Source organism: Rhinichthys klamathensis, unplaced genomic scaffold (genome assembly GCF_029890125.1).
Source record: "Rhinichthys klamathensis goyatoka isolate OS25496 unplaced genomic scaffold, OSU_Roscu_1.1 h1tg000262l_1, whole genome shotgun sequence".
Classification (NCBI taxonomy): domain Eukaryota; kingdom Metazoa; phylum Chordata; class Actinopteri; order Cypriniformes; family Leuciscidae; genus Rhinichthys; species Rhinichthys klamathensis.
In genome coordinates this window covers 2,404,369-2,548,547 of record NW_026606783.1, presented here as the reverse complement: position 1 = coordinate 2,548,547, position 144,179 = coordinate 2,404,369, and the positions used below count along the sequence as shown (strand labels likewise).

At 38.4% G+C, this 144,179-nt stretch overlaps 1 protein-coding gene and 1 pseudogene across 1 annotated transcript; one reads left to right on the top strand and one right to left on the bottom strand.

The window, feature by feature from the left end:
- The first annotated feature begins 26,066 nt into the window (after positions 1 to 26,066).
- On the top strand, positions 26,067 to 98,815 carry efna3b (ephrin-A3b). The gene is made up of 5 exons (XM_056267753.1): positions 26,067 to 26,767; positions 91,042 to 91,328; positions 91,900 to 91,965; positions 95,169 to 95,246; positions 98,515 to 98,815. Exons 1-5 carry the CDS (start codon positions 26,661 to 26,663, stop codon positions 98,634 to 98,636), a joined length of 660 nt encoding a protein of 219 aa, XP_056123728.1. The 5' UTR covers positions 26,067 to 26,660; the 3' UTR covers positions 98,637 to 98,815.
- A 5,428-nt stretch (positions 98,816 to 104,243) lies between these two features.
- LOC130101846 (protocadherin-1-like) lies at positions 104,244 to 106,545 on the bottom strand (annotated as a pseudogene).
- Positions 106,546 to 144,179: the final 37,634 nt, after the last annotated feature.

Here is a 144,179-nt window from a genome sequence, read left to right as displayed (position 1 = left end):
CCCGAAAAGTCTCCGGGTCCGGGCCAGCCTCGTCCATGGACCGGAGGAGTTTGGCCTGGTAGACCTGCAACACGGCCATCGTGTGCAGGGCCGATGCAGCCTGGCCGGAGGCGGCGTACGCGCATCCAGCGAGGGCTGAGGTGTTACGGCAGGGTTTGTTGGGATGAGCGGCTCTAGCTCGCCAGCTAGCTGCAGAGCTCGGGCAAAGATGAGCTGCCACGGCCTCTTCGAGGGGCGGCAAAGACTCATAACCCTTTTCCGCTGCGCCATCCACGGAGGAGAGCGTCGCGGAAACTGCGGATCCCACACGTGCTGAGTATAGAGCGCGCCAGGCCTTGGTTAGCTCCTCGTGGACCTCGGGGAAAAATGGCGCCGGTTTGTGACGCGGGGCCTGCTGGCGCCCCTCCAGAAACCATCCATCCAGCCGACTACGAGGCGGCTCCTCGGGCGAGGCCAACTCGAGGTCGAGGTCCGCGACGGCCTTCGTCAGGATCCGAAGCATCTCGGCGTCGGAGTTCGTCCAGGTCGCTAATCCACTGGCCACCGATTGAGAAGCAGTGACGGGGTCGAGAGAGCCCGGCCACTCGTCCTCAGAAGCGGCGATGGATAAGCTGTCGTCGCGCTCGAGAGATCCGCCGAAGGAGACGAGGCCCGCCACGTGGGGGGGGGGGGGGGGCGCTGGTCTCCTGCGAACAGGACCGGTGATGGCGTTTGAGTCGGAGAAAGTGAAGCACGCGGGGACGCGGCCGGCGTGCGTTCACAAATCTCCATACCCTCCGGTTGCCGTTGGCTGCGACGCTTCTTCTTCCTTGGAACGGAAAGCGTGGATGAAGCGGCCTCGCCGTCCCGGGAGAGAGCTAGCCGATTGCGCAGCGCGGAGATAGGCATGCTGTCACAGGCCTCACATCCGCCGGCAGAGAGAGCATTCTCTGCGTGGTCGATCCCCAGGCAGGAAATGCAGCTCGTGTGCTGGTCTGCCTCGTGCAGACGGCCTCCGCACGTGGCCCAGGATGGACGAGGCATACTGAAATAGAATGTTAGCAATAAGCACAAAGGATATAAATGTCGCCGGATAGCCACAGGTGAGACGGCGTCAGGAGAAATCGACGTGCAGGCGAAGTCTGCTGAAGAGAAGCACGCTCAGGCTGAAAGGCTTGCTACAGTAAAAAGCTCAGGGACATGTGTACTGTCGCTGAAGGAGTAAAATCTGCTATAATGGCGAATTCGGGGGTCTATATAGGCGGGGCACGCCCCCTCGACGGGCTCTGACGTTGGGCTAGCTTATTGGTCGTGCGTCAGATTCGCCCGCGCCATTGGATGTGCAGTTGCTGCAGCACAGCCTATGAGCGGGTCAGACGCTCAGGGGGCTGGCTGTGCAGCTGCAAATGCGTTTTACATATAGGCTTCAGTAAATCGAGGAAAGGGAGTTTCCCCACTGCGTATAGCTACGCAATACGAAGTGACCGTTCGAAAGGGAACTCGTAATATACCTAACTCTGGTTGTGTTTGGCTGAAAGAAGAAAGTCATGTACACCAAGGATAGCTTGAGGGTGAGTAAATTATGGGATAGTTTAATTTCTTTGGTGAGCTAACCCTTTAATTCAAACGGAAACAAGATTATTTTTCTTGCCCTTTTTTTTTACATTTTTTTTAAACAAGACATATCTTATACCATTTTACTTGTCTAGTAAATGCATCTTGATAATATCATAATTTAATCAGCATTTAATAACATTTTTAACTTTGAGCAAAGAACTATCTACTTGGTTAAAGTCAATACCGTTCTACCTTTTTATATTTGAATGCCAATATATATATATATATATATATATATATATATATTAATTAGGTATATATATATATATAATTTATATTAAAAGGTATTGTGATAAATTAAATCCAAGATAAATTAATCCATTTATAATATATATATATATATATATATATATATATATATATATATATATATATATATATATATATATATATATATATTATAAATGGATTAATTTATCTTGAAATGGCACAATACCTTTTACATTAATTACCGAAATTCATTCCTTCATTAACCATTTCAGTCCTGACTCTTGGTGATTCTAAGGGGCATTTCTCACCATATGCGAGAGACTGTCCATGAATTTTCTTGGCAATGATTTTTCTGGAGTAGGTTGCCAGGTCTTTCTCCTAACCCTCCCATTACTGACACTTAGTATAAAATCTCTTTATTAAACTAGAAAAGGGATGTATTTCATGACCCTCACATCAAAAATACATGAAAAAAGAAACGGCAAAAAGTGAAAACAGAGCCAGTTTTCCACGTGTTTATTTTGTGCTTACAGAAGTTTTTTTTTATTTTGTTTTTTAGCTTTTTTCTCTTGTTCTGGTATGGAGGACTTGAGTTATTAAAACGCCAACCTTTCCAACAAGAAGCAATAAATCAACCTAAAGATCCTGGGAGGGAGAGAGAAGGGGCAGAATGAAGAGAAGCAGATCTGAGAGCGCAAGGCCTTGGAGAATGGATGGATTGGTGAAAGAGAGTACCGAGTTGAGAGAAGCAACACTGTTAAAGAATGTCCATAGATGATGCCCTCCAAGCCTGAAATCAGTTTAGTCCAACTCTAGATCCATTGAAGTTTTTTATTTGTTATTCGTAATATTTTACAGAAAGCATTACTGTAGGCTATTACTTAATCTCCTGTGTCTCTGATACTGTAAAGCAGTGCACACACACACACACACACACTCACTCACTCACTCAGAGTCAGCCAGGCCTGACAGGTAGAGCAAAGCTGGGTGAAACGGTTAAATAGTTTAGTCTCTGCTTAAGTAGCTGTCTCTCTTGATATCTCTCATTGTATTCTTCTCCCTTCCTCTTCCTCCATCTTTATTCAGTGCCAGATACAAAGAAAAAATACATTCATCAGGATATACACTCACCTAAAGGATTATTAGGAACACCATACTAATACTGTTTGACCCCCTTTCGCCTTCAGAACTGCCTTAATTCTACGTGGCATTGATTCAACAAGGTGCTGAAAGCATTCTTTAGAAATGTTGGCCCATATTGATAGGATAGCATCTTGCAGTTGATGGAGATTTGTGGGATGCACATCCAGGGCACGAAGCTCCCGTTCCACCACATCCCAAAGATGCTCTATTGGGTTGAGATCTGGTGACTGTGGGGGCCATTTTAGTATAGTGAAATCATTGTCATGTTCAAGAAACCAATTTGAAATGATTCGAGCTTTGTGACATGGTGCATTATCCTGCTGGAAGTAGCCATCAGAGGATGGGTACATGGTGGCCATAAAGGGATGGACATGGTCAGAAACAATGCTCAGGTAGGCCGTGGCATTTAAACGATGCCCAATTGGCACTAAGGGGCCTAAAGTGTGCCAAGAAAACATCCACCACACCATTACACCACCACCACCAGCCTGCACAGTGGTAACAAGCCATGATGGATCCATGTTCTCATTCTGTTTATGCCAAATTCTGACTCTACTATCTGAATGTCTCAACAGAAATCGAGACTCATCAGACCAGGCAACATTTTTTCAGTCTTCAACTGTCCAATTTTGGTGAGCTCTTGCAAATTGTAGCCTCTTTTTCCTATTTGTAGTGGAGATGAGTGGTACCCGGTGGGGTCTTCTGCTGTTGCCCATCCGCCTCAAGGTTGTGCGTGTTGTGGCTTCACAAAATGCTTTGCTGCATACCTCGGTTGTAACGAGTGTTTTTTTTTCAGTCAAAGTTGCTCTTCTATCAGCTTGAATCAGTCGGCCCATTCTCCTCTGACCTCTAGCATCAACAAGGCATTTTCGCCCACAGGACTGCCGCATACTGGATGTTTTTCCCTTTTCACACCATTCTTTGTAAACCCTAGAAATGGTTGTGCGTGAAAATCCCAGTAACTGAGCAGATTGTGAAATACTCAGACCGGCCCGTCTGGCACCAACAACCATGCCATGCTCAAAATTGCTTAAATCACCTTTCTTTCCCATTCTGACATTCAGTTTGGAGTTCAGGAGATTGTCTTGACCAGGACCACACCCCTAAATGCATTGAAGCAACTGCCATGTGATTGGTTGATTAGATAATTGCATTAATGAGAAATTGAACAGGTGTTCCTAATAATCCTTTAGGTGTGTATACACATCCACAGCATGCTTAGTTTCAAATGTGCTTGTGTACAGTATATGCTTTAATCCGTGTGTGTGTGTGTGTGTGTGTGTGTGTGTGTGTGTGTGTGTGTGTTACTGTAGTATGTGAAGAAAACCAAAGAGAATAAAAACAAATCCATCAACTTTCTTACTTGTTTAACATGAATATCTCTCTTCGTTTTCTCTTGCTAAGACACAGATGGAATCTTCTGACTTTTGTTCTGAGCTGCTATTTTGAAAACATAGTTACACTACGCTAACAAAAACTAGCTAACTACATTTATGTCAGTGTAACCGGTCCTACCTGACCCGCGCCGAGCGGGATTTGAAGCGGGAGAGGCGAGTGCACTAACAAGGACGCAGCCTCATCATGTCTTGTATATATAACAAGGTCATATGAGACAGCCATCTTTTAACCGCATACATACTGGGAACTATATTCTCAGAAGGCGAAGCACTGCTACTTGGGCGTAGTGATTAGCGAACTCTCTGCTCCTCCGCCCAAGTAGCAGTGCTTCGCCTTCTGAGAATACAGTTCCCAGTATGTATACGGTTAAAAGATGCCTGTGTCTCATATGACCTTGTTATTTGTACACACTGTGACTATACAAATCACAACATATAAATAGGAAAATGTTGGCGTTATTTTGTCACTTATTGGGAGCAGTATGCTAGCTGGAGCCATTTACTTCCAGTCTTTGTGCTAAGCTAGGCTAGTGGTGGGTGCGTCAGACACAAGGGGGTAATCCAGCACCCGGAAAGCGTACCTTCCATGGGGGCAGCCATTGGCTAGCAGACCATCACCTGCTGTTAGCATTCCATTGAATCCCATTAATTTTGGAGTCACTTTGACAGCGAATAACTGTACTGAGGCGTTTAAAGACTCGTCCATTATTTATTTCTAAAGAAACACGACAATGTATAAAATAAGGGTGCTCCGATTGATCGGTCGCCGATCATAATCGGCCGATAATTGCTTTGGGATGTGTGATCGGCGGTCTCTATAAAGGCCGATCCAGAAAAGCCGATCAGATGACGCAAAACTCGCGAGACAATTTTTTTACGCCCTGGTAAAAATGGCTTCACCGGTCTGGCAATTCTACAACAGGGCTCTCAAGTGTCAAGCATTGAGCGTGACAGTCACTCATTTCGGTCTTTTGTCACGCTCTCCCGCCACACATTGTATTTTTCTCACGCTGAAAAACTATTTGTAATATATTTAATATGCCGCAGCGGCCAAAACTCTGGCCTCGCCGCTCTCACTGTGGAACCGGCATGAATCAAGCGCGTTTCCTCTGGTGTTGTTCGTCGCGCTACACAATAGCCAATCAGAAAATAGCACTATTGTATCTGGGTAAGATTTAACGCAACAACCAATGACAAAAATGTATCCAACCCCCCCTTGTCTTTTATTAATTTTATTTTATATTCTACAGGAAAGTTGTATGTCAAGCCCTGAGCTGCTCCCAATAACCAAGCTGCTATGTTAATACATGTTGCTTGCAAATAAATACACAGGTGTCAATTCATTATGCATTGTCTTCTCTTAAATGTAATACTTAATGTACATTGTTGTTAAATATAGTTTAATAAGTAATGCTACATGATAAAAAGAAGTCTTCAAATAGACCCTGTAATCTGTGATCGGTATCGGTATCGGGTGATACAGCTTCCAGTAATCGGCGAAAAAATCCTGATCGGAGCACCCCTAGTATAAAAGGCTCCATTACCTTGTATCTTACATTATGGCCCCGTAGAAGCCGTTTTTGTAAAAATAGGCTAACGATTGCGTCATAACCACCCGACTAGGGTTGCCAACTTTCTGAAATGGAAATAAGGAACGGGGGGGGGGGGGGGGGGGGGGGGGGGGGGGGGGGGGGTGGTGGGATGGGGGGATAAACATGCCCCCTGAAATTCATACATTTTATATCATATGATAATGCAACTTATTAGGCCTATATATTTATAGAATAGCAAAGTAGGCTTAATCAATATACAAGACTTAACCACACAGATATATAAAGGCTATCATGATCATTTTGCAAAAAATGAACCATGTATTTGTTTAGATTATAATACGTTTTATTTTTAACTTAAACAAATACAACATATAACATTCGAAACTCATCGGCTTAGACTGCATTTGAAGAAAAATAAACACAACAGTTTTCTGTAGCCTTGTGCGAACTTATTCAATAGAATTAGAGTTCTAGAATGTTCTTTCCGGTGCAAAAAAAAGTGTTAATTTTTTTTAGTAGTTTTTCTTATCATAGCCTACAAATGTCTTCGGAAACACATTTTACTCAATTTACTGAAGCCTGTAAAATGCATTTGCAGCTGCACAGCTTGCACATTGAGCGTCTGGCTCGCTCAGGCTGCGCTGCGGCAACTGCACATCCAATGGCGCGGGCGCCTCTGACGTGCGACCAATGAGCCAACTCTACGTCATTACACGTCAGAGCACGTCAAGGTGGCGCCAAGTCCCCGAATTTGCCATTATAGCAGCGGGTCTTCGTTCATTCATCATAGTCTGTCTGACATATATATTAGAAGCTATGCGTCTGTCATGGATTTGCACTGAATTGATTCTCAAAAATACGGAACAAAGTGCGTTCCGTATCAGTTCAATACGGAACAAGCCTTTTATGTGTCAAATACGGAACGATTCCGTATTATACGGAACGGTTGGCAACCCTACACCCGACTCTGTCGCACAGTAGAGATATTACCGTATAGACGAGGACTCTGGCAGATTGATACACACTCCGAACCACTGATTCGGAACAAAAGATTCGTAAAGGTTTTGAGGCTTCATGAAGCAGTGTTATGAAATTGCCATCACTACAAACACCTATAAGCTGGTTTGGCAACTGCCAAAAAACCTCAGAAAGGTCATTTTTGATGTACCAATTGGCTGTGTCCGGAATCGCATACTCTCTTGAGTAGGTATTTATTTTGAAAAATTACTTCACGACCACTAAAAAAAAGTATGTTCTAGAATGTAATATGGATGTACTACATTCGCCATGTTGTCATTATCATGTGACCTACCAGCAGTTATGTTGCTTCACTGCCATTCACAAATCCTCTCACAGGATAGTAAAGTGTCCATCGTATGTACACTTCAGAATCTCGCCAGAAGTAGTAGGTCATTCGGGTACTTTTAGCCTACTCTTCTATGAGTACTGTGAATTCGGACATACAACTTTTGTCACATAGTGTTTTTCGCCTACTAGGGCCTATATAGTAGGGAAGTATGCAGTTTTTTTTTTTCTTTTCATAAAGCAGCTTTCATTGGCCAAGGACCGCCCAGAAGCCATCTGACTGATATGTAACGCAACCAATCACAGTTTGTTTTGTTCCGCCATGTTTAAGGGCGTGAAAGTGTAACACCGATGTCCTTACCATAACAGACCTGTGTGTATCTAATAAATTATTCATTCAAGAACATTGTGCAAGTTTACTGCAACAATGAAGCCACGAACTTCACATACTTTTAAAAACCCAGCGTTTAGTTGATCCTGGCAAGCGCTCATTGTCACAGTTGTAAACACAACTGCTTTCTAAGGTTTGGCGTCACAACGATTTGTTTCCAGGTGGACCAGGCCCCGATCACACCAAATGCATTTTTTGCAGTGAGAGGCGCCTTTTTTAATTGTTTTCCTATGGCAGTGAGCGTTCTGCACGCTTTTTATGCGCCCCAGGCGCCTCGTGTTTTACGGCCTGCTGCGCCTGCGTTTTTGCAGTTGAAAAAAAAGCAACTCCGAGCGGAAAAAGCGCCCGACGTCATCGCGTTTTTCCCCACTGTCCAATCGAATGAATAGATGAATGATTTGACGTTTACTTGACTGACAGGACAGCTGTTTTCGGTGGTGATGAAAAAACGCGTTTGGTGTGATCGGGGCCTAAAGAACGCGACGCGCGTCTCTCGCACATCCAATAGAATTCAACTAATCAGATGACGACTTTAAAAATCCTGAAGTGTTTGTGTAGCCTACCATATGCATCAGAAGTTCAGCCAACGGTCCGTGGTCGTGACGGCTGAGACTGATCAGTTTCCACCTCTACATAGCTGTGTGAGACAGGTCCGATAACCGATTCATTTGAATAAATCGAACTTTCAAGCACTACATTTGGGTTACGTCCGAAAGCTAGGCAGTTGCCTAATGATCTACAACAAAATGGAGTGAGCTTTGGTGATAAATAAGCAAATATTTAAATACAATAGTAGGCTAATTTCTCGCTGAAATGACATCAAAAGTAGAAAACGTTGGTCAGAAATGTACATTTACAAACAAACTGACCAGCAACCGCGGCTTTCATACATCTATGCTGCCTTCAAAAAAAGAGCAATGAAAACTATCTAATGTGACAGGTAGTGAAGCTAACATTGGATTCAGTCGTGTTGATGCGTTCTGGAATGCACCCGAAAGCAGCAATTTTACGCTTTCGGGCGCAGCCATAGTGGGCCGACAATCCGCTCACTACAATGAATCGTAGGCTACTTTTCAAAGAGAAAGGGCCACGTGAGTGCATTTGATTTTCCTCAGCTCAGACATTAAAGGTTCTCTAAGCGATCCTGGGTGACGTCACTTCTTGTTGACGTTCGAACTATTGTCAAACTGAACGGAGGCTAGCTAGACCCTCCCTCCTCCTCATCCGCACACTAACCCCCCAAACCACACCCCCAAACCCTTCTTGTCGGTCATTGGCTGGAACAGTTTGTTATGTTTCGGGGAGCGGGTCGCTGCAGTTTGTTTTTGTTGCTGTTTGTGGAGCCTGGGCTGTCTACAGAGATCGCGTTTCTTTACAGTGTGTTCAGGGGACAGGCAGCCAGCGGATAGTGAGGAGATGTTTGCTGTATGTGACAAAAAAATGTTTTGGCCTAAAAAACGCGTGACATCGCTTAGAGCACCTTTAAAACCAACAATGTGCCGCTTGGTTGGGCTATACACCTCAAAAAATAGCTTGTTACGGAAAACACTGTCACCCTACTGAAAACGTAGTTAAAGGGATAGTTCGGCCAAAAATGATATTTAAACCATGCATTACTCACCCTCAAGCCGTTCGAGATGCATATGTCAATCTTGTTTCAGACGAACACATTTTCAGTTATTTTAGAAAATGTCTTAGACCCTTCAGTGGATATAATGTGAAGCAATGGGGTCCACCTCCTTCAAGTCCCAAAATGTGCATATATCCTTCACAAAAGTAATCCATCCGGCTCCAGGGGGATAAACGAAGGCCTTATGAGGGTAATCCGTGCGGTTTTGTCGTAAAAATATACATATTTAAAACTTTATAAATTAAAATATCTGACTTCCGGCAACGATCGACGCGCGTCCACGGGTGATGGAAGTCGGCGTACGAGGTAGGATGTAGCGCGTCGTGACGTAGAACGAACGCGCCCGCGCAGCCAGCGAGCAGAGCAAAACATCACCCGTGGACGCGCGTCGATCGTTGCCGGAAGTCAGATATTTTAATTTATAAAGTTTTAAATATGTATATTTTTACGACAAAACCGCACGGATTACCCTCAGAAGGCCTTCGTTTATCCCCCTGGAGCCGGATGGATTACTTTTGTGAAGGATATATGCACATTTTGGGACTTGAAGGAGGTGGACCCCATTGCTTCACATTATATCCACTGAAGGGTCTAAGACATTTTCTAAAATAACTGAAAATGTGTTCGTCTGAAACAAGATTGACATATGCATCTCGAACGGCTTGAGGGTGAGTAATGCATGGTTTAAATATCATTTTTGGCCGAACTATCCCTTTAAGTTAGCAGTGAGTGTGTTTGTGACACTTTACGTTTTTTTTTTTTTTTTTTGGGTTGGCTAAATGAGAAATTGGTTAGATCTCAAATACAGCTTATGAGATTTAAAGCTCTGTGACTCACAGTAGAGATGATATATGAGTTGAGATGCTCCTACAGCTCTGATAAACATGATTTAACCTCATGACGTGCGTATCGGGACTGTAAACGCTCGCACAATTCACTGACAGCGAGCACTACCGCGTTTGCAAATATCACCACATGTTCTCACCTGTGAATCACTAAACCTCCTGGTGGTTTGAGAAAAGAGTAAAGAAAAGAAACATTTTGACTAAACCAGGATGGCACAACAGGCACATCAACACTAAAACCAGCCGTGTGACTTAATCATTTCTTGGTAAAATGCCTGGAGAGAAAAATAAATTGTCTAGACATAACATTAGCGCAGTGTCGTAAGAGAGATGAGACATTATTTATTTGAGCAAATGTAGCCTAATGTCTCAGAGGAGAGACATTTTTGTCTATTTCAGGAAGAATACTATTAAACCAGCTAATGACCCAGCAGAACAGAAATCCAAAACCATGGCAACAACTGCCACTTCTCTAATTACATATTAAGAAAATCGAATACTGTAATTAAAGAAAATTAAATATGGAGATTAAACAGATCTAGAATGGCAACTGAGTTAATAGCAAATAATTTGTTACGTGTGTGGTTTAGCTATCTGTTTTTTGTGAACCAGCGAATAAATACCAATTTATTGTCCGATTTTATTTATTTTTATTTTTTGCATCATCTCGTCAAGCCATATAGATATAACATGAACATATTTATTTTTATTTTTTCGATAGGCCTAATTGATGCATTATTTGGGTCAATGACATGATGCCCCTTTTTTGGGGTCCAGACTCCATATCTATTAATTGAGTATTTTAGAAATGCAGTTCATTTATACAGTTATACTTGACTACACAATACATGTTTTACATTTCTAAATTAAACTTCAATTTGATATTTTTGGGGGCATAAAATATGTGATGCAACTGATTTTTAAAAATATTTTAGATAATTAAAAGAATAAACTTCTTGAAAACAGAACCTCATTAATTACAGTAGTTTGATATTCTGATCATATTTCCTGGAGAGTTTAGTTTTATTAAAATATTTTAAACATTTGAAAAAAGTGTGTCTGTTAAATGAAAGTCATGAAGAAACATGCAGGAAAAAAAAACAAGAAATCACAGTCATGACTGTGTGTCATATCAATAAATCTCGTTAAATTAGTACAAATTTTGACCTCTTTATGAAATGGCATGGCTTTAAAATGTCATGTGAGACACACCAACCAAAAAAAAAAAAAAAAACACAAAAAAAAAAAAAAACACAAAGATACTTATGGATTAATAATTTAGGTTGATATTTTTATTATTATTATTTTAAATACTTTCCCTTTTGTAAGTTTTCTTTATAATGGATGCTATTTTGCCATTGACCCATTTAGTGTGAATTTATTATTTTTTCTTTACAGCAAAAAGTTATACTGCACTTATAAAACTGCGTTACACTCTTATGTCGTTAGTCCTGATTTTTCCACAGCCTGTTCAAAAAGTCAGATTTGATTTGTAATTTCTGTCACCCAGCTGGTGCTGATCAGCCTGTGAATGCTGGTGGTTATGAAACTATAATATCTCTCATGTGTTCCATATTTCTGACATCAGACATAAATGAGATCCATATTTTCAGATCTAGCTCACTGACTAGCATTAACGTCCCCCTTTGGCTGTACTTTGATTGTTTATATCCATTTGTCTCACATGGGGAGATACATCAACAAACCCATAGAAATTGCACATGTATTGCTTTTTTGACATTGCATTCATTTATTTGTTAAATTGATATGTCATCATAGGGTTAAATCCCTCTGCCATTCAAATTTATAGTTTAAAGTGGAAATTAAACTTGGAAGTAAATAAGTATATTTCCTATAGATAGATAGATAGATAGATAGATAGATAGATAGATAGATAGATAGATAGATAGATAGATAGATAGATAGATAGATAGATAGATAGATAGATAGATAGATAGATAGATAGATAGATAGATATAACAATGTTAAATGGAGCGAATGAGAGCAGAAAGAGAGACATGGTACATTGACAGACTAAAGAGAACGAGGGAAACAATAAAAATTGTGCTGACGCTGAATGTCATGTCTATAATAAAAGGGAGAGGGGAGGGGTCAGAGAGAGGAGAGGTTAAAATAAGCATGATGATGGGGGGGAAGGGGCCTGTGCGACTGAGGTACCACCATCATGATCTCTATGAGCCACAAGCAGGAAGTACAAACTAAGACACCAATATGTTAACATGGAAAAAAGAAAGAGAATAAAGGGAGCAGAGGGAAAGACAGAGGAGAGAAAGGTTGGAATGAGGGAGGAGAGGGGAGATGATGGATGCGCTGCTCTCATTTTGTGCCCCCTAACGAAGACTCTAATTAGTGTTTGTGTAATTCTGCACTGTCTTCACTGCCTGCTCATCTTAATTAACTACATTCATCTTCACCTCCCTCCTCTCTCTCATTCCATCCCTCGCTCTCTCCCATTGCTCTCTTAAAAACAACGCCGACTGACTTCGTCCCACCTGGAGTAGATCTGCTTTTACTGTAGAACACTCTCTCTCTCTGTGTCAATAAAATTTAATTGGTATTATTTTATGGGACTGCAATATTGCCAAAGCATTTAAGTATTTGCTTATACAGGTGTATGAGGAATAATAGTAAATTGTGGAAAATGATACATGAAGAGTATTAATATAATACATCACTGCAAGATCATGTGACCATTTCCTTGATTTACAATCCTTTGCATCTAGTTTAAATTGATTTAGGAAAAAGCGGTTTAATACATTTTTTTATTTGGCATTTGAAAAGCTGTTTTGTCTGTTTCAGTTCTACCTGTCGTTTAGAGTCCATTGATCATTTATTCCCTTGTTTTTCCTGGATTTTTGTGCCTGCTTTTATCATTATTAAGCTGTGATTGCTGAGTTGCTCAGATTTGTCTCTGGCAAGAGTCATAACAGTAATGAGACACGCTGCCAATTTGTGCACTCTTTTTAGGGTCTGGAAAATGTTTAATTTGCTTTGTATGTTGATCTGTATAATGTTGATCTGTAGGTATTTGAGGGTCCAGATCCAAAAATCATAGTAATATACTAAAATCAAAATACAACTGTGTCAAACTCAAAGTCAGTGTATCTAATCAGAAACATCATTAAGTGCAAGTAAAAAAGCTTTTGTTTGTCTCCTTCCTTCCCATCCTCCATAGAATGGACAAACAAACAGAAAGAAGAAAGTTTTTTAACATAAATGCATGACGCATTTTATTTCATACAAAGCTGAAATTGCTTTTTATTAAGTGGGCATGCAGTCTCAATGTGATAATGAGAAGGTTGGTAGGTCTTGTGTGATCTAAGCTTGTCACTTCCTGAAATCAGGGCTTTTCCCCCTCTCTTTCTCTCTTGCTTAATTGATTCACTTATTCCAGTTGACATGACACATTGTATGACGTCAGTCTAAAAACAACAGTGTCAGTATTCATCTTAAACGCATCACTGAATCTTACCGGCTGTTTGGTGGTTAACTCTGATTTCCATTATACAGTAAAATTACACTACATCTATTGCAGCAGCGTTGTTGTACATTCTTTTATTTCCCCAGTAATATTGTACATTTACATAGCCATTATATATAAAAATCTGCATTTTTGTATTGCATTATAGTAAAAAAATTCTAAACATTCTTAAAAGATATGTTGAGAGATTTACTTGAGTAGCAAAAAAGACTTGATTTATGGTGAAGTATATTTTATTATCTTTATTTACAATTTTCAGCAGTCATTGCTCCATTCTTCAGTGTCACATGATCCTTCAGATCTCCTTGTAATATGATGATTTGCTGTTCAGTGAACATTATTGTCAAGGTTCTGCAAAATATTTTTAAGGATAAACCATGAGACACGTTTTCAGGATTCTTTGATAAAATAAAAAGTAGAAACAAAACAGTATGGCAAGTAGAAGAGAATGTAATTAGACACTTTCTTTAGAAATTGATTCTAGTCTCAGCCTTAAATGCCACAACCAGGAACATTTCAAAGACCATCTGAAGCATGTCACATGCAAAAATAGCAAGAACTTGAATATTCTTAAACAGTAAACAACAATAAACAGTTCTTATCTGATTGGCTGGCTTCTGCGCAATTTCCAAGGAGTCAGGATGCACAAATGTTTATCAGTTAGTTGAGAGAAAGAACTGTAATTTGGACCATATACTGTCAAGTGATTACGCAAGTTAGAGAGTGAGAGAGCAGTTCCACAAATGTCCAAATATTATTATAAAACATTCTGATTGGCATTACAGGAAGTAATCACATCACTGTTTTAAAAGGGGAAAAAATGAATCATAATCCATTTCTTGATCATTAGTCAGTATGTTTATGTTTGAATAATAGTCTCGGCTAAGAAACGCACATTAATTTGAACTATTTTGCACCCTAACTTGGAGCATATGAGTAACTCTTGTGATGAGTGACGTTTTAAGCTTTACAGCTGTGCATATGATGCGGCTCTCACCACCGCTCATGCCACGGCCCAGTGAGACCAGCACACTCAACACAACAGCTGGGAGATGATGCTATAAACTGCCATACAAATCTCAAGCTGCACTGCAGTGTGCAATTATCATCAGGGTCATTATCACACATCCACTGCATTCTTTTAATTGAAAAAACTATAAACGTCTCTAGCTGATAAACACTGAAAGGAAGCACTCAACGGCCATTCAGAGGGAAGAAGAGCGAGCAGGAGAGTCGAAGCGGTCCGGTGAATATGAGCAGAGTCACCACCTCATATTGGCCAATCAATCAACCTGTCTGACAGTTATTACATAAAGCAGCCAATCAGATTGCTCAGCCTCTGCCTCCAGGCTGAATGAACAGGAAATGATGTGATCACTTGTGGAAGTAGGACATGGTATACTGACACAGCTGGTGAGAAATGCAGACCTGGAACACATTTAAGAAAATTGTTTATTTGTAAGAAAGAATTAAGCGAATGATAGTCATGCATCGTTTTAAAACCTTTACCTCCAGAGTTTTGTTTTGGTTTTTTTGGGTAGTTTTGGGGCCATCTATATCATTTAGCAGATATGCACATCGAAATTATTACTTTTTACAGGTCAAAATCAATGGTTACTCTTCTTACACTGTCCAATCAAATGCTAGCTGGCATGAGAATGTCCCACCCCCGAAAATGTAATCGATAGCAAGCAGCAAATGGTTCATGGCTGACAAAACTAAGTCTTTTGGCTTTTTTTAAGGGATGAGCCCTTCAACATGCAAATCCAAACTTCCTGTTTCAATAGGAAATAAGTCAACACAAGAAAAACGTTTGAAACTATTTCAAAACAATATACATAAATATATACTCTTCCTTATCTGAAGTAAAATAACTACTTTTTTGTATGAAATTAATACTTCAGTGAGGATGCATTAAATTGATCAAAAGTGACCTTACAAATGATTTCTATTTCAAATAAATGTGGTATTATGAATTTTCTATTCCTCAAAGAATAATGGCAAAAACTGTATCATGGTTTTAACAAAAATAATAAGCAGGGCAACTGATTCAACATTGATAATAATCAGAATTATTTCTTGAGCATCAAATCATCATATTATAATGATTTCTGAAGGATCTGTGACACTGAAGACTGTGTAATGATGCTTAAAATTCAGATTTGCCATAGGAATAAATTACTTTTTAAAATATATTAAAATAGAAAACTGTATTTCCTGTATTTTTGATCAAATATAAAAGAGACGTACCGACCGCAGACATTTGATGTATATTATAAAAAAAAATTGCAACTGATCTAAAACAAACTGATTAATATGAGATGGTTTGAGATTTAGAAGTGAACAGAAAATAAAGATTTCAAGGGATCTTCAAGGAAATAGTATAACAAAATGTATTTGTTGTTGGGTGTTTAAATGCTACTCATATCCATCAGATGCATTATTTAATAATTGCAGTAATAATTACTCATCAAGATTACTTTTATAGCAGCTAACCGTCATGAAATATGGTTAGTAGACAGTATTCTCTTGTAGCCTACATGCTTTTACACACTGTCTCTAGCACACACACAAGCTTGCGTGACAACCTCACTGGTGCCTAAAGCTATCCGGTCTCTTAAGGGCACGTGAAATACTCTGCTGCTCACTCTCCCTTCTCTTAAAACACACACACACACACACACACACACACACACACACACACACACACACACACACACACACACACACACACACACACACACACACACACACACACACACACACACACACACACACACTCATATATGCAGACATGGTAGATTCGCATGTGTCGTTATGGTGTGAACCGCTGACCCAGGCTTTTAGAGAGTAAGGAAAGGATGCTATTGCAGTGAAGGGCATGACTCCTCACAGTATATCAGCTCTAGCCCTGACTGTAGTACTTTTAGCACCCTAACTTAACACACACACACAAACACATTTGAGATTGGAGAGGCATTAGAAAAGATCAGGTTCATTAACCTAAATATAGTTGTTGAGGGTGAAATACAATTTTTTTTAGTCAGATCTCAATGAAGCCGGGTGTCCAAGGCTGACTGCTCACTAATTAATATAAATTATTGTCTCTCGTGGACAAAGATAATTCTGGGAAAGAGCTGTTAATCTTATTTTATATGTCTTTATAATATTTTATGTATGATGTAGATTTACTTGTGTAATAAAAACATACAATTAAATATAATTCAAATGTTTTATTTGCAGTTTTATGTTTTAATGACACTTTTATTTATTCACTTTAAATAAAAATATTAACAAATAAAAGGAATTTGAAATGATGATGATGATAAATATGCTACACATTTTTTTTTTCACAATCTTTTAAATGGGGATTTCTATATTTAAAGGGATTAACAGTTTTGGATTTTAACCAAGCATTACAAATCAGCTACAAAGCAGATATCACTTCCATTCTGCACAAAATGCAATGCTACCAATCATAGAATATATATATATATATATATATATATATATATATATATTAGGGCTGTCAAATGATTAATCACGATTAATCACATCCAAAATAAAAGGTTTTTTTTTACATAATATATGTGGGTGCACTGTGTATAATTATTTTATATATATAAATACACACACATGCTTGTATATATTTAAGAAATATTTTCATGTATATACTGTATATAGATTTATATATAATTTATATTATATATAAATATAAATATTTTATATATAAATAATATTTTTTTCTTAAATATACATGCATGTGTGTGTATTTATATATATACAAAATAATTATTCACAGTGCACCCACATATATTATGTAAAAAAACTTTTATTTTGGATGTTATTAATGGTGATTAATCATTTGACAGCCCTAATATATATATATATATATATATGAATGTATAACTTTTATGCAGGAGTGTGAAGACTGTAAATGTTGAGACAACATGGAAAACCACCATGACATTGCAGAGGTCGGGATGCTCTTACAAAATTGATGACTTGGTAAGGAGAAAGCTTGTTACCAAGGCCAATGGGAACCTTAAAGAAGATGAAAGAAGCTGTAAAAATGTATGGCAGGGACTGGACGCTCGCTATATTACAAGTCTGAGTTTTAGGGAAGGAATCCATGGCAGAAATATTTCTTTCAACAAATAACATCCAAGTTCATATGAATTTTGCAAAGAGACACAACACCCAAAAATCCATGGCAGAAAATCCAAAAGAAATATTTGCAAAACCAACACATTCCCATTCCAAACAAATATTATCCCGACTGTCAAGCATGCTGGGGGTTCTTCTCGTCGGCAGAGACATCTGTGCACAAGAGAGCTCTGTGCCGTCTGACTGAGCTTTAAAGAACAATGAGATCAACTGTCCAGGTTTCTTACATTACAGAGACGCACACAGTAAAAGAAAAGAAAGTGAAAATGTGAAGTTGTTATTTCAAGGATCTATTTCTGCTTGACCTGACCATTGCAAAATGTAAATTTTGTACAATTAGATCATAAGAGACTGAGTGCACATGCACTGTAAAAAAAAAAAAAAAAAAATTTGCCTTATTTTTTTTTTAAGTACAATCAACTTTCAACTTAAATGACATTAAACTGACTTAAAATGAGTTGGATATTGTATAACATAAAATAAGTTAAAAATTGCTTCACTTATTTTGATGAGTTAAAGTTGATGAGTTAAAGCAATGTAAACACATATGTTGTCATAACTTATTGATCATATGATTTTTTTTGTTGCAGTGTGGTCAAAACTTGATCAAATTAAAAACAATCAAATCAAAGCAAGAACTTTATTACATCTAATTCCAAAGCATTTATGAATTTTAATATTGTATTTGTTTCCATTTTAAATTGATATTACTATCTTGACGGACTATCAAAAAGATTGTACAGCTTCTTCATATCCTGTATACAATTATAACTTAAAAAAAGAAAGAAGTCCTTTTAGATGAAATTTGATTAGTTTTTTTTTTTTCTAAACAAATTGTTTCCATAAAACAAGTGCAATTGTGTTGCCTGGTTGACTCTCTCCCCTCTCTCTCTCCTTCATAAACACACACAAACACAAACATAAGTGCTCAGAGGGGAGAGGATATTCCTATGGGGCAGTGCAGCTCTCTGGGCCTGATTTATGTCAGCGCTGCTCAGGGAAGTGCTCTGTAAGAAACCCTCATCATCTGATCACTGATCAGCACTGCATCAGCAGGAGGCCGAGGCCAGATCAGCTGCTCTCCCCTGGAAACATGCACAGTTTTATGAACACTGCTCGCAAAAATACACTTTCTTAACTGCTGGTGGTGCTGAGAACATTTATTTGATGTTTTTCGTTATGTTATTTGTCAAATGTATAGCCTTTTGATTTACAATAATTTTTTATTAAAGTACATATTTAAGAACAAATACAATGTAAAAAATTATATGATCAATAAGTTATGACAACATTTTTACAGCGCTTTAACTCATCAAAATAAGTTAAGCAATTTTCAACTTTTTTACAAGTTATAAGATTCAACTAATTTTTAAGTTGAAATGACTTAAATTTTTAAGTCATTTCAACTTGTTGATTGCACTTAAAAGTTTAAGGCAGGAACTTTTTTACAGTGTTATCTGCGTTTTTAACTTTATTTTTAATTTAATGTCAATTAATGAATGTTAAAAAAAAAAAAAAAAAAAAAATCAGTTGAGGTCATTCATAAACTCTTGCACCTGAGGCAAAGTATGGCGATTTATGAAGACTGTAAGTTGGCAATAGGTTAGTTGCAGTTAAGTTTTGTTACCTGAGATGTTTTGTGAATTATGGTGTCTAATTGGACGTCACAATTAGTCTAGTGTTTCTTATTACTATGGTAATATGTAAATCCGCAGATACACGGTGCCTCTAAAACTAAGGGAAAATCGCTGGGATTTTCACAATCGGAGAAGAAACAATATGCGCAAAATAAACATAGACAGTAAAATAAAATACAAACCGGAGACGTTTCCTTCGATGAGGCAAGGGAGGCAGTGCCTCCACAAAAAAAAAAAAAAAAAAAAAATAAAAAAAAAAAAAAATAATCCATGTTAGAAAAATAAAAACAATGCAAATATTACAAAATGTGACATTTATAAATCACTCGTTTATCTAAAGTAACACTGTCCAGCGATACCAGCAGGTAAAGTTACATTAGGCTAAGTGACAAGTAGGCTACCTCTGAACCCATTTAGTTTAAACAGACCCCCTGAAGCGTGCTGTGGGTTTGATGGGATGAAAATTGAGAATGAACGGAAAGTCACGAGAGAGGAGGCAATGCCAGTTATGATTGGATATAATTGGATATGATTGGTTCATGCGATAAATCCCTCCTCTTGTTTTCGTGCGCATTCGCGAATCGGCCTGATTCCTGAATGAACAAAATTATAGTGTTTAATGGGAAGATTATTAGAAAGTAAGTAAACAACGAGACCGTTTAGATATCACCGCTTTATGTCACGTCAAAATCAAACTTGAAATGGAGGAAAACTTGAAATGGACTGTAGGGATTATTTAGTGAGCATTAAGCTTGGTGAAATATAGGCTAGGTCTTCGTCTGTGATCAGTGTTTACCAAGCTTAATAACTGATGAAAATAAGTTGACTATTAAAAAGAACAGCTGAACATCAGTTCACAAATAAAATATATTGTTTAAATTGTTCAATTGTGCCTATGTATTATTTTGGAATAAATGTAAAAATGCTTAAAAAATAACTTAATGAGATTTATACTTGGTTTTAATGAATAGAACATTAATAACATATAATGTAAAAATACAAAATATGTGTATGTGGTTAATGTCACTTCAAAGGCTAATGTTGCTCATCTCGCTACATATGCGTCTTTTTGTAAATGTAAAGTAAAATATGAATTGCACTTAAAAAAGTTATTCCATCATTAGACTAATGTAAAATAAACATGTTTAGAGTTGGCTTTGCTCACTTTTCGTCAGTAGGCTGTAATTGAACTGACTGACAAAAATTAGTTCAATCAACTCTAACAATGTCATGAGATAGGCCTATAGATATACATGTGCAAATACATGCCTTAAAAAATGTAGTAAAATCAAAAAGGCCTTTTTCAATGTTAGTCATATCATTTGGAAATAAGATTCTAAAAGCGTGGTAAAAGTCAATATGAGCCTCTGGCTTTCAAGTCAAGGGAATTAACACACAATTTGAAGGTATGAGATTAGGCAGTGTGAACAACCATTCAGATGATCATGAGAGGCAGACCTAACATTCTTTCTTGGGATTTCTGAGAGGAAGCCAAAGATTATAAATGAATAATGTTTTAAATGACGCATCTCTGATATTTTAGCCTTTGGCTCTCTGTTGGTAACATGCCAAATTTGAGCAGAAACTTGAAAAACACAAGCACATCTGCATGGTAATCTGAACAAAACCTGCCAAACATTTCAAATTTGATGGGGGAGAGAGGAAAAGATCAGTGAAAAGAGAGAGAGATCAAAGCAGGAAGAGTGTGAAAGAGAGAAGGAGAGAGAGAGTGAGAGAGTGAAACTGGAGGGGGAGGACTGTTGGGAGAGAAGAAAGATGATGAAACACTTTTTGCAGACTAATATTTTCAACAAAACCATACCATTCATCCACATATATCAGTCATCAGAATCTAAACAAATGTTTCTCTCTTTCGTTCTCGGAAAGCCTGCCCTCACTGCCTTCATTCCACAGCTGCCGGCAGGGCTCTCTCATTCATCCATCTTTTCCAAAGTGCTCTCCTTCCCTTCTTCTCGGCCTCTCCCTTCCTCCATCTCGCACTCTCCCTCAGCGCACACTAAACAAATAACGATTGTATTTATCTCTATCATTCTCTCCATTTTCCTTTCCTCTCTCTTGTTTTCTTGCTCCCTTGTTCAATATTTCATGTGGATGAGAGCGTATCTATTCTAAGCTTGCTCTCCGCCGCCTCCCCTTCCTCTCCAGTCGTTTAAAAAAAATCCTTTTCTCTCCACATCATTCTTTCTGTCTACCTCCTTTCCCTCCATTTCTATAAATCTCTCTCTCTCCCGTTTCATCCCTGATGTTCTGCGTCCCATTTTTTGCTCTCCCCCTCTCTCTCTCTCTTTCCGTGACTGGACAATGTCCACTTCATTTATACAAAGAGGTTCTTAGCCAGCGTGCCTTCTCTCTTTTTTTTTTTTGCCATCATTTGGAGTAACATGAATGCATTTCAGTTTTTGCACCTCTTTCAATGTTATTTCCTTCTTCTCTTTGCTGGTGTTACTAATATCTCTCCACCTTCTTCTTGATCTTCTTCCCATCTCTCTCTCACTCACTCTCTCTCATGTGCGCTCTATCTATGTCAGTGTTGTTTTAGGCACAGCAGTGGAAGGTAAACAGTGAGATTGAAAATTCATGTCAGACAGATGAGTGAGAGGAAGGGAGAATGTAAGAGCGAGGGAGGGAAAGAGAATGACAGAAAGAGAGAGAGAGATAGAATATGTGTTAAGGGCCACTTTTGCTTCTTAATTTTGAAACAGAGAAGTTCTCAGATAGAATCGGTCCGTCAAACCCACAAATTGTGAAAGTGCACTTAAAGGAATATTGTGGGCTAAATATTACCTTGAGATATAGAGAACCTGTGTGGAATGCTTTCGATTACCAAAGGACATCTTGACTTGTTCCTTTAGTTGGTTGGAAAAAAAGATATTCAAATTCCTTGAAACATGGTTAAAAATGGATAAAGAAAAAATAAAATGGAAAACTCATTATAGCAATGGACTTACAATGGAAGCAAGCAGCCAAGTGTTCCAGAGAGGTTAAGAGCAGAAATGTGAAGCTTGACATTTTTTAAAGCACTTACAGGAATACTTCAGTGAAGACGGTTTGTTATTTAAGCTTAAAATGATATAATAATAATAACACAAATAATATAAATTATATATCCATTCATCCACCCATCCGTTATACTGGAGTCTATCTATAGCATCTCAGGCCACAGGCAGGGGAAACACCCTGGACATATGGCCAGTCCATCACAGGTCTCTCTCTCACACACACACACACACACACACACACACACACACACACACACACACACACACACACACACACACACACACACACACACACACACACACACACACACACACACAATTATATAAAAAAAAAAGTTAAATGTACACAAGACATTTAATAGCACCCACATAAAATGCAGCTCAATGATAATCACGGTGTTTTTTTGTGTGTGTTTTTTTTTAGCTGGACTACTTTTCTAGGTGGATGAATGCCTGATTATGCAACATAAACAGTGCTTTGTTTCATTACGCCCCTTCCAAATCGTGTATAGTATCCTGTCATAGATACCAAGTAACCAGGTTTACTTTTTAGCTGATCATGACATGAGTTGAATGATTGAGTATATTAGACTAAATTAATGTTAATATGCTAATTTAGTCCCTGCCTCCACTCAGTCACACCAGCTCGGTCTACCGGATCCACTCGGTCAACTGTAGCAAACACTGCACAATGGCAATTGGAAATATTGGTTTAATTCAGCCATATATGCTTGAACTAGAAACTGATTCAAAAGAAGAGGAAGAGCGAATTGTACAGGGTCATCTACAAATCAATGTATCAGAATGGTAATGCTCTCTAGTCTCTACAACGTCAGACACATAACGGTAATAGATGATTAGCCTTTGACTTGACTACATTATCAAACAGCTAATAATGTGTTGTTAATGTTACACAAACCATGTTCCCATTCGCCATCTCAGAGACAGACAGCTGCCTTCTAAAAATAAGCATCTTTAAACACTTTGGTTACATGTTTGTGATGGTAGGAAATGGACGGTTTCAAACCATTTTTTGAGACTACACTGCAGTTTTGAGAAGAAAATACTCAGCAATAGTGTTGACTGATGAATTTGCACATGCATGGTTTGTCTTTAAGTCTTAAAACTGAGATTTTTTTCAAATGTATTCACAGTGCTGCACACTTGCTTTTATCATAGGGCCCGAGCACCGATTGTGTGAGGGCCCTATTGGAATTGCTCTGTTTATGCTAATTGTATTTACTGCAAATGAGCCCCCCCGCCCCCCGCCCCCTTAATATTCTCTGTTGCACAGACCACAGTTGTTGTTCATGTGGAATATTTTTAAATGGCCATTTCACATGTGCTAGATTCCCATGGTGTGATATTTTAAATGAGATTTGGGAATGTGGGCAAATGCAGGCAAATAAAATCTACATTGTTGTACAACAGACTACACAGCTTATTCGATTCTGGCCCAATGTCTCCAGCGTGACGGGGACGCCGCGTCACCTCCCAGTCACAGGCAGAGAACTTCCCGTGTCATAAGGTCAGCCGTATAGCCCGATGTGTTTGTGTTTTAGTTGGATAGTTTATTTCTGAAAGCAAATCAAAGTTAGGCAAGAGCTGAATGTTCTATTAGATTGAAGGCTATGAGTGTGTGGAGATTGGATTTGAGAGCGAGAACCGGCCATGTGACAGATAGAGCCGAGCAGGAACTCCCCGAGCTAAATGTCATAAGGGCCACGGTGTCACGGGGCCTGAAAATGATACACTACCATTTTTCATCATCTGCTCCTGAGACAGAGAGACACAATTGAATTGGGAGGCAGTATTGCAAATGAAAGATGTTTTATGAAAACTGACAATGGCCTGTCATGGTTATATAAAATGGTTTGAATTGTCGTAAATAAAGAAATGCAAAAAAAGAGGATGGAATAGAAAGGATATGTAAATCTCTCACTCTAGGGGGAGTGCACAACTGACTTGCTTGAATATTACAATTTAGGAGCTATTTATGATTGCAAATTTCAAACTCAATTTGCAACATACTTAAAATACATGGAATCTTAGTGTGTGTGTGTGTGTGTGTGTGTGTGAAGGGGATGTTGAAGAGGGAATATTTTCCTCTAGACTTACCGTACCAATTTACATTTTTTAGCTTGAGTCCAAAAACTTGTGTGCTGACAGGGCGAAGGAACGACTGTTGAAAAGAGGAGTGCAATATTTCGTCAATGCCATAGAAACTGTGGCGGAGAGAAGGATGGCAGGCCGATGAGAGTGAGGCACACAAAGAGGTGACAGAGGTAGATCACGAGAGAGTGAACGAACAAAAGAAGGACAGAAATAGACTTCGAAAGAGTCAATGTAGCTTGACACAATGGGTGTAGGGCGAAGACAGGAGGATCTGGCGAATGTGTGTGTGTGTGTGTGTGTGTGTGTATGTGGGTGGGTGGGGGGGTGGGGGGCTATGCTTTACAAATGGGCAGGGAGGAAAGACAGGTGAGAAATAGTAAAAAACAAAAAGAGGGAAAAGACAGAGGGATTCCCCAATGACACCTAATCTCTTCCTCTCTTTCTCACTGTCCTCTCTCCCTCTATTCCCTTCTTTTCTCCCAATAAATCATTTTGACTTCTGCTTAACCAACTCATTCCCAGCAGACGGAAGGCAAACTGCAACTATCCCTGCCCTGAAACCCTCTCCTTCCTCTCGCTCCCTTGCTTTTTCTCATTCTCAAAAAAAAAAAAAAAAAAAAAAAAAAATCAAAAACTATCATGACTATCACCAAGGCAACGTGTCTTACTGTAAGGCATCATGACATCGATGTTCGTGTAGGCTAATAAATATTACATAGCACTTTCCCTCTAAATTTTTTCAGATAGATAGATAGATAGATAGATAGATAGATAGATAGATAGATAGATAGATAGATAGATAGATAGATAGATAGATAGATAGATAGATAGATAGATTATTTGTATGGGTGTACAGGTGTGTGTATAATAAGGCTCACATGGCACATGATCAAGCGAGACTGATGATTACTATCATATGAACATTAACATCAGCTCAACATCCTGTGTGTGGATGAGTAGATCCCATGAGTGAAGGACAGAGATGAGCCAATCCATCAATCCATTCACCCTCCTAAGAGGATTTCCCATAATTATTCCATATTATAAAATACTTACACTGTCTAGAGAGAGAGAGAGAGAGAGAGAGAGAGAGAGAGAGAGAGAGAGAGAGAGAGAGAGAGCAGGTGTGTATAGAAGGATGGAGGTTTGCGGATAATAGGATATAAAGCAGTAAAAGCACTGCACTCTGACAGACAGTAAGAGGATTGTGGTGGTAATTAAAACTGCTCTAGGAACGGTACCCGTCGTAATTGTTTAGTTAGCTTATATAAAATAAAGTTTTTCTCCTCCGTCGCGAAAGAAGCTGTCTGAAAGCATCTCTGAAACTGAAAGACGAGAGCTCAGAGCCAACGGACGCGCGCTTTTGTCCTGGGCAGGAGGCGGAGCTGGTCACGGAACGAGCACAGCCTACCAAACAGCGCGCGCGCTGGTGTGTGTGTGTGTGTGTGTGTGTGTGTGAGAGAGAGAGAGAGAGAGAGAGAGAGAGAGAGAGAGAGAGAGAGAGAGAGAGAGAGAGAGAGAGAGAGAGAGAGAGAGAGAGAGAGAGAGAGAGAGAGAGAGAGAGAGAGAGAGAGAGAGAGAGAGAGAGAGAGAGGATATGGCCAAAGAGAGCGAATAAAACTCGCTCGAGCACTTGTTCGTCACACAATTGTAAGTGTGAAACATCCCGCAGCCGCGCGCAGGATTCTCCACGCGCATCCAACCAGATACGATCTCACGAGCAGCATCAACAAAGAATATAGTTTTACAATCACGGAGCCTCGTTATCTCACGAGTTTCTCCAACGCCACAGGGTGGACATATATCTATTTCCCGCATTTAAACACACACCACCCGGCTGCCTGCATCTCCCAGCTCCGTCCGCGGAGACCCATCAGCGCGCGAACAGTGGTGGTCTCCTGTCGGACCATTGGATTGGGGTTGACGCCATGGGGACAGAGGGAGGGGGTCTTCGCCATGGATTCTGACTTTTTAAACACTTAATATAACATAGATTGCGAAAACCCGTATCTAAGTAGTTGAGCGAGCTGCGCTTTAGGTCGCATCTCTTCCTGTCCTTCTTTACCGAACGGGATGGTTCCAGCGCAGAGTCGCGTGGGGTGAGAAGATCTTGCAAAGACTGGGAAGAAAAGCGAATGATCGAGGGATTATGGCACTCTTCGCGCTCTGTCTTTTTATTCTGACGCTCACCTGCACGAACTTTGACCTCGTGACTGCAGCCAGGCACGCGGTACACTGGAACAGTTCAAACATATCGTAAGTAGCTTTTATCGTCCTTTTTCCACTAATAAGTCCAAATTGATTAGACAATAGATTTGAACAGATTTTTTAATATGTGGGGTTTTTTTTTCAGCCAGGAGAGTAGCTAATGTAAACCAAATGTCGTAATGATCTATTTTGAAACCAGTTTAGAGGTTTACTTATTTGTTGGGATTCCCTTATGGGGCAGGTGCATCAGTAGATCGGGACAAGAGCTTTTGGGGATCTGTTTGTGTGTAATGTGAGTGTTTGTGCATCTCTTTGTATGACCATAATCAATGCAGGTGTATGTTTTGATGCATTTTTGTTTTTTTAAGAAGGAGTGATTGATTTTATTAACCTCTTGATCTTGAAAACAACTAAATGTAGGTTAGGCAGATGTTTGTTGAATAGTAGTGCTTTGTAGTTCCTCAAATTGGTTCAAATTGTTACTCATCTGAGGGTTTTGTTTCATTTGCTTTTAACTAAAGTAATTGACACAAAGCAGCTTTACAGTTTTATGCCTCAAGCTTCGATGGGAGTGTCGAAGTCGGCCAGAAAACATGGAAACGATCATTTGAAACTCTAGATGTACTGACATGACAAGGAGTGACTTCTGCCCCAAATATGACTCTAGTACAGTTACATATCTGATGTACATTATAGAAATATCTTAGGTTTACACCCTTGTCCTCATAGAACCTCTTTCTCTCTCTCCTCCTTGTGTGTTTCTTTCGATCACTTCTCCGTTCACTCACACTCCTGTATGTTTCTCTCAGGGAGTCTCCGTCCCCCCCCCCCCCATCTCCTCCCTCTTTCACACATGGAGCCCAGTGTATAGTCCCCAGTTTCTTTTCATTCCATCTGCTGTAATTAGCGCCACTTTTTCAAAATGACCTCAATATGCCTGCATTGTGACACCATTCAATCTCAGCATCTCTCACTGTCACACACACACACACACACACTCTCAGTCTCTCTTTCTCTCACACTTCATTATTTGACTTTATATTAGAATGACTGGGGTGTTTAGGTCACGGTCTGACTGAACGGTAAATTAGAGCAACGGTGCAGTTATAGATGGGTGTGTTGGTGTATTAGTTTGTCATCTGGCACTACCAGTTTTAAAACCTATGAAACAATGCAGGAATTGGCCTAGTTTACAGGTACTGTTCACACTAATAAGTAGCTTGGGGCAGAATACAAATTTGGCCTAAATCAAAATCAAATTAAACACATGGACGGACCTGCAGCAGCCCACCTGCCTGAGAGCCTCTTATTTACAGGTACTCCTATCTAAATCTCAATCACTCACTCACCCTTCACACATTTTACAGTGATTATATGAAAATCTGGAGCCTGTTTTAAGCCAGGCACACATTGTATGATTTTTATGGTCCTAAAATCGACATTGGACAGCCCTTGGATATTATTTTGCCCCTCTTCGAGTTTCACCCCTATGCAGTTTGGGCCTTTGTATATACAAATATATTATAATTAATATTTTATTCAAAGGACCATATGATTATTATATTGCCACTGTTTTGAATATGGCCATGCCCATGTGACTGACTACGTAATGTCTGTGTTCGTAGGATGACAGATCTCGCACATCCTCCCTGAATTAATTGATTGATGAGCGCTATGAATTGATCCCAGTAGAGCCATGCAAATGCAAACATTTACAGTCTCAGAGGTTTTCAATCAGGGTGCTGGGACCCACTAGGGGGCCTCAGCAAACTTCCAAGAGGGCCGTAGGATTACTTATTCAAATTAATATTATTAATCAATTAAATATACACACTCAAATAATCAGAATAAAAGAGTATACATATTTGGCGTTCTATCCAAGGGGAGGGCTCCGAGCTCGGAATTTGGCCCAAACCCACAGTACTCCCCTACCCATATCCCTTGGCTGCAATAGTAACCAGCCGAGAGTGAGGAGGGATGCAGAAAACTGTCGAGGAACATTGGCGAGTCGGCTATGTATATATATATATATATATATAGGCCTTCTCTTGTGCTGATTGAATTGATCGTTTGAACGTGCTCCTCCCTAACCTTGTTAATAAAACATCCTTGAAAATTTTGTTGGACAATGGAGGTCTTGAGTCAAAAGGGTTGAAAAATGCTGCCCTACGTCAAGAGAAATATTTAACGATCTCCAAAATTTTCCTTCGTGGCCAAACCATACAGTGTGAACGTATTGTATTTGACGTTAATCACACATAATTACTGCGAGGCAAAATATACAGACCTTTTTTAAGAAACGTTTTGAATCTTCTGATTTTGAAGAAAATTCATGGTAAAATGTCCAAGGACAGTCTTACTTATTGGTAACTGGAAGCGATAGTCAAAATATTTAATAAAACAACACGCAATAAGGGCCGTTTTGCACACAACGATATTGCGTGGGCCAGCTTACGCCTTAGGTGTTTAGCTCTACATTATATCTGCCCCACCATGTGCTTTTAGCTTTACAAAGTAAAGTTTTACTGGAGCTTTACTCACTGTGCAGAGAAATGAAAAGTGCCTCTTCCAGCCAGTTTCACCATACAGTGAGAGCTGTCTAACTGCATTAGCATCGGTAGCAGCACGGGGCGGACATGCTACGTGATAAAACCAAATTAAACTGGCTTATTTTCAAGGATTAATTTTAATAAGACTTCTACAGCAAATGCTATTACACACTTCCGGCCCACTGCACAGTAGAAAGTGTGGACATTAACCCCATTTTACTATGAGCTACTGTTTTCCTCATTATTTTTGTGTTCCAGGAAGTGTGTACTTTGTTTTGTTTTTAAAAAAAAAAAGTGTATGGGGAAATTAGCCTGTAAGCTAGCAGCATTATATGTGTAGACTTCCCTCTCTCTCCATTACTGCTCTGCAACACTGATGACACCCTGTTACCTCAGCTTGGCCTAGATATACAGCACAGAGAAAGAGAGAGAGAGAGAGAGACAGATTTAGAGCTGTGATATTTAAGCATTGTATTGCTGAATGTCGAACTATATGCTCGCGCTATATGTCCGCTTATCCTCAGGAGTCAGAGCCTAAATGTAGCACAGCATGCTAATAGCGCTAATAAATGTGGTCAGTGTGCTGCATTTGGGTCTACAGCCAGAGCTGCACAGTCACTCTGTCTCTCCTTGTGGACTACACTGAGCAAGCTAGTATTCTCTGGATAGTGTTTTGACTCGGGGGTGTGATACAGAGCGCGTTGTGTTAGTGTTCTACAACTAAACGTCTTTGTTTTCGAGCAGAGCATGTTTGGTGTAAACAGTAAGCGAGGTGCTGTCGGCTATCAGGTAAAAAACTAAAACAAAGCAACCAGTCCACTGCCTCCTCATTCATCTTCTAAGAGAGTTATAGCTGAGAGTGTACCTTCAGCTCACGTACACACACACACACACACACACACACACACACACACACACACACACACACACACACACACACACACACACACACACACACACACACACACACACACACACACACACACACACACACACTGACAATTACTGAGCGTGGAGTGGGCAGTGATCCTAACGGCCCTACACTCTCGCTCCAGTGATGCGTGTCCAGGAAAAAATACAGAAACCTCTCTGCATAATTAGAAAACAGAGTTGAATAAATGCATATACGAACTGCTGGTTTTCTGTGGCAAACACACATCTGCTGACGAAAGAATTACAGTCACATGAGGGAACACTGTGGTATGTAATGGAGAAAAAGCACTGTAAACACATGTGTAATGTTAGTAGAGCTGAAGTGTGTGTGGACTCCAGGGGCAAACATCTCCGCTCTGTTAGAGCACAATTACAGAACACGAGTAGAAAACACCAGCCTGGACTGAACAAAATGTCTCTAATACTACTGCTGAAAAGCATTAAAATTGCAAATCAGTGTTGGGTGAAACTGTGGGACCTATCAAAGTTTGTTTTTGTGCTAACATCTAACTTAACCATAAGGGTTAAACCAGCTAGAATATAGCTAAGGTAACTTAGCATTTTTCATTTTTGCAGTGCTTTATTGTCAGGAATTATGTAAGATCATTGTGGGAATATTGTACAATGAATTTGATGTAAGGGGGGTGGTTGCAGGTCGATGATTTAAACAGAATTTCATTTTTAATGAAAATGTAATTTTTGGGGCGCAATCTGACAAGAGTCGACTCGCATAATCCCTAAAAAAACAAATTCCGCCTCTAGCATATGCCAAACAAAGTCAATCTTACAGATTTTTTTTTAAAGATACATTTAAAAGTTCTTTAGCTAGTGTTATCATCGCTGTTCTTCGTGCAGGCTACTTTAAGTACGGATACCACAATGGTGTGTGGTCTTTTCAATGTGGAGTTTTATGTAAATTAGACTGATAATAATGAGTTTTAGACAGCGTTTACACAATAATTAATTCACTTACCCGTCGAACAAAAAAATAAGCAACTTGGGCATCACTACTGAATATTTTATCCATCATCAAATCTTTCCACCTTGTTTATGCTGTACAGATGTTTACACTTGTTTTTGTCTTTGTCGCTTTTTCTGTCTTCTGTCTTCAAACCTTTACTGCTTCTTCAGCCATTCAGGTACTGTTTCACCCATTGTCTCCGCTGCTAAAGCTCGATAATAATTGTGTACCATTGTCTAATTTTCATTCTTTGCAACACCAAACTACTCTATAGCGTATCTACTGAAGCGTCAGCCTTCATAAGCATGAGGAGGATTCTCTCAGATGCTTAGTGAAACACAGCGGGTCACGTCATTTCAACATGGTGAACATGGAGACTGACCCACACCTTACATAATTAAAACAGTTTTTGTAGAAAACTAGTATGAGTACACATCTCATGTGGGTGAGTGTACACTATTCAGATGACTAGCTCTTCACAAAAAATGATTTATTTCTAAATGTGTGAAACTTTTTAGAAATAAGCATCTTTAATAGACCTTTAATGTTTTTTTCGTGATGTATTTATTTATATGTAAATCTATATAGAAAGTAATCATGAATGTATTCAGGAATACACTTCAGGCGAATGTGATTTCTGCTTTTGAACATCTATTTACCGCTAGGTAAAAATGCATGGTCTGACTAGCGTGTACATTTTCTCGGTACTAAAATATTTGAAGATCTTGTTTAAAGGTGCATACCGCAGGTTTCTGGGTTTTCGCAGAACTACGCCCCCTCTGGCGACAAGCGAAACTGCAACCAGAGATGTGCATGCTCATGGATCACACGCACACGCACGGTTGCACGAGCTGTTCATAACCAAAAGAGCATCAGCCGCACAAATCTTTTGTTGACAGTCATAATGTCTTCAGAGGTAATAAAGTTATAAATCTGCAAGTCATTTTAAATATATGAAAGGAAAGGCATTTGAGTAAATTACACACTTATGCGTGAGGGGAAAACGGGGGTAGTAGAAAAGTTCGGTTTTTGTTTCCATCTATCTCCATGTATGTTGAACTGTTTTATGTGTTTACTGTATCCACTTATGAGTGTATTATTATGGAAACACGTTCATGAACAATATAAGTTATTACTTTGTAAAAGCTCAAAATAAAAATCATACCATACACAGTTGGTCAACAAAGTACACTCAAATGTCTCACAGTAATAAATAATTAAATGGCACTATGACGTTACTGTAAAAGCAAAACAGGCTAATCCTCCGAATTCACATTCCCGGGAACAATTTACTATTTTTTACGAAAAAGAAAATATAGCCAATGCAACGGCGTTCTTCCTTGTTGGTCAAGGACATGAGCACCTTATCATGTTAGCAAAGTACACAAGGCTACCGGTAGGTCATACACAAAAACATAGGTAACTTTAGCATCTTTTATGGGATATGTTTTATGTTGTACTATTCTTCCGAAGACAATTCCTAGTTTATGAACTTGTTCACTGACAATGGTAGTAAAACCAAATCTGATTGTACATTTATCTAGCTTACGCTAAAGCATTAGCTGCTACACATTTTACGCATCGTCATTTGTTGTCATAGATTTGCCATATCAGACATTAGAGACTGGGCTATATCTTACCGTTTTATCAAGAAAAAAGCCAACTGAGGATCCCGTTTGAGACCAAGAGCAGACCGGAGATCTCTCCATTTGTTGAATGCCTTCCCGAGGTTGACTCTCGTCTTACTCCGACGCCTGTCTGACTCCAATTTGGACCTTTTGGTGGCACTAGACAAAATTTTTCTTTTCTTTACTTTACATGGAGTTTGGAATGGACTACAAGCAGGTCTCTTTAAATCCATCTTCTACCTTTGACTTTACCCCTACCAATGCACGAGTTGTCTTCGCTGATGCTGAGAATGGCGGCACCGGCGAATACACAAACCTGCGAGACATAGCCTGGTGAACGTGAACGCGCATGACGGAGAAGCGAATATTGTTGATCATTTCCTAACAAGGCCACATATTAAAGTCTGGGTAGATTAGATGGTATAAGCAAACAATCAGGTCTTGTAATCTTCGTGTTGGATTCAGGAGAAATGGGCAGGAATTAAGATCTAAGCGACTTTGACAAGGGCCAAATAGTTGTGGCAAGGCGACTGAGTCAGAGTATATCTGAAACGGCAAGATTTGTGGGTTCCATCCGGTCAGCGGTGGTGAGAATTTACCAACAGTGGTCCAATGAGGAACAAACCGGTGACAGGGTGTTGGGTGCCCAAGGCTCATCGATGCACAAGGGCAATGAAGGATATCCTGTATAGTCCGAGCCAAAAGGTGTACTGTCGCACAAGTCACAAAAATTAAATTATAGTAGCTGCAGACCAATCAGAGTGCCTATGATGACCCTTGTCCACCGTCGAAAGCACAATAGGCATGTGAGCGTTGGAACTGGACCTTGGAGCAGTGGAAGAAGGTCGACTGGTCCAACGAGTCCCGTTTTCTTTTACATCACGTGAACGGCAGTGTATAGGCTGCGATATACTCACGGTGAAGTCCTTTTTCGTTCTTCGTTTTGGGGTAAAACACAGTTCGAAATACGTGAGCAGCGATATACTGTTATCAAACATCTGATGACACCCACACTGCTGAGAGTGACAGTTAAATATGTATATGTGCCACACTTTCCTCTCGGTAACAAAATAAACACCCATCAAAACTGAGAAAAAAGCATTTTTTTAATAAAGCACAAGAATAGCATCTGATCATAGCAATGTGGATATGTTTGCACAAGCTCAGCAATTCAGCACTCTTGTAAAGTCACGTCACATTTTTTTTATATAGCACTTTACACAATAGATTGCTTAAAATCAAGTAGCTTTACCGTATTAAACATGAAAAGCAGTGTCATTGTCTCGTTTCATCAGAAGTACAAATTCATTTTCTACTATAAAGCAGCTCCTCCAGTGTGTTAATGTTTTCACTCACGGACATCTGCTCACAACGGACTCGACAGGAAAAATGAACTGGAAAAGATTTCCACGTGAAAGAAGGCGGAGCCTCCACACACACACCTACATATGACTTAATTGCCACGTACCAATGGTAGAACAAAGGTGTTTACCAGCCGAAGCAAACTTTTCCAGAAAATTATTTTGGCAAGCTGTTTCGAACTCCCAAGACGAACTCCAAACAAAGTGCGTTTTGGCCTGATTTTGTTCGAAATGACATCACATCAGTTCGATCTTCGATTTCGCTTGAAGTATATCAGAGCCTTAAGTGTGAGGCAGTAATGGCACCAGGATGCACTGTGGGACGACGACAAGCCGGTGGAGGGAGTGTGATTCTCTGGCCAATGTTCTGCTGGGTAACCCTGGGTCTGGCCATTCATGTGAACGTAAAACACCTAAACAGCTCTTCATGACAAGGTTGTTCCCTGGTGGAAGTGGCCTCTTTCAGCAGGATAATGCACCCTGCCACACTGAACTCATTGTCTAGGAATGGTTTGAGGAACATGATGAAGAGTTCAAGTTGTTTCTTTAGAATGGCCTCTAAAGTCCCCTGGTCTCAATCCAATTGAGCATCTGTGGGATGTGCTGGACCAACAAGTTCGATCCACGGTGGCTCCACCTCGCAACCTACTGGACTTGAAGGATCTGCTGCTAACGTCTTAGTGCCAGATACCACAGGACACCTTCAGGGGTCTTGTAGAGTCCTTGCCTTGACGGGTCGGCACTGTTTGGTCAGCACGCCGTGACCAACAGCATATTATGCAGGTGGTCATGATGTTTTGGTTCATCAGTGTATACAAGTAATATGAACATTTAACTTTTTTGTTTGGCTTCCTTCCTTTAGGGGTTCAAGTGGGTTCAGACGCCTGTAATCCTTTCAGAAATTGCACACTAAGATGCTACTAAGGACACTTAAAACTCATTTCAGATGTGTGATGTTACTCAACTTCCAGTGAAGTGGGGTTTGATCTCTGTCCAGACTCTAAAACTAGAAAAGGGGTATTGTTTACGCTTTGTTTAATACATGCTTTAGTTAAATAAGCGTGAGAATAAGTTTTTCTCTGCTTAATAATAGTAAATTTTAAAGCTGCAATAGTAAACTTTGACCTTATGAATATATGCCACCTATACGTGAAAGTTTACAAACATGTGCCCTCACCCTGCACCTTGATGATTTCAACTTAAGGTTTAAGTAATCACAAAATAATTGTAGTTATATCCTTTGTTTTAAATTTGTTTATATTTATTGTAATATAATACGCTTTTGGCAAGGGGTTGGTAAGATGTTTGAAAGCCTTCTATTATTTTTAGTTTAGTTATAAAAAACAGTAAAAACGGTATCGTTTATATTATTAAAATGTAAATGAACAGTTTTCTATTTGAATATAATTTTAAAATGTAATTTATTCCTGTGATGGCAAAGCTGAATTTTCATCAGCATCAGTCTTCAGTGTCACATGATCCTTCAGAAATCATTCTAAAATGTTGATTTGCTGCTCAAGAAACATTTCTTATTATTATCAGTCAAGTCAGTTATCCTGCTTATTTTTTTGTTGAAACCATGATACAGGTTTTCCGCAGGATTCTTCGACGAATAGAATATTCAAAAGAACAACATTTGTGTGATATAGAAATTGTTTGTAAATAAATTATAAATGCCTTTACTGTCACTTTTGATAAATTTGTTGCATTTTTGCTAAAGTAGAATTTCTTTCAAAAAGAAAAAAATCATACTGACCCCAAACTTTTGAAAGGTAGTGTATGTAAGAAACTCTATAGCAGATTATTGGATGTACAGGTCATTGCATAGCTTGCAGTGTGTGTGTGTGTGTGTGTGTGTGTGTGTGTGTGTCTGTGCAAGAGAGAGCACAGGTGTGTCCAGGTGTTGTGCAGATGGCTCTCACTTTTGGTTCAGGTGAGGTGAGCTGATTTCACGCTGTGCGCAGGTTCAAATCTTGAGGATAAGCAGCCAACTTGTTTATTTCCTGTATTGTCATTAGCAATGCATAAACAAGGGATTTGATTGGCAGGTGGATGAAAAAACTGAACAGCAAAGCTCATAAATCAGATAACAGTCAGAGGTTTGCATATGCAAATTGCTCGGTGCATATTCATGAGTAAACGGAGAGATCCATCTAAGTGACAGAGAAGACCTGGTTCTCGTTCATCAACTTTGCGTTATCATTGAGTGGAAGCTGGTCTGTGCGTGTGTGCGCGCCTGATGTGCTTTATGATGTTTGTATCTATGTGAAGAGCAGCAGTCTTAATTAATAACGCCAGTTCAACTGAGGTTGATGAATGAGGCAGTTGTGCATAACCACATCCACTTATCACACCAATCACTTCTGTTTATTTATTCTTCGTCATGGTGAGGGTTGCAATGAATGCAGGGGATGCCATGTAAGAAGATGTTCCACGCTCTTTCTTTTCTATAACGGCGCCTTTACTTATTCATAATCACACTATTTATTCATTTAATGTTTTTAATACTCGCCTCACCTTCTGTGGCTCAGCCTCCTTTCGTTTCATTCATCTCCTTTAAGTTCTTATGAATACCATTTTATTTCTTTATTACCCATCTCCAAACTGTGTGACACTCTCCAAGAGCATGATGGGAGCAGTGATCCCAGCAGTCTTGGCACACTGTAATAATCCAATATATAATTGTTGTGCTTATGAGCATTTTGGAGTTAGTTCCATCATGTTTATGGATGCACTGATTTTAAAATGATGGCAGATACAGATTAATGATAATTATTGTTATGTTATGGTCAATAACTAATAAATGGTCAGTATTAAAATTCTATACTATTTTGTTTCAAATTAAACTGTAAAAACTCAAATTGACGGTATTAAATGCTACAAGTGAATTTATGCATCATAACATTATATAGTACAGTATGAAAAGATTATATTTATTTTGAGATTTGCTCAAGATTACATTTCAATTATTTTGTACATATATTGTTTTTAAAGACTAACTTTAAGTGAGCATTAAAGTGAGCAAAAACATGCCAAGAATGCACAATTATTTAATTCAGTATTGGCTAATACATAGCCTATATATTATAATGATAGATAAAAAAATATCTCAGCCGATAACCAATTCATATTTTGTGAATCCCTAGTTCAGAGGTCTCAAACTCGCGGCCCGCGGGCCATTTGCGGCCCGCGGGGTGATATTTTGTGGCCCCCTACTTGACATTAAAGTTTAATGTTAGTGCGGCCCGTCGTTGCGTGTGCCGCGTTTAAAAAATAAAATAAAATTATCCCTTATGGGCTACCATAGATAGTCTCGTGACAGCTTACGGTGGGTTTGTTGTCAATAGTTGTCATAGACAACCGCGAAGTACAAACATACTGCGCCTGGAAAAAATGAGCGCGTCGCTTCAATTATGAGCGCGCTTGCCGCGCGCCTACATTTGAAATAACGAACTTGAGCGCGAAAAATATGTGAGCGCGATATGTGAACGCCCCCTTGGCGAGCTACCACCAATCAGGCCACGAGCTACTGGTAGCTCGCGAGCGACGTGTTGGAGACCCCTGCTCTAAAACAATGTGAGAATAATCATTTTGAGCTTGTAATATGTGTCCAACAGGTTGATAAGAAGGTTTGCTTTGATTTGTGCAGTCAGTAATTTGAGACACTATACATGTGTAGAAGAAATTTAATAAGACGGGCAGACATGACTGCAAATATTTGTATTTCAAAAGCAATAATTGTTTTTCTAAGTATAATAAAAGGAAATGTGCCTTCCAAAAAAAACATTCAATATCATTAATGTGTTGTATAAAGAAAATAAAAAGGACATAAGCAAATATAAATATCACAAATATGTGTTATCGACGATAGGAAGTTTGTAAAATGAACTTCAACTGTCAGAAGGACAGCTCATGAAGAACCAATCATGTACAGAAAGGAATGTTCAAATTCAGAGGAACAGTTCAGAAGAAACGTTAATAATAAATATTGAGAAGATTGGATCAGTTGTGCTCCTTTTTTGGAATACTTGAATACTATTTTTTGTGGAATACTTGATGCGGCCCCGCCTGACCCCGACTCTACCTCCAGCGGCCCCCAGTTAAGTTGAGTTTGAGACCCCTGCCCTAGTTCCAGGTAGTATCATACATAAAAGGTAGCTACCTTGACTTAAATGCTAGTTCGTCAAGCAAGATTACACATCTATTTAAAGGTGCTCTATGTAACTTTTCTACTAAAATGAATCCTTTTTGTATTGCCTGTGTGTGAAGGGGTTGTAATCACACATTAAAATGATCCACTTGTCAGGTTTTGCTATTACCTCTGAAGGCCAGTATTCCTATTTCTATGTAAAGTCTCCGGGTCGGATTTACCGCGAAATCCAACGGATGTGACGTGCATGCGCGCTCCCGAGCCTCTCTCCTTATATACAGTCTATTGTAGACGGTCAGGGAGTTACGTCCGGTTAAAGGCGCACGTTTTTCGGCTTATATCTCAGTCAATCTTTGATCAATATTCCCAAGACTCTAATCGTTCGTAGTGCTGGACGGGGCCTTTCGAACGAGCCCACCCCCGAGGTCCAACTCGCTCGGCTCCCCGAGTTATAGCCGTTCGAAATCGGGGGTCCCAGCGAACGGCGATCCGGTAGGGGGCATCCCCGAGGCCCGCCACTCTAGCGTTCGGGCAAGGGTTCCCCTGGGACCTCCTTCCCCGAATTTGAGCTCTCTGGGTCTTTGCGTTCCAGAGATACGAGCGATTTTCTTCTGAGATCGTGACGTCACCGGCGTCCGCAATTTTGCAGCGCGCCCGATGGTTTTCTGCTAATATCTCTGCGAAAACACCACCAAAAACTATGGAACTTATATGGTTCCTTTCAGCTCGACTAGATGGTCCCAACGAGCTCGGTGCTCGCCGAATCCGTCAAGTATTCGCCGAGATATTTGCGTAATAGACGGTATTGTCTATGAGTTCGAGCACAAGCGCTCTTGTAAAATTTGGTTGCAATCTGAAACATCACCACTAGAGGCCGCTAAAAGTTACGTAGAGCACCTTTAAACTAACAAATATTCGAATATTTATGAAACAAGCCTTTTGGTGACCATTTAAGAGCATTAGACTGCCGTGCACAAGCTCAGTGAGGTTCAGGCTTGATGAAGGGGCAGATCAAGAGTACCTTATTTAACCAGGAACAATAATAATTAAAACATTTATTTGAAATTAATATAATTATAATGTTGCCTAGTCTAAATAACAGACAGTTTTACTCACTGCGAGATTTATTAGTGAGGGAATAATTACCTAATAATTGTATTGGAGTCTTACATGTACAGTTAGTCTGTGCTGTGCATTCATTTGAACAGCAATTATGGGAGTGGCTTGATGCAGCGCAGGAGATGCAGACTTGGTAAAAAACGTTGTCTGCTGAGCCATTAGAAAAATGTTCTTGACCCTTAAGAAACTTTTATTAATGCTGTCACATAACAAATCTGCTTCACAGGTCAAATGAAATGAATTGCTAAAAATGTAAAGTCTTTATTAAAACTAATATAAGAAATTGTGAAATAATAGAAATACTTGGGAATCATGTAAAAAAAACCCTGACATAATTCATTCATCTATTATGAATTTTGTTCGATTGGCTTTTTTCTTTAGAAAGGTCCAGAAATGCGTCAAGTTTTTTTGCCAGGTGTGTGATGTTCTTTTTTTAATGTGATGTCATTACGTTGCTGAATTGCTGATCATGGTTTCGAGTATCGATATATCTGCCCTCTCCAATGAACACAAGAACGTGCAGTTATCTCAGGAAACTTAATCCTTAATCAAATCTGCAAATCCGTTTGAAGAATCAAATTATCCAGAGATCAGTTACCACGATTAGAAGATCTGGCATCTGTCAAATAATCTCAGATGTATTAAGCGAGATACGAAGAATAGACCCCAGGATGTTTGTTCAGCTAGCCTAGCTGAAAATTCTAAGATTTTTAATATTGAACAATTTTGCTGATTTGTTAAGGGCTGGTGATTCACAGCATGCTGTTCGGCATTAACAATTTTAAATTTTCTGTAGTCTCATGTCGCCATGACATTTTTAGTTTTCTCAACTTTTTATTTTTGACAGTGCAGCGGTAGGAGGGGGTCTGTTTCATACTTCAGGGAGAATGTTAATGCAGATGGAAATGTGTATTTCGAGCCTCTTCCAGTCTCCAATTATTCACTTCAAAAGCAGGCCAGATTTGACACACCTTTCATTACTACAACTCATGATGATGAAACGAACAACACCGGCTCTCGGCTCACACCACTGTGTTTTATTATAACCAAATTATTTACATAGAAACACCATCTCTTGTGGTCTCGTCATCCCTCTTTTTGTGAAATGGCCATGATTCAGTCCTTATCTGAAAGTTGTTTTTCTAAACTTATGGCCATTTCTAATCTGTAATGCCTCAAAGAGTAGAACAGGGCTCATGTCTCCCCTTTGCTGGCAAATTTCCCTCAGTACATCTTGAGAAAAAACAGATTCATTCTTTGCTTAGTGGTAAAAGTTTGAAATACCTTTTAAGTGGCATAGGCCTACTGTTAACGAACATCCCTATGCTGTCCACAAAAATGACAGTGGTGAGAAACGTCCAATCACGGCACTTTATACAATATATTGTTTTAAACAAGCAGTTTAAAAAAAAAAAAAGTGTCAGTGTCACTATCAGTTAGAATTAAAATTCCAGTTTCTACAATAAAGCAGCTCTCCAGTGTGTTCATGTTTTTACTTGCGCCTGACCTCGACGAACTGAACAACTGAAAATGAACCGGAGAAGATCTCCATGTCAAAGAAGTTCCAAGGTGTTTACCAGCCGGAGCAAACTTTTCCAGAAAGTTTGCTTTGGTAGGATGTTTCAAGCTACCAAAACAAACTCTAAAGTAACAAACTTTATTTTGGGCTGATTTTGTTCGAAATGACGTCACACCAGTTTTTTCTTCGATTTCGCTTGAAGTGTATCAGAGCATCCAGCTGGCAGATGTCCAAACCCCCTTTATTAAAACCAGCTAGTGTTGTCACGGTACCAAAATTTCAGTATTCGGTACCAATACCAGTGAAAATCCACGGTTCTCGGTACCAATTTCGGTACCAAAGCTTAATTTAGATAACATTTACATATATTAAAGTGTATATCACAGTTACAAAGATGGAAACTGTAGTATTAAAAACACTTTACAATAAGATTCTATTTGTTAGATAACATTAGATAAAATGACCTAACAATAAACCATAGTTATATACTGTAGCAATTATTCTCCTTGGGGTTAATTTAAAAATATACAAATACATTTTTTAACATCATTTAATGCACAATGAATGAAGTGAACAAACATGAACAATCAAGTGTTTGTATTAAATAACATTCACAAACATTAATTAATGTTGTAAAAATATATTGTTCACTCAATGTGTTGATGTTGTTAACACATTAAGTAATGTTAATGAATGGTATCTTATTGTAGTGTTACCAAACTATACAGGAGATAAAACATGTTTTATTTGACTTAACTGTAGCCTACTTTTATTTAATCCAAAACTGCCAAAAATGTCACTCTTGCCTGTCTTCAAAACTTGAGAACCCTGTATCTGATTTCTAATGCAAGGGCTAGAAATCAATAAATGATTTGCTGATACTTCCTCGTCATCACGGAGAGCGCAGTTTGCACCGCTTTCTCCTTCTCTCCACAAGCGCTCGCTCTCGCGTGTCTCCGCTATGCAACCATAAACAGTGACGCGCCTGGAAAAACAAGCTCGCACGTCGCTTCTATTATGAGCGCAGTTAATTTTGCAAATTTGCACGCGCAAAAAAACGTGCTATGTGAACGTGTGAACGGCCCTTTATGGCAACGTGACATTAGCCTAATTCAACATATTTCCATATGTGGCTCTTTCCTCCTTTCTTGTCAACAAGTGGATTCAGAGCCAACGCATTAGCAGCGCCGCCGGTCGCCATGTCTCAGTGTTTTTATGAAGAGGACGCAACTCTGCACCTTTCGAAGAGCGCATCAAGAACCGGATTAACCCGGTACTCGGTACCTAGAAAAGCTGGTACCGTAACCGTTAATTTTTTTTTAGTACCGACTTGGTACCGAAGTACCGACTTTTTTGACAACACTAAAACCAGCAAACAATTATTTTAGGCTGGTTTAAGTTTCTTTCTTTTTTTCAGCTGAGAAAGACATTAAGTGTGCTTCAGATCACACACACAGACATAAACGTGCATATACGCACTAATAAATGAGTTTGTATGGTTGTCTGTGTGGTCCCTCTGAATGTATGTGTGTGGTCTCTTTATCTCTCTCTGTGTGTGTGTGTCCTTTTGAAGAAGGAGAAGTGAGCAGTGTAAATGTCTGTGATGTGAACAGGAAGAGCCGTGACTCCCGCTCATTTAAATCCAGCAGGTTGATGGAGGTGAATCGCTCAATGGAAGAGTCATCTCATCTTAATGAATAGAGGAGAAAAAGAGCATTTGGAGTCTTTCATTCTGTCTCTCTCTGATTCTCCTGTTACTCTGCTCTTTCGAGCTCTGGCACACAGAACAACAGCTATCTTGCACATAGACAGGCTTCAAAGCCTTTAAACGCACACACATATAGTGAAATGCTGCCTAGGACTCATGTACACGGTGATATACAGACATATGACAGCAGGATATATCCCCATCTGTGTGTGTTCTGTAAAATTGGGTGGTTTAGAGGCTTTCTGCCCTCTTTTCACATCAGCAAAAGACAACTGGCTCATGTGATCCATTTGAACACACACACACGCAAGTGCACAAGTAGGAGATCGAGTAGTACTAATTTAGACAGACAAGCTAATTCGGAAAGTATCTCATATGCAAATGTAAACGTGAAGAGGTTGAAAAGCAGAGGCTTTCAAACAGGTTATAATCACAGTTACTGCTGCTTCATGTTAGTTTAGTGTGACCGACGCGTGATCAGGGTTTTTAGCAGTGGTTAAATGACACTTTCATTTTATTTCTTGTCAACACAAAAGGGTGGTAGTTCAGAGGTTTAGACCTGCATTAACAGTGCCTTAAGGTGAAGTGTGTGATTGTTTTGTTTTTGGATGTAAATAAAATATATTTCTCGCAGTTTAATATGCAGAGACAACTATAAGTGAGCAATGTGTTGGTTGATTCTCACAAAAAGTGTAAACACTGTGGCTCTGTGGGGCTTTCAAAACTTTGTTTGAGAATCCTGACCAGGCTGGCATAGCAAGACTCTACTGAGTTTAGGGGCGTGGTTATCTGTTTAGCTGACCAATGGCAGATGGAACGAGTGTTTAGGGAAACCAGTTTGAAAACAGTCATTGGTTGAATCTGGAATAACATACTAGTATAATAGTATATTTTTTATATTTATATATTTTTATATTTCTGCCATTTAAAGACATATCAAAGATACTAAGAATAGAATTCAGCTACACTCAAAATAGTTTTGTGAAGTAAAATTAAATGGTTATTTATTTGAATATTATTTAATACGCTTGAATCAAACTACAATAATATAAGTATTTTTTTCAGTGTCAGTTCATGTAGAAATAGCTCCTTACTGCTAAGAATGAGTGCAAACTCCAATTCTTATTTAAGAAAATGAAAGACAAAAAATCACAGCTGCTGCTTCCCATGACACAGTTTTTCCATATTCCCCTTTGCATATAACATCATTTTTAATGGAGAATAGTGAGCACTAGCCTTTATATAAGTGTTTATGTGCATTTGCGTCTTGTGTGTCTCTCTCTCTCTCTCTCTCTCTCTCTGTGTGTGTTTGTGTGTGTAGAATGGGGCTTTTAATGGGTATTTTTGGCCATTAAAGCCATCATTAGCCGGGCCACGAGTGCGCCCTGTTCACCATAATCATGAACATAATTAGAGAATTAGCGAAAGTTGGGGTGTGTGTGTGTGTGTGTGTGTGTGTGTGTGTGTGTGCACATCATGGATTTTAATGGAGAGATTTTAAATGGACAAGCTAAATTATGACCTTGTATAATGGCCTTTTTTATCAGCCAATGTCAGACTGTGCTTCAGGATTGGGTCTCTATGTCACACTGATGAGTGTACGTTTTTGTGTGTGTGCATGTGTTTTTGTGTCTAATTCAAGGTTTTGTCTGTGTATGGCAATTTTTTTTTAAGGCTGTCAATAGTTTGACGTTTTAATCTAATTATTTACATATGTCAGTTAATAAATCAAATTAGTTGGATTTAAGTTCAAATACCAATATTTTGCTGAAAAAAGCCCCAAAATAAAGATGTAAGATTATTAAAGAATATTTTTAAAATGTATCAACATTTAGCTCTAGAAGTAGCTGACTGCAGATTCACAAAAAAACATGGTAATGGTAAAAAAGATGGTAATTAATCACACAAAATTAATAGCTTAAATTGACAGGCCTAGATTTTTTTCTCCAAAATCCATCTCATTGCATTTAAATCAATTTACCTCTTGAAGCATTCTCTGTCTGACTGCCCTTCTTTTCTGTAACACTCAGTAACTCCTCCATGCACATGTAATCCATAAAATACTAAATGTATAACAGATTCTGTGAAATAAACCAGTTTCTGTGTGCGCATGCGTGCATGTGTATGTGTGTGTGTGTGTGTGTGTGTGTGTGTGTGTGTGTGTGTGTGTACATAAGTCTTTACTTCAAAATCCTCTCTTGCCTGTATGTGGTTGCACAGAATATCAATGCCCTACTGCAGGTCCCACTGTCTGAGTGTGTGTGTGGAAGAGTAGTTGTTAGCATTGCAGGCTTATGGTAATAAATGCATTTTCACAGCAGTTAACAGAATTCTGTGTCACATCCCGGGAGAAAGACAAAGAAAGGAAAGGAGATGTCTAGAAAAGAAGAATTGAATAGAACACAGGTAGGTATTTATAAAGAGGAAGATGGTGGTTGGGGGGGATGGGGGGGATGGGGGGTGGGTGGGTGGTGAGAGCTCTTTTCTTCCACTCTGGCTTTACTCACACGTGCGCACATACACATGCTAATACAGACTCATTTTTTGCAATGATGGTATAGCAAGAGAATGCACAAACGATTTTTGTGGGTTGTCAGGGGTGTAAAACATACTGATAATTAGATTATAAGTTTAAGTACAGGTATAAAAAAAAAGTTAAATTATTTAGCCCAAAAACATGGTTTTAAATTAGTTTTAATTCTGTGCTGATGTATGAGTTCACGTTTTTGTCAGCAACACACAGAGGTGTAAAGTGTTATTGTAGTACTTCATTGCACTATACATAACTATACAACTTACTATATACTGTAAATATTTTGTGAGGAATTTGTACTTTTACTGTATGTAGCCTAAATGTAAATTTCAAAGGATTTGTTACTACTTACATTTTCATTAAAGTGTGGGTAGTGTGTCAAAAATCTTTCTCAATTAAAAGTCAAATATCTAGTCAATGCTTTTAATTGTACTAGTCAAGTCAAGTCAAGTCACATTTATTTATATAGCGCTTTTCACAATACAGATTGCATCAAAGCAGCTTCACAGTGATAACATGAAAGTAGTACAACACAGTTCAATAATATTGTTGAATATTAAATATCCCCAACTAAGCAAGCCAAAAGCAAGGCGACAGTGGCAAGGAACCAAAACTCCATCAGATTGGATGGAGAAAAAAACCTTGGGAGAACCCAGGCTAGTCAGGGGCCAGTTCTCCTCTGGCTAACAATCATAGGGTTTTAAAGAAGGGTTTTAAAGAAGCTTCTTAAAACCCTTAAAGAAGGGTTTTAAGAAGTACTAGAAATTGAACTTGTTTCTTAAGGCCCATTCACACCAAGAACAATAACATAACTAACGATAATATTAGAGTCCACACCAGCGCATGATATTGTTCTGTTTATTCTAAGCACGCGCTGCAGATTTGTCGTCTGCTGCTTTAAATGCTTGAGCTCTTGAATGGATTCTGATTGGCTGTCATTGTTTTTATCATTCATCAGCTGTGATGAAAAAATAAAGTTCTGACAGTAATTCCAACAATATCGTCTCTCTGTGTCGATAGCTGTGGTGTGGACTGTGCTATTCTTTTATATTTAGAATGATTATTTTATAACTGTTATAGTTATCGTCCTTGGAGCGAACAAACCTTTATGTTGAAGTTGACCAAGAAACAGCCTTTTCCCCTCATTTAAGTAACTTTGATTGCAAAAACTGTTCAAAACAACCTGTTTAATTAAAAGATTATCAATGTTCTGTCTTTGAAAGGCTCTAGGATACACCAGATGTTAAGCTAAAAAAATATTCTGAAACACTGTTCAACTTTAAATTCAGCAGCGACACATAAACAACTTTATTCAAATAATTTTGTTTATGCTTGTGTCCAGTGCACCTTCAGTGACATAACTTCAAAATTATAACATCAAATCAAATTATAATTTCCTATTGTTTACTTTACGTAAAACAACCAATGAAATCCATTGCAATGTAATGTTACAGTGTGTTTAATTTGTTACAGTGGCTTGATAAAACAGGTTTTAATTTTAAGACAACAGATTTGTCATTATGACCAGTTTAGGCTACATGTGTAGGCTACTTCGTACTCTGAATTAGAAAATTCTTCGTAAAAATATATATTTTTTTACCCTTGGAAATGTACTTTAAATACTAACATTACAAGTATTCATTTTCATTAATAATTTTCCATTAACAGCACAAATCTCCCTACTAGTAAATTACACCCGTGTTTCTCCAACACGAATGTATGTGAACTCAGATACGCAACACAATAGCACACTCCGTAACTATACATCTCAGCCCGTTCTGTACAGTCGAAAATAAAATTAGCATATAAACAGTATAGCTATAGACACATACGTACAGACACTTCTGTGAAGGTAAACTCATTTAAAAGTTGTATATACAGTTTCCTCAGTATTGCAGTTGCCACAGGTCTGAGGAGATATTTCTAACAGCTGTCATGAGTTAAATATAATTGAGAGAGGGAGAGGAGAGAAAAGGGTTCATTAGAGGAGGGGGAGTGGAGAAAGAGAGAGGATAGGGAGATAAAGGAGAGATGGGTCGAAAGAGAAATGGATAGAGGGATGGCATGTTGTTGCTATGAGATTGGGTCTTATCTGAGGCTCAAAATGACAGCAAGCTGACAACACTGCAGCACTATGACACGGACAGACTTTTCACACACTCACACTGAGCAACAAGCGCTTACAATACGGTTTACACACATCATTATGCATGTGCACACACTGTATGTACTTACACTGCACAAGTGTGTTTTCCTACACTCACACAGGAACATTCATGTTCACAGTACTGCTCATATACATAATTATGCAGATACACACATGTGCATGGCCTGGCTCGCACACACGGCTTCTGGAGCCTGGGGTCATTATTTTTGATGTGATGTACAGCAGCTGGAACATACAGGGGTCTTGTATTCTTCCACTGGGACTGCAGCAGACCAGCGAAAAGCTGGTTTGTGTGTGTGTGTGTGCGCACAATTTAAGATATGCACGGTGCGCCAGCTCTGAATGCATTACTTGATCATAATATTTCAGTGTTTTCATCTATTTAATCTACATAACATCCTTCTCTGCTACATTTTCAGCTTTAGCTGTATGAGTGTATTTGTGGTGTGTAGCATATCGTTATTATTGTATGTTGTGTGTTCAGAATGTCTGACCTCTTTGAATTTGAATGAAACTGGAATAGTTGAAACGAGAGTGGACAAGGCAGGAAAAAAAGAGGTAAGGGAAGGGAAAGGAGGGGAGGGGGGTTGTGGGGTTAGGGGGTTGGTTAGTCTGGAGTCAGGACGGGGCGAGATGAGAGCGAAAGAGGCCTGACTGCCAATCAATTGTAATTATAATGTGGGTCAATTGTAATTAGATTGAACTCTCATGTGACACTGCCACAGTGATATACAGTCAGCATTGCGGACCATATGCTGTTTGTGTGCGCCTGTCGCGCACAGTCAGTCATATGAAGTAGGTCGGAGACAAAGTGGATATGAATGACGCAGAGATTTGACTTTGTCCGGTTTTGGGGTCGGCAGATTTAAATACATTACCATGTCAAACACTGCTTTGGACCTTCATAGTGCTGCATTTGAATTTACCATTTCTGTTTGCTTTGTTCCGTTCCCATTCATCTCAATGGCAGTTGCTTGGCTAGTGCATGACCCAGTGAATGTATCCCTGCATCTGAATATGCCTACTTCCCTACTATTTTTACTAGGCAAAAACAGTATGTGAGATTAGTAGTATGTCCGAAATGATAGTATTCATAAAGGGCCGTACACACCGGGAAGGTTTTTTGTGTTCACACCCAAGCGATTTTCGCTGACGATGAGCCGAGTGAACATGCAAATTCATTCCCTGACATTAGATGGCGCTTAATGTAAAACAGAAATAGTCCTATTTTGTAGTCGCTGTCGCGTTTGTCATATAGTTCTTTATATTCCGACACCAACGAGATCAGCTCTACATTCATCTTGCCTTGCATCTTCCTCGTCTTATTTCTTTCCGGCAGTGTAGACGCTACTTGGCGTATTACTGTAACTTCAGAAGCTCCAGACACGTGAGCAAATCGCCAATCTCATTGGTCGGATAGTTTTTGACGCGGCGCGTCAAACCAAAAGGCGTTTTAAAAAAAAATGATGCTTTTACATGTGGCGTTTTTCGCGTCGGTGTGCACACTCACATTGGCGCCCTTTGTTTAGTCACGAGGCGTTAAACGTCTGCGAAAATCGCGCGTGAAATTCGTCCCGGTGTGAACAGGCCTTAAAACTGTGAAAAGTATACTTGGATGACTTACTACTTCCGACAACATTCTAAAGTGCGCATTGAAATGCACACCCTTGCCACTAACAATAATAATACAAACAAATTTTATATAAAAAAATTTTTTTGGGCGGAGAAGTGGTAGGCGGAGTTTCCTTTGCAGCGCCTCGTGCGCATTTAACGGTTCTGGCAGAGCCATAGAGAGAGAGAGTTGCGACAACGGAAGTTCTAAATGCTTGGTTGTCACGTGATTCGCGGAGACCTCAGATAGTTCCAGGAAGTGCTTCAGCGCCAATTCAAATCGATGGAGGTAGAGAGCTGAACTGTGATTTTTGGTAGTTTGTAGTCAATAAATGCGTTGGTTTACAATATGTATATAATACATTGACATTTGGATGTAGTATGTGTATGTAGTTACAGCAATATTGTTTTTAAAAGATAAAAATCTGCTGATATTTAATGTTTATTGTGGTCAACCAGTGTTGCCTGCCTTTGTTAACATATTTTCTGGCTAACTTTACCTTGGTTAAAGACCGTTTTGCAGTTGTTTTGAAGTATTTTTGTGTTCTTAAACTTGTATGTTATTTAATTTATTTAATGTTCACTATGGTTTCACAAGGACAGGAGACTTGCAGGACACAGGTGATTGTCTTAAAAAGCCATTGCAAACAAGTAAAATGTAAAATTGCATTCATCGTAATGTTTACAATGCTTATGCACTTATTACTATATAAATGAATACATAATATATTTCATTTTAAAACAAAACATGATTATACACACATACATTATTTTCTAAGTGTCCAAGTACATTATTTCCTTAAAGGAGAACTCCGGCGCAAAATGAACCTTTGGTCTAATTACACATTGTTACCTAGTCAACCGTTATCTGAGATTTGTTTTCATGATTATCGAATGTAAATAGTTTTATCTCTAAAAACAGTTTAGCCTATAAAGCTAGTATAACGCTAGTATATTGGGCATAGTGTAATGACAAATAAAAATCGCTTGTTAATACCACTAACAAGGCTGAAAATAGACCCACACTAACACGGTAGCATAATGAGGGTCCCTACCTTCAAACCGAAGCATTGAGAACTTTGTAAGTGTACAGACAGTTTAATAAGAAGATATTTTAAACATACAGTCAACTTCGCGTATACAGGCAGAATCCATCTTTGAAATACAGCCTTTACCAGTCGATCTACGAACGCCGATCCAAGTGCGCTGGTGAGATGTGAACGAGCTATAAGTTGTGATAAGGTGAGCGCGAACAGCAGGCTTGGATCGGCGTTCGTAGATCGACTGGTAAAGGCTGTATTTCAAAGATGGCTTCTGCCTGTATACGCGAAGTTGACTGTATGTTTAAAATATCTTCTTATTAAACTGTCTGGACACTGACAAAGTTCTCAATGCTTCGGTTTGAAGGTAGGGACCCTCATTATGCTACCGTGCTAGTGTGGGGCTATTTTGAGCCTTGTTAGTGGTATTAACAAGCGATTTTTATTTGTCATTACACTATGCCCAATATACTAGCGTTATACTAGCTTTATAGGCTAAACTGTTTGTAGAGATAAAACTATTTACATTCGATAATCATGAAAACAAATCTCAGATAACGGTTGACTAGGTAACAATGTGTAATTAGACCAAAGGTTCATTTTGTGCCGGAGTTCTCCTTTAACATAATTTGATAAATTCATGACATACATCACTTTAATCTATAAAACCTATTTAGTTTAAATTCATTTTTAGTACATTTAGATAATACATATTTTATGTTTTGTTATCTTAAACCCCCCAAAATGTCAGGTTGTGTAACTGTCCGCACAAATGAACAGACTAAAATACTAATTTAAATGGTGTTTTAATCATAAAAAAATAAAAATGAAATTCTATGGCATCATTTTAACCTTTCATATAAACAAATGTTATACATTTCAGTAGATTTATAGCTGATAATTGAAAACCTTTTGTCTAACAATTTGTATGTCAGGGGGGCACAACTGCAAACATGGCTCTCTTATTATGGTAATTGCAGTGTGCATGATAATGCATTGTCCAGAGGAGCCATAATGATCCTTGTAGATCTCTATCAAATACTGGTAATTGCTTTAAAGTTATGGGAAGGTTGGTACACTTTCAGGTGAATTTAAACATTTAGAAATGTTCACAACTGAAACTTGTTCAAATACATTGTTCATGACACAAAAATATACATTACATCAGTTTTGAAAAGATTTAAAAAAACATTTCTTTGTTTATTTGTCAATGACCTATATATATATATATATGAAGAGTTCAGATGCAAAAGCCTCTAAACGCCACCTCCGTCAAAAATGAGATAATGACATTGAGTGAAAGCTATCTGAACACAGTACACGTTCAACAAATATATTTGCTTCAAATCCTCGAAATCTCAGCCTCAGCCCATTCAGAAATATCAGTTTGTCGGCAAAAGCCTCTAGACGCCACTTCCCTTTGGCAGCAAAAGCCACTACATCCCGAGAACCAATCAGAAGGCGCGAGCCGCGCGAATCAGTACAGGCTGTTTCAATAGAGCGGTGCGCTGAGGAGACGGATTTTTTGAGACGGCTGAGGAGATTGTTTTGTTTTTGGATTCAGATTTTTTACATTTTTAAGATGGAGTACGATGAAATGGAGGAGCCTGTCCTACTGACATCAAAAGGCAGAAGAGAACGTCGTTTATCTACCTCAAAAACTCTTCCCGTTAATTTACAAGGCAAAAGAAAATCGGTAACTTTACAGTGAAAATAGCTTGGTCGCAAGTGTAGCATGCACTCATAACAGTTCTTGGTGCAGTGCTGTAACTTTGAAGGAATTTGATTTATTATACTTGAGATATACATTATAATATTACTTTACATTATTTAAGTCTTATAAGCTTCTTATACAAAATGCACAGATATTGATGTTTAAGAATGTTGCTCTGTTCTACTTGATTATACAAACTAAAACTATTAAACTATTTTAATCGCCAATTCTTTTTGCCAATGTGGTTGTACTGTGTGAATCGGGGGGGCTTTTGTCTTTATTCAGACAGGGCAGAAAGGTGACTGCAGAGAAATGGGGTGGGATTTGCAAATAATCGCAGATCTCATTCAGCCCCCCTGTAAAGAGGTGTGTCTACTGTTTAGTTTTGAAATGAATGTGCTCTAATCTTTTTCAGTGTTTCTAGTTACATTTTTATTGATTTTTCAGCTATTTACTATGTCTTGTCCCAAAGAGGTGGATTTAGAGGTTTTTGCGAAAAAAGCACAAGTGGATTTAGCTGTTTTTGACACAAAAGAAAATCTAATTTGTTAAAAATCACTGAATTGACTCAAGTGACATTTTTGAAAAAAAGTTATTTTATTCAATGACTAATAACCTTATCAGTACCTTTAAAATGAAACTACTGGACGTGAACATAGGAGCCTGATAAAAAATGCTCATTTAAAGAAAATAAGTCTGACGGATTTAGAGGGTTTTGCATCTGAACTCTTCATATATATATATATATAGAGGTCATTGACAAATAAACAAATAAATGTTTTTTTAAATCTTTTCAAAACTGATGTAATTTGTTTATTTGTCAATGACATATATACACTTTTGCACTGAATTAGCACAATGGGATTTATAAATGTCTAATAAACTGCACGTCAAGCATGTTGTCTGGCCTTTCCTCTATGTTGTCAGACACAGAAAATATGCTCAAGTCAGGAGCAATCTAAATAGAACTAAACATTTTTTGTGCTAATCATACTTAGGTGTATTTGCACTTTTTCCACAAAGACCAACACTGGGAAGTTTAATGTTTATTAAAAATAGGGAGCAAGTAAAGTCTTGCAAAATCCAAGGAGCTGAGATTGATGAGGGTACAGCGTCAGTGCAGGACTCTTCAGGATCCACCGAATCCTCTTTGTGCTTCTTGTGTTGAAAGAGATAAAGGAAACAAAAACGGGATAAATTATATATAGGAGTTAGTATATAATACAGTTATGGTATTTATAATACCCCATTTAGCCTAGTGTGATTTGATCTAGAACACGGCTTGCTGCCGTTTTAAGCATGTTTTTTAATCTTACTTATAAACTTCCATCTCCCTTTCCCATCAATACAAATCAGCTGAGCTAAATCATAATATAGAAAGGTAATAGTCAACAGAAACACAATGAATAAAAAACGCCAACCATACGTTTTTCCTTACTCAAATATGAAATCTAAAATAAGGATTTTTCCCCGTTATTGCACATCTAATATGGACTGAAACCGATATTCTCATTTTATCAATTACAACTACCACACTCCCCAATGTTATATTTAACCTCTGTTTAGAAGTATTTCCCTCTTATTATACAACTAAGGATAAACATGCATTAATAGAACGGGTTTAAACATTAATATGCTGTTCGTGGTTTGTTATGCGGTACTAACTTTATCCAATGACCTTTATTTGACCTGATAACGTCCCCTAAAACTACTAATTTAGAGAGCAATAATTAACTAGCATGCTTTAATACAGTTAAAGTTACAAGTTAATTTGATTCAGATGTACTGATAATATACAATCTTATTCTTTAAACGTTTTACCTTTTAAAAGTGCATCACAAACGGTCTGTTCTGCTGTAACTCTACCGCGCTGCTGCTACTTCCGGGAACTATTGAGAGGCTCCGCGAACCGCCATTGCTGTAAAAAAAACGTTCCATTGGAGTCAATGGAGTTGTCGCAACTCTCACTCTATATGGCTCTGGGTTCTGGTACACACTACGCACCAGTTCGCGCGAGTCTTCAATCGAGCAGCAGGTAACGTTAAAGCTAATATGGAAAATAATTACATTTATCCTACCATCACCATGCTACTCTAAAAGTTGCGGCAGCATGCGAGTTATTCTTAACTATAATAAAAGTAGGCTATAACTCGATTTCAAACGCATTCTGAGTGACAATGTCATTCGTTTTTATCCAAGGAATAAAAGTGCAAGGGGAAATACATCTAGCTATAGTTAAATGAAATCTTAAGTCCATATCCAACTCTAAATTGTAAGGAACTTATATCTTTGATTTCATAGTAATGCTTTACAATAAGGTTCATTTGTTCATTAGCCTACTCATGTATGAACTAACATGAACCATGAACACATTTGTTACTGTATATCTTAATAATACAACTGTTAATTGTTTATTCATGTTGTCACAGTCAGTGCATTAACTAATGATAACAAATACAACTTTTGATTTTAATGTTTTAGTAAATGCTGAAATTAATATTAACTAAGATTAAAAAATGCTGTAGAAGTGCAGTTCATTATTAGCTAATGTTAACTAATTTAACTAATGAAGCCTTATTGTAAAGTGTTACTGATTCATGATAGCTAACACTGTTTTTCATACATAAACATTAAATTTACAACATCAACAAACCTAAAAATTAATTTTCCATAATTATCTTCTTGATTCTCACTGTTTTGTTTGGTAAAGTAAATAATATTTAGTAATATTATCATCATTTCCCTATTTTCATTTGTGTTATGCATTCTAATAATTGTATCAACATATTTTCTTAGAATGCCAAGAAAAAAAAAAAAAGAAAAAAAATCAAGGAAGTCTCTGATGCAGCCAAAGGAAGCATCACTCTCACAAGTTGGCTGAAAAGAGAGAATAAAAATGCAGGTACTGTTAAATTAAATTAAATTAAATTAAATAAATTTAGTGCCCTTTTTGGTCCCTCCGCCCCTGCCCCTGAGGAGGTCTGTGCACGCCACTGAGTTGTGAATGGCAGTGAAGTGATGCATGTGACAGTGACAACATGTCAAATGTAGTACGTCCGAATTTTATTCATATGACCCATATAGAACATATTTTTTTTAACTCTTGCAAAGTTTGTTCTTTTTCAAAAGTATACCTACTCGGACAATGGCTGAGAACTTTTTTTATGGGTATTTTATTCTGTGCCTGATTAGAAATGGCAGAAAATCACTGTATCTGTATTTAGCCTTTAAGTTGATCTAAATTACACTTACACTATTAACAAAATTAAAAATGTCAAATTAAATATTTCCCATTTTAACCTTGGGGTTAAGAAACTCACAGCTTAGACATGTCATGCCTTCCAAAAAATAATCAGCGACTTTGACAACATCTACAATAAAATAATGAATTAGGCTACTTGCAATGTGTGCTGTTAGCATATGTTGCTAGCAATATTTATATGCTATGTTGCTAGCAGCTACTTTTGAAAGGCAGTCAATAGAAAGATGTCCTTGCGCTCAGAATGGCTTAACTGTCGACCAACTAAGAGACTAACTGAGCTGTGCTAACCAGCCAAACACTTATTGTAATGTAGTCATGTGTCACTAGATGTGTCCCTTATGTCATTTTGTTGTATAGTGTGTTCACACTGAAAATTCCCAAAAGAACAAGTGCACTTCAAATACCCAGATGATGCACTCAATTAACACTTCATGCACTCAATTGTCATAGCTTTCATTAAGTAGTGGAAAGGAAGGGATAAAATGCATATACTGGCTGGTACATAGTGTGTAGTATATGCATACTACTGTACATTGTTTGGGCCACAACTACTGACTCTATCACACAATCACACACTTGTACGCTTGATAGCTCACCTGAAAGATTAACAGTATTAATTGCAAAAGTGGCCAGTGGAATATGTTTGTTTCAGTCTGATTGTTTCAGTATTAATTACCCAGTCCATTTCACAGCTGCATATACACATATCATAATAAAAGCCTCTCTCAACCATTACAAGTTTCACTTGGCTGCCTACTATGATGGCTGTATGTGTGTGTGAGAGCGTGTGTGTGTGTGTTTTTTAGACAAGTTAACGGAGTGTAAAGCTGCAAAAGCTGTCACTAACAGAGACTCTGGCATCACTGGGTAACTGAATGGAGCGTATCGGAATCGGCTTATATTTTCTGGTTTTGACACGCCACTTTGACATAATTATACACCAGCCTCCAGTCAAAGACAGCACTAATGTTGGAATGAGAGGTTGGAGGAGGGCCCAAAACCCAGCTTTGTCACTCGTAATTAGTGATAAACTTTTCTCAGAGCCTGACTGGGCATTGGCGTCTTGTTTTGAAGTTGGAATCAATCGACAGCGTAGCGACGCCCCATCAGGGATGTGAGTTTCCCACTGGCAACTTTGTCATTGATAATTAGAAGTGAATTTCTAATTTGTTATTGGGCGTCTGTTGCAGATTCCTTCCTCCTCCTGTTTACACCCATCAGACACGTCTTAGATTATCAATAAAAAGGGGGAAGCCTGTCACAGTCTCTGCTTGATGAAATTTTTGCAGGCAGGGTGAATGGGGTGAACAGAGAAGAACTGGATGAGCTGAGCAAGAACATCGCTTAAACCAACACAGAAAGTGCTGGTCACATAGTGCTGCACAGTTCTTTGATTTATATCTGTCCTAGTCAGCATTACAGCTGTCTCCCATTGGGACAATTAAAACTAGATACAGCAGTGCACACTTTTTTTGAGCCCGTACATACCTTAATGCCAGCCCATTCTCATCCCTAGGCGTCATGAAACTGACGCCTTGGGAATCATTTTGACCATGCTTCAATATTCGACGCTTTAGGCACCCTTTAGCGTCAGTTACATGACGCGATCCTAGGGCGTCATCTTGCTGACGCTTTACCTTTAACGTCAGTTAGATGACGCTATCTAATCCTAACCCTACCCCAGACCTAAACCTACCCGCGTCATCTAACTGACGCTTAGGTAAAGCGTCAGTAAGATGACGCCCTAGGATCGCGTCATGTAACTGACGCTAAAGGGTGCCTAAAGCGTCGAATATTGAAGCATGGTCAAAATTGTCATTTAAGTGACGCCTTGGGGTGAGAATGCGTTGTTAATGCTGCTAACAAATAAAGTAAGGTCCTGTTTCATCGCAGTGTCACACAAGAACCTAGTAACTACAGATGGGAGCTAGTGGCCTTGGACTTGGACCTTGGACCACATGTCTCTAGCTGATGTGAGGCTGGCTTGTTAGCCTGGGAGAAGATCCTTAAGTGGTTTTTGTGCTTTCTGTCATCGGCTAACCACATAACAGAAGAGTCTCACACGGGATTTTTCACCTGTTTGCTATTTATAGCGAGTCCAAGGTCAAAGAATACCAGCTGCAAGCTGTGACTCGTAGCATTTCCCAGTGCATACTGTCTGCCAGGCTGCTGATAGGAACATTGGATCTAACTACTAGACTCCTGAAATCAACCTCATTTCATCCATTTAGACTCAACATTCTACCAGATTGATTGATTTTGCAAACCTGCTTTCATGCAGCTAAATTAAAAGATTAGTTCACTCAAAAATGAATTTTACATTTATGCGTTTGGTATATGTAAATTAGATATTTTGAATAGTGCTGCTCGCTCTTTTGTAGGAAGTTACACTAAAGCTTTCAAGCTTTATACAGGAAGTAAAATATTTATTTATGTTAAATGGTCCTATGTGACCAAAAAATTTATTTACTCGTAATTTTCCAGTAAGCTCTTAGTTTAAGAACCATTGCGAGTCAGTGTGTTGAATCAGCAATCTAATTCTTCAATGAATCATTTGCGATTTGGTGAACCAGATCAATCAATTATTGCTGTGATCCAATAAAAAAAAACAAAAAAAACTTATTTTATGAATGCTTCAATAAGAGCTAGGGCAATTGTCAGGATTTTTTGTGAATAATGATTTAATTTTTACTTACATTTTTTTTTGACAAACATATTATACATTATGGTGGCTAATTTTTATATCTTTTCTGGTCTATTTTGAAGCTTCGTTGCAATTGCATTGAAAAGAGTGACAAGCACGGTATTCAAAATATTCTCTTTTCTGATACTTTTCCACTGAAGAAAAAGGCATACACAGGTTTAGAACAATGAGAGAAAATTACAACCAAATATATATTTAGGGTAAACTAAGTTTTAATGTTTTGCATCATACATCAAATGCATTTTAATATTACTAATTTCTCTTTTCATAAAAAAAAAAAAACAACAACAAAAAAAGTCCCAAATCTTAATTTAAAAAAAAATCTCTAATAGCTGTGTGAAGATTGATTGGTAATGGCTTGTCAACACATATCTCCGCAATAAATCCAGTATCTGAGCCCAGCAAGAGCTAGCCTGAGGCAAACGTAGTGCCACGTCCCTTTGGGTAGAAGACTAGGCTTAAAGCCCTCAGAGCATATTGAAATGCCATGTTCGACAGATCCCTCATTTGTGAAGCAGAAATCACCAACTAACCGTGGAAAGAGAGATTTTCAAATGGGATTTCTCACACTCTAACCTTGTAGTGCTGGAATTTCAAATGAGATTTCGCCACCTGCTAGCATGCTAGTGTAAGGGGGATTCACCTGCTGTGTGGGGGGCAGGGTTTATCAACCATTAACTACTGTTCACACCGGCACAGTTTCCCGCCAAATGGTTATCTCTACTGGCCCACCTGCCTTCCTCGCCGCTTTTCTTAGCCTCAGCTAAAAGATATTTGCAGTACAGCGTAGCATGCCTCACCTGTTAATCACAGAACTGTGATATACAGGGCTTTACCACACTGCCAAACCCTTACATTCTTGTCACCCTACAGTGCTTTACACTAAGTGCAGGCTGTGCTATCTCCTGCAGGATTATCTTGCTCTTCAGATAGTTGTCAGATTAGCTATATGGAGCTATGGATATGCTATCCTCACAATCAGAGGTGTTTAGTTATGTCGGTCACGGTGTTAACTCTTGGTAGTGTGTTGGTTTTGATCTGTGCTCTCAATGTGGATGAGTAAAGGAAAAAGTGCTATTGATCTCCAGCCAGTTTATCTGGGAGGTGCCAAAGGTTTCTTGAGAATTCAAACAAACCCGATTCTCTAATCAGTGTTCCCACACTTTCTGACCAAAGGCTTATCATTACTGGGAAAAGATTTTGTATTGATTTTATTTAGACCCTAAACAGACAGACTTAGGCAATCATTCTAGATTGCAGGCAAGTTTTATTTTAAATATATGTTTTACTTATTTCCATGACTTTTTCAGACCTTGAATTCTCGACGTTGTCTATGGCTGAACCAGTTTGAAGCTCCAACGCTGTCAAAAAAAAAAACTAAAAAAAAAAATAGCACTTGTCCATAGCAGTGTTTCTCACCTGCTTTTGCTTCAGGGCACAGACCTTACATTGACCCAACACAAAATTATTTGTTTGTACAAAAGTAAAGATTCACTAAAATCAAGCACAGGAGTTCTAAATATTACTATGTACTGCATAGACTGTACTGTATGCAAAAATATTATGCACAGGCTGAAAATAAAACCATATAAAAACCTTTTTATATCCCCACAAAGAACTTTTCATCCTCAATTTTTTTTATGTGACCTAAAGATCATTGCCCTGATCTGAAGAGCCTATAGTAGAACTTTAATCTATATTCTTGATGGGAATTTTTTTTTTTTTTGGTAAAGCATAAAGTTTAAGATTGAAAAGGAATGCATGCAAGGAACCCCCTCTGCTCTGATGTCATAGTGTATGTGTATGTATACTGGAGCAAGGACTCTGATATTGTCTTACGCTGACCGAGGCATGTACAGTTTCATATTTTGCCAACACTGCATGTGAGTTTTCAAGTGATCGTTTAGTGTAACATTGAGATGAGTCTGCGTTGTGGTGTCTGAGCTGATCGAAAGACTTCTACAACTCGCATCTCAGCCTGTGAATAAGCAGAAGCAAACACCCACACCAAATACACAATGTAAATAAATCCACATTATTGGGGTGAACAGATAAATATCATCTGTAGCCAAGAAGACAGGAGGGAAGGCAGTGGAAGCCAGAGGAGAGATGAGTGTTGGATCTTTGAGAGTCTAGTTGACAGCATGTAGAGGGCTCGAGTAAATCCTGGGCTCAGAGGAGCCGCAGTGTGAAATAGAACAGCTTACACTCACACTGGGGGACTTCGGGACATCACATTCCTGCTTTCATCCATCCCTTTCTCTCCTTCTCTCTCAGTTTTGCTCTTTCCTCCTTCTCTCCCTTTCTCTCTGGGGCCATGCTGTGTCTCCTCTGATGCCCCATAAGAAGAGCAGTCACGGTCCATTGAGCTGCATGGACATCAATTTGGTTGAGCTGCACTCAAAGTTTCTTTAGGAATAGTGTGACAGGAGTGTGTGTGTGGTGAAAGGTTTAAGGTTGATGCTGGAATCTCAAACAATTTATTCCAGAGATTTTGTTGTATTTTAATGCTAAATTGCTAAAGCAGTGGGTTTGATACTTTCCTATCGGTCTAAAGAACAGACGTGGCCCCTGGGCTTAAAGGACCCTCTGACTACGCATTCATATGGATATGTGTGTGTTTGAAACGCTGTTTTGTAAAGCGCAGACTTTTTTTCATATGTATGTGTCCGTTTGAGTCTGGCATTGCTACTTTAGGCGCGCACGCTAGCCCATTAGCATGTCAATTTGGCGGGGTCCCTCAGCCTGGGTTTGGATTGTAACATTTAGTCTGAAATGAATCACAAATCACTCCCACAGAGAGCTTCACAGAGGGGAAATATAGCCCACTGTGACCGAATCTTTGTTCCAAGGGAGGAATTCGATTTACTGTGAGAATTTTTCGTCTTTTGTACTCCGTTTTGTTCAAATTGTTAATTTTCCTTTCACCCCAGCTTGTTTCGAAGGAATATCAGAGCTTTATTTGACCTAGCATTGTTAACATTAGCTATTTCCTCAGTGATTGCTGTGATTGAATAAAGCCTGAGAGAGAGAGAGTGAGAAAGGTACTTGAGGTTAAGATAAAGGCACTAGATTCCATTAAACTTGGATTCACTTCTTTAGTTTATATTTGGCCGTTTAGTGAGGGATCTGATGAGTATTGATTCAGCAGAGTGGAATCATTGCTGCTGGGGCGGACGGCGTGTTCACACAGCTAATCTTTCCATTTAAATTATACATCTCTTTTAGAACAAGCGAGCGAGAGGGTGACGCTGTGTTTCAATCCCTTCCAATACCAATTTTGACCGCTATTTCTATGCACGATGGAAAAAAGAATGGGGCCAGAAAAATTGTATTAGACAATCAAATATTTAGAAAGATTACCTTGAGGTGTGCCTCGAATGAGACCCGGCCACAGTCAATAGCAATCTTTATCCTCGCTCTTACTGTGCGCCTGAAACCGAGGTGTTTGTGTGCTCACAGAATAGCTGAGACTTTTCAGCATGTACTGTATAAATATAAATATTTAAATCTGACTTTTAGCACCTTGGGCTGTTTTTCACTCTTTGTTCGAATGCGGTCACTCGCTCCGGCGCGACGCATTCTGGGCCTTATTTTTTACCATGCCTAGTGGGTTTAATATTCAATAAATGAGCCATATCCTTGCTTCTAGTTCACACACACACACACACACACACACACACACACACACACACACACACTGCCCCTCTGCAGTGCTGATTGGCAGTCATTGTGCTGGAGGGTGAAATATGACTCTAATGTGTTTATCTGTAAACTGTGCAGTGTGCGTTATAAAGTGCCATTCTCACTCCATACGACACAGCTGATTATGACGGCCCCGCTTAGTTTAGCCCTCAAGATAAGAGAGAAAATGCGTAAGAGGAACGACTCTATCACTCCTCTTTTCGGCCCGACGGCATCAAACCGTGTCCGTTCGATCACTCACATCAGCGCCGCAGGCGGGTAACTATTTTGGAGTGCTCTGACCATTAAAGACTGCGCTCGCCATCATAATAAAACAATGAAACAATTAAAGTGTGTGTACACACACAGGAATTGCTTTTTAAACAGGTTTTTCATGGTTCGCCGCACTGGGAGAGTGACTCTATTCCACATCGTCACCGCTAGTCTTACGAGAATAATCATATTATGTACTAATCGCTCGCGCACGCTCACACTGTATGCTTGACCAATCAAATTAACAAGTCATCAAAGTGAACTTCAGAGTAATTTGCTTTTCTGGTCCACTAAGTGAGACTCCCTATCTGAGCCACACACACACACACATGCACACGGAGGGATGGAGGGATAAACTCCTGGGAGAGCAGGATTGGATCAGGGCCATCAGTTAGTGGAGTCTCACTGGTGAAACACACACTCATAAAGAGCAAATGGTTCAGGTGTACAACTATGCAGAGCGATGATTTCCCTTGTGTGTGTGTGTGTATTATAGGACGAATTCGTGTCGGAGTGTTTAAAGCTGGATTTGTGGGTCGGAGGGGTCCGACTGTGCCCATCTGTTGAGAATTAGAAATCGAAACCTATTTACAGAGCTTATGTACGTAAACTCAACCTATGTGTCTGACGTGAAATCGAAACCTTTTTCACTGACAATCTCTTTTCAGCTCCCTGGACTGAAGCATTACAGAATATGAGACCGAGCCTGTTTACTGAAGCTCTCAGCAGACAAACTCTAACAAGAGAGGAAGGCCGAGAGAGAGAGAGAGAGAGAGAGAGAGAGAGAGAGAGAGAGAGAGAGAGAGAGAGAGAGAGAGAGAGAGAGAGAGAGAGAGAGAGAGAGAGAGAGAGAGGAAGGAAAGAGAATGATGGAAAAAGAGATTGGATGTCATGCTCAAAGTGTGATTATTCTCTCTCTCTCCCTCATTTTCTCTATTTCTCTCCCGCCCTCTCTGTCCATCAGTGCTGTTCATGATTAGAATGAAATTGAATTAATGCAGGCATGAATTTACCCACAATCTCTGGCAATGAGATAGATAGATAGATAGATAGATAGATAGATAGATAGATAGATAGATAGATAGATAGATAGATAGATAGATAGATAGATAGATAGATAGATAGATAGATAGATAGATAGATAGATAGATTGATTGATTGATTGATTGATTGATTGATTGATTGATTGAATGGAGAAATAAGAAAGATTAATAGAAGTGACAGACATACCAGACAGAAGAGAGGGAAATTGAGGTAAAGAAAAATAAGCTCTTAAAATGTTGCAGTTCTGATATATAAATATAGTGAAATGCTGTATTTTTTTTCCTTCACGCCTTTGGCCTCTTATGGTCCATATTATTCCATCCGTCTCGCTTTTGGTTTCTTTTGGTTTATTCTCCTCCATCTAGCTCTACTGTGCTGACTATTCATTTATGGAATTAGCTTTTCATATTTTTTTCAATCTAACCTTTGACCTCAGGCTCTTCCTTCCTCTCTTTTTTTATAGATTCTCTCACACCAATATAAACTTCATATTCTTCTGTATCAAGGTTATTATAGTTTTTTAATCCATTTTTGTATTACTATTATTATTCATTTTAGACGTTTGAATTCTATAAATGCTATTTTGTTTTTGTTGTTGTAATTATATTTAAAGACCCACTCCGATGAAAATAATGTTTTTCTAGGTGTTAACATGTTCTTGTGGCATTTTTCTGATGTTAGAGGACATATCTTGAGAAAAATAAGCTCAAAGTTGTATTTCTGAGTATTTCTACATTCAAATGGCTGTGAATCAGTAGCAGACGCTAAAATGCCGGCTAAAATAGACTGGAGTTGTGACGTAGTAACTCCACTGGGCGTCTCCACACGTGACGTCTTGGAGTGAAATAATGATCGGTGATCGGTGATAACTTTGATTAACTTCGGATAATAATAATTAACGTGTATATAATACTGTTGCCCCACCGGTATTGGGGGTGTAAGCTAGCGGGAGAGACAGAGCTCTCAGCAACGGGCAGGGGGAGGGTCGTCTCCGTGCCAACGGCTCCGCCCACAACGCAGAGGCAAATTGCTAATGAGCTACTGCCGCTCTGCTGAAGCGAAGTCCCAGAAAACGGCACAGGTTTTGTGATTTTGGCTAAAAATGGTATAATCATCATTTAAAGACCACTGGGAATGTTTAAAAATAGCTCAAAATATGATCGGAGTGGGACTTTAAGAAATCAGTTGAGGAACTGTTTTACTAAAACAAGCTTTTTTATTTGATTTATTTACAAAAATATTTATTTTAGTTTTAGGATCGGTGTACAATAACCACTGGGGTATTAGTTTGATCTTTCCCTTTGAGTTAGTTACAAGCCCATAACGTGTGATATTTTCATGCTGAAAGCAGTCTTCCAGCATCATCTTGTGAATTGCATTTGAGCATGTATTACGTTGCTGAAAGATGTACTATCAAAATTAGCATAATGCACAGGAGAAATTTCTCATTTAAATATGTCATCCTTATGAATATTTGATTAGATCCTAGAGCACCTCTTAGTTTCCCTCTTACGAGTGGGAATTAAGGTGACTGTGGCGCACTGGAGCCGGAATGGCCTCGTCTGAATATGACTGGCTATACTGAATATTCAGGCTTCATTGTTTCTTGTTCATTTCTCAGTGATGACCAGGCAGTGACGGCATTCTTTGCTTCGTCATTGCTGAAGATCTCATCCAGCACATTACTGTGGGAGCCCTGAGGAATGGATGAAAACCTGGAGTCATAATCATTGCAATGAACACAGATCATCATTATGGTCCTTCTAATGTTTTGTCTGAGCTTTTGTGCCTGATGGATTGGAGACACGTACTCTGAAATTTTGAAAAAAGACAAGATGGTGTGTGCGTCAGTGTGCTTGCGGTGAGAGAACGTCTGTGTGTTTATGTGTCCGCTGGTTAATTATCCACCATCTCGCCACATTGCTATTCTCTTGATTTGTGATGTCATTGCAAAACACTGTAGCAAAGGGCTCTCAAATTAGCTAGAAATACCGATACAGCAATTATTTTAATTTTATGGCAGATATTAAAATATGTTGTATTTAATTATATTTTATAAAGCTAAATTTAATCAAATAAGGAATGCATGGATGGACACAGTAAGACGTTACTCTTAAATGGACAGTACTCTTCAAGAGATGATTCTCTTAAAACATTATATATTAGACAAATTATTGCTGCCCCTTTAAGTTACCTGAAGATAACTGCATATTAAATCTAAAAATAGGAGGAAATAAGAGTCAACAAATAAATATTTGTATACAGTATCGAACAGTAAATATCTAATTGTAGTGCATGAAGTGGTGTTCACTATTGTAGGGCAGTGCATAATTTGTACCAGATCCTACCGGATCCTGTTCCAAAAAATGACAGATTTTGGATTTTTGCTTGGATTTGTTTTTAAACAATCTGGCATTAACGTGTGCAATATATGGCGACGACAGTGCATGTACATGTGTGAGACAAGAGTGAGCCCGGGTTTATGCAGATGTATTTGGTGGTTATGTTTTGCTATTGGTCCTTGTTGTGGCAAAAATTCTGTTAAACATCATCACTGCGTAAGAGACAACTCGGAATCAAATTTAAAAAAAGAGAAGTATTTATTCTTGCAAGAATAGGCCCAGTCGCCAACACAGCAGTTACCCTGTGGAGTGAGTGAGACACAGACAGGAAGAATTGGGCAATCTTTATACTGCTCTTCAAGGTCCTTTTCCCTGCAGAGCTTCCCAGTAGTTTTCCACAGACACTTTGGTTTATCACTAACTAACCCTTTAAGCCCGCCTAAACTAGATGACCTTCTGACCTCAGAGGTCAGAGGTCCTTGCCCATCTGGTTCTAGAGCTGCTCGCTCCTGCACTTCAGGTGTATAAACATACATACATTTCAGAGAAGTTCCTCCTTCTCACATCAGACTGCAAATGATAAAACCATATGACATTCCTTTGTAATGTCCAATGAAAATCAATGAAAATCAAAAAGTTCCACAACATCCTCAAAAACATATATATTTTTACCAATCATCTTTCTTAAGTTCAAAATCCTTCTTATTGGTTGGTGCTTACCACTTATTGTTTTGTGTGCAGTGAGCAGCGGAAAGTTTGGAGAGAGTGTATATACCTGACAAATTATTCTATTAAAAATAAGTTAATATCGACAAAACGTCAAAAAGACAGTCAAGGATATTTTCATTTTTCATATCCGCGAGTAAAGCTGATGGTGTTTCTAATGAAAAGAGATCCCGAGAAGATAGAACTGCACCCCTGGACAAGACACGAGCAACTCTCTGTGTCGGTCACAGCGCCTTTTAATTGTTGTTTTGGATCCTGCAGTTATTCATTTATAAATGAAGCACTGTAGGCTAGAGTAGTGGACAAGTAAACGATTTGAGAAATGGCAATGTTGTTAAAGTCTTGTTTGTTGTATTATAACAATCTTTAAAGCCAACCCAAAAGTGAATAATGTGTCATCATTTACTCAGCCTCATCTCTTTCCATCCTGCATTACTTTCTTTCTTCTGTGGAACATAAACGTCTGTGTGGACATTTAGAAAAACTGTTTTTGTCCATTCAACGAAAGTCCAAAAACAAGAGATGACTGTCTTTTGTCTTTTTCGTGTTCCTTAGAAGAAATAAAGTCATTTGGAATTGCATGAGAGTGAGTAAATGATGCCTGATTTGTCATTTTTGGGTTAAGGTGTAGTCCACCCAAAAAAAGAAGAAAAAAAGAAAATTGTCACAATTTACTGTTGACAACTAAACAGTTTTGGTTCCAATTGACTTCCATTTATATGGGCAAACAATACAATGGAAGTCAATAAGAACCAAAACTGATTGGCTTCCAACATTCTTCAAAATATCTTCTTTTGTGGTTTGCAGAAAAGAGTCATACAGGTTTGAAATGACATGAGGGTGAGGAAATGACGACAGAATTACATTTTTTGGGGGTGAATTAACTATTTAAGAGAACTACGGGATAACATTAAAGGCCAAACCAAATTGTGCCAATGAGGTGACTCACTCATGGGCCATAAAAGAAGACTGAGAAAGGAAATATGAAGAGAACCTGACCTTGTTGAAGCTCAATGTCTCCTTTCCTTTACCCACTATAAGTGAGAGTCGTCCTCTGCTGCACCAAATCTATTTATGATAGATTGCAGTCTGGAATTATTTACGACAAAGGAAGTCTGGACATTTGGAGAGAATCCGTCCTCCAGACACCCACAACCTCATCACTTTAACACAAAGGGCGGTTTTCCACCTCAGGAGATGAAGTTTGAAATGACCTCCGGACACACATCAACAGCTGCCCCGCTTTTCCTGCCCATGTCCACACTTGCTCTTTCTCTGAAAGGGAACTGTATTGTATGGGGAAGCTATTCTAATTAGAGTTAATTACTGCAGACTCGCTCCTCTCTGTTGTAAAGTGAGCGTTCTGTCACACGGCTGTAATAGAGACGGAAATGGAAACGGGATACTGGGAGACAGACTGTTTGAAGGGGATTTAGTGAGAGTTTGTGTGTGAGTTCCTGTGATGTTGTGCAGGATTGGTAGAATCATTGTCTGTCACTTTGACTGACTGGGTTGTACATTTTACGTCGTGCTTTATTTTTATGCGTCAGTAAAACGTAATGCTTGATATTTTTAATGTGACATACTGTATGATATCATGAGCTGTTATGCTCTTTCCAAGCACGGTGTTTTTTTCTGTTTATTTCCTTTATATGTGAAAAAAGACCTGTGACCCTGTGGTCTTGTGATCTGGTCACCTGATTTAATATGTGATCTGTTTCACTGGACAAATTGGAAAAACAGGCATCTACCTACATTATTTGCAAAACTCCAATAATTGAACACTGATAAAACACTTTTATTCCTTTTCACAATTCCTTTCCTACTGAAAAGGAAGAAATGTTGGGGAAATGTTGCCACAAGCAAGTTGTTCCAGTGAACTGAGTTGGAAAAATCTTTTGTTTCTCTCCTGGTCAATTTTTGCAGCGACCGCACTTCTTCACCTTTAAATACCTATTTTAGCTGTGGGAATGTTTGGGAATCGCAGAGACCAGATTTTTTTATTTGTCAAAATAGCAGAAAGCATGTTTTTCAAATTCGATAAATGACTGAAAATTGGTCACATCGGTTTTGCTGGATTTCCTACAAATCAGGCTTTGCGACAGACGGATATAGAAACCAACCAAGAGAGGGAGGGAGCTTGAGAGAAACAGATTGAGAGAAATCGAGAAAGGGAGGCTGGGAGAGATGAAGGGGTCAGTCCAAGGAGATAAGGAGGGAGTTAAATGAGAAATGCACAGAGAAATAAGGATATTTTACATATGGCCCAGTGACAGCTCAGAGGGAGGGAGAGAAAGAAAGGACAAAATGGAAGAAAAAAAATAACGGCAAAGATAGTGAAATATAGAAGAAAGAGTTGAGCGAGGAAGGACAGATTGTATAAAAAAGGAAAAAGAATTACATGACCCTTACAAAGAGCACTGTAAAGAATGTTATCAGGTAACCTAAAAAATGTGCTTCGTGTGGTAACATCTAAAAGAACTGGTTTTATTGAAGTCAAAAATATGATTTAAAAGGGTTGGATCCACCTGACTACATTAGGCTAGACCAGCTGAGGTCATTCCAAATCAAGTAGCCTACTGTATATAGTGCCGAAAGGTAGCAACTGCACAGTTTCACTTTGCACCGCGTGGTAATATTATGGTACTTTGTACTGACTGTTCTCTATGATCATGCACCATGGTAATTACATTAAAGTAGAAGGGATGCACAAATATTACAATTTTGTCAGATAAGCAGATACATTTTTTAATGCAATAAATGGCAGAAATAAAAATGTCATAATATTATTAAAGAGGCTTACTGTATCTGTAAATGGATGCGTAGGGGTTTTGTTCTCTTTTACTGTCTAGATTTTCATAATGTTTGACAAATAAGATATAAAAATCATACATTTATGTCTGAATAAATAAAAATAGCAAAAACACTCAAATTAGTCATTTAAAATGCTATGAGTGAATACTACAAGTACATTATAATGTACAGTAGAAAAAAATTATATTATTTTTTAGATGTTTGTGTGAATCGCATATAACAGTGCAGTTAAATTATTAGTGTTTTAAAGTGAGGGTTAGGCAGAAAATGTAAAAAATAGAGGAAATGAGCTTTGTACAATTAAATATTCCATATCTAATTTTACAGATTAAAAAAACATAAACGGATAAAATAATAACCATCATGGTATTCCTATATTATGCATTCAATATTGTACCAAAACTTTGTGTTCTTAGTGTAAGAAAAGTGTCATGGGAGGAAAGCTAAGCATGATGTATGAAGGAGTGAAAACAAAATTACATGTCCATTGGCACACAGAAAAACATATTAATAGGCAGTATACATCTGTGTGAGTTTATTTGTGTGTGCTGTAAGTGTCTGTGAACTCAACCATAGGGCCGTATCGCACCTCCAGTGTGAGTGAATGACTTTCTCTTACTCTCTTGCAGTCATTTTATCACATCTCTGTTACTTGTAATAAGGTAAAGCTTCTCATTTTTATTCAGTGTTCTCCATTATCTCTCAGTATTCCTTGCTTTCTCTGTTTTGTCTTTATTTTTCTCCATTGTGCCAAAATCAGCTCTTCGTTAGTTTTCCTGAATAGCTTCTTTATCGCTAGCACATCTATTTCCTTCTCTCATTCTTTCTCTCTGTTACTACAGATACGCTCAGTTGGTTTTGTTTGCACGTTACCATAAGGAATGTGAACTTGTTCGAGTTGTATATGTAGAGGATGGGTTTTTGTGTGCTGTTGAATGGAATGGACTGTAAAGGGACTGTGAAAAGTCTCTCTCTCTCTCTCTCTCTCTCTCTCTCTCTCTCTCTCTCTCTCTCTCTCTCTCTCTCTCTCTCTCTCTCTCTCTCTCTCTCTCTCTCTCTCTCTCTCTCTCTCTCTCTCTCTCTCTCTCTCTCTCTCTCTCTCTCTCTTCCTCACTCTCTCTTGTTCTGTGATATTAAATTTTCATCTCCCCTGTAGCAGAGAAAGAGAAAGGTTGCCCGCTGACAATGGAAAGTGGGGAAAATAAATAGAGAGGGAACTGTTTGTGCGTATACGTACGTTTCAGTATTTTTTTTTTATGAATAAGCTCTTTTTCTCTATTTTAGACCTCATTATCTACACGGGTCATAAATCATATAATGAGTTACAGATGTAATAAACCTCTGTTAATAAATTTCTTCTTATGTATAAAAGAAAATCTTTTGCCTCAACATTATGTATGCCTCCAATAGGGATTAGATTATGGCCTTCATCAACATTGAAGAGGATATTAGTATGATGAAGTGGACTTTTGATATGGTGTGTGAATGTAATGATTTTTTTTTTTTTCAGAGAAAACATTGTACAAGTATTGGACTTGCTAACACAACAAGTTAGATAACAGACAACAGATTGTCCTATTTATAAAAAGAAAATGAATTAAAATGACACTTAACACATCTATTCTCAGAGCATGATCTGAAAATCGAAATGAATGACATTTCTAAAATTGTCATTCGGCTCTCTGTCACCTCTTATTTCCACTAAACATGTTAAACAATAACAACCAAAGCCAGGAGTTGAATTTAAAATATTAATTAAAAAAATAAAATGGGGTAACACTTTATTTTGCAGTGTCTTTGTTACATATGTTACATGTACTTACTAATAATGCTTTGATAGTAATAACAGTAAATTATGCATAACTACATGCAACTAACCCTCAACCAAACCCTAATCCTACCCTAACCCTGTAGTATGTAGTTGCTTAATATTAGTCAGTACTTAAATATATAATTACACTGTAACAATGACACCTTAAAATAAAGTGTAACCTAAAATGGAAAAAAATATATATAATAAACCACTACCAGTATTTATTGATAATAATAATAATAAAATTGTTATTATTATTATTATTACTGTTATTATTATTTTAAATTCAACACCTGGTCTTTGGTTTTTTTTTTTAATGCTTGTAACAGGTTAAAAATTAAACTGAAATAATAAAAGTAGTTTATTATTAATTATTGTATAATGTTAAATGTATTAAACAATTAGTATAAAATAAACTTTAATTTGAATTATCATTATTATTATTATTTTAAATTCAACTCTTGGCTTTGGTTGTTATTTTTTAATCAATAAATTATAACAACGAAAATAATAAAATTATAAACTGCTACCAGCATTTAAAAATAGCATTTTCACTCTGAAGCGATTAAAAGGATTTTCCCCCATGTTTTTAATTACATTCTGAAAAAAAAAAAAAAAAACTTCTCAAGTTAAAATCGTTCTACAGGCATACAGAGAATGATTGACAGATGTCACCAGCATCTGAAGTGGCGTATTGACATGATATGGCAACAGTAATCATAAGATTAAGAGGAAAAAGCAAAAAGAAGTGAGTGAGAGTAAAGGAGGGAGAATGAGTCTTGAGAAAGAGAACGACAGACAGCAGAGAGATGTCTAAACGAGTGCCCAAGATTAAAAAGAGAAACCAAGACAGATGGAGGATAGAGATACAGAGACAGACAGATGCGGAAGTGAGAGCAGAAAGTGACAGAGTAAATGAAAACTATTGAAAGGGGAAAAAGCAAGCAAGATAATGAAAACCCTAATGAAAAAGAGCTTAAACCAGCCTAAGCTAGTTTATTGCTCTTAAGCTTTTTGCTGGTTTTAAATGGGTTTTAGCCTGAGAGACCATTAAATACCAGATATAACCAGCAAATCAGCAGCTGTTTTTTTTTTTCAGCAGCGGAAAGAATGAAAAACAAGGAAAGAGAGGTCAAAGAAACAAAGGAGAGTGGTTCGTCTGTCTTGTTTGACAAAATTAGCTTTTGTTTTGTGGGCAAAAGAAACGTTCAAATATTTATCAGTAAGACATACACAAACAGAACAGACACACACTGTCGATCCCTCCTCATTTTGTTTTGCCACACACTTTCACGTCTTTCACGAGAGGAGATGGCAACATTAGACGTGTGGGAGAGGAGAGAGGCCAGCGAGGTTAATGGAAACACAAACACACTTACAGCGGAGTCCTATGTGCCATTTCGGGACTCTCACTGGCAGAGAGAGATCATGGACTGAACTGGACACGCAGCTCACACGTTTCTCCCTGCTCAAAGCCGCTCATGGACAGAGACCCCACCGTGTAAACAGTGTTAGTGCGAGTGTAAATGTAGTTTAATGACAGCCCTGCATCTGTGTGTGTGGGTAAGTGGGTGGGCTCGGGTTCGGAGAAAGCACTTTTAGAGAGTACTTGAGACCATTACACTGCTCCAATCTGCTCTTTTCTTAACCGCTGTATTGATTCTCCATAAGAGCCTCCCAACTACCAATATCCAGGGCTGTAAACATGCCACACGGCGGGAGTGCGTCTGTGCGCACATGTGATGAGGTAGTGGGGTTCGGTTTGGATCAATGTGAGGGTCAGAGGTTAATGTCTTGAAACTACAGCTCGATAAAGGTGTGCAGGTTTGTCGTTTTTAGCAGACTTGAGAGTGTTTGAGATTAGCTGGAACTGTGAAGTGTCTTTTTGTGAAGTGTCCTCAGCACCATAACAGCCATCTAATTATAATTAATACTCATTTAGGTCAAACTTTTGTCCATTGTCCTCAATATCTCAAATGATTATTTCTCTCCAAGGCCAGAAATATGCCAAATAAGGCTAGTTACTGGCCGTAACAAACCTTGGGGAGGTGATAGAGTTGCCTTCAAATGTCTTTGCTGTTAAACTGGCTGTTATTGTTATTATTAGGAAAGTTACCCTTAAATAATTTAGCTTTTAAAACGCATAAAGAACTGACATGACAATTCACAGTGTTCTATGCAAACTGGGGTTCGGGACCCATTGTTGTTATTGCTAACTAAAAGTAAAAGTAAAAATGTTCATTTCTTGAAATAAAATAAAATGTAAAAAACTGAAACTTATTTTATTTCAGATAATTGCCAAGGCATTTTCTCATTTTCAATTAGTTTAATTTGATGAACTATACACGGGTTTCCTGTTTACAGACATTACAGGATGCGTGCGCATACCAAAGGTAGAAAGCCAGATTGGTGAGCTGGTCCGCTACTGCAACAACCTTGAGTATTGAAGCTTTCCTTATTTTTTGTATTGTTTGTATATTATTGCTGACTCAATAAAACGTGATTTTAGTTGGATCTGTTTGTCTGTCTTTAATTTTGCAGTGTTACTGTGAAATATGTATGAATGATCATGTTAAGCTATGTAATATGTTAGCAGTGCAGCATCTACTGGACAGCCCGAATTTGCTTTTATATAAGTTACGTTACGCTTGTTTATGTTACAGACACCACCACTATGCTACTAGCCTACTACATGAAACCATGAAACTTTTTTCTGCCTCCCGTTGCGTGCGCAAGCAGTGATGACGTTGCCGAGAAATTCATGTATAGACGTAAACAAAAACAAAACGTAATAAAAATGACAAGAACACTCAATGCAATTACTACAACTTTAACTAAAATTAAAATGAAAGCAAAAAATACATTGTAAAATTTTTTTTTGAAAAAAAGTGCTTTTTTTCAGGACTTAAAAAGTTAACTAATAAAAAATGTAATTCAGTTGAAAGTGTTGTTCTTCAGGTTTATACATTTAACTTCCCCTAAAAGTGGTTACTAGTGGGTAGAACATTAACAATATAAAATCCAGTTATTTAATTTAGCATATTATGCCTTTTTCCACTTAAAAAAAAAAAAACAAGGCTGCAAAATATGTTAATATATTTATATTTCAAAATATTGGCCCTTAAACAGAGCAAAAAATTGTGGTCAACTCAAACCCTGAGAAATATTGGCTGACAAGATGAATTATTTATGTAATTATTAATTCTAATTTGAAGAGATTTATTAAATTCAGTTAATTTTTAAGTTAATATTATTTTTAATGATTACTTTGTTTAATCACACAAAAGTAAACTAATGTATTGAACAAATATGGGTTCTAAGGTGAAACTAGTTGAGTCTGACTGGCCTAGAGTATGTTCAGGACTTGAGCCTGATGGACACGTCCTCTTTCTCCTCTTTAGTTCAACGTCCTGTTTCACCTTCTCTCAGTCTCTCCGTCCCAGTTTCTCACTTCTGTTCCTGTCGTTCATTTCTTCATTTGCATTTCTCTTCTTCCTCATCCCTTCATTCCTCTCCTTCACTCGCCCGAATGTGTCCATCCATCTCTGTCATTCATCATCCATCTCTGAGACACGCGCGCACACACACAGTCAATGCTAATTCAATTTTAATTCATGACACATGGCCTGTACTCAGATGCTTTTAGAATGGAACCCCGCGCTTAGACCACTCCTTCAGTCTTTCTCTCTCTCTCTTTCTCTCTCTGTCCCTCTTTCCTTTCTGTCTAACAGATTGTTTTAGAGATCCATTTAAAGCTCCAGAGTAGGGCAAAACAAAAAAACAAAAACAAAGGAAGAAGCAAAAATGTATTTGTTCAAAGGTTGCTCTTAGGAGACATAAATACTGTATGTTTCATTTGAAGGGATAGTTCTCCTAAATATACAAATTCTGTCATCATTTACTCACCTTCATGTCATTTCAAACCATGATGGTCTTTTTCTTTGGAACACAAAATGATAAAAGGTTTTTGTTTTTTACATACAATAACAAATTTGATCTTCTTTTGTGATCGACTGAAGAAAGTCATTACAGGTTTGAAACTACTTGAGGGTGAGTAAATGATGGCAGAATAAAACATTTTAGGTCAACTATCTCTTTAAGTATCAAAATAGTCTCAGATGATTCTCCTACAATTTTATTGTTGTGTCAAAAGAGTCACAAAAAACTATTGACAGAGTATAGAGTTATAGAATGAGTGTAGATAGAGCTAACGTGATTTGGTCTTGGAAGAATTTGATGAGAATTTGAAATCTCTGACTTTTTCCTTGCAGATATTGAGGATATTGGCAGATTTAAGCACAGTTTGGAACATTAAGACCTCTTCTGAAACGCTTGAGGAGACACGTCTGAGATTACAAGTCTTTTTCTCTGGAGAAAGATCTGAGAAGCAGGACACTTTAGAAAACATTCTCATTTGCTCTCTGGGGGCGTCTAGAAGAAACAATTGATTTATTACTTTGGGGATGGAACATACAAAGATAAATGCAAAGTGGTAGGATTTGATATTAATGAAATTAAGTATGCAGACTATGCACCCTGTGATCAGTATATTTGACAAATATCTTCCTTTATCTTGCACCTCGGCCAGACATTATATAACAATAATGTGGTTCTATAGTAATTGAAAGTCAGGAATGGAGTGAGTGCACCAGTCAAATTCAGTAACTATATTTCAATTCATTAGCCATAGAGAAATTGATTTTCAATGGTTCCATAGAAATCTTTCAAAATCTTTCAAAACTTTGACATGTACAATGAGCTCCAGAGTTATTATTTTAAAGGCGCATGCTTCTGTTGAAACGATCAGTCAGCATGATTTAATTTTCAGTTTTTTAAAACTTTTCAGGAATCATTACTCCATTCTTTAGTGTCACACGATTGTTTAGAAATCATTTTAAAATTACAGAGCCTCTGAAGGAACATGGTGATGGAAGAAATATGAGACGGGAGGAAAAATATATTTGAATGCTTTAGCGTTCTCTCGCAACATTTTTGCGTTCCCCTGAAACTTTGCGTCTGCATGAACATTTGTGAGAGAACACAAAAACACTGACATGTAATTTTTCCTCCCATCTCGTTTTTTTCCCCATAATTTTTTCCATGTTCATTTAGGAGCGCCATAGAATATGCTGATTTGGTGCTCAAGACACATTTCTTATTATGAATGTTGAAAACAGCTGTGCTAAAACTGCTTAATATTTTTTTTGTGAAAACCTTTTTTTTTCAGGATTCTTTGATGAATAGAAAGTGAAAAGGAACAGTACTTATTTGAAATCAAAATCTTTTGTAACATTTTAAATGTATTTATTGTCACTTTTGATCAATTTAAAGCTGCAGTCCGTAACTTTTTTGGGTTAAAAATTATCCAAAATAAATTGAGCAAGTATATAACCAGCCAGTGTTCAAAACTACCTGCTTGCCGTAGCTCGATTCAAAGCGGTGAGCTTGTAATAATGTTTTTAATTCCAGTGGTACTGGTGGATTTCCGCGGGAGATTCGAGCATGTCTTTGCGTCATTACGTCACATCTGTACACATAAAGAAGGAGTCTCGGCTAGTAGGCTATATTGCGTGTGAGGATGTTGGAGGTGGAGATTTATAGCCTTTTCTCACTGCTATAAACTTGACTATAATTAAACTTATCAATTTGATGGCGGATCCAGAAAGGTTCAAACGACAATCACCAGTGACAACAGATTCAACCGTTGTAAAATGCAAAAGACCAACTTAGAGTTTGGGGAAAAGAGACTGCAACCGGGCCCATGCGAAAACTAGGGTAAATATCTGAAGGGCATTAAATGTAGTCACACAATGCTGATGTTGTTAACATTAACAATTTGAGAACAAAGTATAATTTGCACGGTTTGACGATCGTTAGATTTAATCAGCGCGATTTACTGCAACTCTTTTTCCCCCTTAGTTGATCAGAACAGTGGATGTTACTTACTTGTTCAGATGACATTTTAGGGTGAAAATTCTTATGTTGGTCATACTTCCAAAAAGTATAATCTGTGATTCTGAATGACAGTATTCACACCGGCGGGGTGATTGACAGCTGCACATTTTCCTCAAAACATTGGATTCATCGCGCTGTGCTGTGCCGAGGTACAACTCACGTAAAGTTGATAATTCCACGAATGACTGATTTCGAACAGAGATGGCGACAAAGAGGAAAAACTGCGGACTGCAGCTTTAATACATCCTTGCTGAATAAAAGTATTAATATCTTTTTTAATTGTTTTACAAATTATAATATCATATCAATTATATCGTACCATCCTTAGCTATGTTTCACTCATTCTCTTATAAAAACACATTAAGTGTTTCATATCCTTTTTAGCTTTTTATACTTTCATATACTTTCATACCTTTTTTCTTTAAATTAAAGGTTGTGATTCATCTTGGAGCTGGGGGTGGTTTTATTCATCGCCTTGAACTCTTTATCGAAGTTTTCAATAAACCTTCTATGGAGAAGGTTTTCTATGGAGAAAATCAATGGGAAAACACTTCTGGAACCAAGGCTAATGACAAAATGGGTGGTTACTGTTGCGCTCGATATGCCCAACAGAGCTTAATCAAAATCAACACATTAAAGACAGCCTTATACAACAGGACAGACTGCGGCTTGGCAATACCAACATATATGTGGTAAATAGACACCATATATATATACATAGATACCCTTATTAGTGTCTATTTTTATGGGCTGCTATACGTAAGCTGTGTGCCATGTTGGAACAGTCAAATCCAGTCTGTGGCCACTCGAGAGAAAGTTGACTGTGCATCTACAACCTATTCACATGTATGAATATCTATATTTCCATAGCAGTTCATTGATTTGTTAGTGTGAGGGATGAACAGGGTCATGTTAACCGTTCCAAGATGGCAGACACGTCAATGTCTTGAGCGGTCGAATGTGACATGCGATCCCAAGAAGTAGAACTAATCCCAAAGTTAAATGATTCAAAACAATTGAGCAATCATACAGTACATTAAAAGCTTTGCTTTCCAGGTGCATGATGGGAGATCAACTTCCCACAGCTAATATAATAACATTTATAATAGCATACAAGAATAAACAGAGACGTGCCCACACACACAAAGAAACAAGTCCCAACAGACGTATACATTCTCCCTCTTCATTGCTCAGAGGGGAGCTGTGTTCTGTAAACTTACTTGAACTTGCAATAAAGAGAGCGAGGGGGTGAAGGAAAGATGCAGAGGAGAATGAGAGAGCCATATCCTCATTGTTGTTCAGAAGAAAGGGGGTAATAAACAGTAAAGTGATGACCAGCGAGTGTGTGTGTGTGAGAGAGAGGCCTGTTCAACGGTGTCTGTGTAGAGGTGACTGAGAAGGAAATCGAAAATGGCTTGACTGAACTGATATATTGAAAGGGATGAAATATTGTGTGTATTGAAAATCATATCTGCACCCTCTGTTTAATAAACAAACTCTCCTGGGTTTACTTAACTTCACGTACTATCGACCAACGTCGAAAAGTGGCACTTTGCGTGAGTGAGAGTGAATTTATCTGTTGGATTAGTACAGTTCAGAAGGCTAAAACTCGCCATCAGTGCTGTGACAGTGAGCGACTGCATCGATAAAGACTGAGAGAAGAGGAAGGGAGAACGGCAGAAAGGAGTGAGATGTAGAGAATGAGCCGCAGAGAGGAGTTAAAGTGAGAGCGAGAGCGAGAGATTGGTTGGTTTCTAATTGCCTGTGGCAAATGGGCTTTGAAACGAGGGGAAGTGAGTAGAGGTGCACTGTAAAAACTGGGAATGGCGTCAATTAATATTTAATAATCAAACATTAGTAACATATACATAATAAAAAAGACTATTTGTAGTTTGGAATCACACTGAGCTGACTTCAACAAATTCTAGTTATTTATTAATAACATTTTACTCAGTTTTGTTTGAATAAAATCAGCTGTGAATCGTTAAGTAGAATTTAATTATATTTTATGAGGAAAGTCAACGATGCAGAAAATTGGTAAATGTTACTCATTGGGAGGTCTTTGGATTTAATCACCTCACACTTCCGGTCCAGCTATTTTCAGCCACATGGATCGTCAACATTTCAGAGACTGCCATTTTCCCAAAGGTAAGACTTGTATAAGTTAATAATAATTTTACAAGGAGTTGCTGTAACAGTTAGCAGTTGAACATTGTTTTGCATTGCTGCAAGTTATCCAACATTCCAACTTTATTGGTTGAAAGTAAAAATAAAGATATGTTAACTTAATGTAAAGTAAGTGATTCTGCCTACTGTTTCGACTAAAAGCGTGGTAATTAATGACTGAAAAAGTAACCTAGTCGTTTAAATATCACACATTTTTTTTCAAAGTATAACGTTATAGATAATGGCCTTTAAGATACCAGCTATGTTAATCTACTTTTGCCAATTTTCCTGGCATCGGCCTGCATCTCCACCCCTCCCCCACCCCAAGCTAGCTAACGTTAGTCTGTTTTGCGCACGCCTGGATGGTGTGCTAATCCCAAATTCACAGAGGCTCCATGTTAAGTAATGTTAGCCACGCAGTTTCAAGTCGCAATTCACGGTAACATACAATGAGGCACAACGGGAGATGGCAAAAAGTTTTTCTCTGTTGGAGTATGCATTGAAGCCGGTTTCAGCACGTGCTGACAGATTACACCGGCGAGCTACGTCTGAGGTCACTAAATTAGAGCATGATGTGGACTTGCGCTGCCAGAGAGAGGCATCGTCCGTCTGTTTGCAACAACAGATTTATCATTTAACACTATTATGTTAGCATTTCATGCTCAGTATATCCTCATTCTGTCATGAACGTGTCTCCACAAAACAGAGTAAATAACTAATTTAGGCGATTGACCTTCTTGTCGAATATATAACACCCTTGTAGGTTTAAAAGACAAATTATTAAAACGTCACATCACTGTATATTAGGAATTTTCTTTGTCAGGTTCACTCTTTATTCTTATTTGCATAGTACATGTTTCAGTGTTCTTAAGCTTTAATAATTACTGTTTGTTTAGTTACTCCTTATGTTTCCTCTTATGTATGTGTAAAATACAATTTCAAATTAAATCTAAGCTCATTTATCATTTCTTTTCAGATGCATGAAGAAACTTTGACTGAAATTTATCAACAGGTATGTATTTGACTTGTATGAAAAACACAAAAAGCTGTGATACCACATTTCACATGTTGATTATTACTATTTCTTGTATCAACATTTCCTGGTTAAAAGCAGATTACCTGCAGGTTTTTTTTCAATTATGTCCAAAACCTGTAGTTCCAACTTAAATTTGAAATTTAAACAGCAGAAAAAAATAGAAATACTGATAACATATGTCTCATAGACATACAATTAAGTTATGATAACACATTGTTTGTACATACTTTTTCACATCCTAGTTACCATTTAAGGGAATTTTATTACGTTGACACTAATTAAGCAAATTTTCTTTAAAACGGTTTATTGCAAAAATTAGATGTCAGACAAAAACTTAATATTTAACATATGTACCTGAAATCAAAGGTGTCCAATCTCTTACATGTCATGATCCATCATTTAATTATTAGACCTATTAGACTCGTTTAGCGCCAGTTATCACTCAGTTCTGTGTACTTACTGCTTAAAGGAATACGTTGAGGAACGGCTAGTCTGGCTCTGTCCAAAAAATTTGCCTACCAGCACATATAAAGCACACCGATTGACATGTTATGTCTTGTTTGTTTAATCCATACAAAATCCAAGGTGTAAAAATTGTGTGGTTTTATGGGAGTTCATATGCACTGTTAGTTGACACCGAAGACATTTTGTTTAGCAGTAATGTAAGCCACCTAGTGTTAAAAGTTGCAGCTTTAAGAATGTTTTATGTCATTAAATGATTTTTACATCATAAACTTGAATTATGTTTATGTTTGTCATTTCAGGCTCCAAGCAACCCTAGCATCAGCATGACCAGAGATGTTGTCATTCGGTGTTTGATGGTGTATCTGGGGGAATCCACAGATCACCTCTTAAAGGAGTATGATGTAAGTTGACGAACATGTTAAAATATAAAGAAGGTGATCTGTCTCATCTCTAGGGCTGGGTGTCGACAGCCAAATTGCTTCGACAAGTATTAAAAAGTGCCTGGTCCTTCTGTACCAAATTTGATAAGGAGTAAATCTCATCAGCCAAGCCAATATGCATGCAGCATGCTTGTACTACCAAGATCTACCAAGATGCTGCTCATTGGCTGGCTAAGGTTAACTAGATGTGTTAAATAGATGTGCACCAGGAAAAAGACAGTATACAGTACTCCCAGAGGGTCACTAGGTGACCAGCCTGTGTCAGTGAATGTAGAATAATATGTGTGCAATAGATCACAAAGTGCACAGACAAGTGCTGGGAAGAAATTCATTTCTGTAGCAATGAATGGATTTAATTTAGCCGATTTAACTGTGACTAAATTAAGACCATCATCTCTGGTGTCATTGAATTGTTTTCATGTGGTGGTCAGCTGATTAGATCCTTTTTAACTTACCTGGCATGAAAATATGCTTATGGAAGTACATTATCTCTGATTTTTTTCTGTGACTGAAGTAAATCATGTGCAACAGCCATGATAGCCACAGGTTTTCTTGTCCAAAGGGTTGAAAACAATTTGGGAGTTGTTGAATTAGAATCTTCTCCTTTGGTGGTGCAGTCTGAAATACCCAATGTTGTTGCTTTTTCAGGACGCTGATAAAGACAGTGTGTCACAGGACCTTGCTGTACAAAGGATTAAAATCTACAACATCAAGCCTACTACGCCAGAGGGTCCTGATGACATCGGTATCGTAGTAGAGGGCGTGAAAGTTCTGACTGCTCTGGGTAACTTTCCAAGGGCTTGCTCCATGGTCATTGGCTTGGCATATGCAGTGAATCTTGCCTATCCCAAGGAGCTCAGGTACACGCTTGAAGTCTTCCAGAAACTCCTCCTTGAGCTGGATTGTTCAAAGCTGTCCCCAAAAGTGAACAGCCTCAAGAATAAGCTACTAGCTTAAGAAAAGGGACCCTCGCAGAATGAAAGGGGACAATTAAGTCACTGTCAAAACTGTCACACGGTTACCCACTCACTGTGAAGGAACTGCAAACTGTTACTGAAGGAGACCTTTGGACTTTCTGATGAGTTCAGTCGTTAGTGTTCGGACTTGGAATTTGAAGATTACTTTACTCTTCATAAAAGTGACCAAATTAAACATAAAGGCACCATAAAGATTGTTCACGCTGCCCTGATTGTTCTTAACTTTCTTCCACTTGATGAATGTTTGGGCATTTTCTTTTTCAACTGTTAAGTAACTGAAAAATATTGATTTTCAGTGCAACATGGGGTTGTTCAGAAATATCAAACCAACCATACTCATTTGGCATTGTGTTTTTGAATTTATATTGCCACAGGCAGCTGTTATTGTACATTGTGATTCCTCTGTGTACACCAGGGGCAAATTTTACATCTTTTAATTGAGAAATTTGAACAAATTCATGTGATTGTTTAAGTGAGACCTATTTAAGCAAAAAGTAAAGTAAGGCTAATGGAATTACTTGACCTTATCCCAGGTTCCATGTGATATTTTAATCAATTACTATTAGCCGTTTGAATAACATAATGGCCCTGACGATTTCAATTGGCACATGTAATAAAATATTTTAAATGAAAATGTAAGAAAAATTTGTAGACTAAAAACTGGCATAATAACTGTCATGGTCATAATTTAAATGCAGTAACAGGACTAAACCTTAAATCACATCACAAATCACTGGAAAATTTAAGCCAATGATGTAGCAGAAATTAAACACCATTAAATGAACAAACATTTATTAACATCCGAATCCCAAATGCCATTATATTGTCCCTATTGTACGCATACATGTTTTCTGCCTTTGTTTTCTTAGCCTCTTTCTGTGTTTTATTGTTGTATTTTGACATTTTGCACTAAACAACTTGAAAAATGTCAGATAAACATGTTTAGAAAAAAATTGACAAATAAATGTTTACCTGCTGTTATGCATGATGATTTATTAACCCAATTTAAGTTACCTGTGGCACCAAGAAGGCATGATATTGAGTGTATTATACATAGAAAAATTATGGCAACAAAGTGACATCCAATATAATTGAATAGATTTAAAGCAATGTGATACCAATTAAAACTTCAATTTAAACAATTCATTTAGGTACGGATAAATATGAAACGCAGAATAAATGTGTTGAATTAGGCAAAAATGTGCTAAAATATTAGTTAATATAACTTATTTTTATCCAGATATTTAGTAAATCTAAAGCAATTTCTCCTAGATATTTAGTAAATCTAAATTCACTTCTAGATATTTAGTAAATCTAAAGCAATTTCTCCTAGATATTTAGTAAATCTAAATTACTTTTGCTCAGATATTTATTAAACATAAATTGCTTTTCTTTGTGAAACTGATTTGGATTTACTAATAATATTTTGGCTTAAAATTTTGAATGCTATTACTAAATTCAACACATTTTAAGTGTTGCTTTTATGAACATGTACTCATTTTTTTTGGTTTAAATTTAGTTAATTTATTCAATACTTTTTAATCAAAGATGTAGAACTTAAAATCTATTCAATTATATTACGTGTCACTTTGTTGCCATAAATTTTTTAAGTAACCATTGGTCACATTTTTTACAGTGTGTGTGTGATTTACGCTCACACACACAGACTCACTTGATGTGAGGGGAGCGGTGATGAGGTCGGCCTTGAGAGCAGCTAACAGCGGCTGAACTCTCCCCCACAGACACATATCAATTCCTTAGCAGATTTAAAACCAAACACACACTCTTCCTCTCTCCCGGCTGAAACACTGATTACGAGAAAGTTTGATTGATTAAAAACCTGCTCTGAACCCAGTGAATAGTAAACATCTGTTTGGCTGCAGAGAGTGGAATCGTGTATTAATTTTATTGGGGTGGCATTTGGAACATTTCGGCCGCGTGCGTGCGTGCGTGTGCGTGTGTGTGTGTGTGTGTGTGTGTGTGTGTGTGTGTGTGTGTGTGTGTGTGTGTGTGTGTGTGTGTGTGTGAGTGAGCCGGGCGGCAGTGGTTCTATGATGCCTCTGAATTTAATAACCTTTCAATAATTTACCGCTGTAGAGGAGGAAAGAAAGGACAAGTGAAAAGAAAAAGAGAGAGAGGAACAAAATGAGTAGGGATTGACCAAATAATTAGATGGGAAACACAAAATGGAGATAGAAAGAAACAGGGCGAAAGAAACATGGACTAAATACTATCAGGGAAGACATGCACCTGGGTTTTTTGGGGGTTTTTTTTTGTAGGAAATGAAATAAAGAACAATGAAAAATGTTGAAATAATAAATAAAAACCTTTTTTTTTAAAAATCCAGTAAAATTGCTCTCAAAATCTATGCATGATTGTCAGTCTGTGCTGAAGTGGTGGAGATTTTTCAGTGAACCTTTCTGCAAGTCATTTTGTTACCCCAGTAGTTATAGCGAAACATGGTAAAGTCTTGATAAGTGAGTCATTGAATAATTTTCTTAAGTGATTTGTTCAAAAACCCTGATTCATTCAGGAGTCACGGTATCATTAGGTGTGTTCGATTTGAGGTGGTGCTCCGCAGACCAATCGGTGTGTGATGGCCGACAACGTGGCCACACAGCAAGGCGGTAACTAACCCATGCAAAAACATACATCTTTTCCTTTTGTTTGTTTATATGTTATTTTGGTTACCTTTTAGTACATCCTTCAATATTTTTTTATCGATCACTTTATATACATTTCATAATAACGACAGACACAGATTTGGTTCATTACATTCACTTTATTTATCATTTACACTTGTATCATACATGACTGGGTTGGGTGCACACTATCCAGTTGTCAGTGGTATATTGTGTTAATGTTTATTTCTTTGAGTTTAAGTTACTTGCATGTGGAAAGTGGAGGTTTGGGACGCAGAGCTCCGGTGGAGGTCCATTCCATTAAAGGACGGGCTGGCGTCAGTGGCTGCCAAATAGCAACTTCTTTTTAACTGCTATAACGTTAACTGTTGTGAGTTAAAATAATCACCTAATTATTTCAACCTAAAAATGACCTCTGCACTGGACTAAATATATGTATAATATATCCTCCTGAGACCCAGAAAAAAAAAGTTTTTTGAATTTAGTTTTTTTTCCATGTCATCACACTGTTTAGAGCACAATAAACAAATGGTAAAAAAACATATATATAAAATAATATTTTATTCATACGTTATGCTATGTCCTCTGTAGTGGACGCCAGGACTAAGTTGTTTAAAAAATAAAATGACATGAAATTATATGTATAGGCAAAAACAATGGGATTTTTTTTCAATCACCAATACATTTTGGGGTTTCAGGATTTTTTCAACCAAAATTTGTATAAAGATTATTCTCAACTATGTTATGAAAGAAATAATGGAATGAATTGATACACCATTTTACTTTTTGCAATATGTGGGTAAAATGGCCATAAGTTAATATTCCCATTCAATGCAATGTATTGCACATTAATGTGTTCTGGGAGCAACATTTAATGAAAGAATAAAGGGTAATAATTGGAGTAATAATTGGCAACATTTTAATAATAATATCTAACATTTCATAGGAATATTGATGTATAATTTATTTCCATATTCACTTGTTGTGTCTCCCAGAATGCCTGATAAACATGATTTTAGTCCTGATGTCCTCTAGACACGTTTGAAATCAATGCCCTGTTCTGTAACAGAAAGTTTTTTTTTTTTTTTAAACCCCTTAACATTTTCCTGAGATGTTGTTTTATGAAATACAATTTGAAAAGTAGTCCAATTTATATTATAATTACACTATATTATCATATTTCCGTAAGAATGCTACATTTGATCACTAAATTAATGTCAGACATTTTTAAAGACCAAGGAGAAGTTGTTTTCATGGTGAAACCTCCAAACATTTGGTATCTCTGAAAAGTCCTGAATGCGCTCTTTACAGGACACCCAGGTTGTGTCATGTGACATGTATGATGTCAGAGAAATTCACTAAAATATAATGTCCACTACAGTGGACAAAAGTCTATTCTTGGGTCCCAGGAGGATATGACTGCCGAGTCACTTTCACCCCAAAATGGCGGATGCGTAGGGCTGCTGCTGGGCGCTGGTGTTGCAATGGAACGTTCTATTGGCTTTCACTTCTTGTCAATATACGTTCTTTGGTGACCGTTGAGCTTAAAAATAATTGAAAGTTGTGTTTGGTGGTCAGTTTGTGTAAATGTATGTTTAAACAAATGTTTTCCTCTTTTGATGTAATTTCTAGTGCGAAATTTGTATTGTAGTAATCAAAACTTCACTCAAAAGCTCACATTTTTGTGTAGACCATTAAACTGTTGTGCTGCCTGTCCGAAATCAGTTTCGTGAGGCATCTTCACGCTCAAACACTGCCTGCAAAGTCATTGCCTGATAGGGCAACGCGGCAACAAGTCACTGCCTAAGCTTTCGGACGCCGCCACTGAATCAGTTACTCAAGTGATTTGTTCAAAATATTTATTCAAGAATGTAACAAGTGAGTCATTTAATCATTTACTTAAGCAATTCATTCAAAAACACTGATTTGATTGTAACAATTGAGTCACTGAATCATTTACTCAAACAATTGATTCTAAAGAGAGTGAGTCATTGAATATACTCAAGTAAATGAACACCTGGGAATGGTTTGGCTTTGTTTGAAACTTTTCATCCCCTACCAAAACTAGACAACGTAACTGGCATTACGCCTAAAATGCTACTTAATATGAAGATCTTGTTTATTTAACTGTTGTATAAAATGGCGCTGTTGGTCTGAATATCAGCACAGCTGCGGTCGAATCGCATGATTTTCGGAACACCAGCACTCTTGTTAATGTGATAGGCCCTATATTGCTTAACTGACTCAATGCAGAGGTCTGGATGTTAACACTCTTACTTTTAGTCCACAGTCATCAGTGGATCTGCAGGTGTCCTTTATAGGGCACAGCATGTGCGTTTGTGTGTTTGTGTATTAACACACATCACATGTATTTTGTCAACTGTTCGCAGGACAGATGCTCTCCTTTAATTAAACGGATTGAGGGGGTTAATTAGAAGAACAGAAAAGAACAACGAGGGAAGAGAAGAGAGCTGCTGTTTCTCCTGTGGTGCTGATTCAGCTCTGCCATCTCTCTCTCTCTCTCTCTCTCTCTCTCTCTCTCTCTCTCTCTCTGTCTCATTACAGATATGCTCTGTAGGCACAATCGCACATGTAATGATATGAAAAATGCGCATCTTACTCAAGTTCTACATGTAAAAGGATGGAGATTTTAATTAATATGTGTCCAAAAACAAGAAATGGACTGTAATAACGGGATGTCTTGGTGTACTTGCAACATTTGATTAATGAGGCGAAGTAAAACGCTTATAGGCAGTTGTTTCTCAGATGGTATTATTGCTTTTCTTGGCTTTTGTTCTCTTGTAGAAGCTTTGGCCTCTGTCTTTCTCTCTCTCATAGTGACATTGATCCACTGAGTCTTGATCTTGCTCTGACCTGCTGCCTAGCTCAGCATCTTGCATCCTGGACCCACACAGCCTGTACACACACATACAATCACGTAAACCTTGTGTGTATGCATGCTCTTTCAAATGTTAGCTCAGTAGTTGCAATGATTGATTTGCCCTTTAATACAGAGGGGTTACTACTCTAAGTTGAGAAGAAAATTTGTGCCAGCCTTTTTTAAATACTCCAGGATCATTTTTTTAATGACTTGAACTCTCCCACAGTGGGGTTAACGTTTCTTCTCTTCGTCGCCCCCTCGTGGACATAAAAACAACTGCAGATTCCCTTCCATCAGTCTTCCACCTCCGACGGTCATCATTCCCGCACTCCAAATAAGTTTGTAATGAAAGAGAAACAAAACTGGCATTACATATAGGCAATGGTCGAGGGCATAGGCCTAAGGGTACTTTAATTGAACAATAAATCCTTTTGAAAATTTCAGGACTGGGCAAGTTGACATGCCTTTTAAATGTTAAACATTTATTTACGGTAATCTGATTTTAAATTAATTACAATATTTATTGGCAAAAACAAAGGTTATGATAAAATATTTTTTCATTTACCTTTTACAGTTTTGCTATCTCGTGAATTGTTTTGTTTAATAATTGTTTTACTGTTTGAATTTTGCTCAATAATACGTTTTTTAAAGCTGCTGTAGGTAACTTTTGAAAAAATTTATTTGCTAAAACTGTCATTATGTCCTGACAGTAGAATATGAGACAGATAATCTGTTTAAAAATCAAGCTCCTCTGGCTCCTCCCAGTGGTCCTATTGCCATTTGCAAGAAATACACGCTCCCTGTCAGAAACAACCAATCAGAGCCAGGAGGAATGTCTTAGCAGTGTCAATCACGCTCGTGTACGCGCTGATCACACCCCTCTCTTGCACAGCACGAGCCGTCGTTCAAACTCAAGATTGCCGGCGTGCTGCAGCTGTGCTTATGACGGAGAAACAACCTAAACGGCCAATTCTCGAGTGACACTTGCTCATAAAACAAAGAGGTAAAAGGAAAAAGACTGATGACGATAAACAAGCGAAAAAGTAAGAATTACACAGAGCCCATTGATTCGGTGTCAAAACTCTAGCCGCATAACATGTAGATAAAATGTCACGCACTCTGCTAAGCAACAATTGAAACCTGCTAATTCACTGGCTTTCATGTTGCTGAAAATGTACTAGCACACCTTATCTAGCATTATATATCGCTAGAATAATTACTTACATACTGTAACGTTAGTTACCGTTATATTAACGTTATCTTACTAGCTATTTATAACTTATAGAAAGAGTGCAACGTTATAAAGTTACATGTAGGCTATTGCAAAATACATAATGATTTGAGGACCAAGTTTGTAGTCTGTAGTATGGGCAGGCCTTAGTCATTGTAAAGCATATTATTGACGTTTATTCCCTATTAGTGAATGTGCCATATAACTTTTTATCCGCTGTTATCGGTGGCCCTGTTTACTAGCCTGCGCGTTCACGACAGGCTCCGCTGTGGAGGACGGGCTGTGGAGGGAGGGCTGTGGAGGGAGGGCTGTAGCGCAGCAGAGAGCAAGGGGGTGGGACCTGTAAGTTCTGCTTGTTCAAATTTTTTAGGCTAATTCAACGTTTCCTCAAAACTTCCTACTGCAGCTTTAATGGCAGATTTCGTTGTGACAACTAGGCTACTCATTAGACCTTAGTCAGGGAGGTAGCACTATTTCATTTTTGACATGAACGAAAAGGAGGCTTTGAGGGATAGGCTACATTTGTTCAATGGATTGTGCTGGTTTCTAACAACATGCCGATTGTTCAGCTGACGAAATGTCTTCCCGGAAAAAAAAGAAAGAAAAAATGTCAGTAGACAACAACTTTACAAAACAGTTTTAAAAGTTGTGTGTTGTGACATGGCCTTTGAGTGCCATAAAGAATGTAGGCTACGTAGGATATCTTTAACAGCCTCGTTTGCATCCGTGTTAAATTTATGGCATCTGATATGCCCTAGGCCTACTATTGGTCAACAAATATTCAATGAAGAGTAGATTTCCTTTATTTGGCCATTAAAGGGATCGTTCACCCAAAAATGGAAATTTACTCATCCTCATGTTGTTTCAAACCTGTGTGAATTTATTTCTTCTGCTGAACACAAAATAATTTATTTTGAAGAATGTTGGTAACCAGACAGTTGATGGGCCCCATTGACTTAGTTTCGGTGAAAAGTGAAACGTTCCAAAAGTGTGACGGCCCTCCGGATTTCCCTCTTGGGACTGGTGCAAACAGTGTAAGAAGAAGAGGCACATAACATCGATGAGCAAGTTACATTTTTGCTGTAGTACAAATAAGTAAATGGTGGTAAATAATTTTATTGAGAGAAAAAAGGCTAGCACATTGCTGCAATAAAATCTTTATTTTTTAGGTTTAGGTTTCCTTGGTGTTTACACATGGTAAGCACATGGTGTTGAATGGATGAATGTGTGCAGATGGGTGTGACGTGATATAGCCTGTACTACAGAAAGAAAAAGAAAAAACATTGCTTACACGCCATCATTTGCATTTAAAAGTCAGTAGTGAGACGGAGGAATAGAATGAGAGGAGTGAGTGAGTGAGGATCAGAGACGAGTGTGAAGTGGGAGCTGCGTTAATGCAGCATGTTTGATCTTCATTTAATAATTGAATAATAATCTCCCAGGAGAAGTGACCTAGAACCGAGGAAAATAAATTGATATTCATTTGCACATCTAAATACTGACACCTGCTGGCCAGACGTCATTATGGCAATAATCCCATCATTGAGAGCCCGCTGAGTGAGTTTCACTCCATCCTCTCGGCGTCTACTGGTGTGACATTGACAAACGAGTGCAGTGAAGAAGGGACCGCGCTTGTGTTTTGAATCCTGACACTTGCAGTGCAACTTTTCCAACCTGCAGTAAGACTGGCCCCGCGAGAGCTGCATGCACTCGCTGTTCATATACAGTAGGCCTACGTTGCGTTACGCGCGCTTTCATCAGACACAGTCTTGGAATGGTAAGACTCATTGTCAATACAGCTGCGCACTGGAGCGGTATAACAATATATTACTACAGGTCCCAACACAGCCATCACTCTCGTCTATCCCTTCTTCATGCTCACCTTCACTCTATCTCTCAGGCCCGAGGGAGCTTCCCCCGAAATGCAAATGTCTGATACAAGCTTGCACTGATTATGTCTGAACTTCAGCCAAAGAAAATGCATCCATCATCGTGTGAAAACTTATTTGTCCTCCTTTAACCTTGAATGAAAAGGAAAGACGTGTGTGTGTGTGTGTGTGTGTGTGTGTGTGTGTGTGTGTGTGTGTGTGTGATGATTTACAAAACCGCTACCTGCTTTGCTCTGATGTGTAATCTGCTGTAAATGTAAATAATGTATAATCTATTAAAAAAAAAAAGTAAATGAGCTCCACTTAGATCACTGGATCAAGGTCACATGGGGCTGAAAATAACTATTTTTTTGCTTTTCATTTTGTATGAATGTGAAATCAGCTGCACCTGACCTCTTGCTATTTTAAATCAGATGTGCTTGACTGATTCTTGATTTGAGGGCATTTAGTTGTTCTCACATTCAGCTTGGCTATTTATCATAGAAATATGCAGAGAGTTTTCATGGCAAAAGTTTGTTTAACACGGATGAATGAATTCAAGGAGCAAATTTTCATTACGCAAAAATGCAGGTTTATTCTCATCATTTTAGTGCATGTTATCACTTCAAGAAAACCAATACAAAAAAACAGAAAGTGAAAATATTTATATATATACAAAATATAACGCTGAACATAATGATGTATGAACCGTTTATGTTCATTTATGGTTTGACAAATTTACAGAGAGGTTTGGAAATTTGAGTCTGGAAAAGTGGAATTTTAAAGTTGAAAATGTGTTGGAACCCTGTTAAAAGATTGGTGACTGGTCACAGCACCACACATATACACTTTCCTTTCGTCATTTATGTAAATTAGCACTCTTTTTTTTTCTTCTTTTTTTTTTGTTTTTTTGCATTGCTTGGTGAATGTATGGGTAAATGGATACATTTAATTGATAATTTTTGAGCAAGAATTGACACTAATGTGTGTTTCTCTGTGTCATCAGACTTCGTAAGGAGGGCTACACTGTGCAGGTGAATGTCAATGACTATCTGGATATCTACTGTCCTCACTATAACAGCAGCCAGAGAGGTGTCGCTGAGCAGTACGTGCTCTACATGGTCAGTTATCGTGGTTACCGTACGTGTGACCCGCAGCTGGGCTTCAAACGCTGGGAGTGTAACCGCCCCCATGCCCCGCATGCCCCAATCAAGTTCTCGGAAAAGTTTCAGCGCTACAGCGCCTTCTCGCTCGGCTATGAGTTCCACGTTGGGCATGAATATTATTATATCTGTGAGTATAGTGTTTTTTTAACACAGCTATTTACATGACTGTATTATAGTATATGAATGTTAGACATGTCAAAGAAAGAAAAACATATATTCTGCTTAAAAAAAGGTTATTTTTTTGGAATTACAACATTATTTTAATAACAATTAAGTACATCATCCCCCTCCCCAAATTGTCATTATTATGTGAATATTAATTTAAATTTGTTGCCCTGCCTTTAATATATGTTGATTTTCAAATAATAATAGAAATCATTGTATTTAAATGTATTATATATATTTTTAACTATAAAGTTCATAAATCGGTGTATTTACATGTAATATACAGTAAGTGCATAATAATCCACATTTAAGTACTATTATATTTACATACACAATGCTAACAATAAACTGTTGTATGTTGTATGCTTGCATTGTCATACAAGTTACCATTTACATAGTACAAGCTTTTTTTTAGATACTAGATAGTATTACTTATTTAAAGCTTTTCTGTGTTTAATATTGCAGACAATTTTCCAGAATATTACAGTATTTCGGATGACTGACAGATGATTGACATTTTCTTGTTTTTTTAGCCACACCCACTCATCACCACGGGCGGAGCTGCCTGAGATTAAGAGTGTATGTCTGCTGCTCAACAGGTATCGACCTCTATCCATCCATCCATCATTCCATCATACATCCATCCATCAACTCATCATTTCATCCATCCATCCAACCATTCTATTTTTCAGTCAATTGATCCACCTGTCCACCCACCTCAATCCAGTTTTCTTTAACTCTACTATCTGTCTTTCTGAGGATTTAATCAATCTGTTTACACAGAAAGCACACTCTCTCCCTTTCTTTCCCAACTAGGTTTCATGTCTTAATATTGTTTTGTTTTTTTGGCACTACAGTGATTCCAACCAGGGATACGCGTACCTCAGGGTGTACTTGAAAAGATTTTGACTTTACTTCGTTAAACTAATACCATTCGAAAGTCAGTAAGTTTATTTTTTTAAAGAAATGAATACTTTTATTCAGCAAGAATGCATTAAATCGATTAAAGTGACAGAAATATTTTGTAGCAGCATACATTTCTTTACTATTTCAAATAAATGCTGTTATTTTTAACAATCTTTTCATCAAAGAATCATGAAAAAATCTATCACTGTTTCTACAAAAATATTAAGCAGCACAACTTGATAATAGTAAGATCAAAGTAAGAAATGTTTCTTGAGCAGCAAATCCGCTTATTTGACTGATTTCTGAAGGATCATATGACACTGGAGACTGGAGTAAGGATGCTGAAAAATTCAGCTTTGCATTCACAGGAATAAATTATCATTTAAAATATAATAAAATAAAATAAAGTTGTAATAATATTTTTTACTCTTTTTACTCTATATTTGATCGAGTGAATGCAGCCTTGGTCAGCATAGAGACTTCTTTGGAAAACATTAACAAAATGTACCCTAAATTTATGAAGTAGTGTATTTAACCAAAATTGTCACTTATTAAAAGATTCAAATAAAAAAAAATATATTATGGAGCCCTGCATGACATCATTATATAATAAAATATAACAAATTAAGATTTTGTTGAATTGTTTTAGCTCAATCGTGGGCATGAATTAATACATTTGTTCCACACTTATTCATATATTCCCTCGTTTTAGTAAATCGTGGCCACATTGTACTAATTTATTCCCCCGTTTTAATTTATATCGTTGCCATGATTTAACTAAAATGAGGGAATGAATTTGTGGCTGCGATATATATATATATTTTCTCTTGCATGTCATGTGTGGGTCTCTGTAAATTATAATTTCTTTTTATTTAAAATGTCTTGCCCAATTGAAACAATATCAAGCTGAATTCAGTTAAAAACTAAGATTATATAAGACAAAAACAAAGATTGGGAAACACTGCTATAAACCATTCTATTGCTCCACCTCTGTTATTTATTCCCTCTCTCTTGTTTCCAGGTCCTGTCAGAATTCATGTTCTCTCAAAGTCAGTTTGCTGGCACTGAGTGTTATTTTAACCCCTCACCCTCTCTTTCTGTCACTGCTCATGTTCATTAATAATATTCCAGCTCAGTGTATGTATGTGTGTGTGTGTGTGTGTGTGTGTGTGTGTGTGTGTGTGTGTGTGTGTGTGTGAGAGAGAGAGAGAGAGCATACTGTGTGCTGTCTTAACCTCTGCCCTCTATCTTGGAGTCTCTGAGTTCTTGTGTCAAGATGAATCTGTTATTCTTGCTCAGCCAGGTCTGAACTCCAGTGCCTTGAGATCAAACGGCTGAAGCAGGGCTGATGTATTTATCAGGATGTGGAAAACTACTAATGAGCTGATGAGTTGAGTCAGGTGTGTTAGATTAGAGAGATAACATGTGCAGCTATGGGGGGCATTTAAAGGCCCGCCGACGTGCCTCGAAACTCGCAGCATTATCCAATGACATGTGTTGACGTAATTTTCATTGAAACAGGAAGACAGGGCGGGACATATCGAACAGCTCCTTCCTTTTTTAAAATAACCAATAGCGTTTTGTTTATATCACAGCTCGCCTAGAGCCGTTGAGATAGCGAAAGCCGCAGTTTCTTCAATCTCTAACCGTTTCTCCTCCTAATCTCCTCCACACTGCTTTAAAATATAGCATTCTGTGCAGAATTCAAATGGGTCCGATATGTTTTCTGGTATGCACCAACTTGCACATATGATCGCTCATAAGAAAATCTGATGAGAAGCTGAAGTGCAGAATGATGTCATCAAAATCATTGATCCATATTGGCGGAAATGAAAAACTGTAAGTTTTGAATGCTTATATCTTCTAAATGCGGATTTTGCCATTGTTTTGGAGCATACTGGCTTATAGATTACCTTAAGACTAACATATTCATGCTATAAGCCAAATAACTAAAAATGGGGACCACCATGAAACCAAGATAAGTAAAAAAAAAAAAGCGTATACCTTCTGAGTTAAAAAAGAAGGAAACAAAATGCAGTAGTTTTCCAATGCATTTTTTAAATGTTGGATTTAAACACAACGCTTGTTATGGGACACTTAAAGAAATTGGCCATGCAACTTTTCTGTAAGGGTTTTTAATTTTTGCTAAATTAAAGCAACGCTAAATACCAAAGCTAAAACGATAATAATAAAATATTATTTCAAAATATTAATTGGATTTCTCACAGTACATTTGTTCTGAAGGAAAAACAATTATTAAATATTAATTAATAATTAAATATTCAAATATTATCTGACAATTTTTTTCTTTCTGTTAAGCAGAATGTATTTTTGTCTACCAACTAAGAATTTTACAATAAATACCTAGAAATATTAAAATAATATAGTTTCAAAGCAGATTAACAGGTAATAACCCAAACTATTCTTGAAAGATATATTTGGGTTTTCTTTTTTTTCCACAAAACTATATGCAGATTATTATTATTATTATTATTATTTTACTGTTAAAATTATTTAATAAAAAATATTAATTACCGGTAATCATAATTTTCTGTAAAAAATGTGAAATTAAATAAAAATTGACATTGTCATCATTTTGATAGCCCTAAAAAATTCTTAACAAATTTTCCTTGGGTCCCCTAGTGCTCACTGGTGGGACCCCAGTTAATCCCTTGACTGTTGATAATTGTTAGTTGTTAGACAAGTTGTCGACTAGTAGACCATTGTTTCGTGATTTATAACGCATCCCTTTGATGTAAGTAGCCTCCATCCAGTCCAGTGCTGTATGACCTGGAGGAGCTTACAAATAAATTCCCAAGGCCTTTGAGAGCATGTATAAGATCCTTCAGAGAGAGGGGAGAGTGTGTGTTCTGATTCTCCTTTCATGTCTTCCCAGCATCTGATTCAGATGATGAGCCCCAGCCCACAGAGCCAGACTACACTCTAAGACCTAACATCAAAATCGATGACCTCGGTGAGTTACGCACACACCAGACGGACCACACCGACACTTATACATATGCATATAAATCACTGACTAAGTTGACATTTACACCCAAGGTTTCTACGCCCAGATCTTTGGCATCCACACGCCTCTTTCGTATTTACACAGCAAGCTCATAAATCACGCGTGTGCGTGTAAGAGCGGATTTATTGTTATAAATCAAATTGGGTGTGAAGTTAAGAAGCTAAATCCACTTCATGTCATTTGAATGTGTAATAAAAGATGAGATCAACTTTTGATGAGATTTGCTTTTCCTGCCACACGGCGTATACCAAACAAACACAGTAGCCTATATCTGCTAACACGCATCTTATGGGCAATGACTGACACTAATGAAGCCACAAGCTAAAAGGCAAACGAAGCGTGAGCTGCCTGGCTATAGTTAGCTTGATTAGCGCCTAGGCTAGTGTTAGCGCTGATTAGCAGTGGCAGAACTAGCCCTCCAGTTCCCAGTACAGTCACATCCTGCACTTCCTCACCACCGCACGCGGTAACCTGACTCAAGGACAGCGGCGACCGCACCATTTAAATGAGAGAAAATAAATTGATTTGACTTCAAGTGTTTTTAAGGAATAAAGAGGCATCGATCTGTTCGTGTTTTTTTCTGAGCGTGTGTTTTGAGACAGATGGATGTGGATGTGTTTTGGGTCGTCTCTGGGTCAGAGCCACCCAACGATTTCCAATAACTGGAATCTGAGTACCGGCTCTCTCCCGCTTGCTCCGATCAGGGGTTCAGTTTTCAAACAGGCCAGAGAGGGGAAGAGAACAACCGCAAGAGGCCAGCTGGGTCTCAGGAAGCCACACATCTCAGTACTGCTCCATACATCTGTGTCCAATAGACAAAAGAAACCCTCTCACTGCTGTCCTATTAGTATTGACCAACTTAAAAAAAACAATGGAAATTATACATTCCTAAAGTTGTGCACTTCTACAAACAAATCAAAAGTTACTCACAAAACTGCCACATTAAACTCTAGAATGCTCCAAATGCTTTTAAAATAAAAGAAAAAAATACATAAGCACTTACTAATTTAAATAAAATTGGATTCTGAAGTCGTTAGAAACATAAATTCTCATTTGCAGGATTCTTAATGTCAGTTCTGTAAATCTGCTGGAGCAGATAGTCCCATTAATGGCAGTGTGTTTTACGGTACGAAAGGAATTCATGATATTAGTACAGAGCGACTCGCACAAACACGCAGGCAATCACAAATACAGATGCAAGAAACACAAAGGCAACTTTTATTTGGCCTTTGGGGAATAATAGAGAGCAAGAAGAAGATGTGTGTGGCATTGTGCTCATACCATTCTCTTTATATGCTTTTTCTAACAATAAAAACAAACCATTTCCTGCTTGTATTAAGGAATATTGGCTAATTTATCAGTTAATGCAAAAGACATCCTACACTAACAATGAACAATACTTTTACAGCATTTATTAATCTAAAATAGAATTCGTTTGTATATATACACCACCTTTCAAAGGTTTGGTGACTATGTGCATTTTTATTAAATGTTTTTTTAAGTCTCTTATGCTCACCAAGGCTGCTTTTTTATCAAAAATACAATAAAAACGGTAATATTATGAAATGATTACGATTTAAAATAGCTGTTGAAAAAAACATTTTAATTTTAAAATGCAATTTAATCATGTAATGCAAAGCTAATAAATATGCTGATTTGGTGCTCAAGAAACATTTATTCCCTTTTTTATTCGTTTATTTATTTATTTATTAATTATTACTGTTGAAAACAGTTGTTCTGCTTAATATTTTTGTGGAAACATGATCATTTTTTTCAGGATTCTTTGCTGAATATATAAAGTTCAAAAGAACTGCATTTATGTGAAATATCGTTTTTTTTGTAACAATATAAAAATATGTACTGTATCTTTTGATCAGTTTAATGTGTCTTTGCTGAATGTATCTATATTTTTAACATTTTGTCGTAGAAATCAACGTTAGCTAATGTATAAACAAACTTGAATTAACAATGAACATCAGTTTATTTATTGACATTAACCCAAATTAATGAATGCTGTAAAATTGTTGTAAATTGTTTTTTATACCTGAATACAAACTTAAACTTATGTTAGCCATTTGAACCTTATTGTACAGTGTTAGTACAATATTATATCTGATGCAAAGTTCTTTGTGTTCCGTAATGTGAGATTCGACTTCCCGTTCAGGTCACTGATAGGACAAGGTCATCAAACATTTCTGTAATCCATTCTCCAAACGAAAAACAACTTCACAAAGTCGGATGACACAACACAGTACAAATTCAAGCAAACTGACAAGCTGTAGACATCTATTCTTCCAGGTCATGTGATTGTATCTGGCCCGAGTTGTGGATGTTGGCACAGAGTGTTGAATTCCAGCAGGTAAACATGTTCCAGAACATCCCACACAGCTCTTCTCTCCTGCCTGGCATCCAAGGACTCCTGTCAATCAAACATTGCCCTGCCATAGTGGTTATAATGCACTTTATTTGCACAGTGACTTGTACACTTTTAATATTGACGGATATTATTTAACACAAAACTTTATTAAAAGGAATATAAAAAGCAAAAAATACAGACTATAGAAACGGATTTAAACAAGAATGATAATAATATTAAGTCTCATAGTTAAATACTGTTGTGATTCAAATGTTCATTTAATGCTATCTGCGTAAAAAGGTGATAAAAGGAAAATTAGCACCCCCGATGTCTCTGGAAAAACTGTCACATCCTTTGTCTGAGTGGTGTAACATCATATTATTCTGTCAAAAACACACTCACTTAATGTGTGCGTGTCTGGAGATGTTTTTTTGTTTTTTTTTTGGCAACTAATTTGCGTCACACACTGTTCCTTTTCACCTGTAAGTGAAGACGTGTGTTTATAAACTTGTGTCCCTGAGCTGGAAGACACCCGCTCGCAGTCGCAGACACCAGCAAACCGGTTATGTTAGATGTTCGTCTCCGTTGATGATGTTGCAAAATTCCATCGATTATTTGGGCACATCGGACATTCCTCTTGTAGCTGATAATAGTTACATTTTAGTCTCTGTTGTGTTCACAATGAAGCTTGTCTGCTCCACACAAACACAGACATCTTCAGAGCATACCTGGCTGAGTCAACACGTTTTATTTTGAACTCCTTCCCTTAGGCCTCAGCTGGTTTTCTATACCTTAGTGAGTCACGCAACAATGGTGTCTAGACCAGCTGGTAATTTTGATCTGTCTGTCTGTCTCTAGATGACTATGATAATCCCGAGGTCCCTAAATTGGAGAAGAGCATCAGCGGTAGCAGTCCATCCAGAGATCGCCTTCTCCTAACCGTGGCATCACTTTTCTTCATCGCCCTCTCTGTCTCCTAGCATCCACCTTCTATCCGTCACCACACCAACGAGGCCTTGGGGGGAGGGGGGAAAGGGAGGATCCAGGGCCGATAAGTTTGCCACTAAAAACTGGGAAAGGAACAGGAAATAAATGGAACACTTGACGCTGCAGCAGCTTACGAAGTGTCAAGCACCAGCCCACAATTCAACAGTTGTTTTCATGCGACATAGTTTTCATGTCGTGCAGACGATACTACAGATTTGAACACCATAATGAGTACTATGCCATTTCGGTTTCAATAGTGCAGATTGTATGTGTGTGTGTGTGTGTGTTTATGTGTTTGTGTGGCGCCTTTGGTGCTTGGGGGCGGAGTGGATCGTTCCTTCGCTGTGAAGGTTTGATGGCTCCATTATCTGTGAATTGGCAGGTTAAGAGTTTAAAAGCGTCTCAGATTCTGTTTGATGAGATCTGAAAATGAAACCGTCGAGGAGCTCAGGTTACTCTTCGCTCGAACCCGGAAAAATATCTGAACCACCGTTTAATCCAATTCCAAAAGTGTTTGTTTCTCTCTGTGTGTTTCTGTTGCCAGAGAGACGTACAAACCGCTGGATGATCATGTAATTGCCGTCAGGGATGAACAGCAATATTCATTTGATGAGTTTAAACAAGTCTATAATAGAAATCTCAAAGACTCGAAATCAGTTCATTTTGTACTTTTTTTATTGACGAGGCGACAATTTATAAAGCGTTAAAAAAATCCAATTACATCTGATTCTTATTTGAACGTATCATGGTCACACATGAAAGCAGGGGCCGATATGGTTGTTCTGTGATGCAGAAAATTGAGAAAGAAGTGATTTCGCACGAACGCCTGCACAAACGCATTAAACACAATGAGACAAAAAGAAGCCAAATAGCTTTTTGTTGTTGTTTTCTTTCCTTCTTCCTTTTGATAAAAGGTGCTTTAAGAGTGAGTGAGTGAGTGAGTGAGTGAGTGAGACAGTGAGTGAGAATGTGTGTGTGAGAGAGCGTGTGTGTGTGTGTGTGTGAGACTGAGTGGGTGGGTGAGTGTCTGAGAGAGCAAGTAAGTGAGTGTGTGAGTGCATTAGCTCAGTGATGCTGGAATAATCTCCTCTAGACTTTATGGACTTGAACAGGAGATGGACACCTACACAGACACTGTACATAAAACACATGCATTTATTTATGTGTGGACATTGTGGACGATCTCCGCTCACCACACTGATACCCGCTGGATTCGGAAGAACTCCAAACCATCCTCAGCGGGATTGTTCCAGTTCGAACCGGTTGTCACTGCTTGCTACTTGACTTCTTTCGGTGGTGATGATCAGCAAGACCAAATGGAAATTGAGGGGTCTGGTGGTTATAATCTGTTTCTACGGCAACAGTTATTCAGCTATACACACACCTAAAGGCACTAGAGTCCAGCAGGACATCAGAACAACACACACGAAAAGAAATAACAGCAATTACTGGCAACATTTCTAGTGACACTTTTGCCAAGAGTAATACAAGCACACAAATGCTTCTGGGCGGGTAGTTATTGCATTCTTACAAGCTTTTCAAGGGATAAACGGCAGTGTATGCATTAATCATTTTACAACAAGGTTCAAAATTAAGGTTCTAACTCTTTTTACATAGAACCTTATCATGGTGGTAACGACGACATCATATCATGGCTCATGATAATAGCAACCAGCGCTGCTTCTCGCTCTAGAGACATGCAAATACTGCTTAAACTAGCAAAGGCATGTGGTTTAGGAGAAATTATGTGTGGTAGAGGTTTTCTAACTTAGATTCATAATGGACACCTTCTCTCACACCTACAGGCTGTCTTTAAACAATTGATAAAGCCGTTAATTGTATCATTCTGCTATTGCTCTGAAAAATCATTTCAGTTTATGTGGAACATTACGTCTGCTTTATATTCCATTACTACGGCTGCTGTGGGTTCACCGATTTAGAGCAACTTCAGAACAAACTGAACACTAATTTGAATGCTCTGAATGATAATTTACAGACTTGAATCTACATTTAATTTGTTTCATGTTGTCTTCAAAGTCGTTGGGTTGAGGATAAGTAGTTTTTTGTGCATTTGGGTTTCGGGGGTTCGTTTTTTTTTTCAGATGGAAAAATGTAATATTTCAGAAGAGTGGATCAGGCAAAGTATCACTCTTCAAATGTTGCACTTACAAAAGCTTGGACACGAGAATTGTTTGTGTGTGTGCGTGTGTGTTAGACTGCAATTGTTAGAACTTGATGTTTGTTTTAAAACTAGCCTAAATTACCTTTCAGTGTGTGTGTGTGTGTGTGTACGAAAGAATGAGAGATCAAAAGGTAATAAAGCTAGAGGACGGTGTGAATGCGTGTGTTTATGCAAGCTGTTTTCCATTGTTTAGTCTAGGCATTTTCTGTGTGAGTGGGTGCGAGTCAAAGAAACTGTATTGTTTTGGAGGAAACAACAAAAGCATTTATTAGTGTTGGAAACAACCAATTACAATCATGTTTACCTTCAACTGGAATGAATTTAAAGAACTTGAAAAAAGAAATTGTAAACTGAACAAACCATAACAAAGCTTATAATAATAATAATCATGCTAAAAAAAAAAACCAAGCCTTTGATTCATATTTGTTACACAACAACACAGTTTATGAACTCGTCTGTTTGGGTATTGAAATGTCCTTCTGAATTTGATCACTGTCAGATGAAACCAAAGGACTAAATCTAATGAGAGTAGCCTACACAAACATTATCTCCCCCTCACTCTGATTCCCCATCGGCAAATAAAATGTAGTTTCAGGTTTCCCACTGCTGTCATCAAAAACAAGCCATACTTTTCCAATCTTGTAATCTCTTGTATTTTGTTCACTCTATCGTCTCTTTTGAGTCTATTATCATAGTGTTGGTTATCTCTGCGCAGTGTGTGAGAAGCAAGCAGCCCAAAGATGAAAGGATTACTATCAGAGGCCGACCTGATGCTGGGACCCTCTTATCTAATCACTTCTTCGTGAAGATATTTCTACATATCAATCGACATTGCGGAGCTTGGCATGTCACTTTTTAAAAATAAGACCCATCCAAGCAATTTTTACATCCTGTGCAATCTTTCTTGGGCCAACTTATAACTACATAATTGTCTGTGTGCAAGATTAGCCTACTTTACCAGTTTATTTATGTATACAAAATTATGTACAAATTCTTATTTTTTTTTTTTTAAACAATACAATAAAATAATTATAAATGCAATTAATATCATAAATTCCAACCAGCCTTTTGAAAGCAGAATGAAAATTTACACAGTAGGCCTCAATAATCAATTCAATAAGTGTTTTTGTATTTATTTATTTATTTTCTAGTTATTTAGTTGAGTTATAGTAATTTGCTTTATTTCTAACATTAATTTAGACTGCACTAAAAATATATTTGATAAAATACTACAATATAAAATAATAACGGGGGGGGGGGGGGGGGGGGGGGGGGCTTGGGGGGGGCACAGAAATCTTCATTATTTTAACATAAAAACTAAGTTTGATTAATGTATTGGACTGTTTTAGTGCCTGAACAAACTGAATACATTAATTTGTACTTAATTGTAATGAGATGGTAAGTGCATAGATCATGGGATACTGAGTAACGTCTCAACAAACAACTTTATCGGCCCTGTGTGGAGGCTAATATAGTTATCGATTAGTGTGGACGGGCCTAACTCTAATCATAGTTACAGAATAGATGTTGCTAAACTGAATTAGCATGCAATAATTATATTTCTCTCATCTTAATAGAGTGGCGTTTGATTCGGCGCTACGTGTTGAGACACAAACTTGTATAGCCTATGATGACTGACGTTCCGTTAATGACTCTCTGTGGCTTGGCGCGTGAGTAACCCGTCTGAACACCCTGTAACAATAACGGCGATTGATCGGATCCAGCAGAGTCAGACACCCGCTGCTTTGTGCTACCGGCCACACCGAGCAGACGCTGACTTCATCTGCTGTGGGAACAGGACAAAGACGCCTCGTTAAATCAAATGATGGAGCTAATGAGTAAAATTCCCCATGAAAGTAGACCACCAGTATAATGGCGTAGACATGCCCAACAATTAACTGAACATCTGCAGTGAGTATTAGTGCATGTAGGAAAACCTCAGTAACAAAAAAGTTAAAACAAATAAATACCTGCAAAGTTTAGTAAAGGGAGTCAATCAGCATCTCCCTGTTGGTTAAATTCACGATTTAGTCACGAATGACGATTCTTTTTATTTAATTTTTTAATGAAATATTATTGCAGTAGGCCTACAATTAATGTGCTCTCGTTGATCGCTGCAATAGCAGGACAATGTGTCACTCACATGAGATCACAATAGCAAACCACAACAACGATCCAATCAATTCAAGATGGACAAAATCAAGTCCAGCCCTACATCTTTTAGCCGTTTACATATAGGCCTACATCGAGGGCCTATATGTAGTTTCACGCGGATATATCACGTTTCGGAAGAAAAGACTATCGCAGCTTCTGTTTCATGTCGACTTTAATCGCTCAGCTGCCGCAGGAACTAGCAGAAGTAGCCTACACAACCTGGTCCTGGAGGTAGGCCTAACTATCTTTGCTCATAGGCAGTCAGTTCTGGTATCAGACAAGAAGATATATCCCCCCTCAATGCCTAATCAAAAACGTATCGTGTTCTACGAATGAAAAGAGCACAATGCTGTTACCTCACTAATCAAAGGCTAACTGAAAACACAATGAAAGTAAACCATTATGGTGACAATCTTAGCTTCATAATGTAATGTGATGTAGGCCTATCCATTTTAGGCTTTTAAAAGATTTGAACAAAAAGCAAATGTTTATTGGTAAAATGTGATATAGCAAGGGCAAAAATCCAAAATTAAATTTACAAACAATCCAAGTTGGCTTTCATTGAACCTATTCAACACACCTTTTTTTTCTTCCATACAAAAAAAAAAAAACAGCAAAACTTTAGAAAAGATTCTTTCAAAGCAAAACTCATAAAAACAAGGTACCTCTCTCTGGCCTGAAGGTCAGTACTCCACAAATGTTTCAAAGGGTATATTGAAAGTAGCTCTTTATTTTAAGGGGCAGCAATAAACAATGTACAACTGAAAAATTCCCTCTAATGAAAATAAAATGTCAAATAAGACAGTGTAACGGTAACATTGTCTCCATTTACATGAGATATAATTAAAAATAAGTCATATGGTTTCTCCAGAGCATAAATGATACTGTAAAAAAGCAAATAAAACACACTTCTTTTAATCAAGTGATGTGCATGCTTCATGATCAGTGCAGCTTCGGTTTGCCATTCAACTATAAAAAATCTCTCTGACCTGACCTGAAGGTTATTACTCCACAAATGTATTTCAATGGGTATATTAAAAGTAGCTCTATATTTTGAGATAAAATGTCATATAAGACAATGTAATATTGTCTTCATTTGCATGAGATATGGTTATAATAAGTTGTATGGTTCCTTCAGTGCATAAATCATATTGTAGAACTGCACAAAAAAAATAGTAAATCAAAAAATGCTGACAAATAAAGCATGCATGTCACAATGTTCATGATTGCTTTGTGATTAGTGCAGGTTTGGTTTGACATTTATTCAGTTCCACTTCCAGCTCCTAATACACCCCCTTAGTCCAGTTCTGTGGTACCATTCCAGTCTTTGGAAGTTGCCTCCTACCTGTTTGCTGCTACATTTTGGAGGGTTGTACCTAGTTTTGGTGTTGGTGGTTGGCAGGTCCAGCACAGTCTGGTATATCTAAAGGCAGAAAGCAACTGAGGTTGGAGCTAAATGGGTGGCAGAGGAGAATTAGACCGATAGTGTGTTGTCCCAGGGAGGTAGTCAAACGGCAGGGAAATCCAAGGACTATCATTGAGGCTATCAATCATGTGGTTGAACTTTAAGCCTTTTTAGGCCTTGTTGTTGTTGTTGTTGTTGCTTTTAAGCTATCGTTTGGGGGCATAGAGGTCTTTGTTCTCCCTCTTGCCTGCTTGGTAGCCACTTTTGTTTTCTTTCAGAACAACATATCTGGTAGCCATCACCACTATAATGATTAGAAAAACCTCAGTGGTTATAAAGCTGATCGAGATTGCAAGGAGAATTTTATTTTGCTGGTCTTGAGAATAATCAGGATCTCCTGCATTGTCCATTTCTTGTGCCGTATTAAGACCGTGTTCAAGTCCTTCAGCATGGGAGGCATTGCCATTTGTCTCATTCACATAGATGTGAACCAGTGCAGTTGTATGGAGTGGTGGCGTGCCTCTCTCTGTAACTTTGTCAGGTTCTACAGAGACCTTAACAACAGTGGCGGTTCCTCTCAAGCTTGGCACACCTTTATCAGCTGCTGTGACTAGAAATTTATTGTAATCTGATGGCCGTTTCAAACCGAAAGCTTGAGCGGCACGTGAGCAGCGCATATTTCTTGGCGTGCATGTTAACAATTGAGTGCATTCACATCGGGAGCAGGAGCAGTAAGTGTCAAGCAGGAGCGTTGCGTCAGCAGCAGTGAAGCGAGGGTTTTGGCTCAAGGTAGATGACGTAAACAAAAGCACTGGAACTGCTTTTGTCACGCTGTACAAACACTTTCAATGTGAATACTCTCGCGCGTCTGCAGCTGCAGTGACGATGTAGTAACACTGATGTGAAGCTGAAGCGAAGCTCAAGCTTGCGGTGTGAAACGGCTGTAATTGTTCACGGCCCAACTGGCTTGTGACACGTTCTTCTGCTGTGTTGGGGTTAATTTCGAAAATCTCCTTAGGGATATTGTATGTCAACTCAGCATTACTCCCACTGTCTGCATCTGTGGCTACCACATCCAAAACCTTGTCACCTGGCTGATTCTCCTCAGCAAAGTCTATCACATACAAAGTGGATGAGAAGACCGGGGAGTTGTCATTCATGTATGTCACTTGCACCATCAGGGAGTTTGTGCTTGACAGTACAGGGTTGCCAGAATCCACTGCCACAATTCCAATCCTGTAGTCTTTGATCCCCTCATAGTCCAGTAGTGCACCGGAGGAAGTACTTCATCTTGTGGTCATTACTGTTTTCACAAACTAAACGCAGCTGGAATGGGATGTCCCCAGTGACCACACAGGTCACAACTGCATTTTCACTCTCATCACAATCTGATACATCCACCTGAGCCACAGTTGTGCCCACAGGCATGTTCTCCGATGTTTTAGCCACGCCTTCTTCATGCTTCACAAGTCCGATGCCTTGGATCCTGATAAAAGGTGTGTTGTCATTCTGATTTTTCACTCTGATACAAGGACTTTGGAGCTTTCCGTTATCTTTAGCTTGGATGTAGAACTTGAGAATGCTGATTTCTACATGATCAACAGAGCCTTTGATAAAAATGGTGCCTGTGTTGTGGTTAATGCTTGAAATGACTTGGACTACTGGTATTGCTTGTTGTAGATCACCTTTCCGTTGGGCCCCATGTCAGAGTCACTGGCCTTGCTTTGTAGAACAGAACGACCCACTGGGCTGTTTTTTTGGCAGTTCACCATCATAGTGTGACTCCTCAAATTTAGGTTCATTGGCATCTGTAATGGTGATCCTGAGCAGGGCATAACTCTAGCGGGGTGGAGGGCCACCAACCATCAACCCCTTTTATGTTCAGGTCGTATGAATCTTGCTGCTCTCTATCCAGATTGCCCAATAAAATGTCAAAATGTGTCATCCGAGTCTTGTACCACTTGCAAACTGAAACCGTCTGCACCTTCAGGCTGGTCATTAGTGTGTAATCAGCAATGCCGTTACTTCCAGAATCTTTGTCGCTGGCCACCAGAGTTGAAAAAAAGTCTGTAATTGACACCTCAAATTTTAGGAAACAAGGATTGCCCTTTAAAAGGCTGTGACAGTCCTCAAAAGTCTCACGATCAATTGGGGTCTCTGTGGTTTAGAGCAACAGAGGATAAGCAAAATGCATCTTAGCATGGCTTGACAACATCGCATTGGCAGCCCAGCCACAGTAGTTTCTGGTTTCTTCTTTTTGGCTTTTAAAATAATAGTTCACCCAAAAATGAAAAATCTGTCATCATATGGCTTCCCATGCTCATGTCATCCTATACCTCTATGGATTTCTTCTGTGAACATAAACAAAACTATTTTGAAGGATTTTTTTTTGTCCATACACTAAAACTGAAAGGGATCCAATGTCTTCATGCAGGTTTGCAATTACATGTGCGAGTAAATGATAACAGCATTTCAAATTTTTATTGCGTTTGTACACCAAGCATCTCACTGCAAATATAGCATGTTGAAATATAGTAGTCCACAGGACAGGTGTTACAGATACATTTATTTGCCTCATCAATATCTAAAAGATTGGATTGGATTAGAACGGTCTTCACTGATCATGTACTGAGCTCGGGTTGTTTAATACTGTTAGCCTATACATAATTGAATCAGCAGGACAAGAGTGAGAACAGCAGGATCAATGTGTTCTACCTCACTATACAACAAAAACAATAATTTTATAATTAATAAATTCCAGCCCTTAATATTTGGAAATCTTTTTTTTATAATAGGCCCCAAAAAACGCTAAGTGGCATAGACCTTCTCATACATTCCGTTGCAGTTTAACTTTAAGGTCACCACCAGGTGTCTCTGTTTCATCTGTTTCAGAAAAATAATATTGTAGATAGTTTTACTTTATCCATAAATGAATCCCACTGTATCTGTTGTATAAGAGGAGGGGTCTGGGATTACACCATCTGAATTGAGTCTAGCAGGTTATGATATAATATCCATGTGAAACAAACACAGTGATTGCACAGCCACATTTTAACAGAGCTATTGACTATATGAGCCAGGTGCATCAATATTTTTATATTTCCATTGACAGTTGAAATTTAGTTGTTCTGTATACAGATTGTTTGCAGAATGAATCAATTAATTCTTATGAATGTATTGTAAAGATTCCATATTTCAAAACACATTTACATTCACTCTTACATAGCCTACTCAAATTGCATTTGCAAACACAGATGCTGTACCTCTGGAGAAATTGATCAAATAGTTTACTCATGTAATATGTAAGACTTTGGAGCTATTTATTCCATGGAACACAAAAAGATTAATTCTGAATGATTCAACTGATCCAGTTCAACTCAATTCAATGATTCAACTGATCCAGTTCAACTCAATTCAATGATTCAACTGATCTAGTTCAACTCAATTCAATGATTCAACTGATCCAGTTCAACTCAATTCAATGATTCAACGATCCAGTCACAGTGATTAAATGAGTAGTTCACTTCAGAATTAAAATTTACTCACCCCCATGTCATCCAAGATGTTAATGTCTTTCTTCAGTCGTAAAAAGAAATTAAGGTTTTTGAGGAAAACATTCCAGGATTTTTCTCTATATAGTGAACCTCAACGGGAACCAACGGGTTGAAGGTCCAAATTGCCGTTTCAATTCAGCTTCAAACGGCTCTAGACGATCCCAGCCGAGGAATAAGGGTCTTATCTAGCGAAACAATTGTTTATTTTCTAAAAAAAAAAAAACATTTATATACTTTTTAACCACAAATGCTCGTCTTGCACATACAGGACTTCACGCATTACGTAATCACGTTGGAAAGGTCAGGCGGTAACCTGACGTAGGCGGAAAATGTAGGGTAGGGCGAAAAACTTCTTCAAAATCCAACTTCAAAATCGCCCGACATCGTTGTTTTACCTTTTATTTATTTATTTATTTTTGTAAAGGGTGTTTGACTTTGTTTTTGCGCGTTCGCTTTGTAAACATAGGTTTGTACTTCCACCTACGTCACGCATGACCTTTCAACGTGATTACGTAATGTGTGGCGCATCACAGCTAGTGCAAGATGAGCATTTGTGGTTAAAAAGTATATAAATGTTTGTTCGTTTTTTCGAAAATGACATCATTTCGCTAGATAAGACCCTTATTCCTCGGCTGGGATCATCTAGAGCCCTTTGAAGCTGCACTAAAACTGCATTTTGGACCCTCAACCCATTGGTTCCCGTTAAAGTCCACTATATGGAAACAAATCCTGGAATGTTTTCCTCAAAAACCTTAATTTCTTTTCAACTGAAGAGAGAAAGACATGAATATCTTGGATGACAAGGGGGTGAGTAAATTATCAGGAAATTATGATTCTGAAGTGAACTAATCCTTTAACGGCTCGCTAAAGGAGAAAATTATCAGTGAATAAGGACTTTTGGACAGTGTGAGTAAATGATGACAGAATATTTATATTTAGGCAAACTATCCCTTTTTGTGTTTTTACATTTTTTTTCTGTATATCTGTGTTTAAGAGGTTTGTGTATGTCTAAATCTAGAAAAAGAAAATCTGATGCAAAGAGGACATCTGTCTTGTTTTATTCCACAAGATACTTCCTGATCTTTGCTGAACTTTCAGAGGAAGCCTCTCCACCCACTTCCTATTGCTCAGTGCTATAACTGTTGGTTTCCGTGGTACCAGGTTTGCCGTAGTTTCCGTCTTGACTCAGTGAAATGAGGGGAATCTGTTATGAGAATTTAATGTGTGAATAAGGCCCACCCACTCACCCCATATGGCCCAATCAGAAATAATCTTCCAGTGTAACTATGTTAGCATAAATTAGCATCCATTAGCATACCCATAATGATTAGTCATGTTGGCGACATGCTGCGCGCGACTTAAAATACTTCTCAGAAAAACGATTACTTGATTCTCCTCAAAGCAGAATGATTCCCACATACTCATTAGCGCCTTCAGCAGCCTCATTACTCTGTGTAAGCGCTTCCCCGGAAGCCCAAATCGTGCCATTTTTCACACAGAGAATTAACCTTGCCTTCGCACCCTGCTCCAGATGATTTTGTTTCTCTCTGTAATTTTCCAAAATGACCGTAAACACTAGACAGTGAAAGTGTCATTACTGGAGGGAGATGAGATTAGCAGTGTAATGCTTAGCGCTGGCAGAGGAAGGACTGAAGTGGGGAAAAACCAAAGAGCTAATCCAGCACTAATGATATTAATAACTGTCCAATCGTATCGCCAATGGCCACTTCATATTTCTGAGCGACATCATCACCATTCTTGTCCCCTCTATTGCAAGCTAAATGTGGCAAGCATGTGAGCTGTCAGTCATACGGCTGGTCTATATGTGGCAAAGGGTGTTTCATTAGTCAGTTAGTGTGTATCGAGGCAAAAATGACTGAAATGTTTCTCTTGCCAACTGCTGAGAATTTTTGTCACCCTCTGATTTGCATCCTTTTCCGCTTTTAACCCTCTAGGCATCTCATCTCCCACTCTCTCTTCGGCATCCCCTCTCTCTTTATGCATAATCCTTTTTTTAAGGCTGCATCCATACAGCTCTCAACAGATGAATGTTATATATAGACTCTGAATTTCTGCCCATCACTCAGTTTGTATTTGTTTGTCATGTAGGAAATAAAGTACAGCAGTGCAGTATATGAAGCTTAAGCATTAGCACATTATGCAAGCACAAATATGCTCCCCAGACTAATACCAAAACCATTAACGGTCCAAAATCAGTCCTCTGAGAAATATGTTAATGTAATTTCCAATCATGTTCTTTTACTGTTATAACTGAAAAGCATTATACAATAATGTGTGTGTGTATATCAAGTATAAAAACAAAGGAAACCATTGATTAATATGAAATAAAATATGGGATATACACAAAAAAAGATCAACAAAAGTGAAAAAGTTACAGTGAACAAAAAAAGGAATCTGAGCAAAATCCTCAAACTGTAAGCTTTATACAGTTTGACACAAGATTTCGATTAAGCACAGCGACCAATATGATACTGACACATTTCCTATTCAAATCCTGGATGAGTTTAATAAAAAATTGGACATTTTCTGTTCTGGAGCCAATTTCATTTATTGGGATTTTAATCAACACAAATGTTCCTAGACTCCATTAGAGCTAGATGAGACAGTGATGCTAAGGCTAGACAATAAGTTCATTAGACAATAAGTGCTGCATCGACCTGAAAGTTTATCATTTGCACATTTTTTTTAAGCCTTGCATTAGGTCTTAAAGTCACAGCAGAGTAATACTGTATACTGGCTGCTGCCTGTGTTTTTAATCAAACAACAAAGGATAAAGAAAAAAAACACTCATTGCACTTTACTGAATAACTTGAATAACTTTAATAAATTCTATTAATTCATTCAGTGAAGAACATGCAGTTACTTTACATTTGATTACTTTGTTCTGTACCTGAACCTACCTCAAAAACCCGGAAAAGCACTGTTTATTTCATTTGTATGTTTGTTCTATTGTTTTTATTTGTGCTCAGAATTTGATTGATTTGTTCTTTTTTTATTACTGACCGTTTACCTAATAATATTTTTAATGTATATTAGGCTAGTATTTTTTGCTGTGGTATCGAAATTGGAATCGAGAATAATAAAATGTAACTGGTATCTGAATCATAACCTTATTTATTAAGGTTATGCATCAAACAACATAAAAACAACTAAATTCATTAATTCATTTTCTGGTGGGGCCAGAAAACATTTTGGCAGGGCAGGTCAAAATTTGAATTACTGACCCGACCAGTTGAAAAAAAATCCTTAGAGCGCTGTAAAGCCATTCATTTTTAACAATTCTCATGAAATCCCGGAAGTTGCTTTGGTTTTATTTGAGTCATTCAGCTTGGGTCACTGGGTTGGGTTGCTATAGATATCGGATGTCTTGACCTAATTGAATAATTAGATGAACCCAGGGACATGGATTAATTGTAACTAAGGCCAGACCTTGTCCTTAAAACACCCAGGGCAGAAATGCATACTATTAAATAAACTCCATTACTTAATCTTCAGTCCATAAAAGGTACGAACAAATATTTTGCAAATTTAGATATCCTCTTTTTTCCTGCCAGGTGATTGTATGTGGGAATTGAGCTGCACTAATGTACACATATGTGTTGGCTATGTTTACATGTGTAGATGAGCAGATGGGGCGGGGTAAAAGCTGAGGTCTGAGCTCTTAAGACTTTTCAATCTAATTGCATTACACTGTCCTTTGACTGGATGATAACAGCACCCCGTCCATTAACGTCACCCCTCCCACAGAACAACTACGAAACTTAATTAGACTTTCACTCAATCATGACGTCTACGTTACTATAGAGAAAAAGATGCCATGCAGTTGCAGTATGATCCAATTTTGCAAGCACATATATACATTCTTCCTCTTTATTATCTTTTATTGTATGTTATGTTTTTAGTATCCATTTAATCATATGTACTGCCAAACTATTACCTTTCAAAAGTTTGGACTCAGTACGATTTTTTAATGTTTTTAAAAGATTTGTCTTGCTCATGCTCATCAAGGCTTCATTTATTTGATCAAAAATACTGTAAACAGTAATATTGATATTAATGCAATTTACACTTTTCTATTTTAAAATGTAATTTAATTATTTGATGGCAAAGCTGAATTTTCGCCAGCCATTACTTCAATCTTCAGTGTTACATAATCCTCACATGATTTATCATTCTGATTTGGTGCTCAAGAAACATTTCTTATCACATTTGAAAACGGTTGTGCTGTTTAATGTGTGGAAACCGTGATGCATTTTTTTCATGATTCTTTTTAATAGAAAGATCAAAAGAATAGCATTTGAAATAGAAATCTTTTGTGAGATTATAAATGACATTACTGCCACGTTTGATCAATTGAATACATCCTTGCTGAATAAAAAATATGTTTCTTTAAAAAAAATCATACTGACCACAAATGTTTGAACAATACTGTACATTTTCCTAACGTTTTAAGCGGTTCACATATTTAATGATAAATTGTTAGCCACTTGAACAGAACTAAATTTGTATGTTCTAAATATGACCATTGATATGAATCTAATAAAGAGCATTTAAATTCATCTTACATAATTGGAACATACATGCGATTTCAAATGTTTGTTTTAACTTTACACTTTATGAAAAATGCTGATGACCCAATGTGTCCATATCAAAGAAGGTACTTATTGCAAAGTTCAAGTTTAAAGTTCAACTGATCGGATCGGAAAAAACATTTTTCATACAACTCCTATTTGCGTCACACAGTATGCATGACTGCAAATCAAGTATGTTTTCAGGAGTATTGCTACATTGCTACTTTACACAGAGCATGTGAGCACATACACAACCTCAAAATTCAGCTTGGCATAAGCAGTGGATTTTCTAATGGCCTTTCCAATTGAGCACTGCATTTTTAAATCCCTACAAGGTGCATTAAATATTCTCCAGTCATGTTATCCAATTGGACATATTTGATTTATAGTAGGAAAGTGAATCCTCTTAAGATCAGGACTGACTGACTAAACTTCAGCTTAAGAACAGAGCTTAAAACCACTATAGCTAATACAGCCAGAGATCTATATCTGCTTTGATCAATATGTCCTCTTGAATCATAATAGCATTACAGTGTCATTACAGGTTTGCAGTACATGTTTGATAGGCCAGACAATCAAATCCCAAGCGCATGAATGACATGGTTTATTTCATTACACTGAGGTCATTTTAATTTGGCAGAGACAAATGTGACCTCAAATTATGTGATACTGATCTACAGTACAAGTCAAAATGCTTGAAAGCAAAAACCACCTCAGGACAAACATAATAAACATAATTACAGTACAAGTAAGAAAATTATCTTATTTGTGGCCTGGCTAGCGGTTTGCATCCTTGTTCTGATGTGTTGAGCCGTGGTGCCCATGAGAATGCCTCTATTCTTTATAACTTTCTTGCATTCCCTTGAATACGCTTTGGATACAATTGACCAACAATAATATATATATATATATATATGTTATTCAAATGTTTGGGGTCAGTGAGATATTTTTTTTTAAAGCAATTCATATTTTTATTTTGGAAGGGCACATTAAAGCAACACTAAGTAACTTTTCCTCAGCGGTCGCCCTACAGGTTGGAAGCAGAATTGTCCATTACCGCTGTCGTAAATAATTTAGCCTACCGCAGCCTACTGTCGCACGCGCACGCTCGCTGTTTATCCAGCACTGGCTTTGGAATCAACAATGGCAGACATCCCAACCTGCAAGAAGTAATTTCAGGGAGGTATATCTTGGTGACGGGTTGACTAGCTTTCGTGAGGCACACTCGCAAGGTCTCTCGCTCTCTCCCTCTCTGCCGTGCTCGCGCTATGTATGTTATGCGCGCAGTATGTTCTGTCTCGCATGCGCGCTCTAGATTCCGGGAGATTTGAACTAATTTGCGGGCATCAAGGAGACGCTATCAATATGCGGGAGACTCCCAGGCCACAGACAATTTGAGGAAGTGGTGGGGGAAGTGACGTATGCCGTAAAGCAGTCGAGTTTTGTAGTTCTTTTTGTGCTCGGGTTACTACCTGAAACCCGAAGTTACATAGTGCAAGTAAAAGCGATACAGAGCACGTCAGGCTATGGCAGACGTGTCATTTAACCTATTGTAAGTCGATGTACCATCACAAGGGTCTTGGAAATATATTATAAAGGTTCTGTTGTCAATCCTCGTTCACGAGTCCGCAGTGAAGCTGATGATGTAAGACGCTGCTGACGTGTATCTGGTGTGTCCGTATATTTGGGTTCAAATAAAAATTGCTGGGCAAAAAAAATGCAAGTCTTGTTTGCGAAGATTGTTTTGTTTACAGCGTGCGTCTCCCTCAGACTGTGAACAAAACTCGGGCGCACCAGATAACACGTCAGCAGCGTCTTACCTCATCAGCATCACTGAACGCGGATCGACAACAGAACCGGAAGAGAATACAATGCTGAATAAAGTCGTAGTTTTTGTTATTTTTGGACCAAAATGTATTTTCGATGCTTCAAAACATTCTAACTAACCCACTGATGTCACATGGACTACTTTGATGATGTCTTTATTTCCTTTCTGGACAGGGACAGTATACCGTACATACATTTTCAATGGAGGGACAGAAAGCTCTGACTTGGACTAAATCTAAAATATCTTAAACTGTGTTCTGAAGATGAACGGAGGTCTTACGGGCTTGGAACGACATGAGGGTGAGTCATTAATGACATAATTTTCATTTTTGGGTGAACTAACCCTTTAACACAAGCTATGCACATGAAATATATCACAGAAAACCCGGATACAAAAGAAACATACCTCGTAGGCTGCTTCTGGGCTAAAGCTTAAAGTCTTCTTCCATGTCTTCTTTTCCTCAGATAATATACGTCTAGATATCTTTGTATTCTTAATATTTACTTCGTTTGAAGAGCTCTTGCGATGCTATGTTTTAGCTCAGCACTTCAGGTGTAGTGCCACTTTTTTAGTTATGTGCGGAACACAAGGTCGGCGCTAATTAGTTCCGCCTCTACGATCTCCTAATATTTTTAGGTAGGAACCAAAAAATAGTAACAAACTCAACTAAAGCTGTGAGGCAGTTACAACAGGAATAAATTCCATTTTAAAATAGATATTAAAATAGTAAAGTTATTTTGTAAATTGCTAAACAGGTTAATTGTAATAATACTTCACAATATTAGGCTACTGTTTTTTACTGTATTTTGGATCAAAGTAATGCAACCTGGGTGAGCATTAGACTAACATTACGGTAGTGTGAATTTCAGAATTATATATGCATAAATTGATGCCTGCTCAGTTTGTGTAACGATTCCATCAAATCACATTAAAATGTACTGTAATATAACCATTTTCAATGGAATGAAATACAGTTGTCCCTGAATGTCAATTCTCAACATTTTTTCAATTTATGTGGACTAAAAAAACGTAGTGCAGCTCTTTTCTTGTTATTTACCAAAGATCATTTGTAGTCATCATGGCCACTCATTCCTGTGTTGACAAAAGCATAAACAATAGTTTTCTAGGTGTGTTTCGTCTCTGTTAAAAGTAATCCAATCAACATGTATTGCATATCTTCTGGCGAGAAAACAATAGCGTGCGTCAGAGTCTTGGAAACCTGCATCTGCATCTGAATACTGATTCAGAGTCTTGGTTCCACTGTCAACACGGGATTTATGGCACGTTTCAAAAGTTTTTAACAAGTACGCCTAAAAACACTCAATATCAGTTGTATTGCTTCAAGTTACAGGAACAGATTTCTGGTTCTTTCAGCAGTGAAACATGTCCTCTGATTAGTGTTCAAGATGGTGAACATATTTCTTCTCCTCCCTGACAGTTTTTCAACAGGTTTCTCTCCACTTTAAGCGACGCATTGTGGCCATCTGGAAATAATTACACAGTCTATTATTCAGATCTGTGAGATTGCTGTGGATTCCAACAACAGACCACAATAAATATCCAACTGCGCTCTCTCTTCTCCTGATTTTCCCTTTCTTCAGAAGGATGCACATGTTTAAAATTGCACTTTTTTTTTTTTCAAAAAGACCATTGCGCAAAAAAATTAATGACTGTTTGATCTACCCAGCTTTTGTAAGGAACAGTAAAGTATGATTTTGATTGCTAAAGTTTATTTTCGGTCAATATATCTTTTTGTCAGTTCGGGGCGAATGTGATGCCCTATTGCTGAAAATAAAAGATCATTCCATTGCACAACCATTAAAGCCCCAAAACAACAAAACAACTTGGTACAGATTTAAAGCTTGGCACATCTCTTGTGTCTCTTTCTAGCAGATGAATGTGAGAGTATGTGTGTGTATTTATACGCTTTCAGTCCATCACTGTTCCCTGCTAATTCATTTAGTAAACTCTTGTACTATCTGATTTGCCCAGTAATCTCCTGAAGGTCAGTAAATCAGCTCAATGTGGTCAGTCTGTCCTTATGTGACACTGAATGACCAATGATGAGTGATGCAGATGCAGGTTTGCATGATTGGGGCTAAATAAGGTCTGGATGAGCCACCACAAACCGAAATGACCCTCTGAAGGGTTTTGCGGAGAGATTTTAAGATTTGGGCATTTTGTGGACAGAATGTCAATCCCATGGCTGCAAACAGACAACGATGGCATGCACTGCAGGCTTGTCCCCAGCTGACCCTCAGATGTGTCTTTGGAATTAAAGACGGATTGAAACCGTTCCTTCACATTAGTAAACATGGCCTTCAGTGCTCAAATCCAGCCTATAGTGGGTGTGAATTAAGAGTCCGTTTACTCTCCATCTGAAGCACTGAGTCATGTAGGACAGCACAAGAACAACAAATGCGCTGTCTCACACCTACCAACGCATTATCGAAAGATTAGAATAACAATTAGATCACCAAACATAGCTTCTGTGAAATAAGCCAAGAAAAGCAGAGATTAATGTTGATTATTTGTGTATTCTTCTATTAATAACACTAGATTTTAACTGTAAGAAATTAAATCAGCTTAGTTTTTTTTGGAGGGGGGAAAATACACACTCTATTGTTCAAAATTATAGAAAAATAAAAACAATAGTAAAATTATAGTTTAAAATTATAGCTTTGTCCCAGTTTTCAATCAAAATATGAAATACTTTTTATTATATATTATTACTTAATTATTTTAAATTATGCTGATCAAAAAGTTAAATTATCATGGACCTTTTTTATTTTATTGTGTGGGCACAAAATCATTTATATACATTTCACACAAATTATGACCGACAGTTCTCATTTCCATCACAAACAACAATTTTGCCACTATTAAAATTTATTCAAAAGTTGGTGCTAGTTTACCAAAGACACAGCAGTGTCGAGAACATGAGGCATGTGATGTGTGAAGGAAAGTAAAATTTTTAATAAATGCTACATGTGAGCAGAATATTTTTTGCGTGTAATTTTTAATCGTGCTGTAGTTTGTTATGCTAAATTATGCAAGAAGTGTGCAAATGTAATTGTGTGTATTTAGGATACATAATATGCTCAATGAAATTAAGAAGCAAGACAAAGGAGTTGGCTATTTTATCCAAAAGTGTGATTTCCATCATCGTCATTTCCGTCATTTGAGATGTGGTGGAAATGGTGAAATGTGCTGACAAACATGACATGAATCTGCATGTATAGCCTATAGACATAATAGTGGACCATTTAAATAGTGAGAGTGAAAAGTGCATTTTATTAGTTTATTTTCTAGTCCACAGGGCCAGAAGTTCCCATCGTTGAAGAAACACCTAATTATCTTCAGTCTGAAACAGATTCCACCACGAATAAGGGGAAAGCGGACATTAGATTTGCCAATTAGGGATTTACTATGATAAAAACATGTATCAGAGGATTCATAATGGGGTCTCATAAAACCCCTCTGCCCTTTAAAGACTGACGAAACTGAAGGTAATGAAAAGCAAAAACTCACACACACAGTTGCAGTCTCTCTCTCTCTCTCTCTCTCTCTCTCTCTCTCTCTCTCTCTCTCTCTCTCTCTCTCTCTCTCTCTCTCTCTCTCTCTCTCTCTCTCTCTCTCTCTCTCTCTCTCTCTCTCTCTCACACACACACACACACACACACACACACACACACACTGACAAACAAACATATTCCGAACCAAGACCTTAAATGTTCCGGCGACCTTAAATTTACCACCAGATATACATTTTAAACCTTTCATAATTTAATTAGAACTTATCAGAGTTACATGGTCAAAGAGTTTGAAGAGTTCAATCCTCTGCACTTCACCGTGACCCAACCAGCCGAACCGACTGACAAACACAGCACTTATATAACCTTGCTTTAAAAGAGCATATTCAATCCATTCAGTGAGGAGAGAGAGCGCGTTAAAGAGCGAGAGAGCGAAAAACAGAGGGGGAGGGAGTTAAGGTCAAGGGTTGGATCACAGGGTTCTTAGTATTTTGTATGTTAGTTTATTTCTTAGTCGGTTTTCGCATTACATTTTATATATGGCACAGATATTAAAATGACAGAGCAGGGTCACATAAAACATAAAGAAGTGCAGATAACAGCTTAAATACGCTCAGTCACGGGGACATGCATCATAATCTCAGCCATCAGACCCCCCTCATACAGCATTCAAAATAGGGCAGAGTTATTTCCTTTTTAATCAGTTTCATATCACTCACATTTCCTCAAAGGGACAGACACACTTGTTCACTCTGACAGTTGTTTTTCCTCCCCAACCAGCCCCCTTTCATTCATCCATACATCTCTGTGTTTTTGCCCTTGAGTTCTCACAGTCACAGGGGCTGATTGTTTGATTGTTAATCACACACACACACACACACACACACACACACACACACACACACACACACACACACACACACACACACACACACACACACACCTACTCCTTTGCAATGTCAGTGATGTCAGATCGCAAAGAGTTCACAAACATCACACCACCCTTTAAAAGACTGGGAAACAGAGGAACTACTGTGGACGGAGAGATGTGTAACACGAATAAAAGTTTTATTTGCTTTTAACAAGATTTCTGAGAAGCGCAAACACACTTGACCTCTCGCAAGGAGATAAAATTATCAAGCAACATTGACTCAGGTCTGGGAATAAAATATTGTCTACCTAATATAAAACTGTGAAGCTTTGCAATCAACATCAGTTATGAGTCAGTAGAGGAATTTGACAAAACAGCCCACAAACCATGAAGAATTTTAGTTGCTATATGGTCTATTTATGGAGGGTATTCCAGCGTTTAGTCACTAGGTAAACAGAGGTTGTGACAACTTTCATGCAGTTATAGATAGAAAAAATGCAACTTGCTTGTATGGTTGAATGTTACAGGTGATGTCATAGCTGATATTCTTACATCAGTGTTTTCCTGAGATTCCCTTTGAGAGATTATTTACAGTGTGCAAACTTGATAAGATGTAGGCATTACTTAGGTCTTGGCAGGAAGATTTCGATTATTTTCCATTCAAAAAATAAATAAATAAACATTGCAATATTTTTTCATTAAATTGTTTAATTATTTTATTATCATTTCAATATGTTTATTATTTAATTAAACATTATTTATGTAGACATAATTATTTAGGTTTATTTTTCTTTTCACGCTTATATTTATGTTTGCAAACATGTCAAACATTTTTGAAAATTAAATAAAGTAAAAAAAAAAAAAGTTTTTACTTTTTACCAAATATTGCATATTGGTTTTTTTTTCAAATAAAAAATAAAAAAACAGTACAAAACAGATTATGTCGTGTTTTCTTTAAACCAAAACAACAACAAACAAACAACAAATTCAGGATATGCACTGCTGAATATCCAGAATAAGGTCAACAAATTATTTGTCCCAATTTAAATGAATCAAGTTCCTTTTTACAAAATTAAATGGCACTCAATAAAATTAAATTGTGACAAAAATGTTCAAAAATTACATTTCAATTTTAGTTAGCTTACTTGAATAAATACATTTTTGAATAAAGGAATGTGCCTTAAAAAATCCTGCTTTTCTCGTTCTTTTTGTACGTTTCTTTAGCCCATGTCATCTGTCTGTACGACCTCTGTTTTTCCACTTGTTTTTAACTGATCCTCAATGACATATGCTGAAGTTAATATTTTTTCTGTCTGGTTTTAATTTGAGAGTCCTATTGTTTTATATCACACAAGACCACGACCAAAACCCACAATACAAATTCAGTGACATCACCGGCCATGTAAACACACACGCAAACAGAGACATGCGAAACCAAACACTGTATTTATACCATAAACATACATTTGCACAGAATCTTTGTCGAAGAGAACAACAAACTTTGTGTGTATACGCTGCTTTTTTGAATTTGTATAATGAATTGCCATGAATGAGATGCTGTGAAGCAGTTCAACTGTCACATCACCCACCTCCTCGTGTATATCATTTCAGACTTTCTCTCTAATTCTCCATCAAAATATATTCATAACCCTCTGAAGTCCCACCGGCTGGCAAATCTTTCACAGAAGTCATTTCCTAGCATGCAGTGAAGTAACTTACAATCCCACATGCAGCTATTTGCATACATTTCCAGAAACTAATTTGTCTTCAAATGTCACGCTGAATCAAATAAAAATAATTTCTCAGGAAATCATCAATCTTACCCAAATGCTGCTGCTAAACAAAAGTTATGTGTGATAAATGAGAACATTGTGAACATTAACAGTCACACAAACGCTAATGACTTTTATCCTGTGGTAAAATTTATGCTAGCAAACTGTTTACCAAAAAAAAAAAAGAACAATAAACAGTAGCCCGCTGAGGAAAAGAGGAACTATGCAAGAATGAGCATGGATTTATGAGATATCATAACACCCATCCTGGAGTTTATAGTTTTCGAACTGTAACACTCTGTGCTCTTGTATAACTGAATCATTAAAGGGCAGCATGCTGAAACATTTCTGAAACGACTTCACATTAATGCCTGAAGTGCTCTTTGCCGATCCCTAGATTAATAAATGAAAGACTGAATACATCAGGGGCACCATCAGGGCAGGAATGTCACCCCGGGTCTTTGAACAGGGGCAATGACTGAACTATGGTTTCAGATTAAAAGGGGGACCCAAAGCATGAAGGTTTGCCTTATTGTCCTCACGGCCATATCATCTAACGTGTAAGAAACTATGTTTGATACGTGATCTCAATTCAAGTTCGAGTTCAGCTCAATCTGATGCAACATGGCCGTTTATGGTTACGTTTTGCCTCTCGGCTCTCTGCAGGTGCTCTCAAGTGTTTTACAGTGGGGTAAAAGTCCTTCCTGTGTAAATACTGAAGTGCACCTCAGGCCATAAACACATGGAATACATCATTCGATTGAGATAAGGAATCGCACTGGAATTTTCTTCTCAGTCAACCACCCTTATCGCAGTTGAGAACGTGCTCACAAACACACACATTAGGTTCACCTAGATGCACGTAGGCATTCGGATTTGCACAAGACATTGATCATGACCTTTGAATTGTCCTTCTTGATTGGGTGAATAGGAAACTGGTCAGTATAGACTTGCAGTGGTGCACACATACACATAAATGAATACCTTTACATATTTGAATTTGTGCTCCTGTTGACTTGTAATAAAAGGGCGTTTGGTTTTCCATAATGTGACCCAGCTGTTCTAGATTTGTCGCAGCAAACCAGACTGCCAGGAGCCGGTAACGAGCTGGACTTAATTAATACCCAACACCCCCGTGGCCTGAACCTCGACCTGCACGTTCCCTCTTTCATTCTCTCTCCTGCTGAGCAGTCTCCACATGCAGTGAAATAATGAATGCGAAAATGAGAGCGATAGAGCTTTTAATGTGAATCTTTAAATGAGGAACTCTGGGCACAAATGATCTTTGGAAACCCTGCTGCAAATCATCTTCGCAAATCCTGCTGTTAAACACAGTGGAAGACAAAAGTGTACAAGGAAATTTGGGTATTAAAAATTCTAAATATAATTTAAACTGGGAAATATACTGAAAGTTTTAAAGTAATTAAAAAAAACAAGGAAGGAAAAGTACAGGAATAAATATTTGGAAAAATGGGATCATTTTAATCTAAATTTTAAACTAATTCTCTCAGAAGATGTTAACACCGAGTCACTGACTAAACAAGAGCCTACTAACTAAAGACAATTTTGACAACAAATTCATTCGTGTATTTTTATAAAAATACTACTGATGCTAATGCATAATGTGTATTAATGCTAGTAACTACACTGATTTAAATCTCCCAGTTATAGTTGTAAGCTATTAGCTGCACTGTTGTGAGGAATCACCGGAGGCAGTCAGGTCCATTTGCAACGTTTTATTAAGAAGGGTAGTAAGCAGGAAAAAGGTCAGACACGGGCAAGATAAACATCGAAGATCAGGCTCACACTTATCGAATCCAGGCAAGGGGTCAGGGCTGGCAGCGAGCAGAAGAGAATCCAGGGACGAAGCAGAGGGTCGAGAGGCAGGCAGCAGACAACGGGATAAACGGATCAGCGGCGGTCAAACACAGGCAGGCAGAGATACAGGGATAAACGCTCAGAATGTTCACAGAGGAAACGAGACTTCGCACTGTTTGAGAAGTGAATGGGGCTTATATGCAGGTAGATAACAGGTTGCAGGTGCGTGAGTGATCAGTGGTGGCAGGTGTGTGAGAATCAATACTCGGGTGATGGTGCCCTCTGGAGGCCAGTGAGGGATGGTGTGGTCTCTGAGAGTGTGACAGAGCCCCCCCCCTGCGAGCGACTCCTGGCGCGAGAATGTTGACGGCGTCGAGGTCTACCACGGGGTCGAGGAGCAGGTTTGCTTGGATGATTGTGATGAAACTCAGTGGTGAGAGTGGGGTCCAGAATGTCCGTGGCATTGACCCAGGAACGTTCCTCTGGGCCGAATCCCTCCCAGTCGACTAGGTATTGGAGCAACCTGCCCCGGCGCCTCGAGTCCAGAAGTTGGTGTACTCGATATGCCTCCTCGCCCTCTACCAAGATGGGTGGAGGATTCGGTTCCTGGGGTCGATTCCCTCCCTCCTCAGTGGGGTCGGCAGCGGGTTTGAGGAGTGAAACATGGAAAGTGGGAGCAATACGGAAATGATTAGGCAGAGCCAGGCGGTAGGATACTGGAGTGATTTGTCGAAGAATTTTGAAAGGACCAACGTACCTTGGACTGAGTTTTTTGCAGGGGAGTCGAAGACGAAGGTCTCGAGCGGACAGCCACACCCATTGTCCTGGTTGGTACTCTGGACCGGCTCGACGGCGGCGGTCAGCCTGTCTCTTGAAGCGGCGGACTGCTCGCTGGAGGTGTGTGTGCGCTTGGTCCCATGTCTCCTCACTACGTCGTAACCAGTCGTCTACGGCGGGAACGTTTGTGGGTTCCCCAGACCAAGGGTATAGAGGTGGTTGGAAACCCAGGATGCACTGGAAAGGAGTCAAGCCCGTGGAGTGCTTTTGTAAGGAGTTCTGGGCGTATTCCGCCCAGATTAAGTATCGACACCAATCCTCTTGGTGATGATGACAGTAGGTCCGGAGGAACCTGATGATATCTTGATTGAGACGTTCTACCTGGCCGTTGGCTTGGGGGTGGTATCCGGACGTGAGGCTCACGTTGACTTGAAGAGCCTTGAAGAAGGCCGACCAGACTCGGGAGGTGAACTGCGGTCCTCTGTCGGAGATAATATCCTCAGGTAGACCGTACAACCTGAATACCCAGTTGCAGAGATGTTCTGCCGTTTGTAGTGCAGTGGGAAGCTTGGTTAAGGGAATGAGGCGGCAGGCTTTGGAGAATCTGTCCACCACGGTGAGGATGGTAGTATGGCCGTTGGAGGCGGGTAAGTCCGTAATGAAGTCAACCGCTATGTGGGACCAGGGACGTTGAGGTATGGGCAGAGGATTGAGTAAACCAGCGGGTAACAGACGAGATGATTTCTGGGTGTTGCAGACCTGGCATCGTTGGATAAATCTGGTGGTGTCTTGGGCTAGGGTTTGCCACCAGTAGCGGTTCTGGAGGAGTTGAATGGTGGCTGTAACCCCTGGATGACCGGAACTGGGGAGAGCGTGAACGTGCTCCAGGACCTGGTTACGAAGTGTTTCGGGGACAAAGATCCTGTGAGGCGGACAGGCTATGGGAACCTCCGATTGAGCGTTGGCCTGCTCCAGCTCGGTCTCAAGATCCCACTGGATGGGACCAACGACGAGGTCGGGGCCCAGGATAGTTTCAGGAGCTTGGGTGGCTGGTTCTGGGTCGTACAGTCGGGACAGGGCATCGGCCTTAGTGTTCTTAGACCCTGGACGGTAGGTGACCGTGAATTGAAAACGGGTGAAGAAGAGGGACCAGCGGGCTTGTCGGGGGTTTAACCTTTTGGCGGTGCGGAGGTATTCTAGGTTCTTGTGATCGGTGAGTACGATGAAGGGAGTAGCGGCTCCTTCTAGCCAATGTCGCCATTCCTTGAAGGCGGCCCTCATGGCCAGAAGTTCGCGATCTCCCACGTCATAATTTCTCTCAGCGGCGTTGAGTTTTCTTGAGTAGAAGGCACAGGGGTATAGTTTGGGTGGAGATCCCTGCCGTTGGGATAATACTGCGCCCAGGCCAGTGCTCGACGCGTCCACTTCCACCACGAAGGGTAGGTTGGGGTTGGGATGGTGCAAGATAGGAGCAGACGTGAAGAGTTGTTTCAACTGATTTAAGGCACGAGTGGCTGACTCATTCCAGGGAAGACGTGATGTGTTTTTCTTGATCAGAGATGTCAAAGGGTTTGCCACAATGCTGAAGTTACGGATGAAGCGGCGGTAGAAGTTGGCAAACCCGAGGAAGCGTTGTAGCTCCTTAAGAGTGATGGGTCGTGGCCACTCAAGAACAGCTCGAACTTTGCCCTCATCCATGGCGACGCCCTCCGGGCTGATGATGTATCCCAAGAACGCGGTGGAGGTCTGATGGAACTCACATTTCTCGATCTTGGCATAAAGCTGATGTTGAATGAGGCGTTCTAGGACCGTTCGGACGTGTTGAATATGTTCCTTCAGGGTGTTGGAATAAATCAAGATGTCGTCAATGTAGACGATGACTGTTCGATGGAGCATGTCTCGAAAGACGTCGTTGATGAATGATTGGAACACGGCAGGACTGTTAGACAGCCCGAACGGCATGACCTGATATTCGTAGTGCCCTGTGCACGTGGAAAAGGCTGTTTTCCACTCGTCCCCCTCGCGAATGCGGATGAGATTGTAGGCACAGCGTAAGTCGAGCTTGGTGTAGAACTTGGCCGTGCGGAGTAGTTCCAGGGCTGCTGGTACCAGAGGGAGCGGGTAGTGGAATTTGATGGTTTGGTCATTGAGAGCCCGATAATCAATACAAGGTCGGAGACCGCCGTCTTTTTTTTTGACAAAGAAAAAGCCAGCTGATGCTGGAGATGTTGAAGGTCGGATGAAGCCCTTTGCGAGCTCTTCCTCGATATATTTTCTCATGGCCTCACTCTCAGGTTGGGAGAGAGGGAAGATACGGCCTTTGGGAGGTGTGGAGCCTGGAACCAGATCGATGGCACAGTCGCTGTTACGGTGCGGTGGAAGTTTGGAGGCCTTCACCTTACTGAAGGCTACGGCTAGGTCGTGGTACTCGGTTGGAAGGTGAACTGAGACAGGCCCCTCCTGGGGAACAGTGATGTTTCGAACGGGTAGAGGAGTCACAGAGGTGAGACAGGTGGAGCAGCAGGATTTACTCCAGTGGATGATTTGACCGGTTCCCCACTGAATGTGTGGATTGTGCTTGCGGAGCCAGGGTAGACCCAGAATGACTGGTGTGTAAGAAGTTTGAAGAACGAAGAACTGAATGGTTTCAGTGTGAAGAGCTCCTGTCTGCATGTGGATGTGCTGGGTGATATGGGTTACTCGACCTGAGCCTAGTGGTCTTCCATCGATGGCCTCGACTGTGAGACAAGAGTAACAACGGGTTAGAGCAATGTTGTGTCGTTGAACAAAGTCTTGTGACATAAAGTTCCCGGCAGCGCCGGAGTCAATCAAGGCATGGGTGTTAATTTGACGCTCATTCACTGTGAGTATAAGAGACACAGATATGCAAGAGTCAGGGTTAGGGGTTTCAGCAGGGGAACTCACCGGTCGTAGATCTCTCAGCGGAGGACGTATGGGACAGTTGATGCGGAAATGACCCGCCTCGCCACAATACAAACAAAGGTTTTGACACCTCCGCCGTTCCTTTTCTTCCCGAGTTAAGCGAGAGGTGTTTATCTGCATGGGCTCGACGTGGTCAGAGGATGCGTGGGTAGCGAGTCTGGAAGGAACCACAGGGCGTGAGGTAAATACAGGACGATGACTCATACGGCGAGATCGGATGAGGTTGTCGATCTGGATAGCCAGATGAATAAAGTGATCCAGTTCTCTCCCCTCATCACGGCAGGCTAATTCAGCTTGTAATTCATGACTCAATCCTCTTCGGAACATCACCTTTAATGAATCATTGGTCCAATCCGTCTGCGCGGCGAGGGTTCTGAAAGTGAGCGCATATTCAGCGGCCGTGGAACGACCCTGGGTGAGTTCAAGAAGTCGGTCGCCTGCTCCTTTGCCTTCTTTAGAATGTTCAAAAACCTCTCGAAACTGCTGAAGGAATGTCTCGAAGGTGGGAAAAGCTGTACCATCCGCTCGCCATACTGCCGTAATCCAGTCCAGTGCTCTTCCGATTAATAGAGAACAAACAAAGGCGATCTTACTGGTTTCAGTGGGATAGAGCATGGGTTGCTGGGCAATGATGAGTGTGCATTGCAGGATAAAGCCCTTGCATTTCCCTGGGTCCCCATCAAACCTCTCGGGAAGTGCGAGGCGAGGGTGCGCGCTCACGGAGGGTTGGGCTTCGGCGGCACGGGGAGCTGGTTGTGGTATTGGTTGTGGAGAGGGGTTTTGCATGGTTTGAATGGCTTTCACCAATTCCTCAGTTACCGATGTGAGACGATTAAGTTGGTGGTGATGAGTGGCGAGTTGATCCGCTTGGGCAGCGAAAGCTGCGGTGAGTGCAGACATCGTTGCTGAACCTTGTTGTGGCGAAGTCTTCTGTGAGGAATCACCGGAGGCAGTCAGGTCCATTTGCAACGTTTTATTAAGAAGGGTAGTAAGCAGGAAAAAGGTCAGACACGGGCAAGATAAACATCGAAGATCAGGCTCACACTTATCGAATCCAGGCAAGGGGTCAGGGCTGGCAGCGAGCAGAAGAGAATCCAGGGACGAAGCAGAGGGTCGAGAGGCAGGCAGCAGACAACGGGATAAACGGATCAGCGGCGGTCAAACACAGGCAGGCAGAGATACAGGGATAAACGCTCAGAATGTTCACAGAGGAAACGAGACTTCGCACTGTTTGAGAAGTGAATGGGGCTTATATGCAGGTAGATAACAGGTTGCAGGTGCGTGAGTGATCAGTGGTGGCAGGTGTGTGAGAATCAATACTCGGGTGATGGTGCCCTCTGGAGGCCAGTGAGGGATGGTGTGGTCTCTGAGAGTGTGACAACTGTAGGCCCAGTGTTTGATTTCACTAAAAAATCCGGCTCAAAAGAATCATTCGTTTAGGAGTCAGGCTATACTGGTTGTGTTGTGTGTTTGATTCACTAAAAAGAACTGACTCAAAAGAAGCATTTGTTCTGTAATCAGACCACATTGGTCGCACTGTGTGCTTTGCGCTGTAGATTTAAGGGAAGGTCACATTAGACTTTGAGCAGACAATTTTTCTTCGGACACTGTAACGGTTGTGATGTGACATCATGCTCCAAGTCTCTTTTTTGTTGAACAATAATTCAACATAAGAAAGAATAATAATCCGATATGTAAAAATACTACTCCACTTTCCTGCAACATTGCAAACCTGCAGCTTGCGTTTGTGTTCTTTTGATTGATACACCGGTATTCTATTGGCAACACGTCTTCACGTAATACAAATTCGAAGGTCAGAGTTCACCAAACTTGAACGCAGCGAAATCCGAAACTTCTTTGCACAAGCTTGCGTTTTGGTCTCCAGCATTCACATGCGTATGAATGGAAGTGAATGAAAGGAAAAGTGTAATGTGACCTCTCAAATAGTATTTAGTATTTCAGGAAACTCAAGAGTATTTTACAACCCGAATTCCAGAAAAGTTGGGACGTTTTTTAAATTTGAATAAAATGAAAACTATAAGACTTTCAAATCACATGAGCCAATATTGTATTCACAATAGAACATAGATAACATAACAAATGTTTAAACTGAGAAATTTGACACTTTTATCCAATAAATCAGCTCATTTCAAATTTGATGCCTGCTACAGGTCTCAAAATAGTTGGGACGGGGGCACGTTTACCATGGTGTAACATCTCCTCTTCTTTTCAAAACAGTTTGAAGACGTCTGGGCATCGAGTTTATGAGTGTCTGGAGTTTTGGTGTTGGAATTTGGTCCCATTCTTGCCTTATATAGGTTTTTGACGCATTTTTCGTTTAATGATGCGCCAAATGTTCTCTATACAGTCCCTCCAGGATTTCACGATTTTTTTGTGTGATTTTTGCGATCAAAATGACTGATTTTGTGGTGGTAATTTCCAGAAATTTGTGGAAAAAAAATTGCGATTTTTATATGTTATAATTAGGACATCACATTTACCATAATAGTATTATGTCAGATGCACAATAGTCATACATGACACAAATCACAAACAAATTGCATAAAGCTTCCCTTACAGAAAAAACACATGAATTTCACATGTTATCACATGTTTTCCACATGTGCCCACATGTGACCACATGTGACCACATATGCCCACATGTGACCACATATGAACAACATGTCATCACATGTGAACAATGTTTCACCACATGTGAACAACATGTCACCACATGCAGTAATGTTCGACCACATGTGAACAACATGTCACCACATGCAGTAATGTTCGACCACATGTGAACAACATGTCACCACATGTGAACTTAATGGAACACGTGGCACATGTGGAAAACATGTTATAGGTAATAATGTGGAGCTCATGTGAAATATATTTGCACGTTGTAATAGGTTTTAACATGTGAATTATGTTACCACGTCACAAATACTGTACATTTTTAGCTTCAATAGCCTTTTTCACACAAAATGCATAGAACATAAAGCTTATAATGCATGTGTATATACTAACACTTATATACACGTATAGTTTTTAATGAGTTTTTGCAATACTTTTATTTCAACACTGTTTACCATTTCTAAAGCTATATTGTAAATATATTTTACATAATCAACAGTATATTATATTTGATATAATCAATAGGCTACTGCAAGCACGTTTTCAAATAAAATAAAGTGGATATTAAACTTTTCATTTTAAGTGCTGCATGATTTTGACGTGGTTTAATCAATGCCGTGCGCGTGAACTTTCGAGTATTTCAAACACTGGAGCGGCCGGCGCGCAGAGTTGCCATGGAAACGGCGCGGGACCACTGCTACTGGTAAGCAACAAAACTCCCTCTCTCGATGTTGTTTAAACTTTTCACGGCTTTTTCCAGGTGAGATTAGTCTCTAAAATCACACGAATAATACTCACAACTGTTTTTGACATTTCTCTTACTTGTAATTGACACGATTCTGTTAAAAATTTACATGGTGTAGTGTCTTCGGAAAAAGTCCGTTAGGATCTCAACCGTTTTCTGAAGAGGTAGCAGCTAGCTAGGCTAACGTAATGTTAACTCGGTTGAACTTTTATTTATTAAAGTTTGGGCTTTTAATCACCTCTTATGTGTAGATGAGAGGTTTTGTAAAGGTTTTACTTGGAAGTGAGCTAATTTATTTAACACAAACGTAAACATAACGTATCGGTGATGTTACTTTCAGGAGCAAGAAAATTGGCTGAAACTAACGTTAGCTCAATGGTAACGTTAAACACATTTTGATTAAAAAATGTTCTGTGATTTCAGTAGTAACAAAATAACCCATAACAGAGAGAAAGCTCCACGACTTCAACATTTCTGGAGAAAGCTGCTGCCGGAGAAGTAACGTTAGGACACAGGTGAGCCGAGGAAGCTCATTAAATAACCTCATTTTATTTCTCAATTTGTTTTTTTAAATTGTTTATTTTAAGAAGGTTTTGACATCCAAACGAAGTTACACCGTATGAGCAAAATTAAATGAATAAGTAAACCCAAAAACAAATTCTGTTATCCTAGTTAAGAAATTATATTCTGTATATTCTTTAAATTCTTTCTCTTTTCTGCATTTCACCTCTGCTGTAGCTTCTTTCCTTTCAATAAACCTGGCATTGCATTGTTGGCTCAGTGACAAATGGCTTGTTGTGTTCTTAGATCCTTCAGTGCTGATGCCCTTCAACGGAGCGGAGTGGAGCTGATCTTCATCTCTAAAGCACTATTGATGAACCATATGATTAGTAAGTAAAACGCCAAACATACACTAATGTCAAACATACACTAATTGTCTTGGTACAAATGTTTATGTCTCTTTCTCTTATGTTCACCAAAAAACATTAAAAACAATAATATTGTGAAATAATATAAATAAATAAAAACTGTTTTCTATGTGAATATATTGTAAAATGCAATTACTTCCTATGATCAAAGCTGAATTTTCAGCATCACAGCTTCACATCATCCTTCATAAATTATTCTAATATGACGATTTGATGCTCAAAAAAACATTTATGATTATTATCAGTGTTGAAAACAGTTGTGCTGCTTCATATTTTTGTGTTTTTCAGGATTATTTGATGAATAGAAAGGTTAAAATAACAGCATTTATTTGAAACAGAAATCCTTACTCTCTCTTTTGATCAATTTAATGCATCCTTGCTGAGTAAAAATATGAATTTCTTCTTTTTTTTCTGTTCATTTTTAAATCTATCATTGACCCCAAATGTTTGAACATTAGTGTAAACTACCCTTCATATGTTTGTGGTCTATTTAACAATGAATCCTGGAGGGGAAAAAATGGTTTAAACTGTTACAATGGTTTACACAAACACATTAATCAGCACAACTGTTTTCAACATTGATAATAATCAGAAATGTTTTGGATGTTTACATGGTAAGAATGTATAGAATTCAAATATAAAAAACACTGACTCGTTAGGTCATGTTTACTCATTAAAGTCAGATGATTTCCTATTAATTCAATAGAATATGGTGACTTCAATTTACATGACGTCATGAGCAATCAAGTCATTTATATAGATCAGTGAGTAGTGCCCAGCATATCCAAGTCCACTAAAGGAGATTTCTCGCATTTTACCCCTAAACTCTGGAATATGAAGGTAAAAGAGTATCAAGACTCGAGCATGAACAATAAATACTTGTATGCTAAAATTTACACTCACAGCTCCAAAGTGAAAACCTCACCTAATATGCAATAACGTTGAAAAGATCACGGTTTCTGTCCTGACGAAAATGTTCTATTTTTTATTTTATTTTTTGCTTTGCAGAACAAGTCTGTGACTGACTTAATGAACCCAGTTGCTTTGGATCATGCTCAAAGATGTAAGGGCTACAAAAAGTTAACCAGAACTCTTATGGACTCCATCTTCTCTTTCGAAGAGATGGCAGCATGAACGGAAAAAAAGGGGTTGTTGGTGAAAAAAGAGCCTTGACCTACAAAAGGTGCAGCTAATAATTGGTAAGCATGTCTGAATATCTTTTATCAATAGTTATTATATATGACAAGCGCTGAGCGCGTCCGTCAGCGCCAGCCATAGCGCGGAAAGCACAGTTTGAATCTGACAGTTATGTCACTTCATGTCAAACTTGTTTTCAAATTTTAATGTAATCAATCTCATTTCTTACAGACCATGTCAAAAAGAGGCACCCAGGCATCGGAGGCACTGAGATCAAGGTCTGCATGGCACAAAAGTTAAAAGATCTGAGGAGACGAGCAGAAAGGTAATATTCAGACGATCCAACATCCAAGTGTGATCCCCATGTGGTCTGTTCACATTTGCGAAACCGACATGCGCGAGGACTGATGACTCAGTTTATTCCTCAGTCTACATTGTGATCTAATCACAAACTGTCAATAGTTTTTTTTATAAATGAGACGCACCACTCGTCTTATACAGTTGTTTAAGCAAGATGTATTTCCATAGCATATTTACGTAAAACGTTTAATGACATAATAACATTACAAATGAATAATAATTAATTATTAAGCCCCATAAAAATGCTTTTCAGAAACCTACGGGGTGACGTCACGGACACTACGTCCATATTTTTTTTTACAGTCTATGGTTTGCACTGCCCTAATCTTTGATCTTTTTCTATCCCAAAACAGGATGCCTGCTGCAGGAGACACAAAGGACTGAGACAACACACTTTCACAAACGCACACCACACACACACACATGCGCGTATACCTGCGTTTTTTGCGGCTTTTTATGTATAATTTTAATTTGGTTTTGCTTTGTTTGTTTTAAACATTCAATTTGTATTGCATATTTTGAAATGAAATAAAAAGTGAAAAAAATTTTTTTTTGAATTATTTGTTTTAATGTTGGGAAACATTAGGCTATAGAGCCTACACAAGAACATGGTAGGCCTACCGTTTTCTGTGGTATATTGCTTAATGATTTTTACATGGATTTCACATGAAGTTACAGGTTTACATGGTGTGTAGCTTTAACATGGATTGTTGATGGGTTTCAAATGTCATTCTATGGGTTTCACATGAGATATTTTACATTTCACATGATATCTCATGGGTTTCACATGTGATTAAATGTTTCACATGGGAATTTTACGTTTCACATGTAAGCTCATGGATTTCACATGGGAATTTTGGGTTTCACATGCAATCCCATGGGTTTCACATGTAATCACATGGGTTTCACATGCAATCACATGGGTTTCACATGCAATCCCATGGGTTTCACATGTAATCACATGGGTTTCACATGCAATCCCATGGGTTTCACATGTAATCACATGGGTTTCACATGTAATCACATGGGTTTCACATGGGTTTCACATCCCATGGGTTTCACATGTAATCACATGGGTTTCACATGCAATCCCATGGGTTTCACATGTAATCACATGGGTTTCACATGCAATCCCATGGGTTTCACATGCAATCCCATGGGTTTCACATGTAATCACATGGGTTTCACATGCAATCCCATGGGTTTCACATGGGAATATACATGGGTTTCACATGAAAATGTTCCAAAACCACACGTTTCCCATGTGCAAATTACCTTTAACATGTGCAAAGCACATGTGTTCCACATATTTCACATGTTAAATTTCACATGTGCAAAATCACATGTCCACGTTGTCACATGGGATCACATGTGTTTTTGCACATGTGAAACTCATGTGGTTTTTCTGTAAGGGTTGTTTATTTGGTCTAATCAAATATATTTTTTTTAAATTGTGCTGTAGCCTATTGTTGTTGCTTGAATAACATTAACAACACTGACAACAGCAGGTAAATTAGGTTACTGTCACTTTAAGACCTACTACAGTAATGACAAACGTCCCAATCAGTTATTACTGATTGTTTTACGTAAATACTTGCCAAGATTAATATTTTGAAGTAATTGTAGCTATGTGTATTTGTTCAAGCGCTATAAAGAGAATTCAATATTCTAACTAGGACGACAGGCGGTGACACGCAGTCAGTCAGTCAGTCACACACACACACACACGCTTGCAGTCAGAGACAGACTGTCACTCGACTGGCTGAAATTAGTTCTCTTTCACGGTATGCTGCGCTTTTAAGAATTCTTTTTGTACCATCGAGCATACCATACTTTTTGTTATGTCATTCAATCATGTTAAATGCGTTAATAAGTTTGCCGTATCCCAATGAAAACCTGGGCGCTTATGTGAGAGGGCAGGAGAGACGCATTTTCTTTCGCCATGTTTCTGACAGACCGCTCACAGACATCACGGGTGCGCAACATCTGTATCCACGTAAAAATGTTTTGAAACTTTAACTAGATATATTTCAATTGGGTGATTATAATTTAATGTTTTGTGAGGTCATTTTTTGAATTTTTGTGATTATTTTGCGGTTAAATTAGGAATTATGCAGGATCGCAAAAAAATGCGACATTTTGTTGATTTTGCGTTGTATTCAGCGATCGCAAAATCGCGAAAAACTGGAGGGACTGTCTATAGGTGAAAGATCTGGACTGCAGACAGGCCAATTCAACACCCGGACTCTTCTACGATGTAGCCATGCAGTTGTAATAGCTGCAGTATGTGGTTTTGCATTGTCCTGCTGAAATACACAAGGCCTTCCCTGAAATAGACGTCGTCTGGAGGGGAGCATATGTTGCTCTAAAACCTTTACATAGCTTTCAGCATTCATAGTGCCTTCCAAAACATGCAAGCTGCCCATACCATATGCACTTATACACCCCCATACCATCAGAGATGCTGGCTTTTGAACTGAACGCTGATAACACAATGGAAGGTCTCCCTCTTCTTTTGCCCGGAGGACACGGCGTCCGTGATTTCCAACAAGAATGTCAAATTTGGACTCGTCGGACCATAGAATACTTTTCCACTTTGAAATAGTCCATTTTAAATGAGCCTTGGCCCACAGGACACGGCGGCACTTCTAGACCATGTTCACATATGGCTTCCTTTTTGCATGATAGAGCTTTAGTTGGCATCTGCAGATGGCACGGCGGATTGTGTTTACCGACAGTGGTTTCTGGAAGTGTTCCTGGGCCCATTTAGTAATGTCATTCACACAATCATGCCGATGAGTGATGCAGTGTCGTCTGAGGGCCCGAAGACCACGGGCATCCAATAAAGGGATTTGTCCTTGTCCCTTACGCACAGAGATTTCTCCAGTTTCTCTGAATCTTTTGATGATGTTGTGCACTGTAGATGATGAGATTTGCAAAGCCTTTGGAATTTGACGTTGAGGAACATTGTTTTTAAAGTGTTCCACAATCTTTTTACGCACTCTTTCACAGATTGGAGAGCCTCTGGCCATCTTTACTTCTGAGAGACTCTACCTCTCTAAGACATCCCTTTTATAGCTAATCATGTTACAGACCTGATATAAATGAACTTAATTAGTTGCTAGATGTTCTCCCACCTGAATCCTTTCGAAATTTCTTGCTTTTTCAACCATTTGTTGCCCCCGTCCCAACTATTTTGAGACCTGCAGCAGGCATCAAATTTGAAATGAGCTCATTTGGTGGATAAAAGTGTCAAATTTCTTCGTTTAAACATTTGTTATGTTATCTATGTTCTATTGTGAATAAAATATTGGCTCATGTGATTTGAAAGTCTTATAGTTTTCATTTTATTCAAATTTAAAAAACGTCCCAACTTTTCCGGAATTCGGGTTGTAGTATAATATTCCACCCGTTGAAGAAGGCACATACTGAACTTTTTTTTTAATGGAACAAATGGTTCTGAATAAATGCATGCACTAAAGCTGTTTGTTTCATGTATATTGTTTTTCTAACTAATCTATGTGTTTGTGTGTTAAATATGCTTTTAGACTGAGTTATAATTCTGCAGGGATTGGGTGGAGATCTGGGTTGGACTGGCTGGAGGAGACACTGATTCATTACTGGGCAGGACTACGAAATCAGGGCCAGTGTTGGTGATCTGATTTGTATATTCAGGCCAGAAAAGGGTGTGCTGGACATTTGGCAGGCCAGATAGAGTGTTACGCACAGAGAATCGAAGCATTTCTGAATGATAATCTCATGTTGGGGTCAGAAGCGTCTCGTGTTTGGGATAAAACGTGGCACGGCTAGAAGTGTTCGCTGTAGGGTCAGGCAGGTCAGGAGAGGGTATGTTTGGATGTGTGTGTGGTCACAGATAAAGTCCGTCTGTGCGGTCAGGAGAGGGTATGTTTGGGTCTGTGTGTGTGGTCACAGATTTGCCATGAGCTGAAATCAATATGTGTGTCTGAAAAGAGTTGGGTCATGTGATCTTGATTAAGTTTCTACAGAAGTGTTACCCATGTGTGTGATTCAGTTGTGTGGTTGGTTCAATTGTTGCAGCTTAACATGCCTGGAGCAACTCAACTAGGTCACACTCAGCAGTGATCTCTGATGACTTATTCCGTGCTTATTCACACACTGTAATCTGCAGATATCCCGGAGTAAACATCCCTGGTCTCTGTCCATGGAACATGTTTTATTCTGTTCTTATCATATTATTCTCTCATATCTTAAGTTTGGCTTAAGCGTGTGCATGTCTGACTGAGCCCAAAGACCTGACCTGAACCCACAAATTAATCTGTGATGCCGTCATCTACAACCCCAATTCCAGAAATGTTCGGACATTTTGTAAAACGCAATAAAATCAAGAATCCGTTATTTGTTCATTCTCTTGAATGAAAAAAAAAAATCTATGTTTTCACTGGTTAAATTAATTGTATTTTGTAAATATAAACAAATTTTGATTTTGGTGGCTGCAACACACTCCAAAACAGTTGGGACAGAGGCTAAATAAAAGTGAAAAGATTAGAGAATATCCAAGTTAAACTCTTTTGAAACAGTCCACAATTCGCAGTTGAAATTGGTAATAGGTGATTGTATCGTGTTTGGATATAAAAGGTGTATCCAGCTAAGGTTCAGTCTTTGCAAGCAAAGAAGGGTCATGGCTGACCCTTTCATGCCACATTTCATGAGAGAATTGTCGGTAACACTTTATTTTGATGGTCCCTTTTTAACATTCGGTTGAGTAAGTAACTTTGCCACTAAATGTCCTCTAACTCTCATTAGATTAGTAGACTATCTGCTTAATAACTCTTTATTGTGATGGTCCTCCAACAGACATTCTGACTATAAGTAACTTTGCAACTACATATCATCAACTTATTTTAACCCTAACTCTACCAGTCTACTAATACTCTATTAACACTCTGAGAGTTGGTTGATATGTAGCTGCAACGTTACTTATAGTCAACAGAATGTGTTAAAGGAACCATCAAAATAAAGTGAAACCGAATTGTCAAACAATTCAAAATTCACATTTCTTAATGCAAGATTGCAAAGTATAGGTCTTTCACCATCTACTATACATAATAGTGTTAAAAAATTCAGGGAATCCAGATAATTCTCAGTCTGTGTAGGGCATGGCAGGAAACCTCTATTGAATATGCGTGACCTTCGAGCCCTCAGATGGCATTGCATGAGAAACCATCATGCTGTGTTAAAAAATAGCCACATTGGCTTGGGAGTACTTGAAAACCCTTGTCGAAAACCCTTGTCACTTAACACTGTCTGCCGCTGCATCAAGAAATGCAACTTGAATCTCTGTTACGCAAGGAGAAAGCTATACATCTGTTCAATGCAGAGATGCTGCCGAGTTCTCTGTGCCCGAGCTCATCTCAGAAAAAGACAGTGGAAATGTGTGCTGTGGTCAGATGAGTTCACGGTTCAGCATGTTTGAGTTTTCAGTCCCATCCAGATTTTCAAGCGCAAAAGCAAACATGGGTCATGGTATGGGGGTGCATTAGTGCAAACGGCATGGGGGACTTGCATATGGGTGAAGGTACCATTGATGTGGGGGCATATATTGGGATTGTACAGAGACATAAACGGCCATTAAGATGACATCTTTCATGGGAAGCAAGACAATGCCATGCCTCATTCTGCATGTGCAACAACAGAGTGGTTTCTTAGACACTCTACACTGTAGAAGTGATATGACTGCCTGCCTGCAACTATTAGTATCCTCAATTCCCAATTTATTAAAAAGTGTAATTAAAAGGAAAGGTGATGTGACAGTGGTAAACATGCCTCTGTCCCAACTTTCTTGGAGTGTGTTGCAGCCATCAAAATTTGTGTATATTTTACATAATACACTTAAGTCAGTGAAAACATTGGAAATATTACTTTTGTCAGTTAAATAAAGGTTAAAGAGAATTAACAAATAATAATAAGTTGCTAGGGTGTTTTTGATGGTTGCCAGGGCATTGCTAAGTGATTGTTAAGGTGTTCAGAGTAGTTTTTAATGTATTGCTATATGATTAATGGATCCAATTCTCACTAGGAACTCACTATTGACTTTTGCCTCAATAAACTCCTAATTACTGCTTATTAATAGTTAGTAGGGTATTGTTAAGTTTAGGTATTGGGAAGGATTAAGGGATGTAGAATATGGTCATGCAGAATAAGGCATTAATATGTGCTTTATAAGTACTAATAAACAACAATATCCTAGTAATATGCATGCTAATAAGCAACTATTTGATAGTGAGAAATAGACCCTAAACTAAAGTGTTACCGATTAATGTAACAAAATGCTCAATTTAAACTCATTACAGATCAGGTGGTGAGTTATGCAGGGATCGCTGGTTCTCATTAACAGATTTACTACTTTAATACATGCTCAGAATAAACAGGAGATGCAGGAGCAGTAAATGTCAGGTTTATGTGGGTGGAACTTGGGGTGGAAACTGAACAAACTCAATAGAAAGAGAGAGAGTGGAGAGAAATCAGCCTTGGTAGAAGAGTTATAGGATGTGAATGGATGTAAATCAGAAATGCAGAGGAGTGACATAATGAAAGGTTGAAGGAGTGTATGAGTCAGTGAGAGCAAGTGAGAGGCCTCTTGGTACTACCACACATAAGAGGACTGTAATTAGGACCATCCCAGAATAGAGGAAACACTGGAAATGAAGAAAAGGGAGGCAAATGAAATCAAAAACATGTCACAGTACATCTCCAGCAGCACACAAAACTACAACCTGGAAAACAAGCAAGAAACTTTTGAAAAATGTACTTTGCATTGTGTGCCATATACTAATCATATTCCTCATGCAAATGGGTTACTATCATTTTTTTAGATAGTTGACATGTCCTGCAATGTAACATGCTGTGCTCCATCTAAAATTATTTTAAACAGCATTTTGCTTTATGGAATATTTTTTTTAAATCACCACAAATCAATTTTAAAAACAGTGAAGGCAAAGAATTGGTGGTCATTTAAAAGACCAACGATATAGATTATTTCAAATCTTGATGTTGAATATTAGAATAATAGAAAACTACCCAGGTAAAATCCGGATGATGTGACATAAGAACACAATGGAGGCAAACTGGATCATTAGATCATTTATTTGCACATGCTGTCTATGCATTAATTTGGCATCTGTTTTACAGAAAAAAATATGCAAATTCGATAAGCACAATTCTATCTGGTGAGTCAGTTCTGAGTGCTCAGTTGTGGAGGATACAGCAGAAAACTGCAATCTGGCTTACTTTAGGACTGCAGAGCATCACTACAAACAAAAAGCTGAAAACCTGAAAAGTTACAAACATTCCATATAAGGGAGGCCAGCTAGTAAAGAGCTGTGCTGGTAAGAGCTGTGTGGCGCTGGTTTGAATCCACCCGAAGTGGTAGCGAGTATTGGTTACATAGTATATCCTCATGGGGACACTTATAGCTAACATTCTGACAAGGTTCTCTCAAAGTAAGAAACAAACTATGTTCCAGTAACTAGAATATGGGCTCAAAAGTATCTGGTCTTTAATAATGTGCTCAAAACGTTAGCACAAAAACATTATTTATAATTTATGGAATGTTTTTTCCTAGAAACTTTTAGCTGGTTCGTTTAAATGTTACTAAGTTACTCGTTTCAGAATGTTCAGAGAACATGCAAAAGTAACATTCCAATAATATTTGCAAAACTGTAAAACAGAATGTTACCTTAAAGTAGAGGTCTACACGGGTTCAAAAAATTGCCATAAATGTACTACCCGGAACCGACCTGGACCCGTCTATTATTTGAAAGCTGGACCCGAACAAGGCGGGAAAGACACAGACCCGACTGGACCCGATTTTTATACTGGACCCATATTCCACTCTAAATTGCTATTAACAAGTCTATAAACCAGTTGCGAAAAATAAAACCTTTTGTCTAATTTTAGTAGCCGTCGTCTCCTGACTGACTGTGATGCATTACAATCCTCCGACAAGAAAGTTCTATCCATGTTATTCCTCTCGTTATTCCAAGCTTAATCCACTCATTATTTCAGCTTGAAAAGTCCACTTGATGGATGACAAATGCGACTTTGCAGATTTGCATTTCGACTCGAGTTAACTCGCATAATAACTTTGACTGTTTGATAACGATTGCTCGTTCAGTGCCATGGCCGCTGACGTTAGCATTATTGATTTGCTATCATCTCTGTGCTCTCTGCGCCGAGTCTGACCACTAAAACTTTAAGATTAAACAAGACGGTTTGTTCACATTATTATAAAAATAGGAGAAAGTGTAAAGCGCGGCATGGCGGAATAATTCCCGCCTTTTAAGTAAAAGAGCCAATCGTCAATTGGTAAAGTCATTGTGTCACTGCAGAAGCTCTGGTTGCCATAGAAACAGGACGCGCTTAAAACATTTGGGTTAGCTGCCTGGAGAAACCTGAAGAGCTTTTTAACACAATTTGTGTTTTTTTAACCTTATTTCCCGGCTCACACTTTTCTTATCCAAAGGCACACTATGTAATTTTTCGCCGCTAGAGGTCTCTTATTCAAAACAAAGGCGTAGCTTGATGACGGCGTGATTTCGGCTCGAGAGCAGTGGAGCTTTTATTATGGCGCAGACGACCTCTTTCACTTCTTCCAGTCATATATGTGGGGTATAACAGTTTAGATACATTTGAGTGTGTTGAAAGTTGTTATAATGCTACTCTGTGCGTTTGCTACTATGCTGCTACTATGAGACACTTGTTACTCACTGCTGTAAGCTAGATCGACACGGTCCTTGTCCTGGTTAAAATTGATTATTTCTCTGGATTTAAACATTCTTGGAAATATTTGGGATAATGTAATTACAAATCAACAAATTGTTCTAGAGGTTTATGGATATTTTGATCCAAAAATATTACATAGTGTGCCTTTAACCTTTGCATAACCAAGGAAAAAAGTTTTTAAAACATAAAAAAAACTGAAATTCGGAGAACTTTAATAAATAACGTTTTTATAACTTAATGGGAACATTAGCTAAACATTCTTAGAAAATATTTTTGTCATGAATGATATTTTGATAATAAAGTACATTTGTAAACAAACTAAACCAGATGTATTGTGAAAAATAAAAAGGTTTGAAAATCTAAATCCAGATCACACTGGCTCACACATATGTAGCCAGCGATGTGGCCAGTCAGAGAGGCTCTGCTGTGGTCACTGGACGTGCTCTTTGTTCTAAACCCATAATTACTCCCTGGTTTCCGGTGTGAGCGTTATCGATGGCTAGTGCGTAGACAAGCTAATCCTTTAATTGGGTTAAATAAACAGCAATCCCCCCAGGCAAACGTCACACCGTGTGTTCTGTAATGGAGATCCTAATCTACTCAATCACATCGACCCACAAACACACGCACACATGTGCTTCCATAACACTGGCCAATTCAGCCATTGCCTTAAAAAATACGAAATACAAAATCAGTACTTTTGCTGATGTCCGATAAAAATAACATCCTGAAAACAAGACTTTTAACTGAGGCAAAATTGTATATGATTTATGACGAATCACTTTCTCCAATGACAATTCCACCTTGAGATTCCAAAATCTCTCTCTCAATGATGACAGAAGTTTATTGTTTTTAAGCATAAACCTCACTACATTTTTTAGATTTGTGCTTCAAAAAATTGCAATTTGGGCAAGAACTATATTTAAGATATATTTTCTTAAATTCTTTTGCTAGCTTATTTCATTAGGCCTACTTCTTAATTTAGCAAGGAAACTTCTCATTTGAAATTTCTCAAATGACATATAAATTATTGTCCCCAAACGAAAATTTGTATTTGAGGTAAGCATAAACACTGTCATTCTCCTTCAAATCATTATATAAATATACAATAAAAATAAAATAGCATCTCGCAAATAGCATCAATAAAATAATGCAATTCAAAGTGATGTACAAGACATCATGAATCAAGAAAGATGTTAAAAATTGCAATACATTTTTTTAAGGATGTTTAATATATTTTCACCATATAAAAAACTAAAAATAAAAAGTAATTTTTTGCATTGCTGGTTTTGAACTTTGACCCTCAAAAAAGAACCACCCACCTAATTTGACAATATCAGACAAGGAACACATGTAGATTTGGAAGAGATTTTATAACCGGTTTTGTGATTCATGTTTTGTGATATAAATGTTTATTTCCACATAACACATGTTTGCTAGTACATAGTGTTCCGTGACTAAAACATAACGATCTTCAGTAAGCATCAGATTAGAACAATAATCCCCTTTAAACAGCACAATTCTTCACATGCACTTTGTGTTCTGAACACTACATGCTGGCATACTGCTTAAACTAGTCCTGCCCAAAATCAAACTGTGGAGTATACTGTATGTGGTTGCAGTTGTTAGTCCTTTAAATTAGCGGCCATTGGGGGTGTACACTGTCAATGAATATGTCAATTTCATTCAATATGTTCATGCATCAAGTTGCACCAATCTTATCACTGCACCAATTCATCAATTAAAAAAACTTTCCACTTTGAATAGTGTATGTTGAAACTCCAGATCCAATGTTAAATTGACATCCTTAAGGAAAATGTGCATTCTGATCCATTGTCTTGTGCACTGCGTTAACTGCTGCCATAAAAACAAAGTGGAACTTCAGACTAGAAATGCTTCAATGTTTGGAAAATCAATTAAAAAACTAAATTAAATGAAAGGTTCCTAATTTTGTTTTGGAAGTCTCCTACAATACATGCATCTACACTTAAAAATAATGGCTATTTATTGGTACCGATGGTTCCATGAAGAACCTTTAACATCCATGGAACCTTTCCATTCCACAAAAGGTTATTATAGAAAACATCTTTTAAACAACATGAAACAAACTCTTCAAGGCCTCAGCTACAACTATTGTGTTTGAGAGTGGGTCACAGTAGATGTTGTTTGCGGGCAGCCAATGAAGACCATAGGCTGGCATTATACAACTATATTACAAAGCTACGTATAAGTTTAAACAGGAAGTAAGACTGACATGGCGACTTATTTCAGGCAGAATTGGTTCTTTCTTTTGGGAGACAATAACTATAATTTATTGTGCACTTCGATCTTTGAAACTTTGACCTTTTACATTCACAAACAGCTAAATTAAACACTGCATTAAAAGTAATATCTGTAAAAGCATAAATTATGGGCACTTAAACACGTTATTTAATAGTCCTAATAAAAATGTAAATTATGATCAGAAAAAATACCCTTGAGATGACGAAATATTGACAAGTGATCAAGTCGGCTCTTAGTTTAATTGCAACTATTTGCTCTCACAAAACCTCACGTCTATTTGTACTCATATTTGCAGCAAAACACACACACACACTCTTACATGAGCTCATAATATCAATCGTCTGTGTTTCTGGTTTAGGTCCTGTGGGAATATCCATAATATAGAACAGTCCGTCCCAAATATCCAGCACCAGGTGCATGTGTGTGTTTGTATGGCCAGAGGGAGAGCCCTTCACGGGCAGAGTAAGTGTTAGACGCCGAGTTCTTGTTAATTATGTGTCACTTATGCAACAAGTTTCACACACTTCCTGCTGCCAATAACACAGGCTGTCCCAAACACCCCGCCAAACAAACAACACGACACAATCACATATAACTACACAACCATACAACAAAATTCTTAGTTCATCATGATAGTTAATGTCACCTTGAAATTAAAATTGACAATATTTTTTTTAATGGTATTATGTGGTGTTTATTATAAATGATTTATCTGTGAATATTATTATTTTAATTCACGTGTCCTCGTAATCTTTAATCAAAGTAACTTCCCCTCCCCTTACTCTTGCAGCGACATCTCTTCCCTGATGATGTGTTTACAGAGATTACAGCAAAGAGCAAATTACAATGATCCAACAATCCAATCAATTCCTGATGGACAAAATCAAGTCCCGCCCTGCATTTTCACATTTTATAGATTTCGTTTCATTTCGTTTCGGTGTAAACAGGCCCTTTTGTTTGAAACACCCCTACAAATGGTGTCCTCTTCCCAAACCGCAATCCGTTTGGAATTTCAAGTTTCACATTTTGTCCGAGAAACCGTTTCACTCAGATATATGTCACAATTGGCAAGAAAACAAACACTATTGCAACTTCCGTTTCATGCCGCCTTTAATGCATTAACTAATGTTAACAAATTGAATCTTATTGTAAAGTGCTACTGCTTTTTTTTCCATGTAGAATCACAGACTGATTCTACGGAAGCCCTGAACCGCTTCCCTGAACTGTTCTCACTGTCCAAAAAACGGCCTGATGAC

Coding starts and splice junctions, on each gene's coding strand:
- efna3b (XM_056267753.1), top strand. CDS start 26,661: ATGGCACTCTTCGCGCTCTGTCTTTTTATTCTGACGCTCACCTGCACG. Junction 26,768..91,041: donor TGGAACAGTTCAAACATATC/GTAAGTAGCTTT, acceptor CTGTGTCATCAG/ACTTCGTAAGGAGGGCTACA. Junction 91,966..95,168: donor GTATGTCTGCTGCTCAACAG/GTATCGACCTCT, acceptor ATGTCTTCCCAG/CATCTGATTCAGATGATGAG.